Source organism: Plectropomus leopardus, chromosome 3 (assembly GCF_008729295.1).
Source record: "Plectropomus leopardus isolate mb chromosome 3, YSFRI_Pleo_2.0, whole genome shotgun sequence".
Lineage (NCBI taxonomy): Eukaryota > Metazoa > Chordata > Actinopteri > Perciformes > Serranidae > Plectropomus > Plectropomus leopardus.
In genome coordinates, this window is record NC_056465.1 from 17,928,409 (window position 1) to 18,072,587 (window position 144,179).

General features: G+C 38.5%; 6 protein-coding genes and 3 non-coding genes across 12 annotated transcripts; 7 read left to right on the plus strand and 2 right to left on the minus strand.

The window, feature by feature from the left end:
* The first annotated feature begins 32,865 nt into the window (after positions 1 to 32,865).
* Positions 32,866 to 36,483, plus strand: nppc (natriuretic peptide C). The gene is made up of 3 exons (XM_042483954.1): positions 32,866 to 33,075; positions 34,202 to 34,499; positions 35,965 to 36,483. Exons 1-2 carry the CDS (start codon positions 32,983 to 32,985, stop codon positions 34,472 to 34,474), a joined length of 366 nt encoding a protein of 121 aa, XP_042339888.1. The 5' UTR covers positions 32,866 to 32,982; the 3' UTR covers positions 34,475 to 34,499; positions 35,965 to 36,483.
* Positions 36,484 to 42,695: 6,212 nt separating this feature from the next.
* Positions 42,696 to 50,833, plus strand: ncl (nucleolin). Of its 2 annotated transcripts, none has more exons than XM_042483667.1 (16): positions 42,696 to 42,843; positions 43,887 to 43,988; positions 44,122 to 44,236; positions 44,852 to 44,983; positions 45,415 to 45,660; positions 45,914 to 46,054; positions 46,291 to 46,374; positions 46,555 to 46,678; positions 46,932 to 47,068; positions 47,452 to 47,578; positions 47,930 to 48,066; positions 48,202 to 48,325; positions 48,736 to 48,875; positions 49,154 to 49,280; positions 49,637 to 49,929; positions 50,067 to 50,833. In XM_042483667.1, the coding sequence occupies exons 1-16, from the start codon at positions 42,826 to 42,828 to the stop codon at positions 50,129 to 50,131; spliced, it is 2,112 nt and encodes a 703-aa protein (XP_042339601.1). In that variant the 5' UTR covers positions 42,696 to 42,825; the 3' UTR covers positions 50,132 to 50,833. The 2 variants fall into 2 exon arrangements, with proteins under 2 accessions (XP_042339601.1, XP_042339602.1); XM_042483668.1 differs by having other exon boundaries at positions 44,852 to 44,977.
* Positions 45,151 to 45,290, plus strand: LOC121941433. Its single transcript, XR_006105744.1, has one exon. It is a non-coding gene; the product is annotated as a small nucleolar RNA SNORA57 (small nucleolar RNA).
* LOC121941447 lies at positions 47,163 to 47,300 on the plus strand. The gene has a single exon (XR_006105757.1). It is a non-coding gene; the product is annotated as a small nucleolar RNA SNORA57 (small nucleolar RNA).
* Positions 48,426 to 48,559, plus strand: LOC121941444. Its single transcript, XR_006105755.1, has one exon. It is a non-coding gene; the product is annotated as a small nucleolar RNA SNORA75 (small nucleolar RNA).
* Positions 50,834 to 56,616: 5,783 nt separating the features above from the next.
* On the minus strand, positions 56,617 to 61,088 carry b3gnt7 (UDP-GlcNAc:betaGal beta-1,3-N-acetylglucosaminyltransferase 7). Its single transcript, XM_042482010.1, has 2 exons — positions 60,856 to 61,088; positions 56,617 to 59,458 (listed from the first exon to the last, which is right to left on the minus strand). Coding segments are annotated over exons 1-2 (1,251 nt in total). The 5' UTR covers positions 60,858 to 61,088; the 3' UTR covers positions 56,617 to 58,209.
* Positions 61,089 to 74,129: 13,041 nt separating this feature from the next.
* On the minus strand, positions 74,130 to 102,713 carry LOC121941233 (lisH domain-containing protein ARMC9). 2 transcript variants are annotated; one of them, XM_042483984.1, is made up of 26 exons: positions 102,580 to 102,713; positions 102,097 to 102,265; positions 101,722 to 101,847; positions 101,271 to 101,441; positions 100,701 to 100,856; positions 100,068 to 100,160; positions 98,720 to 98,744; positions 97,840 to 97,997; positions 97,296 to 97,394; positions 96,471 to 96,506; positions 93,101 to 93,135; positions 92,902 to 93,013; positions 92,401 to 92,493; positions 91,220 to 91,310; positions 90,434 to 90,557; positions 90,055 to 90,194; positions 88,796 to 88,872; positions 87,830 to 87,904; positions 87,274 to 87,364; positions 86,785 to 86,837; positions 85,252 to 85,350; positions 84,211 to 84,326; positions 83,175 to 83,344; positions 82,521 to 82,626; positions 77,687 to 77,880; positions 74,130 to 75,301 (listed from the first exon to the last, which is right to left on the minus strand). In XM_042483984.1, the coding sequence occupies exons 2-26, from the start codon at positions 102,169 to 102,171 to the stop codon at positions 75,279 to 75,281; spliced, it is 2,538 nt and encodes an 845-aa protein (XP_042339918.1). In that variant the 5' UTR covers positions 102,172 to 102,265; positions 102,580 to 102,713; the 3' UTR covers positions 74,130 to 75,278. The 2 variants fall into 2 exon arrangements, with proteins under 2 accessions (XP_042339918.1, XP_042339919.1); XM_042483985.1 differs by lacking the exon at positions 96,471 to 96,506.
* A 963-nt stretch (positions 102,714 to 103,676) lies between these two features.
* Positions 103,677 to 107,011, plus strand: polr2h (RNA polymerase II, I and III subunit H). Its single transcript, XM_042483753.1, has 6 exons — positions 103,677 to 103,873; positions 105,060 to 105,151; positions 105,306 to 105,389; positions 105,710 to 105,803; positions 105,983 to 106,066; positions 106,578 to 107,011. The coding sequence occupies exons 2-6, from the start codon at positions 105,079 to 105,081 to the stop codon at positions 106,693 to 106,695; spliced, it is 453 nt and encodes a 150-aa protein (XP_042339687.1). The 5' UTR covers positions 103,677 to 103,873; positions 105,060 to 105,078; the 3' UTR covers positions 106,696 to 107,011.
* A 2,480-nt stretch (positions 107,012 to 109,491) lies between these two features.
* Positions 109,492 to 121,703, plus strand: mfsd8l1 (major facilitator superfamily domain containing 8-like 1). 2 transcript variants are annotated; one of them, XM_042512378.1, is made up of 12 exons: positions 109,493 to 109,786; positions 111,850 to 112,035; positions 112,188 to 112,250; positions 113,455 to 113,574; positions 113,850 to 113,929; positions 114,016 to 114,364; positions 114,468 to 114,541; positions 115,259 to 115,472; positions 116,367 to 116,489; positions 116,957 to 117,087; positions 119,214 to 119,327; positions 119,624 to 121,703. In XM_042512378.1, exons 1-11 carry the CDS (start codon positions 109,711 to 109,713, stop codon positions 119,286 to 119,288), a joined length of 1,491 nt encoding a protein of 496 aa, XP_042368312.1. In that variant the 5' UTR covers positions 109,493 to 109,710; the 3' UTR covers positions 119,289 to 119,327; positions 119,624 to 121,703. The 2 variants fall into 2 exon arrangements, with proteins under 2 accessions (XP_042368320.1, XP_042368312.1); XM_042512386.1 differs by lacking the exons at positions 116,957 to 117,087; positions 119,624 to 121,703 and having other exon boundaries at positions 109,492 to 109,786; positions 119,214 to 119,321.
* The last annotated feature ends 22,476 nt before the right edge of the window (positions 121,704 to 144,179 follow it).

The following is a 144,179-nucleotide window of genomic DNA, read 5'->3' on the forward strand; positions in this document are numbered from 1 at the left end:
GATGCCTAAACAAGACTAGTTTGGCCATATTAATATAGCAGGTTTAGTTATGTCACCAAACACATACACATATCAAGGCATGTTGTGTTTCAATTGCTTTAGAAAGTGTGACCCCGAGATATTTGTTTGTTGTTTAAAACACATTTGTTGCAATTTACATTTTTGTTTTCTAATCCAGCATGCACTTCCTTTTTCTTATGTTTATTGATCCGCTCTACTTGTCATAATTTGTCAAAAAGGCAACTACTTTTTTCTTCATAACAAACTATTAAATTATCGAGGACAGGGAAGTGTGTCTCATTGACGAGAGGCTTGTGCTCATAACAGCGCAAGATGTAAATATTAATGGCATCCTCCTTGGTTAAGCAGTATTTGCTAGGTGCTAGGTGCTAGCAGTTGATGCATGCTTCCTCTTGCATGGTTATATGGTTGGTGGGTGTAGTTCTGTAAAAAAAATAGTTCCTAGAACAAACTACACACTAAGGATTATCTTGAGTAACTAAGTCATGATTTCTGGAAAGAGACATTGCTGTTAAGTATTTAAATGTATTCATACTTATTTAATATATTTCTATTTATTTGCCTATTCAATTTTTAAATTTATATTTTGCGCTTTGAGCAGCACAAGCTCATTGCCATCTAGTTCCATTATAATTAAAGGAAGGCAGACATCTCTACAGCCAATATCTACAACACTCGGCAACTAACACCAAAGTAATCTAGACTGATAAACAGCTCTACAGGTAAATGGCAAAATATGCATTTTTGTTTTTAGGCTGAACTGCCACTTTAAGCAACTGAATTCATTGAATAGGTTGGATAATATGTTACACTCACAGTATGAGATTACAATTGTGTAATCTAATGTTAAAAGGCAAAAAACTATGCAGCATCTGCAAGTTAGATCAAATAATGGCCATTATGATGTGATTTGCAAACCCTCCATTTCATTGCTTTTCCAATATTCAGTGTCAAGCCGCAGAGGTAGAATGGCCTCCAAGTGAATATTGGCTATTATGCTGCATTCATCGGGAGGGGAGGAAAAACATTATGTCTCCTTGGCTTATCGCATGGAGTCAAAAATCACCACAGGCAGGTTAGTTAGAGCTGCACCCCTCCCTCTTATTCCATTAAAATATCTCATCTCTTCGACAGATTCTATCTTGAATAGTCCTGGTCGTTATTCCGATGCCTGAATCCATTTCCACATGAAGCAACTGGATGAGTAATAGCATTCATATATTACGACACAAACCCACAGGTTGAATTCCGACTGAGTGTCCAATAAAATTACTATTCAGATTTTTATAGACTATATCTGTGCAGGCCATTTGTTTTAATGACAAGTGCTTTGTTTTTATGGTTTGGTGGCATTTTGAGGAACTTTTGTTATGCCCTGTCACACTGCTTCATGCTGTGGATGTGTACTTTTTTCCCCCCAGGGTTTAGCCAATTTCACAGAGTTGAGCCTCATTTCTCCGTACAAAATTCTGTAATGGAGAAAGTGTTGATATGAATTTTATTTCTTCTTAAATGTGGTTTGTGTACATGTCAATTTGTATAACTTTTTCAGTGGTTCGACATGTAAACATACGGACTGGCCCAAAAATGAAACAATGTGTACACTGCACATGGGTGGTGGTTGGTTTGAGACAATTAAACCCTCATTTGGATGGCTGGAGCAGTCATACCTACAGTGCTGCAGGTGGTGTAGAAGTCAGAGCACTCTCAAAAGTTTATTTAGATAGGATTAAATTGACTCTGAATGCAGACCCCAATCTGACAAGGCCACCAGGGAAAATGTGAAGCAGAGGTTGTCACTGTTACAAATTCTCCTGGTTCCTGTTTCTAATTGCAAGCTGACCTTAGGAGTTTAGTTTCTGGTGTAGTCTTATATGTTTCCAATTTTTTGCTTGCACAAAAAGATAGATGTAAAATTGGGGAATTAGCCTAGCTCTTGTTTGGAGACATTTGCAGTAATAATTGCTATTTTAATTAAAGCCTTTATATGACAGATCTGAAAATAATGCATTTTTGTTGTACCAGTGAGTCAAGGAAATGTTTTTGTTTTTGTCATGTATAAAATGAAGTTCAGCACTATGTCAATAGTTAACAATTAATAGGTTAAGCATTGAGGAGATTTTTGAACAGTTACACATGTTGGTCTATAAGATAATTTCGCTAGTCTTCAGTTTACTGCACTGCGAACCACTCAGGTCTGGTGGGTGCTAGCTAGCAGTGCCACTCATTCATGCTGTCCTTAACCCAACAGTGTCTTTTTTTTCTTAAAAATTAAATGGTTAGTCACCATTTAATGCATTTTGGCTTGTTGGAAGCAAAATTAAACAAAACTGACATCCCTAGTCACCACACAATCTGACAGACATCAACACTGATAGCTAAGAGAAGAGTATCTAAAGAGGCAAAAATTAAGTACAACAAGGTGGTGCAGGAAGAGGAAAAGGACTTCTCTTTTGGGTGGGAGTTATCAGGGAGTCCAGTGGTTTTCCTCCTCCTAGACATTGTTGTGGTGCCTCGTGTATGAAGATTTGGTGGAGTTTTTCCTGTCCTTTATCTTGCAAAGGAGGGAAATCCAAATGATTTGCTGTCACTCAGGACCTATGCCCAGAAGCACCCTTAATGGCCCAAAATATCAGAAGGCCTTGGTATCTTGGCAAGTTGAATTCTAAGTTAGGGCAGAAACCGACATCAACATTGATTTCCGTTTCCAAGAAAATTAACAGGACGGATACTCATAAAGTATGAAGCTAAGCAGAAATCCCATTTTACTTAAAATAGTTCTATATGACCTTCAGAGATAAGGTCAAACACAGCTGTTTCCTCTGAAACAAAACAATGAAACCCTTGAACATAATTGGTATGATACAATATTTAGCAATATGTTTTACTGTACAGGAAACTGCTCATGTTGAAATTTCCCTCAAATCATACTTCATCACACATACAAATCTAATGGGTAAAGCACTCGTGTCCTTTGTTTCATGGAATCAAATCCTTCCCGATCCCAGTGACAAAGCACCCATTTATCTTTGAGTCATATGTTAACCTTGTCACTTTCCTGATGACTATAAAATTTCCCAGGACTTATTAAGATGGTTCAAAGCAACCATGGTCATCATCATTTTTCGCTTTCGTTTTATCAGTTATTATTTCCTAAAACTTTTCGGTACAGCAAATGTGAATTAAAGGTGGGTTATTTTTTGCAGATTTCAGAATTTAGGACTCCAGAGTGACTTGCTGCAAGCATCACAGCTTGGCCAGAGGTCACAGTGCCCCTTCCCTTCAAAGAGCAATCATTTTCCATCCCTCTTTTATGTTGGCTGATTACATCCTCTGCTTTGAGGGTAAGGTGCTCCCAAATCTCATTGTTTTCCCAATTTGCTGACATTTTAGGTTGCTGATCTTTTGTGTGTTAGCCACTGACTGCTTCTAGCTGCTTTTTAATTTATCCGTGGTGGATCACTCTCATAACATGCCATCGAAACGTCACACCCCTCCTGCCAAGGGTCCTGTTGTTATGGCTGTCTCTTTCATACAGACCTTGACTAAGTGATGTTACGGCCTCCATTTCCGACTTAAAGGAGAAACAACTCTGACCCCCATTCCACAATATTCCCGCCTTGAACAGGCTGTGTAAAAGTGACAAAAGACAGCCTTTTTTTTTCTTTCATAGAATTTGATTTGACTGTACTCTTAAATTGTTAAAGCCTGTTTTTTTTTTTGTTTTTTATTAATCTCACACTGTTCTTTTTACTGACACACAATGCTGCTAATCTCACATATACATGAATGATTCATATAAATGAGGAAAAAGTGGCATTAAATTTGCAGTTCTTATTAAACGCATGAGCGATCAACGTCTACTGGTTACCAACCAGTAAAAAAACCCAGTAAATTCCCTAAAGACGTTTTGTCCAGGCGCACTCTTTCACAACACACTCACACACATACACCCTCCATCACGCCCACCATCGCTACTACCACTGTATGTGTGTGTGTGTGTCTCTGTGTGTTTGTGCTAACATAATTGGAGCTGAGCACAGTTCTCTGAAGCACATTAGCACAGAGCTCACAGTGTACCAGGTTCGACAGAGGGCAACACAGCTGCGCAAAAACAGGTATATGGAAAACCAAACTGATACAAAACAGAAACGTCTCAACTGAACAACAAGGAGGGGCGATGGGTGGGAGGGGGGACTCCAACCACGATTGGGGACCACCTCGAAATGGACTCAAAGAATCCAGTGGGAGGAAAAGTTGATCTTCAGCCAGTGTGCTACGGGATTTCTGTGTTGCCCTACACTGAGGGACTGTTGCGGCATGCTAGCAGAAAAACAAAAGATCCTTCTTGACTCAGCGGTTTTAATGAGACATGAGAAATGGTGACAGACTGATCTCTTAGTTTTCTTTGCCTGTAGGGTGTGCAGATTGTCGCCATGTAAATCGGAAGCTCGGTTTGACTTCAGTGTTAGCTGTTAAAAGGAAGATGGATGTGATTTGATAATGATAATAGTTTCCTAAAAGCAAACAGTATGCACATTCATCATTTAGGCTTCATCTTTCAGACATGTGGTATTTATATGTAATTAGGGCTACAAGGTTACAGATCAGTTTCAATGATCCATCAAAGAAGTTTTGAGTAATGCTTTGTCATTTTTGAGTCAGCTTTCAGTCTAGCCTGGTTCCGATCATCTGAATTTATACTTCCATCTTTATATTTCTATTTTATACGGTGCATCTACAGTATGTGGCTGCATGACATTAATTTTGTTACTGACCATGTTTGTGAGGAACCGTAAGACCACCACAATCTCGTTGTTAAACAGGTAATGGCTAACAGGAACATAATGTCAGGCAGAATAATGAAAAGAAATTATTGGACTACCCTCAATCAGTCTTTGCGGCATTATGTTCTGAACAATGAATATCTTTGGAATAGTATATAACCTTTGCCTAAGCTGCCAAACTTTCGTCTAAAAGAAAAAAGAATCCATTTGGATATTCTCTGTTGCCAGCTGATATGGTAATAAAGTGATTCAGCTGGGGTCATTAAAGCTTTTTTGATTTTCTGTCTGGTAGATCTTAATTGGGAAAAAAAATGTTGCATCCAGGAAGTGATGCTGTCTGGGTCTTTAGAAAAAGTATGTTTTCATTAGAATAAACATAATGCATTGCATAAAAGACCTCCAGTCCACAGACCTATAGCCATCTACAGCAGATACATTGCCATCAACGGAAAAATCTAAGGAAAAGACATCATAGTAGAAGCCGCACTGATTGACAGGTGAACTCTGGGGAGTACAGTGCAGGAACACCACAGCAATGAGCGCTTCACACCAAAGATGCTGCCAGAATGACAAAATAAGGATCTTGTGGATTACCACTTGAACTTTTAGCCAGATGAGCACAAATAGACACTTAAACCAAATGAAGTGCATTTCTTTCAGCATGTTATATCATCATCGCTGCCATAACCATACACTCATGAAACCAGAGTGCAGCTACACGTTTTGTGATTACACACATATGGTAGCGATTAAGCTCATGCCAGGCAGGCTAGCCTCTTGTGGTTAGACCTTGTGGTAGTCACACCAGATTCACTGAAGTCATAGTGCCAAGTATGGTTAGTGTCACAGCAGATGATTTGAACCTGACGCAGCCATGTCTTCACAGAGTGAGCGCTGAAGCTGTCTGGTAAGCTGTATGGTTATGTGCCGGATGACAGTGAAGTCAGATTAGTCTAATATCATTGTCTGAGTAACAGTTTCCAAAGATGTTAAGAGCAGTTTGATGAGCTTTTTCCTGCTGTCCCTTTTCCTGCCTAAAGGTTGTGGTTCACCGAGGAGGGCGGGACCAGAGAGTTCGATTTCTTTGCGACAGGCACTGAGTCAACTGAAGTGATGCAGGCTGGCATATTCATCCAAGAGTGCGGTGACTGAATACGTGCTGATTTGCAGAGGCGCACTAACATTTCCTCTCCTAAAATAGCCTCTCTCTTGGATAAGAAATTTATAGGCTTTCTTTCCCGATCAGTGTAAGTATGGGCTAGCAAAGCGATGAACAGCAACAACTTCACCAGTGTAGAAAATCCATGTTAACGCAAAATCAAAAGATAAGTGCATCTGAGTTTGGGAAACACCTGTAGTTGACAAAAGGAATAGTTCCACCAAAGTTGAAACTCCTAATTTATTTGGTCACATTAATGTCATTCAAAACTCACCAGAACTCTGTAAAACCCCAATGTACACAAAGCAAGTTAACCCCAACAGATTTATCCCCAAAACAATTTGATTTAATTGGATATATTCATAAGTCAATGGCTCAAATGAGATTGAGATGCTGAAAACATCTCAAGGCTTGCAATGATAAATTAAACTGCAATTTGATACCCACATTGGTCTCACCATTTCAGACATATTTAACTTTGGCTTTCATTAACTCCACCCTACCAAAAGTCAACCATTTTGAAATTAGTGTGTTTTTCATGTATTTTATGCACACGTTTCCAAATTCCTCCTACAGGGTTTATTGGATTACCCTCCACCTAATGTGACGTTAACTTGTGAAGGAATGCTTTAGCTGTTTTTACTGTGTTAACTTCATATACAGATATAGTTTTACTTATTTTACTGTAAATTTTGCATCTTTTTGGTTAACGGTGAACACAAATGTAAATAAACTCAAACTCAACTCATTTGAAAACATGCCACTTTAGGCACTTAACAGGTATGACAGTTTTAAACACCTACTAGAGGATTAAACAGATCCATAATAAATTCAGTCACCAGAATCTCAATAGACTTACCATGCCATATTGTGAAGCTTTTGTCTTTTTTGTGGAACAGTGTGCTTTGGCAAGGCAGTAAATTTGCTAGTTTCACCATTTTACCATCCATCCATCCATCCATCCTCACAAGATACAGTAGGAAATGAGGGGAAATACACATTTCTGCTAAAGAAGTACTTTTTTTGATCTCTCTTTAATATATAATATTATTTACAACCTGCAATATACAACCTGTGACAAGGTTTTATATTGCTTTGCTTTTGTGGGTAAAAGGCATGAAATGTTGGCAACCAATGCCATAAACTGCAGTAAAAAGGGCGAAAAAATCATATATACAACATCAACCATAGGTAAGGGATTTTTGGATGACTGGAGTTGGGCACCATTATGGTCACTTTGTTAGAGCCAGAAAATCCAGTATTGTGCAGTAAGTATTGAGCCTGGATGAGTGCAGCAGAACTTGTTTGAAGTAGCAACATTTATTAACAGACTGATTACTTCTTATAACTGTGATTACCATCTCTCCAATGTAAGGCATTTGATAATAGGCCCTGTTAAACCAGTGACAGTTTAGAGATGTTTTTGCCTCCTTGCCTAAAAGTGTTGCCATTTCTCTTCACTCACACAAGTGTGGAAAATTACCAAAATCTGGAGACAGAAGAGTGTATCCCACAAACAGGAAAAGGTGTCACCCTCATTAAAGACAACCACATTTTCAGTGACTCATTCAAAACAACAGGAGCTGAGTGCCAAAGTGCTTAACTAAAGGTCACATCAACATCTCAGGTAGACTAAATGACCTGACTTCTGGCAATTTTCATCAAAAAGCACCTCACACATTCACCCTCAAAAGTAAAAAAAAAAGTAATGCAAAGGGCAAGGATTATCAATAGTAGTAAAATCTAGAAAGTGACTACAAACAAACCACTTAGAGGGAAGTTGCCTGGTTTGAACTTGGAGAGGTGGCATGTTTCCTTTATCCAAACCTATCTTTGCCACAAACGTCCAAACAGTGTCATCTGGTTTGTTTTGATGCTCTGTAGTCTTAATTGATCGTGCTGACTCATGCTCCAACTCCTCAGCTGCAAAAAATGCCACCATGTCCTCAGACTCCCTCTCCATAACTTGTTTGTTTAATTTTGTTTTTGTGGAAAGGGACAGTGTTTGAATTTCCACTTTCGCATTCAAAGAACAAATGAGAAAAATTGTTCCAAAATTAGGTAAACACCATCTGAACTCTTTTATTGACTTCTCGTTTTCTTTTTCAATTATTTTCAACTGAAAATTAAAGTCACAGGATATGCTTTACAGGATAGTTGTTTACATTCTTGGTTGACAATGTCATAATATATGGATTGACAGTACTGATGAACTTTTATAACTTTTCCCTTCAGAGACCTTTAGATATCTTCCATTCATCCATTTGTGACATTTTATACTTTGTTCTTTCAGTTATTTTGGGGTGGCATGGCCTTTTAGATTTATTTGTTTGATTTCTAGGCCTATTTCAATTTGCATTAGTGTTTATAAATAGTCTAATCGTGCATTAGCTCATTCTTTCAGCTCCTGATAAATGGCCAGGAATGATGGTTGCTGATCTGTATGTCGTTCAACAGTGTAAAAAGTGAAGCTTTTTTGGCATGTCGATGCATCATACAATGTATCCATTCATCTGTCAGAAGACGCCATAACAGAGACTGACTGTGCAGCAAACCTCTTCACCCACTATGTACTGATATCAATCCAAACTCTGGCACTGATAATTTCCTCCTTAACAATGCGCTTCAGATTGATGTTTGTGCAGAGCAGTCCAGAAATGCATGATTTAAACTAATAGTCTTGCTTTTTAATGACACCAAGCCTTTTATTCAGTGCCAAATTGCACTAGTCAGACGCCTTTGGGGTGTTTCTTCCGACTCGAGGCACTACTACTTGGGTTTCCAGCCCTTAATTTAGTTCAAATCAACATCCCCACCCAGAACAAATGGTCTACCTCAGATGACTCTCAAAACAGATCACACAGGATGAGCCCAGGTCTCCAACCGTGCTTCCTATAACCTTTGAAAGCCCTCCGAGGAGCCTCTCCTCGTCAAGTGTTTCAGCGGATCAAAGGCGGATCAAAAGTTTGGATGTTTATTTTTTCTGTGTGTTTCCTGTTCAGTCAGTTGACCAACTGACTTTAACCCAAAAGGAGTGAAAATGATGAATGAAAGACAGAACAATAGAATTACAATAGTGGCAGTTGATAAATACATTGCTCGTTACCCCTAAATTATTATTAATTATTAATATTGGTAATAGTTGTATTAGTAGATGTAGTAATGATTCTTTTCTGTAAATTAGATCTCAATATTATTTAAACAGAGACTGAGGCTGAGTTTGAGACTCAGACTGAGAAAATCATAAAAGGGAACAAGAAGGATGGATTTTAATGACACACAATGATTCTGAGATAATCTCACTTCTTGAGTTAAACCTCAAAACCATAGCAGGCAGAGACAAAGAAACACAGTCCGTTAGTGAATGAAATATGTAAATGACAGTGACTTATTTTACAACTCATTTGTGATCTTGAAAGCAGTAATTATAGGCCAGCTAGCGAATCTAGTAAAGATTGTATTTCTTCATGGTAGCCTAAGGCTTCAAGTTTGCAACCTCTCCTCCTGTATGCATTATACCCTGGACACCAATCTGACATTACTCAACCAGAAAATTTGAGGTTCTTTGGATCACCGACTGAGCTTTAACTCCGCCAATGTGATCATATAAAAATGTGTGTATTGTATAACTCCAACTTGCATCTGAACAATGGTGATTGTGCATAAATGTGCAGCCCTGCGGGTCTGTCAGTCAGAGGCAGAGATACAGAAGAGGAGAACTGAGGAGGAGGAGGATCTCCCTCAGGGAGGATACAGCAGGGCAGGAGACAACATGGCAAAGGCAGCGGGAACACTCGAAGAACATGGCCGACTGCCAAGAGTAGTTTGGCGGACCTCGGCTGACACAGCACTTCACTGCAGCAGCCTCACAAGCTCTGGTCGGTTAAGGATTACAGGGCTTTGCGCTGAAACAAGCTCCCTCTGCCTCATGCATGTAAACAGTGTGCACACATCAAGATGCAGTCAGACATGACAATGCTCTTACAAAACCAATATGTGCACAGTTGAGTGGTCTATATTAAGCTTGTAAAGCACCATGCAAATCCCAGGCATGGTGCCATATAAACAAAATCTATGCCAAAACAGACAGTATTAGACAGACCACACAAAAACACACAGTGCACACCCAAACTTGTGATCATGTCAAGACTTTCATGTACTGCATTCATTCCCCAAACCCTCTCTCTAATATGCCGAACCATAATCCAAACCTTAACCATAATACTAAAATAGTAGAGAGGAAAATCGCAGTTTCACACGTATTACTGAAACCGTGCATAAACCATGAACACTCATAAACAAACGTGTCCCCAGGTGCTGTAAAATGGCGCAATACATTATCCTTCTCCAGCATGTCCTGTGTCTAGTAAGGATTCTAGTTGAAATTGAAGTGCAGCAGTTTTACAGAGACCCCACAGCAGATTGTGCTGAGAGTCAGTTTTGAGTTTTCCTGGTCCTAATGGCTGAATTTTAGTTGAAGAATGCATTTTTGGGACACACATCTAAATAACTAATGATTTTCATTAATTGGGATTGGCAGCGGCTTTCAAACTGCCAATGGACCACTCTGACCCCTGAGCCACAGCCGCCACTATAATGTGACAAATGTGTTGAGAGAGATGTGATCTGTGAGACTGGACTTGGAGCTGCTGATGAGTTTGGATGCAGTGTGTTTTATAAAGGTTTATGGGGCTGTAAGTATTTTTCTATTTTTATGTCTTTTTGTGTATTTCATCACAAGCCAAGTTTGCAAATTTGTCCAAGACACCTTTTCATAAAGACTCACATAAAGTATGTACACACACATATACACACACTAGGCTAAGTGCATGTAGTCAACGCAGCAGCTATATTGCTTCAGTGAACATGACAAGACAAGATTAACAGATTGATTACATAAGTGGTGTATAAAAAACAATATTTGACACCAGACAATTTTATGCTTAATGCGGTTATCATGTATCTGTACTATGTGTTGAAACTACACAGACGGCGGTCTGTCAATGAGGAATATTTATGATGACAGTAATATTTCTTCTCCTGCATGTGGTTATAAGCAGGTATATTTACAAAGACTCTAGGGGCTAATTGCTGTGTTACTTCTGATGACTTCCTTAAAATGAATTTCATGCTGTGCTGACAGGAGCTTTGACAATATTAAATGCCACATTTTCTGTGGCTCATATTTTTGTGTGTGTGTGTGTGTGTGTGTGTGTGAGAGTGTGTGTTATGATATTTATGATATACATACACATTTAGCTATCCCTTTGAGCAGGCAATGGGAAAAACTTTCAGTTGAGTGACTCAATAACTGCAAATACATCGTCTTCTATTTAAAAGATCCAAAACAAATCACTCGCTGTGTTAAGCATGACCTGGGCTCACCTTAGCTGTGCACATCTTGTGATGAACACAGCAAGGATCTCAAATTATCCAAATATTTACTTTAAAATCATTAAAACACACTTGTCTGAAGTATAAGGGAACTACTATTAACAAGAGGTTAACATCATTCATCACTGAGGTGACAAAGCTGACATGAGTTTTAAATGAGCTGTAAAAAAACACATCCGATGTCTCTGAATGAGTTTCCCTTGGTTCCTAGGAGATAATATTTTCATTGCCTGTTTTTTCTCCTTATAATTGCAACATTTATAGCTCCAGGACAGAAGCTTATCAGCAGAGTTTTTGGAGGTTGGGTTACTGTTTGATGGCCAAGCTGTCTGATCACTGCTAAGATGTTACCAGATTTTTAACAGGGACTGCGAGGCCTTGAAAAAATTATGATTTTACAAAGATGCAACAAAAGAGGACAGATACATTTTAGTCCACAGTAGTAAGCAAGCAGGTGGGAGTTCAGTCTCCTACTAATAGGATAACTTTACAGGACACACAGTCGCTGGTGGTCACAGGCTAGCTTTATGCTAATACGAACTCAGTAAAAGGTGACATGGCTGCTTTGACAGTGAGGTAAAGTAAGCTAATATTAGCTCAGAGTGACAAAGGAGCAATGCTGTCACCAAACTGCTTCATGGGTAATTACATGCCAAAGGAACGAAAACGCTCTGGTGCTTGACACCACCATCCGGTGCTGCACTGTTTTAGGAAACAAATGTCTACTTCCAACACCAGCTGCTGGTGCAGCGACAAATTATGGCAATAATTTAGGAAAAAGCTCCTCCCAGATGTGAGGGCAACTTCAGGTCTTATTAAGTGAAGAAGTCTTGCTTTTACAACCACCCACTCATGGTCCACCGAAAGGTTTCCCTTCCGTTCCACAAGTATATTAGTTATTTGGAGAACCTAATAACGATTATTCAGGGTGGTAGGGTGGCCTGGTGGTTACAGTGACCATCCCATCATGTAGAGGACAAGGGTTCAATTGCAGAAACAGCCGTATGTTCTGGACAAAAGCCCTTCAGCGAGATGCTGAAACCACTCAGTCACTAAAAGTCACCCTGGATATGACTGCTTGCCACATGTTAACATGCTCTGAATTAAGTGGAGTGTTTTTTCAATTCTCATATTAAATCTAGAGCGTCAGGCCCTAAAAAAGCATTGTGACTCATTGAGCAGATAAACATGCAAAAAGAATTTATCACAACGCGTGCGGTCACTGAGCATTAATACCACATCTCGTTGATGAGAAAGACACACTTGGTGGAATTAAAGTTCAGCTGTGAACTAGGTGAAGGATTAAGAAAAACAATGTAGGCCTGAGTTTTTGGATGGAGACGATAATGTCTTTATAATATGTCACATAGCTCAATGTCACACTGGAACAAAAATAATGAAAGCAGACGTGACCTTACCTCACACTTTATGTAAATGGCTATGTGGGAGAATGAAACTTTCCTCAGACAGCAGCAAGTATAAGACCATTTTAAACCACATTTACATCGCTTTTGTTATTAACAGATGTTCACCCTAAATGTAATCAGTTATGGTCAACACATGTGGACAGATTACAATATTCAGTCCTGAGCCCATTTGGCAGAAGAAAATGTTGCCATTGTAAGTTTCGTTGTTTGAAAGTTTCATACATATCATGTCGCCATTTCTAACATGACTTAGTTCTGACTGACTTTATCATCAGGAGGCGGAGGGGATGAGGTATTCCATGAGACCAGATGGCTGCCAAGCTGCAGACTCCTGTTCAAGACCAACTATTAACAAAACTAAGAGTTTTAACGAGACACATCAGCAGCATTTCCAGCCATAATTCTGGTACTAATACCAGGTATTTTAAGCCAAAGCATGATCAGTTCTGACCATAACCAAATAGATCCTGTGCGTAAAAACATAACCACATATAACTACAATGTTGCTGAAATGTAAAGAAATTTAAAAATTCAACATATCCGCTACTCAACAACATACAAAAGTTACATATCCCTGGTTTGTAGAAATGAACAATGTCAACATTTGTTTTGTCGATTAGGTTGCACACCTACATGCCATATTGATCCTCCAATCAACCCTTATCTGAATATTTTTAGACTGTGGGAAGAACCCAAAGTGCAAGGAGGAAACAAGCACATACCTGCAAAGAAACTTCACATCAAAAGAAGGAACTGGATCAGTTGTCAATTTACGGCCTTCTTGCTACATGACAAAAATCCTAACCACTAAGCCACAGTTTGACCGTACTTTCAAAATAAATTACAGTAATGATAAGTAAAAATATATAGGTGTCTTCATGGTAATATTTTGTTTACAAGCTACCAGCCCTATGAGACATGCTTTGCTCATCCTTTATTTTTGTGGAATGTACCTCTCAAGGAAAGTAATTAAAATAACTGTAATAAAATAATGGAAATATTGAAATGATTTAAAGAATGACACTACAGGGAATAATCTGCCTTGTGTTTAAATATCTTATTGAGACACAAGTCTTTAGTCCTGGAAGGATTTGGAAGAATTAATGTTTGATTACAGCATAAGTGCTGGCACACTGCTGCTGCTGTAATGCATTTTGGAAGGCGTGTAAACTGGGCAATCAGAGCATAGATACTGACTCAGCTATAGCAAAATAAACAGAGATGATATCTGCTTGTATTCCCAAGAAAATTCTGCAAGTCAGAATATGTGAGGACCTAAAGTAGATTGACAGGGATTGAGCAACAAAGTAATCATTAAGGTGCTGATCTTACACATCAAACACCAAGCAAAGGAGTGTGGAATACACTTTTGGAAACGCAAGATTGATATCTATGAGTTATCACTGCGCCAGCAAAATGCCACAAAATAATTTCAAAGCCTAAGGGTCCTGAAGAGAAGGAAAAAAATTAAATAAAAAGTAATGATAACAAGAGTGCTTCCAATATTTCATAAGTAGGAGTCTGGAAACATTTCCAAATTGGTTGCCGGCTTTTTTTAATAATTCATATTTAGAGTGAACAATAATTCAGTGTTCAGATGCCCACAAGAGAGGGTAAATGAGGATAAAATTAACCAAACAATAGCCACAGTCTACACTCAGTAATTAGTTATTATGTGGTGGCTACTGTTTACATATTTAAGTAGTTTAAAATGATCTCATGTTGTGATAAATATCATGTGTAAAGCGCCCAGAGTTTTTATAGACTTTTGGTATTTTAGTTATTCATGCTTTAAAAAGGGGTAACACTATGGGATTCCCATATCTTCAAGGAAAAAAAACAGCAGGACATGCACCTTGAATCACTGTTTAGGACATTATTGGATTTTATAAACAACTGCAAAGCATGGGGCCCACTCATGGAAGAACAAGCATGATGTATGAGTTGGCCAATTATGAACATACAGTTGATTTGTGGAACATCACTCTCTCCCATTGATTTGCGCTTTTTTATCTGTTTGTTGTTTTAGTTACAAATCCTCCAGATTAGCTGGTAATGAAAAAAAGCTGACAATCCCGCTCAGAGACGGGGACGAACGGAAATGCGGATGGGAAATGTGAAGTGGGCCCACGCCCCTGCGTATAATGCCTCAGACATGGACTTTATGGCCATTACCAGTCCTTAATTTGATTCCGCCGTACGATCCGGAACAATCAGGACCAGGCTTGTCTTTAAGGATGACTGGTAAAACCCAGCCAACGGAAAAGTCAGTCTGCATAGCAACACGGAGACGATGCAAAAACAAGCTCACTCAGACCCCTCATAGGTCAGCTAAAACGTCAGGAGGAAACAGACCTGACAATGCACACACCTGTGTGAACGGAAAAAGGCAGCAAGAAAATGCAAACAAAACCTCTAAATGCCCACTAAAACCCACTACATCACAATTAAAAGAACTATCCTACAGTCGAGAAGTCTATATGTGCAATATGTGAATCTCTTTGTAGCTAGTTAGAATATGATGGAAACTTGTTCCTCATCCTCACTACCGTGGCCAGTTTAACAGCTTTTCCATGGGAACGCTCCCCAGTATACCCCAGCAGCCGGAAGGGAGCCAAGAGATGCAGGGTTGAATGTGGGCTAGGGCGAGCCTCCATTAAACTGGTGATCCCAGCATGGCGGTAAACCTCGGTGTGCTTCACTCCTTCCTACTGTAAAATCCTGGTTAAGGCGTCAGGCCTGGCTAGGCAGAGACGGCACTCTGCCCCTCCCTGGCCAAATATTGTACCTCCAACCTGATGCTAAACCTGGAGCAAATGCTTTCCATCCAACGCTAATGCTAGACCCTAATGGATCTCCGAGCGATGCTCATGTTTCAACAGTGCTTCATGCTGTTTGTACAACTTTCTGAATAAGAATGAAAATGAATAAACTTGCAGCAACAGACCTCCTGTTCTAACAGCAAAGTAAGAAATGGGTTTATTATTCTTACCTTTCACTTGTTGCCATTAGCTTCTCCACCGTGTTGCTGGTTCATCTGATTAACTCTGTGCCCCATCTGTGATTTCAGCAGTTCCAATGTCAATCTGGATTTCAGTCATACAGTGTTGTCAGTGCCAACCTTAGAGAGGATAATACAAGGACATTTTTACTATAAAGATTTGAAGAAAAAAAAGTTGCAGAAAAATTAATTTCAAATAAGAAAAAAAGAGAAAAGGTATTTTAAAAAATGAATTTATTTTATATATTTTGTTACACTTTTTCCTACAACATAATTATATATATATATATGTTATTATTATTATAAATATAGTTTTCAGACATTTTCCCTGTTTTTTGGGCTAATAGTCCTCCCCTCTTTTTTAAAACTAATATTTAGGTAACTGTCTTGTCACCTTTTACCAATTTCTAACAATTTGTAGGACATATTTCACCAAGTTGGTCATTGAATCTTCTCCATGTTTTAAGAAAGAAATCAAAACAATTTTCTCAGGTTCGAGACGTTAAATAACTTGTGACAGACATCTGAACGCAGGACAAGAAAACTGATGTCACTCCATGTTTAAAGGGGTTAAATAAAGAGTGTGAGGTATATAACATGAGTCTGTTTGCTATCTTACAGAGTTTGGTCTCTGTGCAGTCAGACACTTAATATCTGGAATGTTAGCTTCATGATTTTACTCTCAACCTCATGCTAAAGCTGGAGCAAATGCTTTTCACCCAACGCTAATGCTGGAACCCTAATGATTGTCCAAGCAAAGCTGATATCTCAACAGCACTTCCTTCTGTTTGTTCAACTTTCTAAATCTTTTTTTTTTTAAAAAAAGGATAACAACTTATTCTGATGGCACAGTAGGTAAGTGGTTTATCTTTCTTACCTTTCACTTGCTGCCATTAGCTTCTCCACTGTGCTGCCACTTTATCTGGTAATGTTTGCTGCTAGCCACATCTGTAATTTAGCAGTTCCTATATCAATCTGTGTTTCACATTCAGTGTTGTCAATGCCAACCCTAGAGAAAGTATTACAAGGACATTTTTAATGAAACAATTTGGTATTTAAATAAAGGGGGTAACAATTTTTGAGGTAAATAACATTAACTTGTTTGCTATTTTACCAAGTTTGGTCTAGATGCAGTCAGAGGCCTATTGTCCAGGACGTTAGCTTTATGCTAACGTCTCAACAGTACTTCCTACTGTTTGTTCAGCTTTCTGAAAAAGAATACAAATGAATAAACTTGCAGCCAACTTTTAACTACAGCAAAGTAAGAATGCTTATCATTCTTACCTTTCGCTTCCTGCCATTGGCTGTTTACAGTGCTGCCGGTTCATCTGGGTATCTGCAAGCCCCATGTGATTTCAGCAGTTTCAATTCAATCTGTGTGTCAGTCACATAGTGTTGTCAATGCCAACCTTAGAAAAAATATTACAAGGACATTAATGACAAACTGGGATTCAAGTAAAAGCCATCACAATTTGTGATGTATGTGCAGTAGCTTGTTTACTGTCTTACCAAGAGTTTGTTCTTTGTGCAGGCACTTATCTAGGTGTGTTAGCTCCATGTCCTGTGCCCTCATACAGGAGGAATGGTGAGGGAAGAGGGACAAATAAACAAAATTACACAAACAAAAACAAAAAAAGGCACTTTCATGGTTTGACAGAATGACGTAGCAGCATGGATGTATTATGAGGAGTCACTGGGAGCAAAGAGAGGTACCTATGTACCCAAAAATGAAAGAAGGGGTCACACAAAGACACACACTACCAAATAAACTATACATAAAACATATCAGGACAAATAATCTATCTGTGTTAATACTTGTATAATTAACCAAAACGAAACCATTACTAAACTGATACAGCGAGAAAAAAATAACTAAATCTCGTAACTAGTGATCACAATCCCCCCATCATGTGTGCATTTGGTACATTCCAATCAGCCACTTCCTGCATAAAAGCTATGCTTGAAGGGGTGGATACATTTATTGTGAGCGCCAAAACCCCCGCGAAGCATCTTCTATCCCTGTCTGCATGTAAACAATCCGGTTCGATATCGTTTGGAAAGTCTAAAAGAGCCGCAAGATTAATGTTTTACACCGCCATTCAAGCTAGCCAGGCGCTAATCAGGAAGTCGGTTGCTCCGCCGGCGGAGGTTACCCGCTCGGGCACATTCGGCCGCGCTCGGCCGCGTTCGGCTGCCGTTAATCTCTACTACGCGCGCTCTATGGGCCATTAGATCCGGGTATTGTACACGTTTCTAAACCCGGAAAAAGAGCTTTTTCAGCGCCTGACAAGATTTCCCCTCCTGCAGGAGCATCAACCAGCAGTGGCACACTCAGCAATGGTAATTTGAGGAATAAGACATTTTAATGCTTTAATGAAAACTTTTGTAAAGACAAACTTAATTGTCACTACAGAAGTTAACAAAATATGTGTGCTACTAGCCAGTAGAACCTAATGTACTGCCAACAATATGAAACTATCAGAATGGTGTATGACACAACAGCTTGTCCATCTGTTTGCTGACATATGATGAATTTGCATAAGGGCAGAAGTTTAAACTAAATGAGAGGAAAATTAATTTAACAATAGAAAACTAAGGTGTGCGTGGGAGGCTCAGATATCTCACATAAGAACTTTTTAACTAACTTTTTTTGGTTGACGCATGAATTGACAAGCACATGATCAGTTCACAAGAAACATTTAGGCCTAGTGCTGGCTTCACAGCTTAAACTGTGTGTGGACAGTGGCAGCAAAATGCATACACACTTTCCGTCAGATTTATAAAGCTGTGCATGCCTGGCTCTGTTTTGGTGCTGGGTCAATGGGTACGAGTCTCACTTCCACACCCACACTTAACCACAAATGGACATACAAATTCCCTTTAATGTGCATTTGCATGTTGACACATGTGGCCCTTCACCATTCTTTACACCCATCGGTAAAAAATATTGTAAAAAAAAAAAGTGCAGTTTCACTGACTGTTGCATCAGCAAGGTTCTCAAATGGTGCCAGAGCAGCCGCCATTATGCATGACAAAAAAAATCACATTTCTGCAAATCATTGGCACAGTGACAGTTCGATTATCATTATTATTAAATGTCAGACAGACAATCAATGATTCATTCATAGCACTCGTGGAAATTATCTTTACAAAATGCTCCATGTGATAAAATTAAGTGATTACAAAAAGGAAGATGAATGTAAATAAAAACAAGCCAAATAATTTAACATTAACTTTAGAAATGTGCCTTTGATTGAAATTTTACATAGAGCAATGTAAGCTGCAATGATAACAATATAATAATAATATAATAATAGTTATAATATAACAATTAATGAAGTTGACGAACTCACACTCAATCTCCTTACCATATATCCCACAGCATCCCAGCTTAAACTGTGTGCCTGCTCTGAAGAATGCGAGAGGTGCACACATTTTCACCGCACATTCCTCCATTATAAATACCTGTTTATTTCTGGGAAAAGACGTATGCATGGTTTTTGTATGTACACATTGTTAATGCATCTGGCCCCAGGTCTGTACTGGTAGGTACTGCCTCCAGGAAATAGCCCATTAATTGCACTTGAAAGTCCAACACTGACGAAACTTCTTGGGTTTTTCCAATCGTGCTGCTTTTGTGTTACAAAACTAACTGCAAGCCATATAAATGTAAGCATATACAACCCTAAATAGTGTTTCAACCTTACTTTTTCTACATGGCAAAGTTCAGCTTGCTTTAAGCGGTGTGGGTAACAATGTTTTGTTGTTGTTGTTTTGTTGTTGAGGTTTTTTTTTCCCCTCTGGGCTACCTGCTGGCCCGAAGGCTTCCTGTATGGGCGACTGCAACCTATATGCTTTACTTGTGTGGTCTCCAGGTCATATTCTGTTTCTGCTACCATCTTGATATAATATAGCCTATACAAGATGGGAGATGTTTGTTTATACTTGCACCTTTCCATCTCGCTCTCTCTCTCAAACTTGGACTGAACTTCGATCAAACTGTAAAACTAGGCAGCGCTGATCAAATATAAACCAAGAATCTGTTACTGTATTGCCTATTCCTCACCTAAAATGCTTTAGAAACATATTCTAATGTACTGTTTGGCTTTAATATGAGAGTTTGTAAACAGGTAGTGGATGCCATACTGTTTCCTGTAAGACTGAAAAAAAACTTCTGTTAGTGGGTTGCCACTACCACCTTAAATGTTTTCAGAAACATAATTCACTATTATTTGTTATCAGCCGGCTGCCATTCTGTTTCCTTTGGAATAACGATCAGGCTTGCATTATGTCGCCCCACAGCAGGAGCATTTGCGGTGTGACGCAGTGCATTGTGGTTATTGTAGGTTTGCTATCTTTTGAGTAAGGGTGGAAATCACAGCCCTTTTCGTTTGTTTTCTCTGGAGATATAGCACCAATTTATAAAAGTATTTGCATCTTTCCGCTGCACAGACAGCCCAGCTTTATGAAAAGAAAATATTTCCAACAGTGAACTACTTCTTTTTATTATATTATATTATATCTAACCCTTCGACTGTTCCACAGATGTGAGTATGGCCTTATGTTGTTCACTGACCCACTCATAGTCACAGTTCCACCCCAGTTTGCCACACAGGCCATGATCTTTAACTGTAATTCTAGATGACCTCACTTGGTCGTCGATGGCACGTATGTGGTTATTAGTATGTAGATTGGTAACAATTAATTTGGGTGGGGAAAATGTGTGATTCAGTATGTGCCAGTCAGATAAAATAACATAGTGTCTATGAAACAACACTGACCACTCTGTCTGGAACTGTGTTTGACCCCTGAATTATAAAACAGAGGGAGAGGTCACCTAGAGGTTATAACGCAGTTCATTCACAGCCAGTCTGTAGTATGTGACAGGAGTTTATAAGAGCGGTGCTTAACGTTGCTTGACGGCGGCCTGAGTTCCTTTAATGTGGCGAGTCAGACGCCCTTCCATAGTACTTGGGTTACTGTCTTCTATCCTCTCTCATTTTAGGCTCAGCTGTAGAGGCATACTGGGTGAAAAAAGATCTTTATTGAATTAGCTCCTGACTGTAAAGTTAACTGCCATCAAGCTCAGGAGTTTTTCTCAGGTCTGAGGCCAACAGGTTTCTCTTGATGCGAAAGAATCCCAGACCTCTGCCTTGTCAATGTGCAGTGCCTTTGTGTGAAGTCTTAAAAATATAAATGAGGCATTCATTCTGGTAAATTATACAATTCAACAAAATTAAACAATATTACATCTGCAAGGCCATACAAAATTAAATCTGTGCATATTAAATGAAACCTGAGGCAAAATAAGTTTATGAGCCAAATCTAGACTTCAAAACACTTTGAATGTGTTGTATTCACCAACACAAACACTCTCTCCACCAAAGAACATAGAGATTACAGAATATGCAAATCACACATATACTGTAAATATAAAGAGTCTGTATTTTGCCTTTGCTAACTTTCTCATTATAGACCTGTGTGGCCTTTGCGCAGGTCTATCTAACTTGACGTCAGAAATCACCCACTAAATAGGAGGCACATGGGAGTTAGGAGTGAAGGTTATTTTGAAAACCCCATCGCCAGACTGGCTTGGTTTGTCTGATTTGGGTTGGACCTCACATGGTCACCATGCCACTTGTCAAATGCTTCATCTGGTTTGAAATTGCTCTGGTGTGCAAGTGGCTATCACAGCTCCAAGTAGCAGCTAGACTCCTAAATGCAGGTTTCAGGGAAAAGCAAAGCCATAATGGCACCTTATTTCCAGTCAGCCAGAAAATTCTCGTAACTTTCCAATAGAGGGAATCTGACATGTGGCAATGTAGGTTATGGTGACATGCAGAAAAATCTTTAAATGGTATTATCAAAAAAACAACTATTTTTATTTGGTGTCTTTTAACATGACTGTACAGTGAACTTATTCTGAGAAATAGAGGATGCAAGGGGAACATTTTCTGCACAGCAATTTTGCCCTGTTATGCTGCAGTTAACAAGAAGCGTTCGGTCGTTCTCTTCTTTAGCAGAAGCATATTGTTTCCTCAGGCAGCTCAGGAACTACAGCTGCTTTGGGTGGTAAAACTAAGAATATTTGCTTATGAATACCTTGTGGAAAGATAGTGTTTTTCAATCAATTTCTACTCACTCATTTATTTCTGTCTCTCCAGGGTAAATTAGCCCACGTGCAGGTACAAAGGGGTTACACAGGGATGGTGGCTTATTTCAACAAAGTGATGGGTGGACCAATTCTTTTCACAGCATCAGTTCTTTTGAGTTGATACATGTAAATGTATTGAACCTTTCAAGTTTTGATATTTTTTGCAAAAGATGGTGTCAGTTTCTCTGTGACACTCCTTTATAGTACGCTGCCCACCCCACAAAACTCTTCAATGCACCATATATCTTTTTACATAATAAAATTAAAATATTAATTTAATTGATTGATTCAGCATCCCAATTGTATGTGGGTAGGATATGTAAGCTCAATACAGTGTCACATAAATGTCACTGACACACCATCTGTCACCATCTCACCATCTGCATTCATGTGGTATCCGAATAATTTGAAAGATGAGTTTCTGTTCATATTGCAGGGCTCATTTGATCCATTTCCTTTGCTCTTCATTATCAGCGTGTTGTTTAAATGCTTTTAGCAGTCAAACACAATACGTCTTTGCAGCGTCTATGTTGTTTCTGCATCATAATTTAAAACTCATGAACACACCAAAGTCAGACGAGTGACCATCTGAGGACTATCTAAATGCACCATTAGTCTTGGCTGGTGGAGATCTCAATTCAAGTCTGATTTAATTGGTCCTCACTTGTTTTTTAGTGTCACTGCTGTGCTACATTACAGCACATTAGAAATTAATTTGCACTCAGACGTTTGACCAGCTGACCAGGTACATATCAGACACTTAAAAGAGTTTTCCAAACAGATAATATAATAATAACTTTATTAATAACAAGTTACAAAGTGCTGTAAAATTAAAACAATAAAAATAAAAATGACAACTAGTACAATCGACTGAATAAAATAAATAAATGAAAGCAATCCCCATACATCAATAAAAGAATAAAACCATTAAAAGCCCACAGTTACGTAAAAGCGAATCACCCGTTCATTTTCGCCCATCACTAATTAAACATGCAGCTTTCTTTGTAATACTTTAAACAATAAAATTAGATCCAAAAGCTGTCTCATTTAAGGGTTTGCAGTAAAATCGTGTTAAATGCCAAATATGCTTTTATGCCTAGTTAATGTTTCTCTTGCGACTTGCTCTGAAATAATAAGTCTGTTTATGTCATTGATCACCTGAAAATAAAAGATTGTCTTGTTTCAGATTCTCAGGTGTGAGGATATCCAGCTCTTTTTGTCAAGACAGAAAACTGGAAGTTTCGAGGTTCGGGACTGACTGAAGAAATTTGAAGACACCACAGGGGTCAGTATGTTTGCTACTCCTTCTGACATGTGTTGTATGTGTGATTTGTAGTATATGGGATAAAACATGAAGAACTGGTAGTTTTTCAAGTGGATAAAATACCGGTTTTAGGCTGCGTTTTGAAAGACAACACTGCAAAGAATGTATGCCACCTCATTCATTTTCATCAAACCTGGCTGGCACAATAATCAAATACATGCAAGCTCACACCCTATAACTTTACTTGTAAATTGTCCTGTCTGATAGTCTGTGCTTGTTGACTCATTTAAGCCACTCCTAGGTAGAATTACCAGCTAGATGCCCTAAAACCATTCACCATGCCTTTGAATTTCCTTTGTGGTCATCCTGACACACATTCCATGTTGTTTTTCAAGTGGAGTAAAGTAGTGACCCCACGTGAAGCGTCTGCAGCTCTGGATTTGTTGTTCAGCTGATGTTGGGTTACATCACAGCCCGAAAGCAGTTTGCCTTTAGACATTACGACAAGAGCAAATTTAAATGTGTTTCGTCTCACAGAGGAAGAAGTTGTTTTGACCTAGTTGTAGGTTGAGTAATTGTATCCGAGTTCTGTGTCTTGGCTGTTTCTATTTTTCAGTCATTTAATGACTTTGTGTTGCGTGGAGATATGTATCAATGGATGCTTAAGGAGTGAGTGCTGTGTACCACAGAATTTTGGGAGTGGCCTTCCTGAAACTAGTGTCTGAATTTCTCTCTCAGTACTCAACAGTGGTTGAAATTAACACCCATTAAATGATGCAGTCCACAAACTGTTTAATAGAGTAGTGTAGCCTATACTACATATTAGTCTATGAGTGTGTACACCACTGATTATAGGTTTGTTTTTCAGTGGAGTGGAGTGTGATTGTGTACAGCAGCACATCATTCTGTCGAGTGCAGATAATATAGCTGTTAATACTTTCAAAACCATGAATAACATTTAACATCCTTGTGACTCACTCTGAGTTTGCAATTACCCATAAATTAGATATTAGGGAAATACTGCTCTCAAATAAAAAAAAAAAAAGTAATAAGGGAAACAGTGCGTTGCAGTGGCATTTGTCTAGCAAAAGGATTCATTCACAGTCAAGAAAATTATTTGGAGCCCTGATCCAAGACTATATATCTGTGATTAAATGCCCTGTTTCCATGTGGTTTTGTCACAGCTTGTGCCACCCAAACCCCAAACATGCGTTTTTCCACATGGTTTGAAAAACACAAGTGACACACCAGTTAGCCACCAGTTAGAGTGGCTTTGAAAAAAACATTTCTGCCACTAAATATGTGTGGCAGCGCTGTGAACACTGGAATAAATGCTGTTAAAGCTGGCTGCATATCATTCACTTTTAAAGTTTTAATAGTGATGGTAACATTAGCAGTGACATCAAGAAAAATGGGAATGATTTAAAGTTAGTTGTACATAATGAATAATTATTATGATTTTTAAATGATAATATGTATTCTCATGAGGAGAAACATGCCGTCACACTGATATCACTGGTCAAGTGTTTGCCGATGTTAGCAATTTGTGCATGTTATAAAGTCATTTCAACTGCTTAACACAAACACAGTAAAATAAAAGCCAGACAGCATCTCTTGTGGTCCACAAAACAAAATATCTGTGTGCAAGAATAGCTTTTGACCTAAGAGCGTCTTTCATATGTTCTTTCCTCGTGCCTCCAGATTGGAATGTTTTTCCGACCGAGGCAGTATGCCATGAGAGCAAAAATTACACGAAACAATCTGTGGAGTATTTATGGCTCAGGAGTTAAATACATGAACAGTAGGCTAAACAGTCAGCAATGTCGTGCCATTGAAAGTAGTGTAGCAGTTTGGGAACTGGCATTACTGTTCACTTAACCTTGTTAGACATCTCAAAATTTGGTATGTTTGGAATTCCAGTTTTAAAGTGCAGTGCCACGGCTGTTTGATGATACCATGAGATGTAAAATCTTACAGACAAGTTGAGTTGTTTGTAGATGATGATTTTTTTCCGAGTTTCAGTCATCTCAGTGTCTGCTCAAAAATCATGAGTATATTTTGGTTATGGAATTACAATAAAGTAAAAAAGAATTACAATAAAGTAAAAAACATGTTTCGGAATGAGCAATAAAACTCTATTGTTCATATGACTATATTCCACTTGTGGCTTCTCTGTCCTTTGTAATTGGCTTCATGCATGACCAATGCTTAACAATAGTTTGGAGGGATTTTGCCTGCCTGAGGAAAATCTCCAGGCATCCTTGTTTGCTAGTTGGGGGTCCGTGGCAATCACTTTTGCGCTGTAAAAGTGACTTCAGAACATCTTCCAGAAGAACTTCAGTGATTTATGATCAAATAACAAGTAAATTAGCATGCTCTAGCAACAAAAAATACCGCCAACTGTTAAAGGTTTACCTAGCACAAACTGCTGGCTTAGCAAAGATTGCTTTCCACCAGCTGGAAAGAAGGGTGGGTTGGGATGTGTCATATATCATAAGTTAAAATAAAATGACATGGGGATATGGCAATAAGGGTAAATGATCCAAAATTTCAAAAACAAAGAAAATTACCTGGAAAAAAAATAAAGAAAAACGCTTTTTAAAAAAAGCAATGACAAAACAATACCTTAAAAAAAACATAGAATTATAATTTATATATTATAATAATAATTCTGTAAAATTATTGTAAATATAGATTTTGAACGTTATTCCCTAACTCCCTAATACTTTTCCAAATATACTAATTTCTTGCAAACTGGGAGGCATATTTTGCTAAGTTGCTTCTTTCCCATGTTTTCATAAGAAATCAAACCTGGCTCCAGAAGCTAGTCAGTCCCCATGTCTACAGCCTGGTGAAAAAAAATAGTTTTGGTTTCTATAGCTTATTTCCCCCATGATGACTGTATGCGGGGGGATTTTTATGGGACTCACCCATTTCTATTTTACTAATGACTGAGGTTATGCATAATTAATGGTGGGGTTACTTTGAGTGACCGGCTGTCTCCCGAAAGTGTCCTCAGTTTCTCGCTCAGATCTCTCCCTCAATCCTCCACAGCTCCAGCCTCTCACCCAAATATGGTCACTTCTGGCTCCAAAAAACAAGATGACGATGGCCCTAGCGCGGAAATTTAGGCTTCAGTATAGGAGTTCACAAACTAGTGGGTGACATCACAGTAGCCAGGTCCATTATTTTTACAGTCTATGATTGAAACAGGTGTGGATATTTTTCTGCCCCTCCCCAGAGAATATACGCCAAAATAATGTGTCTGTCTGTGAATTTGAATCTACCGAACAATTATGATAAATGCACAAGCAAATTGCACTAGAGAGATCCAGTCCTTTTTTCCCACTTCACCAAACCACATTTACAAATCTTAAAACATGTCTAAATGAAAAATGCAATTGTTTTGCTCCATAGTTTAAAAAAAAAAAAAAAAAAAAGTTAATTCTTAATGCTGGTATGTGTGTTTACATGAGTCTCATCCATCCCTTGCCATTGAAGGCAAGCCTATTTTTGGCACATGTGAAAGTCTTCAGAGCACTTGTGTAAAAAGCATTAAAATTCCCCATGCAATAAAACCGTTATTTATAGGACCGTAACAGCCTTGTAGTTTGTCTTACACAAACCCCAGAGGAGGAACCAAGACACTCAATCCTCCCATAGACACTCACTGCTAAGGCTACTGCAACACATGGCCCCTTCGCTGGTTTGTATAGCTTCCTGATGCAAACCAGTCAAATTGCTTCATTTTTTTTCAGCCACATCAAAGCTACGAGATTTACTGAAAATTAAGCGGATAAGAATTTACTGCAAAGGCAGAGCGAGAAAAGGGGGAACAGAAGGACAGAGTGAAGTAGGTGCTCTCACTAACCCATGTGATGTCATATGGAAAAGTGTGTAACATTGTTAAACCATACAAAAAAAGACAAACTTGTGACACAACACTTGCGGCATTAAGGAAGAATGTGTCACTCACTTGTTAAAATTCAAAATAAAGGAATTAGCAATGAGAGAAAAATGTTCTGTAAAAACCGGAGAAGTCGTCATGGACAAAAGGTCAGCAGAGTTCAATGGCTCTGCAGTGTTGTTGTTGTGAAAATGAAGCTCAGTGCAGATGATTTCAGGTTTAAAGTGGCTCCTCCATAAGACCTTACATCCTCTACTCCCTCTCACTGCAGGTAACTCGGAGTGTGAGTGGGATTTTCCAGCTGCCGTTGCTAAAAGGGGCAAACCCTCAATTAGTTCATAGAAAGAACTCAATGAGACTTCCTTTAGTCTTAAGTATGGGAAACAAAAGCATCTCTCCTGATGATGGCTGGCATTGCGGCACCACACTGCCACAAAAAGCTGCAAAAGAGTACAGAGACTGTCATTTTTGGACAAAATCTTGATGACAGGGCAAGCCCAGGTCTGGAAACTTGCACTTGAACATATCAGAATTTTTCATCGGCCTTTGCATCCAACTTTCCCAGCTCGCCACAAACATACAGCATCACTAAGTACAATAAATGTACAGGGATATAATGTGGTGACTGACAAATGGTTCATTTCACTGCATATTCTTGCACGAAATAGCAACAGGTTTCCATATGCAGGCTTTGTGGATTCCAAGAGTGTTAGCAGCAAAAAGTTCACAAGTTCAATTCCAGCAACAGCTGTGTAATTGAAAAAGATAATAAACTTTCATCCACATATCCTTTTGAATTAAAACTAAAGAAGAACACCAGATAAATTATGCGCCAAAATGTTTCACGCAATTTACAGTAATGAAGTGTCTGTGACAACAAACGTGTGAGTCAGTGAAAGTAGTGCCATTGCGGTGTTGCACCAAAGTTTGTCACGGACATATGACTCATGTCAGAGCGCTACATGTTGTTGGTGACTGAGGAAACAGTTGTCTTTTAATAACTTTTTACATGTTTTTTTTTTTATTTTCATGAAATCAAGTGGATAGCATATGTTAGTTGATTTGGTTATTCATTAAGAAGTGAAGATCATTCCTATGTTCATACAACATCTGCCCACTGCTACTTACTGTCCTCCAACAGCTTTCATTTGATTGCAGTAGCTTTTGGCAGAAAATAATAACTATCAAATCCTTTATGGCATCTGAATCAAATTAGGATGACCTTGATCAATAAGTACAATAGGCAGTAGTTAAAGGTCCAGCGTGGATACATATTGGCAGAAACTGAATATAATATAAGTATGTTTTCGAGTGGTTGTGTTTTTGTTTCTGCTCTTTTTAACATAGCAGGATTTAGGGTCAACTTTAATTTAATTTCTTCTTCAACCACATTTAAGAAAAATGACAAATAAATCTATATATATATAGATTTATTTGTCATTTTTCTGAAATGAGGTATGAGGTCAATGCTAAAGTAAGAAATGACTTTCTCTGTTGCAGCTGCACATATAAATAAACCAACATGGTAAAAATGCAATGAAAAGTTTTCTAAATATCTGATTGATGAGCTGTTTAAATCTACATACGGTGCAGGTGTTCGTCCACAGAGTCCACCATGTTGCACTGCCGTGTTTCTACAGTAGCTCTGAATGAACAAACCAAACACTTGCTCTAAATAGGGCAATTTGCGTTTCAGCCACCGTAGTTAGCAGCCCCTCAGCGATGAGCTGATCATCATCAGAAAAACACAGATTTCTGGAGAGGAGACATCCTTGTAGAAACCTCCTAAAGGCCTGGATATTAAGTTAGAGAGAGAGAGAGGAGCACACATTTGCAGGTGTTGGGCTAGTGGCCTGTCTATGACGAGCTTAACTGTGTCAGAGAAACACTGATTTGTCAAACTGCTGTATTTAGTGTTTTAATCACCTGATCCATTTGTTGTGGAAAGGAAGCGAGCTGTCTGGATAATTCGGCTCCTGGTAAAAACCTCCTGAATAAAGAACACTGAAGGAATCCAAACATGGAGTTAAAGCTTGGCAAGTTTCAGCTGGTTGCAATCTGCGGTCCTCTCCAGTAGATGCCACTAAATCCTTCTTACTGCTTCATTAAAATCTCAGATCACAAATGAAAATGTCAGAAAGTGCCCTAAAAGTTCCCCGGTAAAGCTTTTTAAAGGTAGAGGACTGAGGTAGAGCAAAGCACGTGTAAAATTGTGCCTCTGTGCTGTTAAAGAGGGCAAAGCATAGGGGAAAAAAGGGTATGCATGTTCAGTAAATATTCTCTGAATTAATAAATGCACATCTAATCTGCTGTTTGACATGAACCCTTTTGTGCTTACCGACCCAGTTAGAGCAGTTTGGGGAGTTTTTCTTACACAATCATTTATAGTAACACGCAATATTTTCATATCAGTAAATGTCTGGTTTGCTACACACTGTGGCTGATTGATATAACACAATAATGTTTCCCAGTTCACAAGAGGTTTTGAGGCTGTTGTTGTAGTGTCTGGTTGCTTTTTCCTGAGCAATTCTTCTACTTATTCCTGGGCATACAGGGATGAATAGAAAAAGAACTGGTTTAGCTGGTGTGAGTGATGATAATCACCATGGCTGAGCAGAGGCCGAAGAGAAGAGTGCCAGGAACTAAAAGTCAGACTTGAATTACTAGAAAAATGCCACACTGTTTTATTCATAAATGATCTCTTAAGTTCAGTGCAGAAACAGCAGCTGTTAAAACCAGTGATGCCGTGAGACTAAAAGAGGAAAACATTATGAGTGTGAGACTATTAGTAGGGGCTAAAGGATGGGATGCATTCTTTGTTTTGAGTGTATGTTTTTGTGTCAGAATAAGAGCAATCCACTTGCCAGGTCAGTAATGTTTGCCTATTTGCAAATTGTACTGCACACTTTTTCTAATTCAGAAACTAAGTTTGGGTTTGAAGACTGAGCGCGGTTTCAGACACTTTCACACAGTCACCAGAGTATGGCTGTGGGATGATACACTGACCATTTGAGATTTTGCTCCAAAAAAAAAAACAAGCTCATAGCCAATTATGATTTACTTTAACACATACACATGGATGGATTATGAGACAATGGGCCCTGGGTCACAGATATGCAAAGGTGCTGATTTGTAGTAATATTGTGTCTTTTTGGGTCATTTTATGTCTTTGTGTGGGTTTCTTGCCCCTTTTTGTAATAATTTTGTGTCTCTTTGCAGTTCCTCTGCATCTGTTTGTGTTTTTGGTATGTGATGGTCAGGGGGGCCCGACACTTTGGGCCTCTGGGCCTGTGCTTAGTAGGCCTGGTCAGAGATCGATCCATGCAAATACAAAAAATAATAATTATCCATATCAGAGAAGCCTTTGTGTACACCCAGAGAGCGAGCAGTGAGGGAGCACTTTATGATGGGAAGGCTAACATTAACAGAATTGCAGGTAATTGTCAGTTGTGACGTCGCTCATCCACACATCACCTGACAGCTGGACATCTCAATGCAAATCCAGCACATGTTCTAGATGCAAGTTTTAAGGCTGCTAGAACTCTGATAGTAAGATATATATGATTCGTAACACATAAAATCAGGGATTTACTGATAATCTTAAATCACACTGAATTTGCCAAATTTGCTACACACGGTCTAATTGGGAATTCCATATATGCATCATGATTTGCAGTAAATAATGAGTTATCTTTGCGGGATGGTATTGATCCAGTAAACATGTCGCCAAGGGGTATTAACTTTTCGGCACAGCAAATACTGCCACTCTGTGTTCCAAAACAGACGGTGCTGCCTGAGATTGCAGCTCCACTCTGCACAGCTCAGACTGCACCAGAATCATTCCACACTGCAAAAAGTATCACTTTTTACTGAGTTTTTATTTCACCTTAAATGTATGCTTGTCTTAAACTGTGTAAAACCCCCCATCAGTAGGCTAAATGAGTTCAGTTCACCTGATTTTAATGTTGTCCTCTTGATGTCAATCAAATAATGTTCCTTTTTAACATGTGGCTACAACTACAACATTCCTGTATTTAAGCCAAATAAGTGGAATTATCACCTCCCATCTCAAATTAACAGATATACCGATATACACTACATATAGTGAGATTACAAATCACTATAACAATAAATGCTATCCAATGTTATCATGTTCAACACTCGATTAGAAGATGGTTCTACAAAGTCCTGTGCTCTTGGTTCTATTGTTGTAAAACCATCTACACTCCAAGATGAGCTGTTTCTTTACTATTCCTATTTAGTTTAAATAAAAACTAATTCTATTAAATAGTGCTAGAAATATTTTTCTCTAACATGGTTTCTTATAGTAATAAAAATAAGGTGCTAGTGCCAAGAACCATTTCTGATTTGATTAAAAAAAAAAAAAAGAAAGAAAAAAGTTCTGTAAAGCACTTTGGGGCTCTTATGCCTGTTTCAATAGCATAATCTTTTTCAGAGAGATCATTTGGCACTAGAATTATTCAAGAAAGACTAAACTAAAGTCTTTTATCCCATCAGGTGTTAACTTATTGCATTTTATTGTGCAGTAGGACGACTGGAAACAGCAAAATGGCAACTAATGTTCTTGATTACATAAATTATTATGAATATAGAATTTAAGATTATGTTTTAAAGCTCTAATACCTTAACTAATAGCCGATTGGTTAACTTAATATCGTTAACCAAATGGGCCTTAATAATCCTCTTTTTTGGATGTCTGCAGGTGGCTGTCTGGACAGAGGTATTCTCCCACATGCGCAGTCTTAACACTCATTATGGTGAGCAGAGCAGCATATGTCTGTCTTGTTCTATGGTCCCACTGGGATTACCTGATGCGATCTGAATGAAACCCACACTATAACACATCTTCAGGATCCACAAAACAAATCCACAAATCACATTAGAGCTAATTATGGCTTCTGGGATTTTGCGCGCAATCATTCATTAGTCCTTTATAAAGAGTCCCCCAGCTTAATGTGAAAAATGTTTGTCGCATGAGCCATCAGATCTGTTTACCTTTGAATGGTGGCAGAAATCCTCGCTGTGCGTAAAGTCTTATTCGCGCACAGAATGTTAAATCTGATACGCGATCTGTTTCTTTGTATCACGCCGCAAAATAAATAATTTTTTTAAAAAAGCAAAATGTAACTTTTAATTATGATAAACGAATGGTGGGTCTCCCGTGAGTTAAAGATATATCCTCTTATTTTGAGTACAATGCCACTTGTTTAAGACGTGTTTGTTTAGAAAATGACACTTAATGATAGAGACTCGCCAGGAAACCTCTCTCTAAATAAACTGGTTTAATTCCAGTGGCAGGATTTGAATTTTCACTTCGTCTGTATAGAAAATATGTCTTTCACGCTCACAGAAGAATTGTGTGACTGAGCGGCTGGCATCTTAGAAGTCCTTTCTCTGCCAAAGTCGCTCTTCAGTTCTTGATGCGCAGCCTTTGAAACCACCTTCGATTTCAGCCGCTGCATCCAGCCAGAGGTCTGAAAGTAAAAGTAAAAAAAAAAAAAAATAGGCATTTTGATTGCTCATAGCCTATCTCATTTCCTCCATAGCACCGATGACCGAAGCTTTTATCGTTTAATTGATCCCTGGCATGACGTGCTCAGAGGCAGGTAGAGAAAACAGGGAGTTGGCGGGGAAGGAGGACCATTACGCAGGTTAGCATGACATCACCACGGGCTGGCTATAAAGCGGTGAGGACTAATACACAGAGTTAGAGGAGCACTTGAGGAGCTTTGGAGTAAAGGACGGACTGAAGCCTCTTATGTTTAACAGCTGATTGGCTACTGCTACCGTCCCTCTTTCTGAACTTCAGCGCTGAGGAATCCCTTAAAGAGTACAAGACTTGTCAAAATGAACTTGTCGTACTTGGTAGCGTGTGGACTTTTGGTCACCCTGCTTTCAGTAAGGATGAGCGCAAAACCTTTATCTCAGGCGCAGCAGAAGGTAAGAAAAAGTCCCTTATATTCTTATTACTGAGAACTAAAACAGTTTATTTGCTCCGCACTATTAATCGCTGGGAGCTTAGGGCTGCTTCAGGAGTGAACAGCTGTTCTGTGCAGGCGCTCAGGACTGTTGTTTTACGCATCATATTTCATAATTTCAGGCATGCTTTGCAATTCAGCAGGGCATTTTCCCCCACACCCTGAATCTAGAACATCCCAGTAAATGTGATTTCTGTGACTTCATTTTATAAAAAGGCAGCACGTTTTATATTCAACTATGTCTAACCCTTACAGACATCATTACTGCTGTATTTTGCTCCTCAGCATTTGTCAGTTTTATCATTTAAGCGCCCAGAGAAGTCTTTGACAAGCGCTTCGTAGAGGAAAGAAACCCAGACCTTTAAGCGGAAAGTATAATGACTTTTAAACATTATAAGAACCTATTGTACATGATTATTCCAGCTTCAGTTTGGAATGAATTTTTTCTAACTGTTTGTCAAAATTGAACTATAAATACGAAACGTTTTGTGCGTAAAATCCCCATTACGCATAGAAATCGGCGAGACTTCAGATATGATTATTTAAAATAAAAGTTGTAGTTATTAGCTTGGATGGTCAGAATTTACGATGGCTTCAAGTTAATGCCACAGCCAGCGTCCAGACAAGAGGAGAGGGCTACAGGCACCTGACTCTTTGGCAGGCAATGAAGTGTAGGAGCTGAACGGTCACATAGTAAAAATGAAAGTCCAGAACCCCCACGGGATATTAACTACATTAAGAATGTCCTCTGAGGTTTGAATTGAATAACTGAAGCATCTTGTAGATAGATTCGTATGACGGTTTTAGGCTAGGCAGGACCACTATCTATCTCAGTTTATCCTATAGCGCCGTGCGTAAAAACTGGCAAAAATCATAAATTTTTTCCCTCGTGGTCCATGCACATGGTGTTTTAAAGTGCCTCACATACGCACCAATTTGAAGTTTCCCCTCATTTTAAATCAAATGTCATATAGACAGCTGCTCTGCGCAATGAAGCACCAAGCATGTATTTTCAAAGTATATCTCTTCGCACAACCTATTTGCCTAAGGCAGAAATCGTTCATTTATTTTGTCAATCTGTATTCCAGTCTCTTAGGAGTTTGCTGGGCGAGGAGCTGGCGGAGTTTCTGGAGTCGGAGGAGAGGGAGAGACGGCTAGACGCTGTGCGCTCTCGGATACGGTTACTGCGAGATATACGCGTAGACACCCGCGCCAGAGGGATGTGGGCTCGTCTCCTTAACGACCAACCCGCGCCCAGGAGACACAAATCGGGAAACAAGAAAGGAGGGTCCACGTCGCGGAGTGGCTGCTTCGGACACAAGATGGACAGGATAGGAACCATCAGCGGCATGGGTTGCTAGGGATGGAGCACGCAGCGCTGTGATGGTGAGTTTTCTTCCACGTCAAGGTCCTACACTTAGTTTCACTGTAAGCTCACGTGCTGACATACAAACGGAACAAGGAGGACTAAAAGGAAGAAAGAGGGTGTAAAAAAGGAAGGATGCATGCATGGTGGGAAGGAGAGAGAGACAGGAAAGTAATAAATAGGTGTTTATTGGTGGCATTGGGAGAAGGAGTGGATAAGACAGAAAGAAGGAAAGGGTGATGAGGAAAAAGAGGGCATTACTTTTTACATTTTCTTTTTTATCAGTTACCAGCTAAGGACTCCAGGTGACAGGAGGAAGGTTTGAATTTCGTCAAAGGTCCCCCAAAGGGAAGGAGGAAAGGAAGGAAAGATGGGTGGAAGGAAGACAGAGGAAGCAAGCAAGACAGACAAAATAAACAAGAAAAATATCTTCAAGTCATATTTTTATTTTTTCTTGTTGTTTGTAAGCTATGCGTCCACAGTTAGGTTCACTTTAGAATAAAGTCTGAGCAGCAGCAACATTCAGTGTAGCTGAGGAGTGATGACCATGCATGGTTGTATTTCTTTGGGTAATGAATACTCAGTCTGGGTCATAGGTCAACTTGATTTTGAAAAATCACATTAAGCACTTCTCACTCTGTCACTGTATGTCATTAACCTCAGCTGCCTGCCCGACTTTTCACTGTAAGAAAAGTTGACACTTGTGCTATCATCAAACGCCAGCCTATAACCCGGCAGCATTCCCTCCTCAGACAGGAACCTCCTTATGACAGCAGGAAAGCTCACTTAAACTGATGTAAACTAATGTATGGGAAACAATCCAGTTGATATTTAGATTCATGCGCATCACTGGGAATGATCCCATCTGCTACATGTAGAAAACAGGCAGCATATATCAAGTTTAAGAAAGAAGCGAGAGAAGAGGGAGAGATGGAAGAGGGGAGAGGGGATGCAGACACACACACATTATAAACACACGGCACCCTGCAGTGGCCAGGATCTTTCTGGGAAACCCGTTCTCTTTGCCCAAGTGATTTTAACAAAAACAACAAAGAAGCTGCGGCGGTGAATGAAGTAATGAGGAAGCTAGGTGACGCACAATTAGTCCTGAGGCTTGAGGCCTCTTTTTGTGGTTGTGGCAAACTGTGAAATCCTGATGGGGGAGTGTGACTTTGTGACTAACTTGAGTTAGTATGTGTGTGCGTGGGGGGTGTTTTTGATCAGCTGACACTCGTCTTTCCTCCCATGGGCTACAGAGCTTTCTTTGAGGTGAACCAGTTAAGTGAAGAGTCAGGGGAACACTTAATGTAAGCATAGAACCCAAAAGTAAATGTGGAGATTCACAGAATAATGAGAGGCTAGAGGGCTACACTGATGAATACATGATCCATACAAACTGCTAAATGAGTGAATAAATTAAATTGTGTGAATTGTTTATGAATGCTCAGTCTAACCTCACTTCTCCTGTTTCCTATCTTTCTCTAGATCTCTGGACGATGGGTTGGATAACAAAGATTCAGTTTGTTCTCACCTGAGGGAGGAAAAAAAAGAAAAACTCACCAAGTGACAGATTTTCGGTACGAAAGTCAACACGACCAGCATAAACAAAGACTGAGACGACAATGCTACAAAACCCTCTTATGAATATATACATAATAAATATGCAGGTATATATACATATATACATATGTGTATACCATACAAATGGTCGACAGATGCATACTACAGGATGGCGGACAATGGTGTAAAAACTACAAACCGCAAAGCTGTATATTGTTGCTGCTGCTGCTGCTGTACATTCATGTACTTCATCTTCCCCCCTGCATAAATGTATTTATGTTTAAAAAAACTATTTATATGTTTATAAAAAGAGATATTTATAAATATGAGTTTTATTTATGTAACATTTTGAAAATGGATGCAAACTGCAGGTCAATTCTGTTTGTAACTTTTTTCTTTTGTCTCAAATAGTTGTAAATGTTTTCAAAAATGATAAAAAGAACATTCCATGTGCACTTACATGAATTTTCTCGGGGTTTTATGTTTCAACAGTGTCTGTAAATTCTAATTACTAGGCATTTTCTGCAGTGGGATCTTGGGTATGTTAGTTTGTTAGAAGCTAAGAAAATAGTTGCTGCCCTTTTCAACAACCATTAATTTCTGTGCAGATTTTGAAAAAGCTGTACTAAGCAGCAAGTGTAACAAAAGTTTCCACACAAATAAACCTGCACCACAGAGTTGGAGATGTAATAATAGTATCATAACCTCATTAGGTGCCAATTTGGGGCCTATTGATGCAGAGCAACTGTCTAAGCTTAACATAAGGTACCATACAGTTAAAGTTTTAAGCCAAGTTGCAAATGAATTTCTTGCACTGTTAAATGCGGATAAACATACAAACAAAAATTTAAATGTGATGTTATACTGCTACATTTTACATTCACACTGATATCTATAGTGATTTAGAGTGAGAGCAATGGTTTAGATCCCAAATCATCAACCATGTTGATCACTAATTTTAGGGAACTCCGTGGACCAAAGCTCTGTGTACATGGTGTCTCTGTAATCCAGAGTTTTGGGTGGATTTAGGGTTAGAGATTAAGAGATTCTTACAGGGTTTTTTTTTTTTTTTTTTTTTTTTGCAGTAACTCTTAGAACCTGGGAGAAAATCAAGCCTTTACTTCCACAGCTTAAACTTTTATTATGGTACCAATAATACCTCTCTTTATTTATATGGCACACATAAAAGCAGGTTTTCCAGAGTGAAAGGCATAAAAAGAAAACAGTTAAAATATACAAAACAAAAGACATAAATATTTGAAATATTCAAAGAAATAAACAGGCAGCCCAGAACATAAAATGGAAAAATATAAAGGCAAGTCCATAAAAGTGTGTTTATGAGGAGAACATGATAATGATTAGCTTGCTGAAGTTTCAGAGAGAGGTTTTTACACCGTTTCGTGGTAAAATCACCTAGAAGGGAATAGAGAGCCAGAGAGGCCACAGTGAAACTGTAGCCAAACCTTGGTGTTGACGGTGTTTTACAGAGTTGTTGTATATCGCTCTTCATGACAAGTGTAAGTTACAGCAGTCATCTGTAGTCAGGGTTACAAGGTCCACACACTACAGTTAACATGCCTATGGTAAATTCACATGCCCCAGTGGTTTAGAGAAACAGTTACAAAGAAACGAACTTAAACATATTTGCAGGATGCAAAAAGTGTTAAACCATGTAGTTTAACATTGATCACTAATATACTCCAACACTAGAGGGCAGCATAGAGGTAAGGGAAACGAAGAAGTGGAAAGCACCTGTTGCACACACACACACACACACACACACACACACGATAGACCCTAATCATTACTAATACATGAACAATATTACATTAGTAATGACTGAGAATCTTAATTGATGATTTTTTTCAAGATCTACTGGAAGTTACCCCTCCTCCAAATGGTGAATGGTACTGAGATTTTATACATGAAAATGTTATTTATTATGCATTAAATATCTCTTTCTTGGGTGGCATGCTGGTACAGTGGTGAGACGGGGTTTTATGTTTGAACCCACCACCCAGCCTGGACCCATTTTTGTGTAGTTTGTATGTTCACCCCACGTTGCCTGGGTTTTCTCTGGGTTCTCCAGCTTCCTCCCACAGTCCAAACACTTGCAGGTTAGGTTAACTGTTGACTCTGAATTGGCTGTAGGTGTGAATGTGAGCATGTACGACTGTCTGCCTCAATGTGTTGACCTTATGATAGTGTAGCGACCTGTCCAGGGTGTACTCTGCTCCTTGCCCAGTATCAGCTGGGATAGGCTCCAGCTCCCTGTGACCCTGAATAGGATGAGTGTTTACAGAAAATGGATGTATGGATGGATATTTCTTCCTTGTCAGGGAGTCACAAACTAGTAGCAAACCATTTTTACTGAAGGTCAGAGGCTCAAATAACCACAAACATGAGCACACATACAAACACGTAATGAGGTAGCCTATTAGTTGAAAAGAACAAAAAATAATACTGTACTTGTTCTGTACAAACCAGTCACAAATGCGACACTTGAGGGTGGCCTAAGTGGTACATTTACACTGAAAAAACACAACACAACACAACACACACACATTCACACCTCATGTACTTTCGTTGGTTTCCAAATTGCTGGAACAGTGGTCACAAAAACCTGAGAAAGGAAGCAGTGTGGAAAACATGATAACACCTGTCAAATTCAGATAAAAGGCTACAATAAACAGAATAGCTTCCCCGTATAAAATAAACACCACTGTGCCAAGCTCAGTGCTCCATGTTGTGAACTTTGTGAAACTGATGTTTGTGGCTGAACCTCTATTCATTAAAGCTGCATCTAAGAAAAGTGTAAATAACCTTTGTGCTAGAGCACAAATCCCTGGGCCTGTTAAATAATCTATGAAGTCTAACAATAATTTAAGGTTGTATAACAGTCAGAATATTAGTATTAGTAGAATATTTCATAGGATTAATTTTCTCCCTATGGCTCAAACACATCCCTCATAATATTCCCATATTGTAAGATGACAGTTCAAATAACAAACACTAGGATGAAACTGAATGTCTCAGCCACTGAAATCGTGATGGGACTACTAAGCAGAGGTTGTTGTTTTTTGACAAAACATAAACCCTTTCTTGCAAATTTTGAGCATTTTTAGCTACATTTATAATTTCATCATCACAAATTGCATTTTAAACAAACTTTAAGTCTGATTATATTTATGCTACTGCCTTAAACCAACACTGCAGATTACTCTGAACCATGTTTTACATAAACATTTGATGTTGTGATTTTTGCTGTCTGAACTAGTAGAGTTTATGAAGATATCCATTTTCTTCATAACTCAAAGAACTACATATATCTCTCCTTGAAAAGAAGACAAAGGAAGGAAAGACAATAAAAGTGCTCTAAAGAAAATGGGTATCCTCATTGCTGACTTTGGGATGTTGGCGTATTACACATTTGCACTGTCAATAATTCAAAGAGCTACTGCAGCCAATAACTCATAACAGCAGACCAGAGTTTTTAGTATTTAATTCCATTAGCAATGATGCAAACACTGACAAAAGTATTGACATTTTGAGAAACATTACCAAAGATTTACCACTGTGTGCTTTTACCAACAATTTACAGTCAAACTTAAATCTTACTCTGGCTCCGTTTTGGCTGCTTGCCCAAAAATAAATGTGCATTTCCCCATGATAAAGGAAATCCCCTTTAACCTAAAATGCCACAATGCATCTGTTTCCCTCTGTGCACTATTTCCCCTCTGTCTGTTCAATTCACCCAATTTAATCCATCCCTGAAAATCAGCAACAAGTAACAAGTGCAGGATAGCTTTGTTCATTCTGTAAATACAGCATAGTTCATTGAAAAGACAGCGAGAGGAGGGTACTTCAAAGCATGAAGGTGACAGAGTCTGATACCACATGCATGTGTTGAACAGCCAGGTGGAATAGCTGTTTTACTTTGAAAAAAATGTGACATAATGTTCTAAAAATAACTGTTGGCAGCATCAATTAAAGACCAAACCCAAAAATGTTTGAAAATTTAGTGTCACATTATGAACAAGACTGTAAAATAAGCCAACTATATAGCTGTGGGGATACTGTCACTGTAGAGTTAGTGTTACAGAGATGGCAGATATTAAATGGGAGACTGATATGATAGTGATGGTGCAACAAAGCTCCCCAGCTGAACACAAACCAGAGGATGTTGCAGTTCATGGTTGTAACTTAATCCAAGGCCCCCGGGGAGCCTGTATTTTATTATTTATACACAGAGATACACAGATAAAAAGGCCGAAAAGGACAGAGAGCTACAAGGTATACTGGCACTGTCAGTACTTTAAGGTTTTAGACATAGAAGCTTGTGATGGTATTCACCACAGTCAGGATCAGTGATCTTTGATTTTCTGTAGACAGTCCACCAAACATGCAATCTACTTTGAAAAGGCAATGGTCCAGGCGATTCGTCCTCCCAAAAAAAATATATGTAAAAAGTAAATAATTCAAATGTTTTTTCAGTAAAAATAAAGAGAGTTAATGACTGAAGTTAATAAAACAAAGAAGTTAAATTACTAAGCACTAATAAAATGATGCGTGTACTGTTATTTCTCAGTGGCACTCCAGTACTAAAAGAGACATTAAGCTGGTTGGGATGGAAAGGTTTACTCTCCCGACTGCTCAATGAAATAAGTGAGGAATAGAAAATGCAATGCTGCCTCTGTGTGGTGTTGTGGGTTAATTACTCAAATGTGCTGTTGGTGTCCCCTGGGAAACTTGGATGAAATGCTGTACACCTCGTATACACATACCTACAAGCACTGTTTGAAAGGGAGAATAAGATCAAGAGTGTAAGTGTTATTAGTGTAATAAGATCAAGAGCTCTTGAACAGCTACTATATGAATCATTCTGAGAGATGTTTTGTCATTTGCTGTTTTCACAGTGAACATTCAATCTCAACATTTAAGCCAACGTGCTCCAGACGAGGAGTCCTTAAAGGTCCAGAGTATAGGATTTAAGGGGATATGTTTACAAAAAAAAAGAATATAATATAATAACAATGTATTCTTTACTGTATGATCACCTGAAAATAAGAATTGTTGTGTTTTTGTTACCTCACAATGAGCTGCTTATATCAATATTATAAGCTTATAAGGGAGCAGGTCCTCGTTTATGGAGATCAACATGTTTATTGCCATGCTTCTACAGTAGCACTGAACAGACAAATCCTAACACTTGCATTTCGCATTGGCCAACATGCAAAATAATCATTTGCAATTAACAGGAAAACACTGATTTGTAATTTGAAACTGCTTTATTCAATGTTTCTACCAGTTTTTATCACCTGGTCCGTTTCTTGTGGAGAGAAGGAGACATCTGCAGATAATTTCGGCTCACAGTAAAAACCTCCTGAGCAATGAACCCTGAGGGAATTCTAACCAGGAGAAGTTTTGGCTGGTTGCAATCAGAAATCCACCAGATCCCCTTCTTACACACTCACAAACAATGCATCATATTTTCAATAGTGAAAGAAGTATTCAGATCCTTTACTGAAGTAAAAATATTAATACCACCCTGTAAAAATACTGTGTTGCAAGAGAAAGCCCAACAGTGAAAATGTTACTTAGGTAAAAGTAAGTATAATCAGGAAAATGTACTTAAAGTATCAAAAGTAAAGTTATGCAATTCAGACAAATAAAAAAACACCCCCAAACCTCAAAATTATAATAAATATAAAAACAAAAAATATAAGGAACACCCCACAACTCAAATCATTAAAAAAAGAAAAATCATCCATACACTCAATATAGATATAGATATATATTTTTTAAGAGAATAACTTAATGCTTATAATTGGCAATTCATTTTCCATGAATCAACTGATTGATCAAACAGCCAATCATTTCAGCTGTACTTGTCTAAACTCTTTAATGATATAATGAATAACGAAACATCAAATTGTATGAGCTCCTTTTATGTTTCTTAATACAAAAAATCTTAAATTGTGAAGTAACTAAAGCTTTCAGATAATGTAGTTTAATAAAAGTGACATGAAAAGAAAATACTCAAGAGTACAAGCACTTTAAATTACTACTAAGTGCAGTACTTGACATTACAGTTACTACAGTTAAATTCCGCCACAACATATTTTATGATACGTTAAATCGTGATCCGCAAATCAACTGATATGGAAAAAAATGTAGTACAATAAAGAGTTAATTACCTACTTGAGTACATTAACTTGTTTTATTGATCCGTACCATACCATACAGTTGGTAGCGCATGGTAAGAGGACCACATGTGGTTCATCGGTGATGGCAACTGGCAAAGCACGTGGGTCACATAAACAGCTGCATGGGACATAATTGTGCTTAGTGGCCATATGGCAAATCCATGCGTAGCATTTCTAAAACTGTCTAAGATTTATAGATTATATATTATTCCACAGAATCTCGACAGTACAAACTTAAACTGTGATTATTTGTCTATATCATGTGTAAATTTTAGGTACTAAAAATATATCATTCTCTGTGGGGTTCATACAGTCTATAGTGTAGTTTCACATCATTTGTCCATGTAAGCGATGCGCGGGCACGAGGCATATGTTCCAACTTGTGATTGGTGGAAACAGTGAAGTGGGCGGGTTGGCGTGAGCGCGCAGAGCAGGAGAGTAACGAGCGCGGCTTCGACTTATCTGTCTTTTCTGTCCAATGTCCCATCGAGTAGGCAGAGGCACGTGTATGTGATAGCTATTTCGTTACTTGTTTCAAACGTCCAGTTCCTCGTGTTTCTTTGAAACACACGACAGCACCATGGTGAAATTAGCAAAGGTAAGACCAAACGGCGTCCATTTTAGTGCTAAAAGTGTGTGCGTTTGTGATAGAAAGCTGTGTTTACGCATGAGGCCTTTACGAAGAAGTTGCTGCATTTGTGTAAAAAACGGAACTGACACCGGGAGGAAAACGTCTGCTCATTTCTCGCTGCTAATGCTTTCTGTTTATTCATTACACTATTGCAATAGCAGTCTATGTGGTCGAAAAAGCATGGTGAAAACGAAAACGTAATGTTTCTTCTTGTCGGCCATGTTTGTGCCTTGCTGGTGGTTTTTTGGCCTGCTAACGCTTACCGACTGCTCAAGATGGCATTCATGCGCGTTCTCGATTTTAAGCATGGAGTGTATAGAAAACGGATTAAATGGCAGGTTACACACGTTTAGCCAGCATTACATACGCTGTTGTTCTAATACTAATTACGCAAATTATTGTAAGACGTGAAATTTACGTAGGCTACCACGCTAGATAACGTGTGACGTTAGTTAATTGTTAGCATTAGCACGGCTGAATGCAGAGCCGGATATTATTTATTTCGAGTTGATTGCATAACAATTGTGGTACTCAATATTAAACTTAATGTTCAAACTAGCATTATCGGGTTTTCATCAAATTTGTTTCCGGTAATCTTGCAACCGTTTGCTTAGCATGCGTTTATAAGAAAAGCCTGTCTGTAGACGGCAAAGTTAGCTAACATGCTAACAGCCCGACCTCCTGAGCTCCACGTGGGTTGTGCGCCAGCTCTGATTGACGCACGAGGTGAAAACGCACAATTGAAGAACTAGATAACCGCCCGGAGTGACGGTTTTTATTTAACGTGGCTCACGTCTAATCCATGCAAATAACTGTTACAATGATTAAATCATCGATTTTTGAGGTGATAAGTGATTTTAATGTAAACTTCTAAATACCTCATGTTGTAAACCCCAACGTTAGCAAGCATGCCCGGAATATTTTAACCCTGGGGTTTATTCAGTAGCTTAAACGTTTGCTGTGACTAGAGTTAAGTTATGTTGACTTGAATTTTATCCTATATTTTACAGGCAGCAAACAAACAAGCAACTCAGAAGAAGAAAGCCCCTCCACCCCCAAAAGAAGTGGAGGAGGAATCTAGCGAAGAGGACAGCAGTGATGAGGAGGAAGAGGTACAGTCTGTCTGTTTTTTTTACATTTTACTGTATATTTCTGACATTTAATAAAAAAAGTTATTCATAAAGGAATAGTGTTGGCCTGTTGATTTCAAGTTTTTTTTTTTTTGTTTTTTTGTTTTTTAATCAGACTCCTCCACCCAAAGTGGTAAAGAAAGCTACACCAGCAAAAGCCACCCCAGTTGTCAAAAATGGAGCTGCTGCCAAAAAAGCAGACAGTGAGGATGAAGATGACGACGATTCTGGTAAGCAGTTAAATTCGACTCACCTAAATTAAATGAATGTAAGGGGTAATCTACAAATTGAATTAGAGCACTTTTATTGCACAGTTTTCTTTTGAAGCTGTCACCTGAATCACCTGAAATGGCATTGCATTAATGAATGGACTTGTGCTTATGATTGTTGTTTCAGTTTGTAGACACTAAGATAAAACTTGCACCCGTTCGGATGAGCCATCTAAATGTGTGAAAATAGAGATGCGCTGATCCCGACTTGACAGGGATTAGACATTGGTCAGGCATTATGGATGCACAGGGAGTGAAATTCCTTTGATGTATTATTTTTTTAACATTGTAATACAATCACAAATTCTTAACTTGTATGAAAAATTTTGTTGCATGAATGTCTCAACTTATAATTTAGAATGGTGTGTAGCTGCAACCTCATTTAACAGTCAGTTAACATTAAGAAAATCTTAATTTTACAGATATTTTAACTTGAAAAGGAGAAGAGTAATGGTATTGTGTCAGTACACAGTATTGGTCAGCACCCCGAGTTTCATAAATTCCAGTGAGTGAGGGTTTTTAAGGCATGTTGACACATTCACACTCACTACATGTGGAAATTTAATCTACCTACAGAGGAAGAGTCTGAAGAGGAGGCCCCCCCACCAAAAAATACCGCTGCAAAGGCTAAACCCACACCAGCCAAGGCAGCTCCTGCAAAGGCAGAGGAGTCAGATGATGATGACGATGATGATGATGATGATGATGGTATGACCAACAGCTGATATTTTTTTGTGTGAAAATTTCTATTTCATTTATTTTTTTTGTAATGGCTTGAAAGAAAGCATTTGTGCCTTATCAGAGCAGCAGTTGGTTAAAGAATTACATTTCCAGATTACATTCTACCTTTACGTTTTAAGAAAATGACCATACACCCTCCATTTCTTGGCATGCATGTGGTTGTTCAGTACTCATGTGTGTAATGTACGGAGGGAAAGTGAATGCAGTGCTATGTCTTCGGTACCGGTGTGTATTTTATCGTCTGCCGGTTCTATCCTCAATCGCTGTTACATTCATGCTTTTCATGGCTTTTCAGTCAATCTAAAGATGGTTTCCCTCTGCAGATTTTCTAATAGTGAACTATTGTTGATTTACCTGTTTTTGCTGAAATAATTCTCATTCTCATGCGTGTTGTCTAGATGAGTCAGAAGAAGAGGCCCCACCACCCAAGAAAGCAGCTAAGCCTGCTGCCAAGCCCCCAGTGAAGGCGAAACCTGCAAAGGAGTCTTCTGATGATGATGATGATGACGATGATGAATCAGAAGATGAGACTCCACCTCCCAAGAAGGCTACTCCAGCTAAACCAGCTGCTAAACCAGCCGCCAAAAAAGCCGCCAAAGAGGAGTCTGACGACGACGATGATGATGACGACGACGATGAAGATGGTGAGCAAACCTTTGATTACTGTTCTCATTTTCAGAATATCTTCTGTATTGGTGATACCAAGTCAGTGTGCAGTTGCTTTATGTGTGAGCCTCAAGAAAGAGTATATGATGATCAACAAGGGACTTAATACTGAGTTTGTATGATGTCACCTTTTTTATTGATCTGATGCAGGCTAATGGCAGATAGTCAGAGGTTTCACTTTGATCACAATGACTCTGATATAACTTGAAAATAATGATTGTGTCTCTCCAGACTCTGAGGAGGAGATGGACACCACTCCTGCCCCAGCAAAGGCTAAGAAAGCAGGCATGGTCAAGGCAAAGGAAGAGTCTGAGGAGGACGATGATGACGACGACGACGATGAGGATGATGACGACGATGAGGAGGAAGAGGGTGAGTTTTGGCAATGGGAAAAATCAACTGTGGTTCAGCTGCCAAAACTTGGCCTATCAACCTAATAGAAACATCACTCTTCACAGCATCTGTTTAATGTCACAAAAAGTTTTTATTGAAATTGTAAAGCCTTAAGTATAGTTACACACCATCTACCCATTCCAGATTTTCTTCCTCTGTTTTGGCCAAATCGATGTATGTGAATTAAAGATTTTGTAATGCTCCTGTCTCTATAGAAGCCCCAGTGACCCCTGCAAAGAGAAAAGCAGAGAGCAAGAAAGACACACCTCCTGCCAAGAAGGCAAAGTCAGAAGGCGAAGGTAGGAATACTACACTGACCCATCAATCAGATTTAAACATTTTATGATGATCAACAAGGGACTTAATACTGATGTGTGATGTCACCTATATTATTCTGAATCTGTCTGCCATAATTACTACATTTTTTTTAATGCACAAAAAAATGAAACTTAATGGAAATTTACTTTCTCTTTTACCAGGATTCTGTCTATTTGTGGGAAACTTGAACTCCAATAAAGACTTTGAAGAAATCAAAGAAGCTCTGAGGAAATTCTTCTCCAAGAACAGTCTTGAGGTCGCTGATGTCAGGTTGGGTGGATCAAAGTAAGTAAACAGTTAAAATAAATCTTAGCCTATGTATCATACTTAGTGGTGATTATAATTAAATGTAAATTGTGTCCTTTGACTTTTGTTAGACACAATGCAAAGTTACCATGAGTCCCCTCGAAACAGGGAAATTGTTCTGTATCTGCAACCTAAAACATTGTTTTTGAAACATGGCTGTAACAGTTCCTGAGACTATTTTTGTCCTGAAGCAGAAATGTCTTAACTGTTCTTGCATGACTTGCCCCAACAGGAAATTTGGTTATGTGGATTTTGCATCTGAGGAGGACATGCAGAAGGCACTGGAGCTCAATGGCAAGAAGGTCATGGGTCAGGAGTTGAAGTTGGACAAGGCCCGAAGCAAAGACAGCTCACAGGAGGGCAAGAAAGGTGAAAAAAACACTTATTAGGATGCCTGTATATGTCTGGAAATTTTTTAAAAAACAAATAATTCTACCAAATTCTTTTGAGAAAATTACCACACCCTCCATTTCTTGGCATGCATGTGGTTGTTCAGTACTCGTGTGTGTAATGTAAGGAGGAAAAGTGAATGCAGTGCTATGTCTTCGGTACCGGTGTGTTCTCCCGTCCGCCGGTTCTATCCTCAATCGCTGTCACATTCCAGCCTTCTGTGAATTTTCTCAAAATGAATCACAATGCTCCTACCTTTTTGCCAAGCTTAATTATTCTGATGTGTTTCTTTTGCCTTTTAAAATATTTTCAATACTGAAAGAAGTTAGTCCCAACATTGACATTTGACATTTGTCTCACAGAGAGAGATGCAAGGACACTGTTTGTAAAGAACCTCCCCTTCTCTGCGACTGCTGATGACTTGAAAGAAATCTTTGAAGATGCAGTTGACATAAGGTTACCTCCAGGCCAGAACGGTTCCAACAGAGGGTAAGAACAAGCCAGCATTTAATACAGAAGTTATTGTCAGCTTATTTTCTTAGTCCATTTAATGTCATTAGGGAGAATATAAAAGGAATACAAGAAAGCTCTGTGTGAGTCCTACAAGCTAACCTTGGATGAGATTCCCTATCGGTATAGAAAACTAACGTAGCTTTAGGATGTAGTTGAAGGAAAACTGTTTTCCATCAGTTATTGTCTCAGTTTTATAAGGTATCACCATTTTTTAGCATAAATGTTGCTGATACTCAAACCTGTCACTCGTATAAAGTTGACCAGCATTTTGGTTTGCAAAATACTAGTCTTCTTCGAGAAAAGTAATTCCTTTTTTTCCTTTGACAGCATTGCCTATATCGAGTTCAAATCTGAGGGGGAAGCAGAGAAGATGCTGGAGGAGGCGCAGGGAGCTGACGTACAGGGAAGGTCCATCATGGTTGACTATGTTGGTGATAAGAGCCACAAAGGGGCCATGTCAGCAGGTAAACTCCTTGGACATTTTTATAAAGCTGGGATTAATATTTGAATGGTGTGAGCTTTCAGTTAAGTTATTATGCAATAGTCTAGTCTGTTCATCTCACCGGTCTCCTTCCTTCCTGTTGTTTCTGTAACATCAGGAGCAGCCTGCAAAACACTGGTGGTGAATAATCTCGCCTTCAGTGCAACAGAGGATGCCCTACAATCCACGTTTGAGAAGGCAGTTTCCATTAGGATTCCACAGAGAGATGGCAGACCTAAAGGGTAAGTGTCTTCAACAATACTGTGTTGATGGGTACCAAAGAGGATTTTATGCCATCATTTTTCATCCTTAAAATTCCACAAATAAATACCAAATTACTCCACCTTCTCATGAGCTCCTCTTAATCTTATCTATGGTTATGCATGGATTCGCACGAGAAGCAGAGCCAACGTACAGTTAGAACAGGCTCACCCTACTCTCATATGGGTGTTGCCTATGTCTACTGTGCAACAAGTGGAAATGTCTAATTAAGCAATCATCTGACAAAATGGTCAGCAAGATTTGCACTGCCATGTTTTGAAGGGCAGAAAAAAACATTGTAACAAATGTTCTGATTGACAACAGTTGATGTTCTACTTACTGATCCATGGTCAGTGTTAACCTTTCCCTAATGCTATGCTCCTTTCCTTAGTTTTGCTTTTGTAGAGTTTGAGAGCACAGAGGATGCCAAGGAAGCTTTAGAAAACCTCAACAACACAGACATCGAAGGCCGGTCGATCAGACTTGAATACAGCCAAAATAGCGGCAGAGACGGGGGCAGGGGGAACTCTGGTAAGTCTAATAACTTGACCAAAGTGGAAAAAGTCTTTGGATCCTACACTGACTTAGAGATGCAGGGGCAGCTGGGAAACCCAGTATGTCATCATGGCTGGATGTGATGAAAACTTGACCGACTGAAACTCTGTGACGATATAAAAGATAGTCAAGTACTGATCTGGTCAGTGCAGAGCCTTTAGGTTGATGCACTATTTATTTGTCAGATGATGATGATGTGATATCATTTAAACGATCAATAAGAACAATTTTAGTGATGGTCTCTTTTCTGTCAGGCCCAACAAAAACCCTCTTCGTGAAGGGTCTCTCCGAGGAGACAACGGACCAGACATTAAAGGACGCATTTGAGGGAGCTGCAGCAGCAAGGATAGTGACGGACAGAGAAACGGGGTCATCAAAAGGGTAAGTTTTTATGGGGTTTAAATATTCCCTGTGGTTCTTAGCTCTTCTTGCGAAACTGCTCTGTCCAGAAGTGACGGTGTACAGATTTGCATGAGAAGTATAGTGAACTCATGTCTGATGTGAAACAATCAAAACAATAACATAGGTGATTAGAACTTCAAAGTACTGTGAAATGCACTCATAACACCGTAGGTTAAGTACAAAATGAGTTTCCAGTTTGTTCTGATTAAACAGTCACTGTGTAATGTTAAAATTTTAGCTATGTTGGTAGGAATTCCTATTTTGATAACTAAAATCAGTTATCTTGTTACCTTTTGTAAAATAACTTGGCCCTTTCCTGACACCCTCCTTCGCAGCTTTGGCTTTGTTGACTTCAACAACGAGGATGACTGCAAGGCAGCAAAGGAGGCCATGGAGGACGGCGAGATCGATGGCAGCAAGGTGACCCTGGACTACGCTAAGCCCAAGGGTGAAGGCGGCTTCCGCGGAGGTCGAGGCGGCGGAGGATTTGGCGGTGGTGGATTTGGCGGCCGAGGTGGCGGCAGAGGAGGTCGTGGTGGCTTCGGCGGCGGCTTCGGCGGTCGGGGTGGTGGCGGCAGAGGAAGGGGAGGCCAACGTGGAGGTGGTCGAGGACGTGGTGGCTTTGGAGGTAAAGAAAATCAAATTGCTGCTGATATTTAGTCGTTGAAATGTGGGGATCATAGCGTTAGATTTTCTTTTTGCTTAGATTGGATCACACTTGAAGGCGCTGGCCAGCACTCTAAGTTGCCTTTGTTCTCATTTCAGGTGGAAGAGGCGGCGGCGGTGGATTTGGCAAACCCCAGGGGAAGAAAATCAAGTTTGATGACTAAATCCTTTAGTCTATTTTACTCTTTGAATGGACTCTGGTTTCATCAGTTTTCAGAGCTTTTGGACATTCCAGAAAGCGTCATTGATATATATTTAACTGTTAATGGGCATTTTAGCCCTTTATTTAGACCCCTAAACCGTTCCCCACCCTAATGTGCCAGAATGGAACTTTTGACCTTCTCAGCTCAAGTGCTTTGTGTGAGTACTGAATGTCCCGAATGCAAACCTGCACCTCTCGCCCTCATTAGCTAACTTGCTTTTCCGAAGGAGTACAATGGAACGGGTCTGGCAAACAAGTTTGCTGTGAAAAAAAATGTTTGTCTTTGTCAGATACATTGTGTAAATTTAAACAGTTTGTATGATTTTCATTTTACCTTTTGTAAAAAAAAAAAAAAATACACCTGTTATCCATGTTTGTTTTTATTTTGTTCATTTAGTTTGCTTTAGGTGCCATGTTTTACTGTAATGTGCAAAGCATATTTTGATAGATTTGAGTCGGTGCTTGAGAGATGGCTGTTAAAAAAAGGTGAAGATGTTCTGTCTTGTTTGGTGGGGCACAGTCAGTGTCTGAGTCACAGAGGATGAAACGCCTCTTGTCTATGTAACATAAAATATTTGTAGTGCATTGACTAATTTTTTCCCCATCCGAGAATCTTAAGATTTTCATGTGATTAAATAAAACCTTGTAGGTGGTGATTTTTAAATGTTTGTTCTCCTTGCACTCATGTCAATCTAAAGCATTGAGTAAGTATTAGCATTGACTTCATAAATTAATTGTAAAAGGTGGATGCTACGCTACGCAAACAGTTCAGTAAGATGATAAAAAATATCTTTACACACCCACATATGTAAATCAGCCATATTATTTCACAACACTGTGTGGGTGATCAGAGCCTTTATACCTCTTTTCAGCTAGAAATCATTGGGTCTGCTAGAAACATGACAACTGAAACAGTCTTTAGCCTTTGTGATTCGTTAGATGCTGTATTACCACATTTACATGCACAAAGTCATTGGTTTTTGCCCTTATTTTAAAATGGAAAAATATGACCAACAAAAATGAATATTCCACTAATATTTCTGTTTACATGCAGCTCTGCATGATCAGAGTAGTGTGTTTTGATGTGTCATTGAGAGATGAAATGGCTGGAGCAGCTTGTCATTGTGCTTCTCTGCATCTAGATAGGATTTTTTTTAAACTGGGTGGCAGACTTGTTTGACAGTGCGAACACTCCTTCATTCCTTCAACCACCTTATTGAAAAGGTCAGCATCTTGATATGCATATTTAAAAGCCTTTTGATTCCAAAGTCTTTCGTAATGTTTGAAAGTAGGTGTGTTTTTTCTTCAGACCAGAATTGTTCTTTGCTTTTCTTTTGGGCATACATCTCTACATAAATTTGCAAAGATAAGGCTAGTTGGTTAGTGTACAAGGTCTCAATATATACATGCACAAATAATGCTATTAAAACCTGAATGACACTGGTATATCCCATGTCTTCATCGTAAAATACTACATTAATAATGTGGCCTAATTCTGATCATCTAAACACAATATGCTCTTTACAAGACCTGTATCAAATTCAGAATATTGTCATATTAACAATGTACCCAGTGTCATCTGGAAATAGCTGATGAATGACAAGCCTATTTTTCCCCACAAGGTGGCAGTGTCAGGTCAGCTTTTTAGTGGAGTGACTCCTCAGTCAATGGAGCTGTGCATGCTGAATGCGTGCTGAGTGATGCAACATTACATCGACTGACATTGATTATTGGAATTTTGCCTATTCAAATCCCACAGTTAGCAGCAAAACTTATTAAAGGCAGTTGTCTCTGTCTAAACCTAAAGTTGTGGCACTAAAATCATCAAGCATACAAGGGGCTCTCAATCTCTCTTAATCTTGTGTTATGTTTGAAAAACACCAGGTAAGTGGGGCAAGAAAAGAAATCCATGACAATATGTGGGAACCCTAAAGTTCAAAATCAGACTCAGGATCCACTTTATTGGTCAAGTAGGCATACAAAGAATTTAAATACGGTTTTCTTACACAGTGCCAAGATCAAACATAAAAGGAGATACACAAAGATTAAACAGGTAAAACAATATGCAATGTCCACATGTAGGTCAAAGTGTTACATATAAGAATATAAGTCTTAATATTTCTGATTTCTCACTGGAAATAGGACTTAGTGTGACTTTAACAGTGACCCTGAGCTGCTGGACAGGTCTCTCTTGTCAGTGACTCTGGCAGACGGGGGACAGCAGTATGCTGTCATCCCTTGGCCCTAGCTGCTGAACAGGGATCTTTGTTTGCGAAGGTGCCTGAGCGGGAGGCACTGATGATGGCACCACTGAATACCTCCATTTAGAGATTTGTTGCCCCCCGCCTCGAACAGTGACAGAGGTCATGCTGACTTTTTTCTGTGGCGTTATGTCAGCCGTCTAGAATGACCCGTGCTTTCTGAGGAGTTCACCTGTTTTTCAGCTCAGCTCCATTTCATATTGTTATGTCATTTCTCTCCTGCTTTACTGCTGTTTTCAAGTTTTCTTTGTGTTTTCCCTTATTTAGATTTACAATAGATTAAGCTTTCATATCCACAAACTATATCAAGTTGTTTTTGTAATTCAGAGAGAACATGTAAGGAAGATTTTAGATTTCTTATTAAGATTTTTTTCCCCCACAATTTAGAATACACAAAATGAGGACAAAAAAACGCAGTATACCGTGCAGGGGGAGGCAAAAAAATATTTGGCTTATTTGAAGCCTCCACCCTCAAAAAAAGGTTAAAATTTCAAAATGTTAGAAAAGACACAAATGTGAACACAGAAATTGAAATGACAACATTAAAATTATGGGAAACTAATAGCACAATATATACATATGACTGACAGCAATAACAACAATAATTAAAGTCATTAAAACAGGAGAACGTAAATGTGTAATCTGTAAAAAATATATATATATACATATATATATATATATATATATATATATATATAAGCATGTGTGTAAAAGAAGCTCTATATTTTATTGTTATGCTATGGGGGAGGAATTTAACTGGAAAGTGGTGCTGCAGTTGTACCCTCTGACTTGTAAATATCAAACCACAAACATAAAACATTTAATAGCTTTGACGCTGACTTAGTGGCGCATTGTGAGGAAGAGGGAGGATAGCGAGTGATTCTTTATCTCATTTGTTTCGTGGCTGATCTAAATAGGACCCTCTTTAAATGGAAGTACAGCTGAGAGTCCTCTTCACAATGGATCTTTGTCAATTACATGGTGTCCTATAGCATGGATGTACCAAGAAGTCGCATGGCCCTGGCCTCTTTTCCAGTGTGATGTGGGGAGTCAGAGACTCCACTGTCCTTATCTGCTGAGTGGGCATACAAATACCAATTTATCTTCTTGTATTATACAATAGAGAAGAACATACTGTGTGCCTCGTTTTATCAGTGCCACACAACAATGAATGTTTAAATCTTTATAGCTGAATACCAACAAGCTGATCATTTACGGCATCATAAAGCAGATGGGGAACAAAATGCTGATGTTTGAACAAAAAATATGCTATAAAAGAGATCTTTTATAGCATATTTTTCTGCCATTAGTTGAGTCTCAAGAGACATTACAAGTCTGGATTTTTTTGCAAAATAACACCAATAATATGGAGTCTGAAATTTACAGTGATGTTTGCATATAAGATATTCACATTTTTGCATAATATTTCCTCCACTAATAACATCTCAGTTATGATCGATGAGATACCAAGTTCTTTTCTTATCTGACTAAGGAGTTTTGGTCAAAATGTGTGGGTTGTTGAATAATATTGACTTTGAACTGCTGGGTTATATTTTTACTGTTTCTTACAGTAACACTGCTGTGGTTATTCTCAAATGGTCAGTTCAGACAACACATAACACAATATATTTCTACAACTTTAATTTCATTTTTTCTTAAACCAAGTTTAAGACAGACAAGCTCACCTTGCTCCACGCTTCAAGTCATCAGTTTGGCCTCCCTAGTCCTGGTCCCTGATCTCCTCCCAAGCCCACAGAGACTCTTCACCTGAACCTTTATCTGAACTGTGTTGCTCCTCACCTGTTTGACCTTTGACCTTTGGCAGGATCACAGGCAAAGTAAATTCATTACCAACTCCATCTGTGGTGTTTTGTGCTGCAACTGGGTTCCTACTGATACAGTTAACCTGTCGCCAGTCTCTGTTCTAAGGGACTGTTCATTATTTATGAGAAGGGAGGGGGTGGTGCAAAGTAGGAGAAGTGCTCTTTTTTTTAAGTGAGGTTTGAAACTTGAATATTCTCAAAACCCATCCACTAAACTGTACTATTTAATGTAAAATCACACATGGTGATCTGGAATACTATATTCTGATCAACAGTAATGTAATCTACAGTATGCACAATTTATTAGAGATATTTTGTGATGCCTGTGCTGATAGAGAAGCTATAGTCAGCAGCCCTGTATAAGTTAAGGAATGTTTTTTTTTAATTTTAGCCTAAGCAGCAGCACTCCCTTCTTCAGCCATGCCGACGATGGTGCAGCGGAGGCCTTTGAAGAAAATAAAGAGCTAGTGTGAAAGCCTACAGCCTCTTCCAGCCGACTCCATTGACCACGCTGACATCAAAAGCTTCCTCCAATTAGCGTTAACAAATATGCAGCTCCTGCTGCAGGCACATTGGAAAAGCTGGATGTGGGCTCGCTCACAGTCAAATATCCTCACTAGAGTGGGAAATTTACACTAGATGATGGTAAATTTTTGCCTGTTGTTGATAAGCCAGTTCTTTTATTCACTCACTTTGGTAGGAAAATTCAGCTATAACAATGGTTTCTTCTTTTGAGTAACTCTACCTGTGGTTTTCCGGTTCCTCGCTACTTGTTGGTTTGCGAGACAGAGGTTTGACAAAGTGGGTGAGACATGAATCATCGTCTTTTTTTTATCAGCTTTATTGTCTCCCACAAACATACAGCAAAACCTGACCATTCAAACCATTAAAAACAGATCCAAATGAACTTACTAAGGAACTGTGTAATTGTTAATTGATTCATGAGTAATAAAACAATTGGCTGTAAGTTTTACAGTATTAATCTCGGTTGGTTTTAGGTGCGGGAATTTAAGAATTTAACTGAAAATTTAAAATCAATCATTGTTTCCAGTAACTGCAACTTTCATTGTTAACTGACATTGATATTACACAATATCCAAAAAGGATGTCCTTTCTCAAAAAAACCCAAAAACCTCTAGCCACCACAAGGTGCAACCTAGTTTAATTTGAAAGTAGAATTTGGTTCCTTCCCACACAAGACTATACAGCTTGTGCTGCTTTGAAGCATTCACTTTCACTAATACGTTACTTGTCACCCCCTATTCACACCTCCATGTCACCAGTATGTGGACCCCAAACCCCTAAAGCCTCTGCACTGACCAGATCAGAAGAAATTTGAGCGACGGCTTTACAGCTGCTAATAAATATCTTGAAGTACTCAAGTGCTTGCTATTGCTGCTTTCCCTTGTTCTGTTTTGTTAAAAGTATTAGTCCTCAATAGAAATGTAATCCTCGACAGTAAATGATAGGTACACCATAGTCATGTAAACCATACTGCTGAACAGTAGTTGAGATAATTCAGCTCATTTTCTTGATAGGTTTGACTCCATATCACTCATACATTGTGTTTCACACAGAGGACATTTGAAAGAGATAAATCTTCTTGAGCTATGCTTATGTGTTGGCAAGTGCAAACCTCATGAAACACAATATATAGAGAAGATCCAGTTTCTGTGTGGCTTTCTTGTCCTTGTCCTGAAAGAGATTCTGGAGAACAACAGGAAAGCAGCTGTATTGTTCTGCAATGCAGAACTTTGTCTTTTTGGGCCAACTTAAAACCTCTAAACAATATCTTCACTGTTTACCAGTGGTATCGCTCACAGAAGCTTTGCTTTGTGAAAAGACACACAATATGTGACGCGGCCACTTAACATAAACAGTGTGAAATGTCACACTGAGTCGTAAGCATGTGCACTTGCTTTCTGAAAATATACTGTGGGTTGCAAATATAACATATGATTTTTGGAGAATATTGTGTCACATTTCTTTTTTTTTTCAATTTGTACCGAAGAGGATGTTCTGTAAATATTCGAATGCAGCAGTTTTTTCTTTTCAGTATATGAATTACCCAAGTGATAGCGTTAATATCTTATCACAGGCTGAGAGACAAGACAGAACATACTCATGGGTTTAGTTGCTGATAAAAAGAAGACTTTCTGTATTATATTTGAGTACTACACTATTACATTCATGGATGTTTGAGCATTTTTATCTTTACTGTTCAGTTGCGTAACTGATACCCACATGTCAACACTGGACTCTATTGTTTGCTGACCTGATGTGGATTTTCACAGAGATGTTCGATGCTGATAAGCCCAAACACAAAAGCACCCTATCTAGGACAGATTTTTAAAAGACAACTGTACTGTTAAGATGTTTATTTACAAAAGACATTGTATGTACACCTTAATTTTTACATGTATTTACATCACCACAAAATAATCATCACCCGCTACACCCAAAACGGCTTTATAATCATTAAACATCCCAATCATATGCTCATCTGACACTTTAAATTAAATACAAGAACCCCACATTTGCCCCTTTTTATCGGGGATTAAATTAACATGTCATTTACTCGTACCAGCAATAGTTTTAGTTCACAGTGTCATTGTAAACCCTCTACTGAATCCACGTCAAGTATATCAGCACATTCAAATCCACAAACATGTAACAAGTTTTTAAAAAATGTTTCCAGTAGTAAAGGAGTAGTATGTCCAAATCAAGTCAGCTACATTCCAAAAAAAATGAGTGCAAGGACCTTTGTGATACAAAAAGTGATTAAAATCTTACTTTAGGAACATGCACTGCACATGGAGATAATGGTATCATGGTTATACTTGGAGTAGAAAAGGTGACCAATAGTGAAACGGAGAGGATTTTTGACCAAATTACTGAGGTAGAGAGAGTTGTTTTGTTTTCTTACTTGATTTGAAGCCACTACAGCACACCATACTGGTCCAACTGAAGGTGATGTCTTACACTTCATAAAACCCAAAATGCCACTGTGTAAAAATAAACTATTTATTTTAAGTAAAAATGATTGTGTCCTGGCTGCCTTTAAAATTAAAGTTGAATGAAATTGAGAAGACAAGTTAAGGTCATTTTGAATGATTCAACCTGTCTTTTCAGATTCAGTCAACTTCAAAATTTAACGCAACTTACTTTTTAAGTTAAAACAAAAAGTTATTTTCACTGAGCATAACTACAGGCAGCATATGCAGAATGGCTTTCAAATCCAAGCCTCCAAGGGCACTATCTAATACTAACTGCTCTTTTGTTTTTTAAGATGTAAACCAAACATTTCCCTCAGACTTATCTGGCAATACAACACACCGCAACTACATGTTCATGGTTTTGTTTACCACTTGTCATCACAATAAATGTTACCTTACATTTTTGAAGGGTATTCACATTAATAGGTTTGCTATCATTGGTGATTTGGTGACAGCTCACGGCCACAAGGTTCCTGGGTTCCAAACCTCCACTGAGTCAATCCAGAACGAAGGAGAAAAATAGGTGTTGGCCACTGGGGAGGGGAAGAGAAAGGGGTGTGTGCATGGCTGTGACGAGGTGGACCTATCACAAATTTTGCACTAGGTCTAACAACAGAATAAAAAGCCTGTATATGCACCCATTGGTGCTGCAGCAGCTCAACTTTGGTTGTTGTCTCTAAATCTGCATGCTGACAGTGTGCGTCCTTCAAAATGCCAATATAAATACACAATTCTAGGTCAATTAAAAAAAAACAAACCTGTATAACTATATAATTTACTAGCCTTTGGAGGAAACTCCTCCAAAAATTGCACTACTGCACAGAAACAGCATATTCAAATATTGTCCATGGTCCTGTCCACATGAAGGAGAGTTTAATGGGACTCCCATGCATCATCTTAGTATCCACCGAGGTACAGCTCAGCTTTCTGGTGCTGTCCTTACCCGGTGTACTCATTAAGCTATAGGATCTCCACTTTCTGCGAGCACACCAGGTCACTATTGACCAGATTCCACATGTGCATGAGGTCCGGTGGGAGCAGCTTGTGCACCACAATCAAGCTCTTAAAGAAACAAGGTTCTTTGTTCAACTTACTGCTTTTATTTTTCACCAAGCCAAACGTCTTAAAGGCATTGTGTTTTATAGGAGTGACCTGAAGCACCTCCAAGCACATGCCTAAGAAGACGTCATCAATGGGGTAGAGCTCCAGTGTGTCTGCCGCCCAGTGAAGCCTCCTCGCCAGGCTCCCATCCATCAGAAAACCCCCTCCGCCTGCATACGGAGGGTAGTATGTCTTATTATATAGAACCTCTGGGATATAGTATTTGCTTACGTTTTTACGAATGGGCTTAGCCTTTAAAATCACATCCCCCACAAGCAGGTTCTTTGTATGGTTGCTGCTTTCTAGATACTCAATGATGTTCTCCACGTTGACAAAGACATCATCATCCCCCTTGAAGATGTAGCGTACTCTTGGGCAGTAAGTATGAAACCACTTGAGGAAGTGAGTCTCCTTAAGTGTGAGGTTGAAGAAGCTATCCAGGAAGTCCCACTGGAGGATATCCCCATAGATGTAGTCCTCGTACTCCACCAGTTTCTGGTGGTTCGCTCCCTCTTCCTCACTTGAGGATTTACCAAGAAGAAAGAGGGTCTTTATCCTCTTGCCGTCAACCACCCACTCTTTGCCCCAGGTTTTTCGGATTACCTCCCTGCGGTCATGCTGTGTGGCTATAGATTTTATTACCATGAGCAAATATATGTCCCCTGTGCACTTCTCTGGGTGGTTGAGGACCATAGGAAAGTAACGGCAGTGTTGATAAAGTGTAAACTGCTTGAAATTGTCCCCCAGGCTCTTGAACCAGTCCTGACTTGTGAGGTTGAGATTGGCGCTACAGTTGGAGCTGGTTACGTCCCAAGTTTTGGGGCTGCTGTCCTCAGTGATCCTGGGCTCCTGCGTGGTGGATTGAGCTTTAGGCACTAGCTGGCGTTTGCTAGCTTTCCAGAAGCCTTTTATCCCCAGGTACGAGGCAGTTTTGTCTTTCTGATCAGCTCCAGGGTACTCAGAGTTTTCCATGCCAGCCTGCCTCTCGAACTCAAAGGGAGCCCCCATATTGATGTTCCCTCTCTGGACGGCAGTCAGAGCCACCAAAGCCAGGAAAAACATGACACTCACCCTCTTGTACACCCTCCAACGGTCTCTGTTGTTCATCCTGAATGAAGACAAAGATCACAGATGCCAGTTAGGTTCACTGCAAAATTATCCAACACATTTAAGTTGTGATAGACAGAAAACTAAATATTTAGTTTTATTAATATTTTTTTTTCAAATTTTGATCACATTCATGCACATTAAGGTATATTAACCTTAACCTTAACCTTGTGCTGCATTTCGACGCCTTAAACCTCTGAAACCTTAGAAAACTGGTTTGATTTCTTTCAATAATACAGGACAAGGAAATGATCTGATTTTTTTTTTTGTGTGTGTGTGTTTTTAACCCCAAACAAATTAACACACAAAACAAGACTATTATTTCTATCAACCCTCCCATACGATTTAGACTAAAAGTTTAAATCAAATTCCATAAATGATAATTAAACATGTAAAAACTATACTTGTTGTTTTATGTGCAGCCAGAAGTAAAGTTTGTCGCCATAACAGGTTCCCACATTTTGATCTCCAGAGGTATATTGGCTGTTTAATGTATAACAAACAAACAAAAGAATAGCCCAGGGGTAGAATGACATCATACTGATTACTGTTCTCCCTGTAACTGTTTTTGCCATACAGACCATAAAATGTGTTCCATATAAAGACAATATAGTGCTAATTGTTTCCTCTCTACCTGTTATAATGGCTTTATCATTGTTTGCTTTAATACAAATGACACTCATGCAGCAGAAGTGTGCTATTTCCTTAGAATTCACCTTGAAGTAGCACTTGTCACTTTTTTTAAAGAAGCGTCACTGCTAAAGGAATATGTGGAATGCACTTTGGACATGAAGTAACCCCTGAAACAAATTTCTCACGTTTTCAACATGTCATGCCAGGGCTCGTTACAGTCAGGACCCCAGAGGCACTCCCATGGGGTGAATAACGACAAACAATCCTAGAATCCACATGCCTTCAAAAAGAATCTAATTTTAACGAAATTTAGAGAAAGTTCACTTGTGGGTTCTGGAGTCACACCTTAGACAGAGGCACATACATATCTAAATTAGGCCTACACTTTAATTCTCCTCAAGTTGATAATCTGAACCACATTTTTACCTCCTGAGATGAACATACTGGCATTAAAATACACAGTATCCCGTTGAAATTTGGTTGAAATCTCAATTTTCTTACATGCTTAAACGGATCATTATCCTAATCTTTACTCCTTCTGCTTCTTTTCCTATAAATAAGTTCTTAAAGATGTTGGGGTAAGATGTTGTTCACTTAATTAAAAAAACAAACATTTTCTTACGTTTAAATCTTAATGAGTGACTTGAAGAGTTGTTGCGTCTTAATGCAGAGACACAACCAAAAGATATTTTTTAAAAAAAGCCAGATTAACATGGTGTACATCTTGCCTACGATGATAAAATATTAGAAAAAAACGCCACTTACATTTTATCGTGCGCTTTCGACGACCTTGTGACGGTTGTTTGAGATGATAAACCAATAAAAAGCCGATTAGTTAGCCAAGGAATGTGGACTGGCTTAAGTTTAAGTCTCTTCAACTGGAGGACAAACTGATAAAATAATCCTTTCCATGCGAGCAGTGTGGTTTTAAATGTTGTCAGAAAGGAGCGATGAGTTTGGGGGCTTTGTCTGGTGGTGCAGATGTGCGCTCTGCGATGTGTGTGCTGCTGAGGACTGCCCTTCCTTACTGTGAGCCGCTTTTAAAGGCACGGCTGCCGCTACGTAGTACACACACACACACACACACACACACACACACACACACGCACACACACAGGATGCGGCTGATGAATGAAAAAGGAGGAAAGTGTGTCTGTCATGCACAGGACTTAGCGCGATGCTCCATCATAGTTTAACAATGACGCTCATGACAAAATCAACATCGGATTTCTTTTGTTACTTATATGAGTTGAAGACTGTGTTCGTTGTTCTGTAGGTTATTGTAGGGCTAACACACGTTTCAGTTATACACCATAAAATCTGACAAGTCGCTCTTACTTAAAATAATCTTGGAAACTGATTGCCTTGAAAAGGTAACGCAAATACAAACTAATCTTAATTTATGTTTACATATCAGATTGTTAGGTTTGCTCAAAATGAATCTGTATTTACTTAATTTTATGAAATTGTTGCAACTTAAAAATGACAAGTGGGATTACCTTGTTCTTTCTAAGTGTTAACAACTTCATTAAACCAAGTTAGTCTGACTTGACTTGATAATGACAGAGGATTTTCACAAAGTGCCAGAGGTAAAGCAAGAGCCAGAAAAAAACTTTAAAAAACTATTGTTTTATCAGCACTTATGTTACACAATTGAAAAAGATATCATCTATCTGTTTCCCAACACAAAGACAAGAATGCCCGCAGTATTTGTCCTACTGCTACTACCATCATTACCTTGTATAATAATGTCTGCTAACACTCAGCCACTTATACCACCAAACAGAGTGCCCCAGGGAAGACGTTTATCTGTTGGCCAGTGTGAAAGTTGGCTTTGCCCTGGTGCCCTCGTCAAAAACCCATGGGATTTTTCCATTGGATTTTGGATTACTGAAGAAAATAAGGTCTGTGGTAAACAAACATTTTTGATATTTACATGTTTTGTTCAGGAAGATAGTCTTTACAAATGAACACCACTTTTAGGATTTTTGAAGCCAGGATGCAATTGCCAGAAGTGAAATTTAGAGCTGTCAGATGACTAATTTATAAAATTCCAATAGTTAATCATGATTAATTGCATTTTTTAAATATAATACAGTAATCTGCAAATGTTTATACTTGATGAAACCATAAACTGATGGCACACAGTCATTGCAGATTAAGTAACATTTAGTTCAGACTAAGCAATCTAATTGGACAGGAGGCATTTTATGAGTGCTGAAAAAGAGTATAACAGCACTGGGACTTTTAACCATGCATGTATCACCTCACTTTACAGGTAACATTTGAATTAACAAGACAAAGGGAAGGGAATTACCCTGGATACTTCACTGCAAATCTCCAGGTATGCTCAGATAACATCAGGAGATGTTGCAACACCACATGTATGTGTCAGCAGACTCTTATTTCATTACATGCATAATAAATGGAAACATACAGATAAATGTACATGATACTAGGTAGCTGACCTGTGGTAACATGCAGACCTACACAAAGTAGCCAGCTAGTGTGAGGGAATATTTATTTGGTGATTGGCAATAGTCCAGTCCCAGTCCAGTTGCAGAACTATTTGTGTTGGTAGGGCCAAAGAAATAATTAATCAAACAAACAAACCATTATGTGCGATGCTTTTCTCTGTTAAATAATTATTAGTGCTTGTATAACTATGGTTTGAATACAGTATCACATGGGAGGTAGTGCTATTGTACTGAATATCAGCACGGCTATGATTATCTTCAGCATTCAGCCTCCAGTCTGATGCCTACAACCAAAGAACTACAGTTCTCCCTCTTGGGTGAAATTGCTTGATTTTTCCCCAACTGTTAATAAAGTGTGGTTGCTGTTGGAGATTTCTTCAGTTGCTTTCATTGAAAAATGGAAGCCATTGTATGTTAACGATAGGTGTTAACCTGTGGTGTAATGTCTATTAAGCTGTTAAATTAAAGGCTATTGTTAAGTAGAGACATGTTGTGTTTGCAGAGTTATTACATGGATTCAGGACACGTATTTGTACGTATTTGATGAAGAGGTGGGAAACTGGTTAAAACATATCCTCTTTGCATATTTTCCCCATGAACATTCAAGTTAGAAGTCATAATCTTGAGCAGTTATTGAAAACATGTCCAGAATATGTAGAAATTGATGCTCATGATTTTTGACATAACAAGACAACAGGGAAACTTGAGTTAATGCATGGACATCACACTGAAGTGTACGATACATGTTTAGCTGTAAAGCAAGTTCCTGGGGGAAAAAAAAATGTGTAATGTTGAATAAAAATGTGGATGTGATCGATGGACTCATTAACGGAGAATGTGGCACAGTGACATATATAGCTATTTCAGCTAGTTTAACTTTTCCTTAAACAATGCACGTTCAAGTTGATGATAATCAAGTTTGCACACAGAGAAGAACAAAAAAAGTCATTTAGTGACTTTCAGACCAACTGTCCCAAGAGAGAATAGAGTCATTAATACACTATTTATTAATTTAAACTGGCTTGAGTTTGAACAGTACATAAAGTACATGGAGAACAGGAAAGGATCACAAATTGCACACAAAGTTTGGCACGACATGTGACAGATTTGACCATATGAACACAGCCAACACGGCGTCTTTCTAACAACAGTCTTTAACTTGACAATTATATCTTCAAATTATATTACCAGATTGGGGAAAAAAATAAACACTTTGGTTGATCTGCCATAATGTAAAGTGAATGTGTGGCATTCGTTTGTGATTCACCACGGATATTTCGTTTAAAAAAATTGCATATTATTGTATTTAGCACACAAGCTATTGATCTTTTCTGCACCCAAAGGTGTGTGCTGTAATTTAATGTCTGTGGCATTGCTAAATGAATTGTAATTTGTTTGAGCATTTAAACTGTTTGCAGCAATGACAATTGGAGTAATTAACAATAAACACATGTCCTCAGGGTGATGACACAGTACCAACAGTAACCTTGGTGCTGCATATTGTATTGCAATGACTCTTTCCTGTCTGTCCCTGCATCTCTGTTATAAAAAAAACAGGTTCAATTTTTATCTAAGAACTTGTCTAAGCATTGTCATATGATTTATATTTATTGAGCTCTGGAAATCTTTGACTAGAGGTAGACTTTGTGGCCCTCTTGAATTCCTCTCACAGTCCTCAGAGGTAAGATCTGACTTCCCTGCACATCTAAAAAAAAAAACCAAAAAAACAAAAAAAACCCCAACATATAAAAACATTATGGCATGCAATAACTATGTTAACGAGACATTTCATGCTTCTCTTATAAAATGCACAATTGTCAAGTCAAGTCATATTTATTTAGAGAGCACATTTAACAGCAACAAGTGTCGACCAACATTCTTCACAAGGAGATAAAATAAAACTGAGGGAGGCAAGATCAAATAAAAACAAATAAAACACCAATACATTGGAGAAAGTAAGCAAAGTCAATAAGAGCATATATTATCGTGACAAAATCGTAACACAAAAAATAGCATTGCACAAACAACAAAATAAAAAACAGGTAGAGTCAGGCAGTATGGTCGGGCATGTCAACATAATGATGGCCTAAAGGAGGGCTACAGTTGTTGTGGTTATCCACTGCACTGTGTGTGTGTTTGTGTGCGTGTGTGTGTGTGTGTGTGTGTGTGTAAAAGTAAAGCCCTTTGTCTGTCTGTCTTTTTACTTGATGAGCTTATTATTAGGAGGATTGCATTTTCCTGGTCTTTGACTTTCAGTTTACTGTGTTTTTTTCCTCCCGTGTTCCTGTGCTGCCTCTCCCTCATTTACCCATCTACACACCTGCCCTGCATCAGCCTTGTTAGTCCTCCCTGCTCCTCACTTCCACACAGCCAATCAGCTTTCTGCTAGATCATCCACCTCATCACAATATTGCCCTCACTTGAACCTCTCAGCCTTCGTCTCCACCTGCATTTCATTTCCTCGTTAGTCTAGTTTGTATTTAAGCCCTGAGTTCCTGTTCAGTCTTTGTTGGATCTTTGATTTGTTTGTGTGATATTCGGTCACTGTTTCCTTGTAATAAAGAGTGCTCGTTTGAGTCATAGGTTTTATTGTACCTGAAACTGTGCTGAATACAAAAAAGTTTGTTCAAATTTTACAACATTAGAGAGTGCCAACATTTTTACAATACACCAAGACCCCCTCAGTCCCCAGGCTACTTTGTTAAACAACAACACTGTTGCTACTGTAACTTTAATAACAATGCTTTTGTTTTTTAATGAAAATGATGTACGTGTTTATTGCATGTAAAGCAGGGACATGGTCATTTGAGAATCATGTGGAGACACAATGCAGACTTAAGCTGACCATTTGTGATCGAATCAACAAAGATGCATGTTAAAACCAGGTATAAACAGGGCTTCCCTCTCTCTGATGTGTTTGAAGACAATTGTTAAAAAACCCAATAAAAATGATATAAGCAGGGATATGGATTTTTCAGCTCCCCTTTCTGCCCTTTTGACAAATACAGCTTTAAGTTAAGTAAATAAATGAAGGGACCAAAGTGTTCAAATGTAAAGGTCTGTCATTGAGTGAAATTGAAACAAAAGGAAAAGAGCACTAAAATTATTAAAGGAGGAATCATAAAAAGTAATCAGTGGTGTCAATGTTTAATTGTGTGTTCTTTCTTTGTATTTGCACAATGGAAACTTCAGGAAGTGAAATGATGACCTAGGTTTATATAAACCTTAGGCCTGGGGGGACAGCCTAAATAACTAACAGAGCCTAAATGATTTACTTAACTATCAGTAATATTATTCAGACCATATTGCGAACTTTCCGGTATGTTACTGACATCAGCAGGAGGCCCTGGTGTGAGGGAGCAAACTCCACAGGTTTTTATCAGCTCCCACACCTTTAGCAGCCATTGTGTAACTAAGGATTTCAAAGATCTGACAGCCTTTAATCATGACATGGCACTTGATATGTCATTTCAATGGCCTGTGTACTGCTGGAAACAGCGGTCAAGGACAGTTAGGCTTTTGATGAATGTATTCCTGCAACATGACTCACAAATCTTGCCTACATTTACTGGAAATCCAAGCCTAGAGTTTGATTTTCTCTTTAGTGATATTATCTGAGAAATCATACTGTATTACCAAAAGATATGGACATAAAACAGAAGATTTTTATTCTTTAGGTCTCTCAGAGATTAAACTTAAATGAGGACTGTTTTTTGGTGAAATGCACAGTTTAACTACCATAGCCACTTGATCGTTGCTGTAGCAAACTGCGTCTCTTCCGCCTCTTTATGGTCTGGGGAAAGAACAACAAAATGTCTCTCGGTGCTTCAAAACAGGAATTTTTCAATCCAAGCACACAGCTGTGATCCAAAATCTCTCCTTCCTCTCCTTCTCTCTCCATTTCCTGGATCCAGCCAGCCATCCTTCTCAGGGCCATGTGCATCCTGTTGCTTACTGGTGATGTTTTTTCCCCGTTTTTTCCCCCCTCCCCCCCTCTCTGTGGATTCAGGCTCCAGGAGTACTGTAGAAAAGTGAAGTAGTGATAGACACCACAGTCCCTCATCTTTCCCTTTGGCTAGAAAGGCAGCATTTGTCACTGATGTATAACAAAGACATTAATCAATCTGGAAAACTGGATATGACCTTGTAACAGCAATTTTGTTAATTTTCATGTTAAACCTAAAATGTTCTATAAGTTGAGCTTCTTGAAAAATAGCTTAATGACATTACAGAGTTTTCAACTGATGCAACATTAAAGCTGCATGTAGCAATTCTTCTATATTAACAAAGGATCTCATGTACTCATATGTGGAAAGGGTTGCAGTGATGCACCCAGAAAGCTCTTTGGAGTTTGTCAGGTCTTATTGTTTTGGTTTTACAGTCCACAGCTTTGCTGTTTTGGAGATGTTCTTGCAGATCTCCCTAACCTTGTTTCCAGCAGCAGGAGGCAGCTGTATTCAGCAAAAATGTAAAAGTAATAATTAATGCATTAAAAGTTAGGGTGTGTAATCTATGAGCTAAGATGATGTCTGCTGACCAGTAGGCATTGGTGTAATGTAACAAAGTGATAATAATTTCTTACAGTACATTTCCCAAATAAAATGTATACTTTTACTCATTTTCCATGTCTTCATTAACAGGGAGTCACATAATTACTATAAAGTTACTTTATTATTGCTAAATAAAATTAGAAGGTTTGGTGAATCACTGGTCCAAGCTTGAAAGATAGAGCAATGGTTAATCAATGAAGTTAATTAATGAAAGGGACACTGCAAACGAAGCTCTGCCACTGCCACTGAAGCCCAGGCTGCATATCAGATAAGCTGCTACACATTGCCCATAGTATAAAGGATGTTATTTTGTGATAGGAGACTGTGTGGTGACTGCTCTACTGCGGTGTGTCAGCCCCAGATTTCAAAGGTTTTCTTTAAATCTTTTAAGGTTGTCAAGAAGACTTTTTTTCTTTTTTTCCCCTCCAAATGTAATTTAAGCCCTGTTTTAAAGTCGGTGTACATGTTGAGAAGAAATAAATGTACTTGTCCTCAAAATTCTCTGGAATACTTTTTTTTTTTATAAACATTTGCTTTCTTACTTTAGTACATTTAATATGATAAAATTACTTTTGATACTTATGTACAGTAAATATCAGATAATTAAAGCCTTATATATGCCTTATATAATTATAGCCTAGATAGTATATTATTATATGCCTTTAACAACTCCTCACAAATTAAATCTCTGGTAAGATATCTGTACTTTAACTCAAGTGTGGCTTTCAGGTACTGTATCCACCACTGCCAGGAGGTATTTCAAAATAACTGAGTCCCCACACCCGTAAACACACATACTGCTGGCACTTCTAGCATCTTTTGTTAAAAGCATTGTCCCCATCATTAGAAAAGGGTATTGTTCAGAAACAGTTGAATGTAAAGAGTTAATGATTACAGAGTTTAACAGAATTGTTCCCTATCTGATGAACCCTTTCAGTCTCTACGATAAATGAGCACCTGTGTGCTGGGAAAGAAGCAGTTGTGAAATCTTGATCTTGAACAGGTGAAAGTGCATAATTTTACCCACCTTGTCCCTCCCTCCATCACTCCATCAATTTTCTAATCAGCTGTTCCCTTTTGCCTTTTGCCATGGTTTATGGGAGAATGAGGAATTCAAGGTGATTGGGGTGGGATGAAAAACAGACGGTTAATAAGAAATGGAAAACCTTGCCGCTACTTTTGGCTTGGAGGAAGTCTGCGCTAATCCTTTGTTTGGTTTAACACACCTGAGAAACTTGGGAGAGGCCTGTCCAACTATTGTCAAGTGTCCAACAGGGATGAACGAGCCTCAGAAAGTTCATGTGCCGCTCCTCCTTTGAATAAGTGAGGGGCCCTGTCTACTAACTCCTCAGTCACCATGAAAGAATTTACTACAGTGGAAGAAAACATGGCTGGAGGGGATCTTTTTCTTTCCCCTCTCTCTCTTCCACTCAGCCGTCAACTGAGGATGTTCCTCTCTGAAAAGGCTGACAGAACAAAGACGCTGTGATCAGGCTGTTATGAATGTCCCTGACAGCTGTGTCTATAGGTAAACACCTGCTCTCTCTCTAACCACCCAAAGGCCCCTGTGGCTTCAGTAAACACTCTAATAAGCAAAAAAAGGACAAATACTCCTTCTAACTCAAAAATCTAGTTTCTTCATGCCTTGATGATTTTGTCGGCTAATGTTCCTGGTAAAGCTTCAGTAGCTGACACCTCCCTTTTTGGTATCAAAAACATTAATGATTTAGTTTTCCACAAGCAAGGTCACAATAATAATATTAATGATTTACATTATGCTAATTTTGGAAAGTTGGTGTGTTCACTGATTAAGGTTAACTTTAAGGTCCATTTACTTGCTTTCTGGATCTTTTGATCATAAATGGTAATCCTCTTCAGTGAAGGTTGTTTGGTCAACAGCTGCTCAGCCTTACACCCAAGCGGCAGTCTCTGAAGCTAATGCTGGATGTGTGCAAAACTGCTGTTCCTTTAAAGACTACTTGAGGCTGGCTCCAAAAGCAATCAATCCACAGAGACACCCATAACACAATGCCCAACTTTACAGCAGAAATAAACATGTTTAGGGGTTTGGTCTCTGCAAACTAAATTCCCCATACACATAATTTAGGGTTGGGCTTCTTGAGTGCTGTGGTGTTTGCAGATAGTGTCCTCCACAGATAATCAACCTTCTTGGTTAGGAAAAGCCCAGAACTACAGGAGAGCATCTAGCCAGGTTTCTCATCAACCCTCTGAAACCTGAGCTAATTGGTTTCCTTAAAAAACATGGGAAAAGGCGACAAGCGAATTAAAAAGACGTGGCTCAAAAATAAGCAAGAACTCAGTGAAGAGAAACAAGAAAATTAGCTGAAAATAAGAATAAAAAAGTAAAAAACAAATACCCACAAGAAAATGACCCGGAAAAAAATGCAGAAAATTATATATATCTATATATATACATTTTTGTTTTATAACATAATTTCAAATTATATAATATTTACAAATTGACTTTTTATTTATTTGGATAGTTTTCTATTAATCTTCCCCCTTTGTAAAAAAACAATAAAAATCAGGTCATTTTCTTGTCACCTGTTACTTATTTCTTACAATTTGTCTTATTTCTCCATGTTTTATGAAGAAATCAAACCAATTCTTTCAGGTTTCAAAGGGTTAAACTAACATCTGCAGCAGGCATTTGTGGCAGTGATGAGTCTTTTATCTCCTTCCTGTTCAAGAATCAACAACCTTAGACGGCCATATACTTTGTCCCACACAACATGCTAACCTACAGTTTGGATTTGCTCAAGTGTACACACAGAGAAAGTGTAGGCGCATTCACGCTAAAGGTTAATGGATAGTTTGCGAGGACATTCCTGAGAAGGTCAAAAATGTAAAAGGTGGATTCCAAATAAGCCTCAGACTTTAGTCTGTTTGACAAACAGCCTCTTTAACCTTCAACAATAAATTTTTTTTGAAAAAATCCAAATGTCTGACAAGCATGCCTTCTGTCAATATGTAATGACAATATTTTAATGAGCCTGGGAGGAGAGAGACAGAGCTGCAAGTGTTTACGACAAAAGAGCAGCTGTGGAGGTCACTTCTATCTATCCATTTAAAAGGTCAAGTCAGGAGGAAACGGGAGGTCCAGGAGACAGACACACTGAAGCGCTGTCTCATCTTGGTTGGCGTCACCTTTTATCAGTTGAGCACATGGCTGTACTGATAAACACATCTGAAAGTGGTGCCAGATGACAGTTAGGGCTCTTCAGTAGAGGATGCTCACAAACCGTGTTTTACTTTTGTTGGTTTGGCCACCAGTCCCACGATCACATTTTGTCAACACATTGAATTGAATTTCCAGCACAGATATTTTATTTTGAAGTGCCATTTCTGTGTATTCTTGCAATCTGTTTTATTTCTTTTATTTCTCTAAGTCAACGGGTTGTTTATATTTTGTGAAGTGTAACTGAATATGTGGTAATTTAGCTAATGTGTGGGCCTTGAACTGATGATTAAGGAGAAATCTCCACCCTGTGACTGGACCAGTTGAGGGCCACTGTTCTAAGAAAATGCAGAGCAGGGTCATGAACAAGTCTCCAGGTTAACTATATTAACTAAACCACTTTTAACAAGTAAAGTCAAAGGTGAAGGTTGTTATTAATTATTAATAAGCGCTTTTCTGGTTCAACTTTCTTCCACTGTAGGCCTATTTGCCACAAACTCTGAGTAAAATCAACTTTTGTGTATACTTCCAAATGTGATATTTCTTTATGGCACACAATGCTCATTATAATGACCTCTGTTGTAAAGCTGTGTAGTGGACAGTTGCTTTCTTAGATCTCAAGTGAGTAAATTGTTGACCCAGGGGAAAGACAACCAAAACCAAAAAGACCCATGTTTTAAAAAAGTTAAATTATCTTTGAAGAATATAAAGTACATGAATCTTCATTGTGATCCTGGAAAATCATTGCAGGATTAACCTGCAAGAAGTATCCCCCCCCACTTTTTTTGCAATTTGTACAGTTCTTTTACGCTAGATGTGGTGTGTATTGAGTACAAAACCGAAATAATGAAGGTCTTAAAAACAGATTTTGACAGGAAACTTTTTAAGCATGGCCTCAGATTGAGGTAATAAATAAACTGGGAGCTTTGAGGGCTCTTGGAGTTCTGGGATCCTGGGACAGTTGCTCACTTTGCCTGGCTGATAATCCAGTCTTGAAGACAATACAATAACTTTATAACTTGTTTTGACACAACACAGATCAAATAGGTAAAATGTGTTTTCCTGCATTCGGTGCAGTCATGAAACAAATCACTCCTGTGTGATAAAAATCAATTTCTTTGATATTTTTTTTCCATGTCTGTGAGCACCATCCCCATTCTTTAGCAACCCTTTTGTTTTGATAGAAAGCAGCAGTTTCCTGTCTGTCACCGTTACAGCTGGACAGCACCAGCGAGGCTCGAGCTCAGGGTTACATGGCCACCTGGCCACAAGTGCGTCAGTCTGTCATGTGCGGCCTGTTTCCTTGCATTGTGCCTGTGCTCACTGGCAGCAATCACTGTATTAATCGCTGAATATGTCATATCTCAGGGGACCACATGTGCAAGTTAGCCACATTTGCCCTGCTAAAACTAGTGATATCATTTCTGCAGCCTTTATACAAATTTAAAACACGCCTAATGGAAACACGTCAGCTTCGAAAAAACTCCCATTTATTGCAAAATAGTTGTGATGCTTACATGAGGTGGTATTTCAGGCAATTTGAAAAAAGACGTATTTCACAAAACTGCAATGGAAACACTTTTTAAACCTTTATAAGTCACATGATGCTCGGGCTTTGTCGGTAGGAACTGGCTCCCTCGGACATAATGCAGCAGGCGCTACAAGAGGTGTTACTGCATCACATAACTCTTTAAAAGTTGAGTGGATCATCTGGAAGTTTGGAATCCACAATTCCTTTCTGAAATTTTGGACTATCACCTCCCAGAAATGCCTCATACGTGGCCGCTCCCAAGTATGAGGGGCTTGCCTTTCCATTATTGCTCGCATAACACGCCTAGGTCCCCTTCGATTGGAAACAATGACGGATAGTGTGGTGGCTACAATATAAATACATCTGCTAATGGTTTGAACATCCATCGCCATGCTTCTTGAAATGTTATCCAAAGAGGAGAAGTTGCATAACATTACTCAATAGAACTACAGTCATCCCGCAATTGTGTTTTATCAACATTTTGAAAATATCGCTTAATTTTTGCACAAAGCAGTAATGGAAACCCATCTAGTGAGGCACCAACTCACGGCAGTTTTTTGATAGTTTGTTTTGCTCTCTCTTCAGTGTTCCTTCAAATTTCAATTTTTCATTAGCCTACACACCTTTCTCATTCCTTCATTTCCATTTTTAGACTTTCATCACCTATTAGTACAATGTAGCCTGGAAGTAGAGAGGCAAAATTGCCTCCAGCAATGCTGTGTCAACTTAATATACTTAATTCTTCAAGTAAAAATCACATTATTCCACTCAGGTCTTAAACTACATCATATTTGCAACAGAGCTGAGGATAAACAGCAGTTTGACTTTACACTTTACACAAATCCCATACATAACAAGACCTTGAACAGTTCAAATTTATACAGTCTACCTCTGTGTCTCTGTTACAGCTTCGCAAAGTCATACTCTACCCTGTTGTACAGTGCGCCTGCTTCTTCACCAAGTAACACAGTGCTTGAGTAAACTGACTGTTCAGTATTGAGCAGTAGTGAGTGTCAACAGATCTTAAAGTGTTTCTCGCTTGCATATCCCCAGAATATTTGTTAGGGCGCAGCTGTCAGGTGAGTTGGCGAGTGTGACATAGCTTTCAGTTTACGACATGATACGAGAGCAGAAATCTTCCTGCTGTGTGACATCTTGATGAGCTGAGCACAAAGAATTTTTTCTTTGCAGAGTGTGTCACAAAGGCGAACATGCAACACTGTGTGGCCACAATATGCCAACTACTGACTGGCGGTAATTACAGTATGTCAGAGGAAGTGATTTGTGATTCAAGACCGAGCTGAGGATCTTAGCAGCAGCCAATTGGGTCGTAGCATGGAGCTAATAATCACACAGCTAGTGGTAGAGGAAGTATTCAGAGCCCTTGCTTTTGTAATACTGCACTATAGAAATATTCTGCTAGTCCTGCATGGAAAATATTACTTTAGGAAAAGTATATTAGTGTTATCAGAAAAATGTAATTAAATTATTAAAAGTATTTTTTTTAACTTTGTTATTATTATCTCATTATTATTAATATCTTTATGTCTTAATCTGCTGATCATTTTCTCCATAAAATCTATTGATTATAAAAATTCAGAAATAGTAAGTAATGCTGTCACTGTTACCAGACCTAAGAGTGACACCTTCACAAGGCTTTTTTTTAAATATTCAACCAATAGTAAAAACACCCAAACTATTAAAATGTATTAAAATTACAAAAAAAGAAAAATCAATCAATTGTCACATTTGTGAACCTCTTATCATAAAATGTTTTCACGTGAAAATGACCTGAATTGAATGAATTTCCTGTCAAGTGACTTGTCAATTAATCAACTTATTATTTCAACTGTACTTGTCCATGCTGTTGGGTAGTGCAATCTATAATAATACCAATTTTATAAGCTATTTGTATGTTTTGTTTCAAAAATCTGAATTTGCAAACTAAAACTATGAGATAAATGTAGTGTGATAAAAAAAGTACATTTCCCCATTATGTAGTTAGTGTAGAATTATGTGGCATGAGAGGAAAATACTCAAGTACAAGTACCTCAAATCTGTACTTTAAGTACAGCACTTGAGAAAAATGTACTTAGTTAAAACACAGCAATCAACAAGAGTCATCATATTGAGAAATCCAAATGCAATCCATGGCAGTAGCAGGTGAGGAACACAGATTTCAAGGACCAAAATTAAGGTGATATGTCACAAATTTATTTAAAATCACTTTAAAAATATCAGAATTAATTACTATCAAAATACATTGCAAAAAAACCCAAACATGGAGCAGTTAACATAAATAAACTATACATCACCACAGCTGGAAAATGGTGCAAATGCACAATGCAAGCAATGGTGGATTTAAGACGTTCACACAAATTCAAGTTTTTTTTGTCAGTTGATGGCAGTAAATGTTAACAGCAATGAGCAGTTATCAGTATTTCTTTAAAAGATGCACTATCCTGACAACTTATGTCAAGACGTGTTTTTCTAGAGCAAAACAGGAGCAGCGACTCTGATATGAGATAATGTTTTCTATTTGAAGTAATGCTGGTACAATTATTTATTCATACGGACGGACATTTTCCACCACAGTCAAAAATCAATATACAGTGAGACTCAGAAGATTATAGATTGGTAGGATTGAGATGAGAACTTCAAAAATGGGCCTTCACTCTTTTTTTTTTTTTATAAATATCTAAACAATCAATTCAAAGACAAAAAAGTACCTGCTTTTTCTCATATTAAAGTTCTCATATTAAAGTTTTGTAATAATCACAGAAACATAATCAAACATTTAACCTCTATGCCTGTTTATGACAGTTTTCCAAAACCATCAGTCCCCTGTTTACATGTAGTTAAAACCAAGCTGTGCTAAAGTCTTAGCACCTCTGCTCATATTCAGACTTATGCACAGCTATTGACAGTTTATCAGCAACAAGAGACATCTCATCCCTGCTGATGTGAAGAAATGTATTGTTCTTCTGCCAGAAAACCAGACAATATTGTCTTGTGAACTGGCATAACTCGTAACTATATTTCAGTGTAAGAATACCCACATCTTGTTACATAGGAATTTTGTCACGGCTGGAGGATGTTGCACATAGTCAGGTGTACAAACTATCACCTCGAAGAGAGAGTGAGGAAACTCAGGGCCAACTAAGGCTACAAAGTACACAGGATTCGGACGGCTTGGGGATGTGATTATTGTCCATATTATGTTACAGAAGAAGTCTGTGCTGAAGCAGAAGGGAAGGAAGCAAAAAATGTAGAGCCACAATCCTTCGCATTGTTCAAGCCCCTCCTCCTGCTGCCGCTGATCCTCGACCATCTCTGTTGGCCTGACCCTGATCACACTCTGGGGGGATGATGTTACAGGAAGCCCGATGCTCCCGGGGAGATAGCACTACTCCATGGTGACAGCTCCCTCTTCACCTCCGCTTTGACTGGCTGCCTGAAGGAGGAGAGAGAGGAGAGATGGATTTGAGAGAAAGAGAAGGTAGAGGACAGTCAGATTTGAACTTTTCAATAAAAAATAATTCAACTAAAAGCCTTGTCGTGTCCTAAGTTTAGCTGGGACATTTTGGTAATGTGTGCTTATTCAGCTTTATCCAAGACAACATAAAGGTTAAGATTTATTAACATCTTGATATAACTCATAATCCAAGTATCAACTTATGAAAAGGTTAAGATTTTGCTTCTGTTATTTTCTGTTCTACCTACTTATGAAACAAGAAAAAGGAATTTCACATTTCTTCATCACATTTGTCATTCAGGGCCAGAGTGACAGTCCAAAAAGATACAGCTGCACTTTCTTCAACAACTAGCTGCACAGCGACATAACGGGGATCTGTCATTCTTTGACGCCAGCCTTGTTGACATGACTTGGGATGGGATAATGCAGTGGCTCCCCTCCTTGTCTGTGCAGGCTGAGTGGGTGGTCAGCAACAAAATTCCTCCTCTATCTTTCCCTTAGCCAAAGGAGCGTCTCTGTCAGTCACAATGGACGTGTTTACCAAACGCGGGCCTAAAGGAGATCCTGTCTCAGCATGTGTCTCTGCAGCCAGACTCCACGGAGCAGCAAACATTAGGCAAAATAATGCCTGACAGTCAGCAGGAGCTGGATGCAAGTGAAAATAAATTGAAAAGATAGTGTCTCAGGGAAAAAAAATAGTAGGGAACACACCAAAAAAAAGCTTAAGATGCTCATAGTAAAAGTGTACTTATTTTGTTTGCCATGTGTGCCTGCTTATTGCGCTTTAAGCACAGCTATGATTAAGTGACTTTCTTGAGTCAATAGATGTCTGACACTTGCCAGACCTCAAAAAAACAACACACACACACAGGAGGATGTGGCGGCCCGGACGAACCATTAGGCCCTATTACAGGCTTTATGGTAAGGGCACCCGGCGTAAGAGCCGGAGGTACTCGCTCATCAAATGCAGTTAAGATGCATGAGAGCATGGGGAGATGTTATCACCCGACTAAGAGCACCAGAGCAGCTGATCAGGCCATCTTCCCTGCAGTGACTCAAGTTCTATGTTTAATCTGTGAAATTGACAGCAAATACATATGTGGCTATGGAAGGGATGGGCTGAAAAACTAATGTTCTACTTTTATTTGATCTAACAACCATTTGTGTACTTTTTTGGTTTGTTTAGATGAAACATTAATAGATGCCAGGCATAGTTCGGTAGCCTGGACACCTGCTTGCCCCACAAAAAAATTTCCACTCCTCCTGTGAGAGCTACAGTATGTCCCCAGTCCATCTTTGTGGCTCTGTTGCTGTTAGTGAAAAAAGAAAGACAGACAGGCAGAAAGAAAGAAAAGGCAGGACAATCCTACTCTCCTGACTCACAGTTCCCCAAAACAATAAGACAAAGAGGGACGAGGAAGTCCAGTGACCAAAATCTCAGCTTCAGTGGACTAAAAAACAAATAATAAAAAAAGGTAGTAGCTTGTTAAACATAGGGTCACTGTGGCTGAGACAAATATGATTGAATGAATTAGTGATATGAAGGAACATAAGTCCAAACTGTTTTTCTTTTAACTGATAACTGAGTTTTATTGCTGGTAAAACACCGGCAACTGCATAAATGCAGTTATGCAAGCTTTGAAACACAGTAAAGGCAGATTTTGTTACAGAATTCCAGGTGAAGCAACTGAAATCCTGATGTGTAAATCAAGACATCAGTCAAGGGGAAACTGGAGCATGATTTGTCATTTTACAGAAAATCCAAGTTTTGTCTTGTTATTGTAAGTCAGCTTTTCAGAACAACTCGGGGGAACAGTTCTGGTAAAACCTGTTTGTAAGGAGCAGGAAAATTACGATATTTGTTGGACATCAAACACGTAAGACAGACAGAGACAGAGCTTCAGGTGATGGCTGTGACTGGGTGATATGATGAACACATCTGTGCACTGGTAAAGATTTTACAGTATCATTTGTTCTGAGGTAGCTATATTTTCAGTACCTGTCTGTATTTGTTTTTTGCAGGCAATGCTAAAAATCACATATTAAATATCCAGGATTAGCCAAAATTAGCTAATTGTGGTTATTTTCAGTGGTTAGTTTGCCAATGATGTTTCCAGATTTATTTTTGTAGTATATTATATACAACTATATTATATTGTATGATATTATCACAATATTAGCACGTACATGTAAAAATTCAGAGTCTGTTGTGCAACATTTTATCACCCACCCCAATCGATGGTGGACAAATAAAAATGGGACTGCCATGCACAGTTACAGTACATATGTGGTTATCTTCCAAAATGGCTCGTAGTGTACCCAGAGCCAAAATTTGCCAACACTGGCTGCTGGAAATACACTTACTTCCACTTTGTGGCCCCCCTCCTCCCGTGGAGCTGGCAGAGCCTGGCCGGCTGCTCTGCTGGGGCTCTGACTGGGAAAACTGGGGTGCCAGAGCCGGGCCCCGAGCCCGCTGAGCGCTGGCGTTCTGGCTGGATGCTGTGTCAGGTGTACGGGGGATCTTGGGCAGGCTTGCAAATGCAGGGACATAATCACCACTGATGATAGGAAAAAGGAAGAGGAGGAGGAAAAAGAAATGAATTAGTTTTGCTTAATAGCAGTAATAAACTTTAACAAACAAAATCACTCCCACAGATTTCATAATTACAGTGGTGGACAAAGTGCGCAAATTCATAACTTGAGTCAAAGTATAGATATTCCTTGTCAAATATTACTCCAATACATATGAAATTTGCTAAGTCAAAGTACTACTTGTGTTAAAGTACTGGAGTGCTTGCTTTTAAAATACATAAGTATTCAAAGTACTCTTAAAAAAATATCTCAACGCATTGTCGTATATTGTCACAATATATTTACAGAATCTAATGGGGCTGTGTGGGGTTTGTGTGGGGTGAACACAGCAAACATTGAAAACAATATGAATCATTCATCAGCTCAGAGTTATTTCTCTCTCAACCTGGCTCTACTAATGAGCAGACAAATCTGTGTAGCACATATGCCAAAAATAACGGTACTCAAAGACCACTTGGACAAATAAACCATACACAGAGCTGCATGATCTCAGTTTACAGACTTAAGCATTTTAGAAAAGGGAAAAAAATCATCCCCTGTCTTTAAAGCAAATACAAAAAGGTGCTATGAACACCAGTGACAAATTATCAACATTGGTTAATGAAAATGCCAAATGAAACTTGTGAGACAAAATAAGACAAGTTAACAGTCACACTGGGTACAGAGCATCTACATAAATACTGTCAAAGCTACATCCAAGCTTGAGAGACACATCAAAAACTGTCCTTCCTTGATGATTTTTAGTAACTGTCTTTGCCATTTGTTTTCAATTATAAGGATCATTGAGAGAGCTCATCCTTTTGTCAGATGAGTTAGTCAGAGGCCGTGAGACACTACAGCCATGAACAGATCTCATTTCACAGAGGGTTTCATAGCACAGAAGTCCTGGCTTTCTCTGGTACAACATCAGCCTTACACAGCACTCCTGCCCTTGACATTTAATAGCATCCAATCCACTTATTTCAGTCGATAGCCTCCATATCTAATGATGGCATGCCAGACTATTTTATTAATACTTCCGAGATACCCAGTCATCCATACCTTACAACTTCATGCATATATGTATGTATTGCAACTCTATATTGTTGCATTGTTTATTTTTTGTGATTTCAATTTAATTTTTAACCTAAAAAGGTTTTTACTATAAAACACATTCAATATCATGAGAAAGGTGTTAAACGATCTAGCTTAATATTTCTGAATGTTAAAAACAGGCATGTTTCTGGGAGTCCAGTGAGTGTTCCTCACTTGACTTGTGTGCTTTGATGAAGAGCTTAGAACTTAGATTTCACCTGGCTGGGTGTTGCAGAAATCTCCATTATTGACATGCAAAACAAAACATGCATCCTGCCTGCGTATTGTTACTTTGTGTTTATCCCACACAAACTATTATCTAACACTAGAATGTATTTACACTTCATAGTTGCATCCTGTTATGCAAATTAAACAATATTTTGCAGCTACTTCACATCGACCTATTAAGTGGTAAACACTGGAAATGTTGTGTTACTGAAACCACAAAATGAATAAATGACTCTTCTACCTCAGTCACATAGTAAAGGCCAAAGACTCTGCTCATGTCCTTATCAGGCAGGAGCCAAATGACCTACATCCTGTGGAGCAATCCCATACCATAATAGATGGATGGATTTCACTCAGCTCATTCTTTTCTTCGGCTCAGAGTGGTCACTGTGACTCCAACATCCCTGATATCATCTGGAATAACTAAATGTATAAACAGTTATCAATGTGGCGGCGGTAAGGGGAGGCCTCTAACAGGTATTACAAAGCTGCACATTCAGCTCTGTGCAGCAGGGAACTGAAGTGTGCATACATGTTGTAAAAATAGCCACAATCAGATTCAGACAACTTTACTTATCCCAGAATGGCAAATGGTTTTACAATCTACCCAGACCATACACAAACTCACATACAGAAACAAGCAGCCATTGGCAGAAATACTATTTTCAGAGCGATCAATGCATGAACAAAAATGCACAATGGCACCTCATGTGGTCCTTTGTGTATTAATTCACACTAGGACCAGGCAAATTAATAGCAACAGAGTGTCATTATTTGATTTTGAAGTCTAAATGTAAAAAAACGGCTGGTCTCCAGGTGTTGTCTTGAATGAGTTTGAAACAGCTTTGCTAGAAAACAAGTAGGAAAAAATGGGGAATTCAAAAGAATACACATATATCTTCTTTTTTTGATATTTGCCAAATTGCTGTGTTGCTAAGATTCTATTCACCTAAATATCAATGCCTGTGTCCTGAAACCTCTCAGTATAAAAGTCTTGCCTACAAACTGGGGTGAAATGAGGCTACTAAAGTCTGTATTGTAGAGGTGTTTTACGTTTTTTGGTGGGATGGCAGGAGGGATAACTGAAGCGGTTTCCTGGGACTCATTACTGCTGGCGAGATTCAGGAGTCAAGTTGCTCTGAGATTTAAAGGAGAGGAGAAGCAGGGGAGCTTTGATTGAATGGGTCTCTTTGTGGGAACTGCTCGTTTAAACGCATGTCACAGTCTCACAGACCAGCTTGGCAGTGCTGAGTCACCGATCGGTGTGGTGCAACAATCTTGCCAACCCTCTCCACAGACACACAAATACACTGACACACATTGCAGGGTTTCACGGGCACCTCAGCTGACTTACACTGTTTATTCTTATTTGCATAATTCCTGAACAGTCTTACTCTGGCTTTATTTTATGGTAGCTGCTACCAAACACCGAACTAAATTAGGGAAGCACGATTATAGCGGCATGTCATCAGTATCTGCAGATACTGGCTTTAAAAACAAATATCCAAATCGGCCAACATGCTGATTTCTGCAGATATCACATATCTCAACCCTAAGTTAAAGTAATCGTCTCATTTTGTATAATGGATGAATATTACATGCACAGAAAGGCATTGTATTTCATGTCTCCATCTGCTGGTGGATTATTATGATATGATATGATATGATATGATATGATATGATATGATATGATATGATATGATATGATATGATATGATATGATATGATATGATGATATGATGTTAATTAAACTCAAGAAAAGACGTGATGATAACTAAAATTATGGTGGGGAAAAAGTGGATCTAATGATATCGGTTACTGAGTTGTTATATATAGGCATATCAGATATCCTCAAAAAATCCAATATTGTGCATTCCTAGACTAAATGCACCTACAATACCAGCCAAAACCACATCATAGAAATTGTAATTGAAGTCAGATATCCAAGTTTGTTATATATATATATATATATACCATCCATAGGCTCACACACTCGCTTCTGTGGAGCACTGAACTGAATATACATGTCTGATTTTCACTTGATAATACACTCATAATCCTCTTTTATGTGTCGCACTCTGTATTTATTTTTTAGCCATCTCTTCTGTTTCATAACTCACTGCTCACCCTGACTGAATTCAGTGGTTCTGACTGAGAGAATGACACTGTGTCTATAACCGAGAAGAAATATGGCGCTGGCTCAGATTGATTTCACACAGGCCTCACCCTCTAACCATCCATAGGCTCACACACTCGCTTCTGTGGAGCACTGAACTGAAAATGTGCAATTACAACGGGGCCCTTTCATGAGGAGGCTGTATACATGGCCACTGTACCATAACTTATCATCCACCTTCTTTCAGCCACTAAACCAGCCTGCGGTCAAGACAGAACTTTCCTTCTCAGAAGTGACGATGCCCGTCTTGCCACAGTATCCTCATTCCATTTGCAATGCCTGTTGAGGCATGCTGCGGCTGGAGCACTTTCATAAATGTATTTGATATATCATGTTATGTGTCATCAGCCACAGCACAAAGTTTTCATTGAACTGAAATGCATGACTTCTAATGCACAACAAACTTGAAACATGGACATCTTTTGATGTGTCAGCCATCAAAACGCAGCAACATACATGAAAACACACAGAGATGTTGCTATAGGGCCACTACCACGTCCTTCCTTTATATCCCCTTTGCATTTTTACACAGAACAAAACAACAGCAGCATCATTCCGCTCCAGTGTGTGATTATAGACTGAATGCTATAGACTTTTACTTCACACCGCCTCTAGTGTGACAAAACATACATGTCGGCAATGCTTTCTAAACCATAACCATGGCACAACAAGGCAATAATAGTAAGTGATGTTGAGTGATGGATAAAAGGCAAGACAACTCTGCCCCCCATTCTGCAATCATAGCTTAAATGCAGAACAGTGAAGTGGCATAACAACACAATATTCCCGCCTTGAGCAGGCGGTGTAAAAGGAGCTACAAAGTCTGCTTGTATGCCTCTATGTGTGTACTTGCACATGCTACATATTAAGGGACCAAAACCATTTTAGCAACTGAGTGAGGACATTTTGGTTGGTCCTCACTTTGCTTTGTTTGAGGGATTAAAGACTTTCTTTTAGGGTTAAGGTTGCAATTAAGTTTAGGTTAGTGTTAGGGTAAGGATTGGGGTTAGACATTTAGTTATGATGGTTATGGTCAACAGCCCAGGGAATGCATTATGTCAGTCAGGGTCCTCAAAACAATAGAAGAACAACAGTGTGTGTGCTGTTAACAACTGTGTGTCACTTTACCTGCCAGAGTGTCCATTGTGGTCCTCCTGGGGACGTCCTTTTCTGGCTCGCCCTTCATATGGCCCATCCAACTCTGACTCCTGGGACAACCGGCCACACTCTGAGTCTTAGTGTGTGTTTGTGTGTGTGACAGACAGGAGGGAGTTGTTAGAGCCTCATCACACTACCTTTGAAATTATACCAAACCATCTAGCTTTCAAATTTACACTTAAATAAAACAATATAGCAGTGCTGTTACACATCCATTGTCACTCTGGAACACATGAGCACAGCCTGATGCCACACTGACGTTTGTTCCATGGGAAGTCAAAATAGGTCATTAGCCATTTGGTGCCCATTTTGCTGAGTCTTTATCCCTTATGCTTTCTGAGGAAGTCGCAGGAGTTTCCTTGCCTAGTGGACACTGGGCATTGCATCAAATAAATCCACATAAATCACATAAAGAGCAGCAGGTGGAGGGGAAATTAAATTGTCCTGCAAAGTGCTTTTCAGTACGCAAAATTTATATTAAGTGAGAGTAACGTGTTTACAAACATCTGATAAACAGCCACAACATTTAGTTTGTCACTGTTTAGAAATTCTACTGCTATCAAATGGATGTTTGTATTTGTAAATGGCATGAAAAAAATGGCATAGTAAATGGCATCCACCCACCGATACTGTGACGTAGAGAGTCAGCAGTGCTGGGGCGACTGCCGGAGCGTGTAGGAGGTCTGGAGTTGTATCGGGAAGGAGGCAGGCTTCCTTCCTCGCTTTTCTGTCTGCTTAGAGGGTATTCCCCGTCCTTGCTACCCTCACCCCCCTGACTGCCAGATCGGTAATCCCTACACATGACACAAACAATTCTGCTCAGGTTTTGCATTGAATCAGGATGTTCATGTTGGTAGTTAACATAATTTCTTTTCTATCACATCTTAAAACCTTTAACCTAATGTTTTTACTTACCTATATCACTGCTACCTTTATAATGGTTGTATAACACTCAAAGTTGGTATTAACATGTGCTATGTTAAGATAAGCATTGGCATTGGTTTCTAGATAATACGTTATAAAACCAGTATATCAATTACTTGCTGTGAGTTGATGCTCCCTTATCTGTCAGGCCAGGTCATGTGAAGCATGCCGAACCCTCATAGCTGTCATATCCATTACTCTAAAACAACACTGCTGTCTGGTTTACAGTTTTTGCAGACAATGATCCGCCTTTCAATCTGAAACAGCTCCAGTTCCAATCTCCTCCTGCTGACTCATTCTTTTACAGTGCACGAACAATTCAGTCGGGATTTGCCATGATTAATGGCAAAATGTTTGGACCTATTCTTGTTTTGACCTAGTGCACTACTTTTAATAGATGCCAGAGCTTCATTATCCATGTGGTTGAACAAAGGGGATGGCATTGTCAAAATGACCTAAAGGTTGAACTGTGAGTTTTGTAAAATGATCCACTTTAAGAAAAAGGAGGTCAGATTTTATCACATTTATCTAAAGATAGTATTCTTTGTTATCTTACAAATCATTTGGAAACGACTGCCTACAATGTACAACTAGAATACCCTCGAGCAAGAAACTAAACCCCATCCTGCACACGTCCTGTCACTCTGAAATTCAAAGACACCGTGAATTAGCGTGTCAGCTTAAGAGTGAACTACAGTTTAGACTGTCTGATAGTGTCTGTGTGTATATAACTTACACTGAGTTGACATTACGGTGAGAACTTGGTGTGACTGGCCGCTGTAGAGGTTCATCAACATTTGGCTGCTGCAGAGGGGTTGACTTCCTCTTCACTTTTGCCATGTTGGTCATAATCTACGCAAACACACACACACACACACACACACACACACACACACACACACAACACATACACATACAATATAATATATATAAACTGGGAATTTACCATCTCTATACAGCAGAAACACAGACTGTAGTGATGATGTCATCTAGAAATGAAGCCAGCAAACACCTCTATCGAAAGTAAATAACAGAAAAACCTCTGGGGCAATAGAACCCATTTTCACTCTGGGCTCTCTACATGTGTCCAACACGTGCGGTTTGCCAGTGAACAGAGCTTGTTCTGTGTCCAGTGCCCCGCATACATGACCATTCTGGAGAACTTGTGAATAATGTGGCATGTGCTGACTGATTAAAGTGAGCAGCCAACACAAAGAAACTGGGATATTGAGAGCCATTTTGTGTTGGTGTACAAGCCCTGTTTACACCTTTTCTGATTCTTATCTAGAGGACTTCAATTCAAATCAAAGTCAAACTGAAGTTTTATGACTTTCATAGGAGTCAATGACCAATTCAGTATAAATGCAGCATGATGCTATCGATCTTAAAACTCTTTCAGATCAGAGGAATTGCCATTTGTGTTTGTAAAATCATTTAAGCAGCTTCCTTCAATGTGAGGAACTGTTTTTGCCCTTCTTTTAGACATCTAGCGTTTTGCAATTCATAAGGAGTGAGTGTGTAATGTATCTTTTGCGTGCACACACAGCAGTACAAATGCTATCAGTTCCCCTTATCGCAGGTATTCTTTTCTTTAGCTGGAACTTTGGAGCGCATACAAAACCGCACTTCAACATTTACTTATGTAGAGCTGGCTCTTCTGCAGGCTACCAGAACTTAATTAGAAATAAGCCGCTTTATTGGAAGCATTCTTTTACAACATGTTTATTCAACTTATGCATAGAAAGGGGTATAGTGAGTTTAAGTGTTTTCCTCTTACTCCCAGGTACTCCGTAGTGAGCAGACTCTCCCCAGATAGCTCCCTGGGCTGTGGTTGAAGAACTTCCTCTATATCAAGCTCTGTCTCCATTAAATCTTCCTGTAACAAGACAATGACCGTAAATCAGACAAAAATGAGGACATAGGAAGCGCTGCCCCTTGAAAGTTGGAGATTGAAATCATCAGTCAGAGACCTCTCAGTAAACTGAGACTGCTTCAAGTCAAGCACTTGATTTTTATTTGTTTGTTTTGTGCTAGTCAGTGTGCTGTGCAGTGCACATGTTGGGGGGTTTTGGTACCCAGATTTTGCTGTGGAGTGAGTGCTCTTGACTTTCAAGCTACCCTTTGGTCAGGGAGCTGCGGACACGATGCAGCAGCACAGAGGAAGAGATACTAAATTGTAAGGCTTTGAGATAGCATCATCTTCTCCGTTTGGCTTAAAAGTGGTGAATTAACAGCTCACAACAACTAAATACAATACAGTCTCTGGCTTTTGTTTGATATCTAGTGTCAGCAAAAAATGTTGCTGCACACTGCCGATAAGTCATTATCACTGTTAGTTTGTTTACTCAACATCCCACCGATATGAAAAAAAAACACCACCACCAAATACAAATTGTCAAATATTCATATTTAATTACCGAATCTGATTCTACACAAATCTGTGTGTACAGCCCTACACATAAAGTGTGTTTAAGAAGATTGTGAAACATAATGGCCACAAAAGCTTACCCAAGTATGCAATGTCAGTAATTCAGTATTTTTAAACAGTCAGTGTGAAATCACATAATGAAATCAACACAGCTGACATAGTGACCTCTGCCTTATTTCTGCAACCTTTATAAGAAGTCTCCCACTGTTAAAATAAAAACCCCTGAGTTGTGCTGATTGCTGTGACTGAGGTTAGTTTGGTGGTGCCTAATTTACATCATAAAATTAACTTTATAGCAATAACATTGATCTGAGCCTATAAACTGGGTTAAATACTAATACAATGCTTGGCACCAAGTCACACAGTGCCAACAAGAGACCAGTGTAGTCTGCACTTGTTGGACTCACTTACACAAGTGAGGAACATATATCAGTTCACCTGTTTAGCCAATGGGAATGGATAGCAGCTACAAAAACACAACATCTGAGATCAGAGCCAACAGAAAAAGAGCACTCGTACTCAAGGAATTCTTATGTGCTCACGAGGGAAATACGGGAGGTACGCATGCTGTAGCCTACACATCCGTTTACAAACTGCCACGCCTACTTTAACTTACTCTCACATACCTTATCTTGATAACCCACTTTCCCACAGAATCCAATCTGCCAACCCCACTCCTACTTCCTCCCACATTCACATATACAAATGAACAAGCATGCAGCAGGAAGACACCCAATATCTGTGTCAAGCTGAGATTGCTATCGTCAAATTTGGGATTGGTTTTTAAGTATGAGGTGTTTCTTTACCCTAATTTTTCATCTATTTATCATTTTTGTACTTTTGATGTTTTGTATTGTTTAATGGGCTTGGAGGAGGACTTACATCATTATCGTCCTCTTCTTCTTCATCATCTGACTCTGGGCCCTCTTCATCAGCTGGGTGAAACACAGCCAGAACATAAGGATTAAAAAAGTAATAGGCCAGTAATAGGCCGTAACTGACAGATGGATTTACAATGTCTTCAGTACCTACTGATCAAATGCACATATCTGTGGTGGTTAAATCATTCCTAATAAAATTATTTCCTTTTCAAATGTTTTTGCAATTGCTTCAATATAGGAAGACAAAATAATAGATATTCCAAGTACTGTAATGTATTTTTTCCTCCTCATGTTTTCTGAATCAATGCATATTCAGCGGGCGAGATGGAAAGCTTTGGCAGGCCACATATGGCATGTGGGCCACCAGCTGAATATCCCTGTCCTACACACTAGACCTTAACATGCACATATACAGTCAGAGCATACTGTATGCATACACATTCATAGAGAGGAATATATCCATTATAACAATAAATTTGACTTCACCAACCTGAGTTCAGTTGCTTAATGATGAACTCGATCTGTCTGTTGAGATCTGGGTTCTCCTCTTTGCTGTAGCAGCGGAGAATCTCCTCTACACTCTGCACACATGAGGGAAACACATCACACCAGTGTATGCACATAACTTAACAGCCAAAAGACAACACAAGGGCTAATTTTTTGTTAGCTTTAGAATAAAAATCAGCGATTGAATTCTCACAGTAAGAACAACCTGTATAATATTTGGCTGGGATCAAAACTGCTAATTTGTAGTTGATTAAAATGTATTGGTACTGTGCTGTTAATAATCATTGTTGTTCAAAGCATCTGCTTAAATATGATATTTGTTGGACAGGGTGGAGCCAGCCCCACCCAAACTGTTCTGCTTAAATACAACCCACCAGCTCACCACTATCTGCCTACAGTGACCGTGTCATACTACTGCGAACACCTGCTGTTTCCCTTCAGACACTAGCTGTGTGGTGATGTAAAGAGACAAATGCAGAGCAGAAACATAAACTGCGTCTGCTTCCTCCAAGCAGGTGAAGACATTTCTGTTATCTCACCATCTCTTTGGCTTCCTGTCTCACAGAGGGAATACACAGGATACTGTACAGGGCTCCATTCACATACGGTCGAATCTGAGAGAGCAAAGTGACACACACACGCACGCACGCACGCACGCACGCACGCACGCACGCACGCACGCACGCACACACACACACACACACACACACACACACACACACAGAGCCCCTATCTTTATGATCTCACGCCAAAATTGGTTACAGCTTGTATGAACATTCAGCAGTATGGAAACATGGATACAAAGACAAAAGAATGCTTATGCAGTGAATCCTATGCAAGAATATTTTATAGACATACAGCATGTCATAGAAGATAATAAGAAAATAAAATATAAATCCTAGCAGTATTACAACAGCTTCAGTTAATGACCCTTCAATGTTTCTGACAACCTTTGATTAGACCAAAAGACGCTAAAGGTATATATATTTAACGACTTACCAGGACTGCCAAACATTGTTGAAGGCATCATAACAGTAATTTAACGCCAAGCCTGGAGTTACTGCTTGGTTTATGGTGGTATTGTAATTTTTTCATTTTTGTATTTAATATTTAATATCATGTATTAAATTATTATTTTTTGGGCTTTTATTGCCTTTAATTGACAGGACAGTGTGAGTGTGAAAGGGGAGAGAGAGAGGGGGAGACATGCAGCAAAGGGCCGAGGCTGAATTTGAACCCACTGCTGCTGTGGCGAGAACACACCTTCTGTACATGGGGTGTTGCTCTATCCACTGAGCCACCAGGTGCCCCATCATTTGAACAGATCAACAAGTAGTAAAGCTGTTTCTTGTTGTTTTCTTAATGCGTGAGTATGTCCCTATACTGAATGCATGTGGGAATAATTATAATGCATCCTTGTTTTCAACCTCTGTGAATGTATTCTGTGTGCACGTAACATGTGCATGTAACATCTGTGTGCATGTTATGACGGATGTTTGCATCACCTCATGGTTCTCGTGTCCAAGAAGGTCAGTTAGAACCTTTAGCACATGCTTGGCGTTCTCTGCACACTTCCTTTTTCCTGTGCAAAGACACACACACATGCAAACATACAGGCCATACAGACAAGCATCAGTTTAAAAACCCCAAACTCTTTCTTCTATGACCTGACATTCTTGTTTGTTCTAAATTAGGATGACCTAATATTGTAATAATCTGATATTCCTTCCTGATAAAATCATGTATTTGGCTCAGCTTTTGAGCAGGCGGTGGAAGTGAAGAGGACGTTCTGCCACTATGTGATGGGGCTGTGTTATCTGTGGTGTTATTAGCAGTTCAAACAGTGTTAACAGCGCTGATCTCAGCCACAGTGCTGACAGAGCTATCAGTGTGCTCATATGGCAGCGATCATACCATCCTGTATGAGCACCACTCATGCACAGCCCGGGTAGTGTGCAGAGCTCAACACCAGCTAGCCAGGGGGCATGATTAAAAAATATCTGCTGCTATATGAATGTTCTTAATGATCAATATATTTCACCTTCAACATTGCGAGATAGAGCATTTGGCCTTGGTGGAGGTCTGCGCTCTCCAAGTGCCCTTCCAGTTGAAATTTGCTTTGTGTTTTTATCTTTCTGTGTGTGAGATGAAAGAAACACTAAAAAAACAAAAGCAGTGCAGTATTTTCCAATGGCATGCTATAAGAAGCAGCCCCTCTGGGCAACTGAGACAAAAATGCATGAAGTGGCGTGACATGAACAAAGATACACTCTAGATTTGATGTAAGAGGAAATAAGTAAAAAGGGTATTAAAAAAAAACAGTGTCCAGAAGGAGGGGACAAAGCAAAAATGTTTTTAACACAACCCCCCCCCCCGCTCATAATAAAATCATCTGACAGGAAACAAGTAAGACAGAGAGTTTATGTGGCTTTAAAGGAGATAAAATTGATTTACAATGACATCATGGATAACAGGATTACATTTTCATCCATTTGTTTCATCGTTGCACTTCAATAAAGTATCACAGAGTCAGTTGGATATACAGAGTTTAGTACTATATATATATATATAAAGAGAGAGAGAGAAAGAGGGAGGGGGATATTTAATTCACTATAATTTTTATTTTATATGATTTTGGACACGATCTGTTCAAATTTATTAACAAACTGTCTTCTGAGGTGAATATCAAGCTCAGTCTCAAAGGGGCTGGGGTCTTCTACTATTATTCAACTGTGTCTCTGTTGTGTATGTGCCCCGCCTTTACCTTTCGTTCGTAGACACAGGTTCATGAGCAGAGCTGCAGAGTACTCCAGGGTGTAGTCACTTAGGCAGTCTGATTCTTGCAGCTCATCCACCAGCCATCCAATCAGACCATCTGCTATCATGGCAGTCTGTTGGCTCCTCCTACCAAGACATGATGATAAATGATGGATTAGAAGCAATTTGAAGGCAAATATTTGTGTTCCTCAGTTGTAAAGGTGGATTAATTTTATCCCTATGGCTCAAACACATCTATACAAGAAAGAAAGAAAGAAATCCCCATCTTTAATAATAGGGTGATTACTGGTTGTTCACTGCACAAACTGGTATGTAATTTTGTTTAGAAGTGTCAATTCAGTTGTTATTGTTAAAGCAGACTTCACCTAAGGCTGAGTTTCTGTAAGGCCACAAGCACATTCTCTCTAGTCAGGGAGTCTTTGTCCTCTGTCCTGAGTGCTTCTGTCAGAAGTTTCAAAAGAACGGGGATATGGGAGAGGTAAACCCGACCTGTAAGCATGAACACAACATGAATTACGATCAAAGGGCAAGAAAAAGGCCTTACTGGCATTTTGAATCCTCACATGGTAACATCATTCTCTACATAATTGCACCCGTTTTTATCTAAGTTACAAGTAGTTTCATCAATAATGGAAAGAAATACATTTCACAATTAATATTTTGGTGCAACTGTGAACCCTGGTGAGGATAACAGTATTATCTCCTAAAAATATGTCTATCTCCACCCCTCTTTATTACTGAGCAAAAAATTAGTTCCAGGAAGTTCACAATTTACTGATATCACATTAGTCACACCCACAAAGTCATTCTGTAAATGCATTTCAATGAAACTTGAACTTTTTCATGTTCTTGAGACAAATTTTGACAAATTATTTTTAACAAATAAAACAAATTAAAATAATCTTACAGCAACTACTTTCTGCATCATAGAAATTCTCAGCACAAAATACACTTGTCTTTGCAACATTGTCTGTTTACAAAACATCCTTGAAAGTTGCTCGCATGTCGCTGCTCAGGTCATTAGCGTTTTTAAACCTGATTGTAAAGTTATGGTAAAAGCAATTGAGGTCATCCGTGAATCTATGTCTCCAAATGCATCCAGTCAGACAATGACTCATGCTACAAAGTAATAATGATGCCTGAGCACTTACCCTCTGCAAGGGAGGCAAATGCATTGATGAGACGAGCCATGTATTGGCGGACAATCTCATTCTTCGATCTCATTAAATGAAGCACCGTTATCTATGAAAACACAAAACATTGCAGATGCCTTTTATATAGCAGATATAGACAAAGTCTTTTCACTGCATTACAATGGGATTTTATGATCATCCAGCAGTACCTTCATTGTGCCTTACCAAGGAGTTGGTAACTTTATACAGGAATAAAAATACATAGAGGAAACTTTGAGTGAAGCAACTTTATGAAACTGGCTCAATCAAACCAGATGGGACATGCTGGAACTGCAGCTGGAGCACATGCTAATCACAGCACTTACTCCTGTTCCTTGTGGTAAGTTATGCTTTTAACTGCTGTCAAACACAAAAACTATACTTGTTATTTGATTAAAAGAGATTGACACCCTTCCTTCTATTATTGTGGCTCTTATAGTAAATGGCTCTAGTGTTATTTAGGGGTGGCTTGGAGCTTTGTGGTAAAGAACATACACAAAGAGCTCAGGTGTAAGGTGAGGATCATTTACCGTCCTGCACAGTGATTCTCTTTAACATGCAACCCTACCACTAAAGGCTAGGTGAAGGGAGTGAGAAAAGAAAAGAAAAACAAAACAAAACAAAAAAACAATAAAGCATGTAAAAAAGGCATGCGGCTTCTCAGCCCTTTCAAAGAGTGAAATTTGGAATATAATCTGAGTTTCCTGCTCTGACCTTTTGTTAACTAAAAAGGGTAAACTGATCAAGAGAATGCTACCTAATCTGAGGCTGGGAACATGGCATTAGACAACTCCAGTCAAATTAAAATAATTAAAATCACAGATATATGTAAATCAGTGGAAAGTGCTTGAAAAACAAATATCTCAGAGGCATATTGTTGACATCGCATATGCTACGTGCAGTTTGTCTACAGTTTATGTTCCTCATTCACTTTGCAGCATTAAGCCAACAGAAGGTGAGAAACAAACCTGTGTGCAAACAGCAAATGTGCTGTCTGCTTGAAATTAGAACTTGGGGATTAATTAGGCAGTGAGGCCAAGAAGTTATATTTACCTTTGGCTCTGATGGTGGCAAAAAATAAAGTTGGGGGGGGGAAATCACTCTCACCTTATAGTAATTACTTTACAGTGTTAAAACACACTGTAGTCTTATAGTCTTACCTGTTTCGTGCTGTAGCGCTCCAAAAGATCATTACTGATAAAGGCTTGAAGAACTGTGTCTCTTTGTTCTCCAGGGAGGGAGCGAGTCAGTCTCTAAAAAAAACCGTGAGAAACTAACGTGAGAAACTTTGCATGTCTACTCAAAGGAGTAGACATGCAAAGTGAAGAGGAATGGTGCTCAGAAACTGCTGCACTTATGAGCTGCTTCAAAGTTGTCTTTTTTTCTGTCTTCCCATCGATTCAGTGCAGCTGATCTGTATAATACTATGATGTATTGGGCTTCTATAGCTTTATGTGAACAGCATACTAGAACAAAAACAGCAAACTTTTGCAGGGTTAAAAAGGAATAAAAATGTAATAAAACATGGAATTGTTAACATCTAACTTGCAACGCTGTCTGTATAACATCAGAAAAACACTTACAACATATAATTTACATTAAATTACGCTAGCTTTGCTGTAAAATGCTAATGAAGTGTAAATAAGAACATAAACACTCACCCAGCGCAGTGCCTGAAGCAGTAGGGACCTGAGTCTGTCTGAGCCTTCAACCAGGTCTTTCTTCAGCTTCTCGTAGTCCAGTGAGGGCAGCATTGGCACCTCCTTGGATCTCCTAGGGATAAATATAAAAAGACATGTTTATCATGGCACTTATCTTACCGTACAGATTAGCAAAGAAACTCTCAAATGTAATACTTACTGTGGTGCAATGGATGCGCGCAGCATCGAGGAAGCCTATAAGACAGAGCAACATTGAATAAAGAAGGCAAAGAGGAGTAAGTAAATTTAAGAAGAATCAGACTATCTCAAACTACACTTATCACATTCTTACTTTAAAGTGTGGAAAGTGTAACCCATGCTACTGTTTATCTGTTTTACCATCTGTAGTATGTGGTCCCCCTACTTACCCAGTATTCTCCATCTAAACAAGTTAGATATGTTCTAAATAAGTCATTAGTGGGTTTTTAGACATGCATACATCATGCTTGTGGTACATGCTGAATCCCCGCACATACACATAGAGTACTGTTTGGTTATATCGCCCATGCAGTCAATGACAAATAGGCTAAGATAGTTCAGCAATTTAAAAGTACCAGGTTAGTATGAAACAGACACCCCTTCATTTGTTACATCTCTGTGTACCATGGGCCTGTGAATTATTGTTTCTGAGGAAAAAGAGTGGAGACTACTGAACAGGGTAATATATCATTGTGGTGGTAGTGTGGGTTTGTGGAGGAAGGGTGAGAGATCTAATTATTAGTGGGTTTTTTTTACTATTGAAAGGGGTTTTTGAGCCCTGAAATCCAATCTGAAGCCTGGGTGGTTAGCCCTATAGCGGGAGCAGTGTGAGGTCAGGGGAGCGATCCGTGGCGTCTGAGGTATCAGGTGGTCTGGCTACATTTTTGCTTTGGTGTGAGGCAGGTAATACGGAAGTAGAGGAGAACATCGATACCTGGATTCCTTCCCAAATTCCTCTCTCTCTAAACATTTCAGTTGCCAAGAATAATGCTGAAGGGCATGGGGGACATGTTTTTAGGAGACATTTGACACTGGGGTGTCTGGACCCTGGGGTGCCTGATTAAGACCTTGTCTACGTAGAAATTTTTGTAAATGGATATTTTCCTCTACGTTTTGGCCTCTTGTCCACATGCAAACAGAGTTTTAGGTCACTAAGGTAAAGATTTTTCAAAATTCTGGTTACTGTGCATCAATGCAGTCATGAAAAACAGAGCATTTGGAAAGCGATGGCATCATCTCCTCAATTTGTGCATGCCCTTTGTTTCTTTGTGTAATGAGCATGTGTCAGAAACAAAAACAACAATGATGGACTACGGGTTTATTTACGTTTTGGTAGCATGACTTGGTCTAAAAAATACTTCACACTTTAACTAAGTATTGCTGCCTCACTTTATGGATGAACAGAGCCATCTGCTGCGCCCATTGTTGTTTGGTCCACCTCAGTGTCTGCTATTTTAAATCCTTCAGAAACAACAGTCTGGATCAGGCCTGGTCCAACCAGCAGATGGTGGAACAATTTTGAGAGTGACATTGTTGTCGATGATGAGCGGAAGGAAAACTTTCACATGTTCAGGGCTTCTCTCGAATCTTTGAGGCTATTTTTCCACCAACATGGAACTAGTTCCATTCCAGTTCCCGCACCCAATTTTTAACCTTTCAGAGCATTTCGACCAAAAATAAATTAATTCAGTTCCCAGAAAGTTGGTTCCAAAGTCAAGTGACAAATTGTCAGACAAAGAAGAGCATGCAATGGTCTCTTTAATAGTTGGTTAAAACAAGTACCTGTAAAAGCAGAACAAAAGTTTGCAGGTAATCAATGTAATTTTGCTACTACTGTTTAATTCCATTGTGCACAGAGCAAAGCTCTCCAATGATGAAACAGCCTTGGTTATAAAGGTTCCACAAAAAACGGTGGAAACACTGGCTGATTTGCTTAATAGCACCAAGGTTCCCAGAATCCTGAAAAGGAACCGGTTCAAGAACCTGGGCTAATTTGGCAGAAATGGGGTGTGAGTGAGCTCCTTCGTCCTTATTCTAAAGACGAGGGGAGATTGCTATAGACAGTCAAAACCTGCAAGCGTTTTGAGTCGGTTTTGCATTCTAGTGTGAACAGAGATATTTTGTAAAACGAAGATATAATTGGACTTTTTTTTTTTTAAAGAGGGGGAAAATATCAGTTTAAAAAAAGTATAGACGGGGCCTGACAGATGTATAGAAATGTATAACAACTGTTCTATATTGCTGTCTAAACAAGATAGCCAATGTATGAATAGTGAAGTCAAACAAAATGCTTTAAGAAGCAAGGGGAAAAAACCATAAGTCATTTCAACATTTTTAATAAACCTTGGATTTAAAGGCCACATGTACTCTCAGATTTCAGCTAATTGACTACACAAAGCAAAAGCTTGACCCAAATTCTCTGACAATGCACAGTTTACATAAGAGGTGCCTTTATTCTCTTTGCCTTTTTAGAGCGTCTTCTCAACATTTACTCTTTCTATGACCGTGGGGACAGCTGAAGGCCATCTATTGATGATGCTATTGTCTAAATCGGCAGCTCTTTTCCCTGATCTAATCCAGGTTTTTTTTGCCTGCAGCTGGATACACCACAGAAGAGTTGCGAAGAAAAATCTGAGCGCGATCTCAATATTATTAAGGCTATTAAAATGTGATAATTCTGGTCTATTTTGGTCAGTCATGGTGATATGTTGCAATAAACAAAACAGTTTGCTTAATCGTGTGAGGGCAAATATGGTCTTTTTGCTCTCAGGACATTAACATTAAGCATCAATCAAATGCTGGTTGAGTTTTTTCATTACCAGCTTCTCGCACAACAGTCAAGGCTTGACCTCACCTTCCACGGACATAATCCAACATTGGTATTAATAATTAATGTTTTATCATGCATTTAACTTGAGTGCGTGTTACTGAGGGTGTTAACAGCTACTACAATTATCTAAAGCCTTGTGGTTGCCTTTTTACAAACAGCTGTAATTTAATCCCTGTTTGACAGCCTGAGCATGAGAGAAGTGCTTTTTACATCAAATGTCTTGTGCTGGCTATTCCTTTCCTGTCACTGTGTCTGTCAAAATTATTTCAAAACTGTACCGTTAAATAAATGGTACGGGGAGAAAACTGAAACCGACAGCATATACCTTTAAAAGAAGAAGACAGACAGCCAATAAGTAGAGCTAAGGGACGGAACAATGACTTCAGCCTTTGAGAACAAATAAATTTAATAAAGAGGTGCGCCCTGAGAAAGACGCTCGTGTTTGGCTTAACAAGCTGCCTGACAAAAGAGGTCATTCTTACAACAAACGAGGCCAAACATCCCTTTTAAGTAGGACAATCTGGTAGAAATCAAATGAAAATTGCAGGAATATAGACTGAGTACAAAGGCAGGCCAAAAATGTGTATCTGTAGTAAAGGAAGGGGAAGCAGATTTAAGGAGAAGGAGGGGAGAAAGAGGAGACACGGCGAGGCACAAGCAAGATGAAAAGCGGGGACGTGAGCAAAGACAGGAAGTAAAGATGAAAACAAATGAAACTTACATAGCCATCATCATAGGGACTCATAGAGTAATATCCCTTTGTGGATAAAAGCATCACACACGCAGAAACACAAACACACAAGAAGAAGTTGTTCAGTTCAAAACAGAAAGAAACAAGATTTCACAAGTTCAGCACTACAATGAGAGCCACTGACAATAAGCGTGATTGTCGAGGTTTTTAATGTGGACAGTTTTTGTTCTCTCTCTTTTTTTTTTACATAATCTGTGTCACAGAGTCACACTGTAACAGCTACCAGAATCATCTATTTGCTGTTTAATTTTAATATTTCTACTGTACCAGCTTCTTTGGCATGCAATATGGATCATTTTTATTCTAACCATTACAATCAATCTTGATCCTTGTGAGCCACTTTGACCGATGTTTGAAACTGTTCCTGCAGTCCTGAGTTGCATGTTTTACACATATTAATCTTTCAACAAGCCTCCCAAGTATGTGTGAGTAATAATGCAACACCAGGATCCAGTCGACCATTTCCAGGACACAAACTGGGCAGGATAACTAGATGGTTTAAAAACAGCTGCACAATGTACATGCTGCAGAGAATATGATGACACTTTAGGGCAAATAAACCCTCCCTTTAACAACAGCTTTTAAATGTCTCACACAATGTTAACTTCAGTACCTCTGATTATCACTAAGAGCACTCTCTTCTGCTAGTATGTTGGTGTAAGATTGTGCTCCTATAAGCAACATTTTCCATGTTGAGCTGAAATCATCTTGCCTTAAGGCCTTGTGTTTTATTATTCTACCAGTGAGGTGTGAAGGAGAAAGGATAAGTAGAAATGTGTGTGTGCTTTCACTCACAGTGCCAGGCCTGGTGAAGTCGGTGCTCTGCACCACGCTCTGCCTCATCTGGCTGCTGAACAGGCGAACACACACACTCTGTAGATACTCAGGGGAGATCTGCAAAAACACAGCAGGCCCCTTGAGCTTTAAGATACTACATGTGGGTAGAGGGTTGCCATTTTTATATCCCTGTTTACCAGCCTTTTCATCAAGTAGTTAAGTTCATGTGTGTGCATATGAGATACTTAGATCTGTTTTAAAATGTCGCAGTGTGTGTAAATGCCTTTTTCTTGTCATAAGTGTTTGCTTATATGACTGTAAGAAGGCCTAATTAAACCTTTTTGTGTGCCTGTGCAGTGTTTGTGTGTGCACCACTCATTAGCTCAATTTGTGTTGCTGTGTGTGTGTGTGTCTTGCATGTGCCCGTCCATGTATTTTCACTCATTAGCTCATTTTGTGTCCATGTGTGTGTGTGTGTGTGTTGCATGTGCCCGCCATTGTAGTTAGTGCCTGTAGTCCCTGTAATAGAATGTGTGTTTGCCCCACAGTCATGCTGATCTACCATTTTTCCGCTGACGGTGGCCTCCAGTGAGTCGACAAGCTCAGCAGTGATTCCAATCAGGTTATGGTAGTCTGCCTGCATCTTGTTGAACTTCCGTACGTAACTAGTGATGCGCCGGTCTGATTCTACCAGTTGGAGCTGTAACTGCTGCATAGCCTCTGTGCAGTCACACACACAGGCAAAGGGTGCAACAACATTAATATCATGAGTGACATTCTCTGTGTAGCTTCGGGATTAAAGTGCTTTTGAAAACATTACATTGGATGAATGTTTGTAGTCTCTTCTCATTAAGTCCGTAAGTCAATACTTCAGATGTAGATTGCATCTTTAGGGGTGTGTTGAGTAACTGTTAACCTCTATTTACAAGCAGTCAGAGCACTGTCAGAAATGATCGCACAAATCTTTATCAACATGTCCCATCATCACTTCTGTCCCTTTGAAAAGCTGATACAGGAAAGTGCCAGTTTTGCAACAAAGAAATTCGTTAACAAATAAGACATAAATAATACCGACTATATGGGACAGTGATACTCAATTTACAGCCATTTGGCCCACAGTAGGGTATCAGGTGCCCTAATCATTTTCTCATTCACAATGAAAATCCAAATTCTTACTTTGCCAATAGAAAGAGGGCTTTTTTCAGGCTTTATCTGTTACATTTCTCCACCACTGTAAAGCAATAAGTAGGTGTGGTCTTTCAGTGGGTGGGAAGCTTTTGCTCTTTTCCAAAGACTTAAAAAAAAGTGAAATGAAAGTCAAAAATTACAACATTTAATCATAAAATAACTAAATTAGAGGCACTAACAAGCACAAGCTATATGATAGGCAATCTGCAATTGATATCTGTATTATCATGTGATTATTTGAGAGGGATATTTACCTTTAGTACTCCTTCCTCCCTCCTTCTGGATCATGCCTGTTAAAGACTACACACTAGAATGTGAGCATAAGTCAAACATTTTTACTGTTTTTATTTATACTGTATATCCCATGGATACTGATGCAATAACAGAACATGTAAAGTGTAAATGCCTTGCTTGAGTTGTCAGGACATGAGATAAACACACAGTATTCTTCACATCCTGTTTGAACCTGGGACATTTGCTGTAAAATATATTTGTTTATGATTAAGATAATCCCTTTTGTTGTGTGAGTAAATAATAAGAGACAATACAGGATCAACACTAATTTGTTTTAAAGGGAGGGATAGATGTTTTTTCAAAGGGGCACAATGAACCAACACATTGTGTGGGCAAACACAGCTGATTTTCTGTTCATTTACATTCACACATGCATGTAAACGTATGTGGGCACCAGGCCAACAGTATGCTGTGTCAGCTGTGAACAGTGCAGCCTGTTGAAGTGTTTGCATACTGGAAGTTTATGCATGTTAGATAACCTCGCTCCTTTGTATTTTATATATGTCCAAACAAGACAGATTTTCTTTGGTTAACCCTTGACATGAAAGTTACTATGTTTATCTGTATGCTTTGATCGTCAGCCAGTAGGGATAGGGTTTAGTTTCATGGTTTAGTTTTTTATGTGGAAGTAGGAAAGTCGAACCAATGGGTTTCCAGTAAAAGCAACAATTCTTGTTATCCTTCAATTGCCTTTCCGCTCTAAGTGGTTGGGTGGAGTTAGCATCAGTCTGGGCTCCACCATTCTCAAACAGCCATCTATAAATGCAAATTAGACAGGATTTGTTTGCAGGATATGAAACAATGAAGTTTCAAGAAGGCTTTTTAGTTGTGATTTAAATTTGCAGCTCAGACATAAAAGAGAATGAAAACCAATCTTTAATTGGCCTGTGTTAAAACCTTAAGTTGTTCCTGTCTAGATTGTGTTGTGTTTTTTCTCACTGGCTGATTTATTGTTTAAAGCCTATTTCTAAAGTCTGATTTATTGTTTAAAGCCTATTTCTGGAGACATTTGTCTTCTTTGATGAGATGGTGGTTATCATGATCCTAGTTTGGAGAAGCGGGCAGCTACGGAAGCAAAGCAGTGTGCTGGTCAGGCGCAGCAGCTAAACATATTCTAGCCTAAATGGGGGCTGACGCAAACAACAGCTCCCATTTCCATAGAGGATGTAATCTCATTCTAAGGCAACAAATACACAACACAACATTGCAACACCACTAAGTACAGCAAAGACATTGAAATACGGGTAAAGATTCCCCCATCATGCTTTTCTGAGCAATGACATGTGAGTGAGCCATGATAAAGGATACATATAAATTCAGCAGCCTCGGCGTGTTGGACGGTTTCAGTGTCACTGACAGAAACTGCTCCAGTTTGTCCTTCAGCCGTGGTATCCAGGAATCCTAAATGCCCGAAGAAAATTAGGTTATGTTCGTTCTGAAGGTGGCAGAGGGTAATTATGTTGCATATGTAATAACTAGTTGGCAATACCCAAACAGGTAATGTGAAGACAAGAAAAGATAAAGCTTAATTTAGCACTGTAAACAATTGCTGTAAAAATACAGCAGCATTTTTACAGTAATGTACCATTTTTCCAAAATATAGTAAAACATTTGAAATCTTGATGGTTTTTTTTTTTAGCCAAAACATCAGTAGGTTGCTGTATAATTTTACAACATTTTATAGTATTTTTTTATTTTACCCTAAGTAGGCCTAACAGAAGACAAAATTACACTGTAAAGCTCAAATTCGACTGTAGAATACTGTTATTGTAAATTTGACGGTAACATACGGTTGAAGTAAATACAGCAGAAACACTGTTTAAAAAAAACAGTATTATGCTAGATACTGCAGCTGTCAGTTTACCATAATTTGAGGGGGGTTTTTTTTCACAGTGTCAGGGAAACTGCTGTGAATATGGTTGCTTATTATTGGCTGAGCACCTGGAAAAGATCTTTGAAGGAGGGATGGACAGTGGGGTTGGGGACGAATGGCAAGGCATAGTAAGGCAGAAACTCTGTGGTCTGACTCAGTGCTGCTCCTCGAGTCTCCAGGTATTGCTTGAAACGGGAAATCCTCTCCTCAAACTCAGCTTGGTCCTAGAGAAAGATATAGAGAAACAGGTTTTATTTCAAGACTATAACAGACTGTCAGTTAAGCACATTACACAGATAAAAACACTTCCTCTGTTGCATACACACATCCTCCTCAATTATATTGTGTGAAGTAGCTGCTGCTTTTATGAAATAACTTCACATCTGTATAAATGTATCAACTTAAGCTGCAAAGACCTACAGTGAAAGGCATATCATAGAGATTAGGAATAGTTGCATGTATAGTGCAACAACAAGCACATCGCTCACTGAGATTAAGACTGTAGCACAGCTTAGTGGACATTTTGATAAATAGCACATAATGACATTCAGCTGTAGGGAAGAGAAGAGTTGCAGGACATAGCTGGTTTATTTGAAAATAACCTAAAAAAAAACTGAAAACGTTCTGCATCTACATACATGTCTGCCAGGGTGCCTCCTCAGTGGGTAGATTGTGAAGTGGATGTGAAGGTAAAACTCCAGGCTCTGGGCCTCGGTGTCTGTGTTTTTTATCTCAGAGGGAATATTTTCTGTCCACAGTTCAAAGAACACTTTGTGGTCTCCGTCATCAAAAGAGCTGAGAAGGTCTTTCTAGAAAAGTTAAAGAAGAGTTGTTTTGATGTTTGGGGGGAAAACATCAGTAAGAACACTTTGCTACTTTTTAATGATCATTTTATTTACATATCACACAATGCTAATTGATACATGATAATAACATTTTAAAAGATTTGATATTATTAAGAGATAGGGCTAATGACAAATAATTCTACAAAAAAAGGTTTTAAAAAGTCAGCCTTGGACATCCTGCTTTATCCCTCTTAGCCACCTCCGCAAATAATCAGTCGCAGTTTTAAAGACTTTTATCGTTTACCTGAATGCCACGAGTCTTTGAGTCTCTGAGAGTGCTTCCTTGAGGCTTTGAGACGAGCTTGCCCTTATTTTTGCACTCCTTGTCAAAACTGTGTACAGTCTCTTGAAATTCCTCAAACTTAAGGTACTACAAATACAAACAAACAAACAAACACATTAAACAAGCACAAAAAGCATTACCTTTCACTTTAACTTTAACTGTGTTCTAAGCCTCCAAATTACAAAACTGAACAGCAGCTGTCTTGACAAAACTCTATGTATTATCATGCTATAACAAGCTGGAGGAAAGCTGTGCATTTTGTTTAAGTTGAATGGATTTGTACACATGCTCATCTTTATGAGTGCATTCTCTGTTGTTGTCATTTTCACTTGTTACCTCCTTGATCATCCCAAGAAGATCGGCTTCAGTTGCCAAGATGTCCCCCATCTTGGCTCCCTCCCTGGAACTCATGTGAGTGCCCAAAACCTTTAAAACACCTACTGACGGCAAATACTTCTGCTCTCACAAAATAACGTTTGCACTCTCAGCGAGAAGCCTGTGGAGCCTGCAAAGATAGGACAGAATACGGCACTATGAGAGTGTGTGTTTCAGAGTCAAAAATCCATGTAAATCTGTATTACAAAGGTTTTAATGCATTATTACTATTTTTGACCAAATAACACAGACATGTAATCGTTTACTGGCATTTTATTACTGTTAAACCACACAGTGAATACAGCAATCTGATTTCTCTGCTTTTCACATCATCCTCAATAGTCAACTACAGGGACAAATCGACGTTAGCGAGATGTAGTAAGCTAGTACTAGCTGACAAGCTAATCAGTTAACGTTATTTAAGGACATCGAGATCATTCTTACCTCATTCGCACATCATTTAAAGAGTAAATAAATTAGTATTCGCTTTCTGCGTATTCATCCGCAACTGAAACTTATGCAACCCATCTTCGATCATGCTTATTGGCTTCAGTTACTTTGATATTAGTCAGCTAACCATTAGCTAGCAACCGTACACAGAAGGGACGCTGAAACACCTAGCAACCAAACGGCTGGGACATGCAGGCTGGAAAGAAAAGGCAAGTGTCGTAAACAGTAGACTTTTTTTACGCTTCGAGAAGGCAGCCCGTTTGGTTTTACCTTTTTCTTTGAAAAAAAAAGAGATTATTGTAATATTACATATAAAAATGAGTTCCTGTTCTTTGAACATTGGTTCAACATTCTACCTGTGAAACAAATATTTGACAATGATGGACTTTTGTATTCTTATGATGACTTATAGAGAGGTAGGTTATAGTGTTTCTGTCTCCCAACATGAGCATAACACTGTAGTAAATGCACTGCCAACTGGCATCCCCAGCAACTATATGACTACTTCACTATAAACAGTTACAGCATTGCTGTGGACAGAATCTCCATTCATGACAAAATACATCTTACAAAACTGATTTAATAATAATAATAATAATCATAATATTAAGAATAATAATAGGGAGAAGAAGAAGAAGAGTACTTGAAATATAGCACCTGTCAGACATGAATGGACAGACCAGACCCTTGACGGTGAGACTTTAAATATTGCTTTATCTCTGGAGTGATTTTTAGTTGGATTTCCAAAGACATTTTGGCAAGAACATTTCATTCAAAGAACCTGATTTGTTAATAATATTCAAAAATCCAAATTTCTCCAAGAATGAACTGTATGTAACCACAGGTACCACAGATAAATTGAGTTTTCTGTCATAATTCATACGTTTATTTTGTTTGGCATAAACAATTACAATTGGCCCATCTATTTTTTTTATGTAAACGGTAAATTTGCATTTTCAAGACATGTTGTGTCCATGGATTATTATAATTTAATGAAGTGGTTGTGTGGAGGTCGCGTGTCCTCGTTGATGCGTGTTTCCCCCTGACCACCAGGGGTCGCTGCAAAGGAGCGGAACACATTTCGAGAAAACACCGGAAGCAGTTCCGATGTCAGAGGTTGAGCACATTGTTTCTCCGCGGTACAATTTGTTTCACTCAGTAATGAATGAAGCTTTACTAAAACAAGATATCTAGCGCGCACTTCAAACAACAGTTGCCACCGAAAGAAACGGAGTGACGTCGACGTAATTCTGCGCACAATACGATACAAAAACTGATCTTATTTGAGGTAAGCTTGTGAAAGTGTGTACAACATGCTAAAGCTAACAGCTAGCCTGAATATTGGAGGCTGTTGAAGTTGCAGTCAGCGTTATGACCCAACTGTGTCAGGCAGCATTTTATTCATTAAAGTCGAGTGAGATTGTTTTTGTGAGCCCCACTTTGTCAAACTGTATATGTTTTGCTACAGTTGATGTTCATGTTCCACATTGACTTAGCTGAATGGGACTCATCTTCGTGAGTGCGTGCCAAAGTTAGTTTCGTGGTAGTTTTATCTCATTTAATTAAACTACAATTTGAGCTGCACTACACATTATTTGGTGATATTTGATTAGATTAAGAGTAAAAGTCGTGAGAAATGTATGTGGTCTGGACATCTCTTTCTGTCTGCGCTGAGGAGTTTGTATACACCAGTGAGCCTCCTATTATCAATTCTTGCTATGTAACATAAGCCTTTAACCCTTTTTAAACTTGAGCACCTTGATTTACTTCTTTAGGAGTAATGGGAATTTTTCAATGAGCAACTTCACAAGAAATTACCTTAAAAAATAAATAATAAAACAAAGTAAAACAGGAATTGACCTGAAAAAAGTGCTGAAATAAAATAATAACATAATAATATGAAATAATAATGAAATGTCTTTTTTTAGATGTATAATTTAACAATGTTAAATATCGTTTTTCTTATATTTTGACTAGTTAAAAAAGTTCTTAGAATTCTCTCACTCTTAGCTAATTATGTGATCATTTTCTTGTCACTTTTATTCATTTCTAATAATTTGCAGGAGATTACATGCCAGGTTTCTAATTGCCTTATTTTTCAAGTTTTTGAAAGAAAACAAACCAACTTGCATAGGTTTTAAAGTTGTGAAATGTTTTTTAAAGGCATCTGAACACATTCCAAGAAAACTGAGGTTGACCCAGATTTCAAAGGTTTAAAGTATAGTATTAACTTTTATATTTTCATCATGATAGATATTTATATTGATGTGCATAAGACAATTGACACATCATTTTACCAGGCATCAAGGTGGCTTTAAAAAGTTTTGACTTTATTAATCATGCTGACCTGTTATTTGTAAAATCATACTTTTCCATTTCCAGATGAAAAACAGCATGCCTGTTGTTTTTTATTAAACCTTTTTTTCTTAACAAAAACTAGCTTAATGACATGTTTTGACTCTTTCCTTTTCAAGTTCATAGACCCAAACAGCGATGGCTGGAATTCTGTTTGAGGATATCTTTGATGTAAAGGACATTGATCCAGATGGCAAGAAATTTGACAGAGGTGAGTGAAATCTCTTTAAAACAAGGTTGAAGAAATTGGGAAGTTATAACTGCCACCTACAAACAAGTTGGTAGCTCTACTGTATGTGGTGTCCTTAAATTTGAAACTTCAAATGAACTAATCCAAACTTTTCTACTATTTTTTTTCTCTATAGTATCTCGTCTGCACTGTGAAAGTGAATCTTTTAAGATGGACCTAATCTTGGACGTGAACAGTCAGATCTATCCTGTCGATCTTGGTAAGGAGCAACTTCTTAAGATAAAGATGGAAGTCATTTGATGGTGTTTTTTGTCAAAAATGCATACAGCTGTGTTTTATATTCATTCATTATGCCTTTTAATAGCATTGCACCCTCACCGTTTGGCTTTTGCTTACAGAATTTACTATACATGTACAAGTGAGCAGTGTAAAGCTGTTTAATATTCCTCTATGTCCTCTATACGTGAGAGCACCTTTAGAGAACAGTTCAACGCACCATGCATCAAAAAGTCATCGCTAACCTATGGGGTGTAAGAGCACAATATAAACTCATTTTGTTCTTGTGTCCATTTCTCAAAGGCGACAAGTTCAGACTGGTTATTGCCAGCACGCTATATGAAGATGGAACACCAGATGATGGAGAATACAATCCTCAGGATGACCGACCATCCAGGTAAAACATTTGCCCTTCATTCACCGACACATTTAACATTACCAACAAAAGCTTCCTTTTGTTAAGGATCTGGCAACATTTGTGTTTTTACATTTTTGGTGTGACTGTCACCTGTGATATACAGTATTTTTTTTACTGGTTTTAATATGTTCACTCATTTACTTTGTTTACATTTCCAGAGCGGACCAGTTTGATTATGTGATGTATGGGAAGGTTTACAAGATCGAAGGTGATGAGACTTCAACAGAAGCAGCAACACGCCTGTGAGTGATATGACCTGCTTTAAATGAAGCTTTGAAGTTAAGCTTATATATGTTAATTCAATACTTGAATAAACCAGTAGTGTAATAACAAGTAAATAAGTAAAAAAACAAGAAAATTGCTCAAATAGAGGAAAGATTCTCCTTCCACCTCCTTTTTCCCAGTACCATATATGAGTAAATATACACAGTATGACATCTGTTGATTGTCATACCACAATATACCTTGACACTGGTATACTGCTGCAATCCTAGTACACACACACACACACACACACACACACACACACACACACACACATATCTAGTAACTCGTGTTACAAAAAGAAAACACTGTAGATGTGTTTTCAGAGGATTGGCATAAGTACACGTTTCTCTGGGAAAAAAAATATTGAAAGTTATTTACTACCCCAACAAAACTCTGTGTGAGTGAGATAATGCCAATGTTTTTATCATTAAAAAAGTTAATCCCTCAGTTTTTAATCTAGTTTTTTGGATGTGCTCCTCCTTTCAGCTCTGCCTATGTGTCTTACGGCGGCCTCCTCATGAGGCTGCAGGGAGACGCCAACAACCTCCACGGCTTTGAGGTGGACTCCAGGGTCTACCTCCTCATGAAGAAACTGGCCTTCTAAAACCCAACTCTGCGCACCCCCTCCCCCTGGTTCATCCCCTGCCAAAGTCAACTTTAAAATCAGAATGGACTGCTCGCTGAAAACATTCAAATTCCAGAGTTTGGAGCACAAGAGCAGCTCACAGACGGAGCACTTGCAGGCTGAAGAAAACATCGTTTTTTTTACTCTTGTAGTAACCAAATGTTTCCTCCAAGGAGATGGACTACATATTAAAGACTGTGACACTTAAAAACTGCTGCAACCTCCATCTGCTGGCAAACTGTAAATAAAGATTTCTTTTATACAAAATGATTCATAAACAGTCACCCTGCTTTTACCTTTTTGTCCTTACCTCAACATGTTAATTCTGTTCATTTTATTCCAACATGCCATACAAATTAAATAGCAACTGCTTAGCTGCTCTATCAAATATGTTGAATGAGGTTTATTTTGTACAACTGTTCAATATTTGGATGCAGGTAAACTGTGTACTGTAGTGAAGAAGGCATATTTAAAGAAACTGGTGCTAATTGAGCTGTAGCTCGCAGGCCAATTGTCTTAAAGGCTGCTTTGTCTTTGGAGGACATAACTGACATTATACATCATCAAACTGATATCAGTGCAGAGCATGAATTTGTACAATATTTAAACATTCATACAGCCAATGAATGAAGTACTAATGTGTCTGATAAATACATAATCCAGAAAGATTTAAATTAACTAAACACAGCTTTGAAAAGTTGTACTTAAATAACAACAGTCAGCAATGTCTCGTTCAAGAAACAAGGCCTCGGCTGTGGTTTTTCAGGTAGTATTTACAGTGCCAAAACTGTTATAACATATATAAACAGTGAAAACTGTTAGAGCTGGTACAGCTGGTAGAGATTAAATTGAATGTGATTACATTATAGCGACTATTAGTTGATTAGTGGGTTGACAGAAAATAATTGCTATCTATTTTGATAATGGATTAATCAAAGTATTTTCATGTACAAATACCAGGAAAGGAAACCCCCTCAAATATGTAGATTCCTGTCATTTCTCTGTTTTCTATCATATTAATCTGAATATCTTGGTTTGGTCTGACTTTTAAAGATTGTATCGACATTTTTACTTTTTTTTTTTGTACATATAGCATTTTCTGACATTTTATAGCTGTTTAACAATTAAATAGAAATATTCTGCAGGTAAATCCATAATGATAATAGCTGAAAATCAAAAGCCAGAACCAGATCCTCTAGCAAATATTTTAGGAAGTTTGAATATTTTTCTCCCAGCTCACAGATTGGATTTTATTACCCAGCATGTCATGGGCATTGCTTCTGTATTTGCTTAGACAGCAGGAAACTGAAATGTCTACACTGAGGCAACAGAAGATTGAATTAAGAGTGAAGAAGCAGCTTTTGTGTGCAGAACAGGCTTGACAGTGTCACTGGTAATGAATGTCACAGGACGGGGAGGAATACTTTCAATGATTCACGCACACTCCTAATTTCGATGTAGTGATGCTGTAAAAATGGCTTGACGCTTTAAGAAAAAACGAGCAGCAGTAATGCTGCATGATGGTTAAGAAAGAATATGTATGAGTATGACACAAAGTTATTATAGGAAAATACAGTACACTATGGGACATCCTTTTGAGTGTTGCATTTGAATGGCATACTATAGCCTATAGCAATACTTCTAAGTCAGTAGCAATGCTTAAGTACTGCAGCTGCTTCTATGTTTTGGATTATGTGCTGATGATCATTTACTTAAATTATAACACATTTCCTGGCTTAATGTACCAAAAAAATGTTTTGTATCAAAATACTGCCTCTGAAACAGCCTTTTCAGCATTGTGTGAGCCAGACTAATGACTGTTTGTGCCTCTGAAATGCCATAAACAGCAGGTTTTATAGGTTATTTTTTTTGTCAAATGACTATGATTTAACAACATGTTTTAAAGTTCAGGTTTTATGGGTTATTAGCTTACGTGCCATCCAGGTCAATGTTCGGGGGAAGTTATGTACTTGCATGCAAAATAGTTTTTCCTTTCTTGGTGGCAGCAGGTTTAATAACACCCTGAATGTAATTCAAGTTTGGATAGTGACAATGTTTAGTAGAGTCTACAGATGTGTGCAACTGTCACCTGCAATAAAAGTGAGGACAAAGATTAACAGGGTCTGCATATTAGTTGTGCCATACTGGAGCGCGCTTGGTCTGTTGTATAGGTCTACCATGCTACTGCAAGATTAGTTTTTCTGGAAATGTTTTGCTCTTCAGATAGCATTTTAAGGCTTTTCCACTGTAACATCTCATGCATTTTATTATAGGATAGATGTTGGTCTATTTATGATTTACGGATTATTATTTATTTTTCTTTTTGTCAAATGACTATGATTTAACAACACGTTTTAAAGTTCAGGCTATCACAGTTTTCTTTATATATTATATAAGTGTCTTGCATTTGATGATTTCCAATCATTTTAGTGTGAAAATCAAATTTAACTTGCTTAAAATGATTCATCACAGTGCCTTTTTGTCGGAATGATTTTTATCATTTAGTAGTCACGGAGGTGAGCGCACAAATGAATGTGACACTGGCGCATCACGTCTGTAGAGGGAGTGGCAGATTGAGGATTTAGGGTTTGAGAACTCCTCCAAGGTGTGTGTCAATCCGCCGGAAATGATGTAGGCTGGATTAGTCTGCGCAGGAGCATCCCGGGGACCTTTGCTTGTGCAATGTTTGCACGTCGGATCTTGTGCATCACGTTATACCTGCTCAAGGAGTTTACTGCGCTTCATGTAGCCGAACTGGTACCGTGCATTCTCACTGTAGACATATGCAGGACAGTACACAGTGCGTAGTCTATTACGCACTCCTATTTTAAGATTTTTTAAAAAACCGGCTGCAGAGAAGCTCAGCGATATGTCCCTGCATTTGGGACTAATTGGAAGCACTGCAGTCGGGATTATGGCAGTTGTCGTGTTCTGTCGAGAGACAAAATGAAAATATATTTTGGAGAATAAAGGAGATTATAGAAGCCAAACGTGATGGATACTCGACGGAAAAAGAAGCTGACATTCTTCACCATTGGGCTCATATTTCTCATGAGTGGTGTGGAATATGGTAAAAATCTGTTTTGTGTTATCTTTTATTTTTGTGTTGCAACTCGGACACACAGTCTGTTTTAGAACAGGACACACAAATCATCAGTAGCCTACAGGATAAATTCATGATTTACCCTAATAATTTAATTACTGAAATGTTTTCATGCCACATATAGTGATATTTAACATTCATTTTCACACCTATGGTTTTTGGTGGAATATACTGAACTGGAACTCGTTGGTTAGACAGCTGTTAAGTTTTTTAGTATTTGCATTTCTTTCTTTTGAGGGGAGGTTTTACATAAACAATCATATGAACCTATTAGTGAAAGAATACTTTGGTCAGGACTATAGCCAGGGTTAGTATTGTTAAGATAGGCCTATACAATGGACAGGAGTGAATTAGTTACTTCACTTAACTGTTCCACTGTTGTGTTAGTTCATTTTATTTGCCTACATCGCGATCTGATTCAAAGTTGTCTCAACACTGGCTGTGTTTTTTTTTTGTTTTTTTTTTAAGTTATTTATTGACTAACACGTTTAATAAATACCAGATTAATAAATACCAGACACCCTGGAGAATTTGTGCATAATTGTAGTGTAGAAAACCATTCTCCAGCTGTTGAAACTCCAAAATGACCCCAAACAATACCCAAAGATAGGATATGTTCTCACCTGAATTAAGCTGCATACCTGTCCATATGTAACTGAAGCCTGGATGGAGTTAGCATTTTGTTTTGGTCCTAATAGTTTAAGCCATAGACGCCCCTCTGAATAAGATCTAGAAGGGTATTCTTTATTACTTGACTGCTGTATAGATTACATTACACTGTATGTAGTTTAATTTCATGGTTGCTCACTTTACGTATATTATAAAAGCTACAACAAAGAAGCAAAATTTAATTATATAAAAATCATATCACCTCCATATACAGATGTCTTTCTCAGGGTGATGACCAGCCCACCCCCTTCAGATGTCATGAAAATTTGAGCACTCATTTACTCTCTGGAATTTCATGAGAGCACGCTTTATGGTGTGTCTTCTGACCCAAGAATTGAATTTGGATTATATTTGGTCAGCACTATCCTTTGTCTATAATGAAAATAAGGCTGGAGGCACTGGCAGAGAGAAAGAGGTGCCATTCATGCTCTCTTGGCATTGCCAGCACTGTCATGGAAAAGATTTAAAGGTCCAGTATGTAGAATTTAGGGGCATCTTTTGGCATAAATGGCATATAACATTCCTAGTTATGTTTCTATCAGTGTATAATTAACAGAATCAGAAAGTCATGTTTTATTGCCTTAGAATGAGCTGTTTACATATAAATATGAGGCAGGCCCTCTTCCACAGAGTCCACTGTTTACAATAGCCCAGAACGGACAAATCAAACGTTAACTCTAGATGGGGTGTTCGCATTTTCACATTTTTGTGTTGGCCCTGTAGTTCTACACACTTGGCACAGGGTAGAAGTTTGAGTTTTGCAACCTCACCGCTAGATGCCACTAAATCTGACAAACTGGACCTTTAAAATTTCACAAAAACTTAAAACAGAGACAGAGACATCCTCTAATCTCTTGCTTCGTCCTCACCTTACTCTCTTTTCCAATCTTTCTATCAGCATGCAACCCAAAGCTAATGCACTAACACCTGAACATATTTAAGACAGATTTGTAGTTGTTTTTAAACCCTGATGTTCAGCAACAAAAACTGATATAGTTAATTTTATCATAAACATATGGCAATGAAGGTAGAAATGTTGAAACAGTTTATTACTGATATTGCACCGCCTTAATGAAGCCTCTGATAAACATGACTTAAGTGCTTAGGTGCCGCACACAATTGGAATAAACATTAATGAGTTTCCGCTCGTGAATGCAGTCAGACAGAGCTGTAGCATGGTTGACTGGCTCTGTAAAGGGGTTGTGACACACCTGACTCAGCATCACTGATGTGGACAACTTCAGCAGATTTGGAAGACAATTTTCACTAATTCATATGTGTTATGCAAACATTTAGCTATTGTCAAATCAGACTCTGATGAAGGCAGAAAACACTCAATCCACTCCCTTTTGTCTCCCCAGCTGTAATTTTGCCCACAATATGGAGGTACTTGCAGAATTTGGATGCAGCTCCATACTTTCTGGGTTTGGCCCTGTCGGCTTTCAGCTTTAGTGGCCTCCTTTCAGGACCGCTGTTTGGCCACTGGTCCGACAAAACAAGGACCACAAAGAAGATCATCTTGTTTGCTAACTTGTTTGAGATAATTGGTAAGTCCACTCATATTTTGTATTTCTACCACTACTGCCTTGAAACGGCATTATCATATCTAAAAACACAAGCTACATTTTTTTTTTTTATTTGTGTTACTGATGCTCATGGCTCAATTTATTTTTCTAATCTGTTTTTTTTTGCTCTCCAGGTAATTTCATGTACTTTATGGGCTTCTCCAAGTGGCTGCTACTGTCAAGTAGATTGATAGCAGGTGAGAAAGTGACATTTTATCTATTTGGTAGGTTGCAATCAAGTAGAATACACCTGTCATAGCAGTAAAGTGTGGCAGGATTATCTAAAGGTGTAAACTGGAGCTTGAACATAGAATGTTTGAGATCCATTGCGGAGGATTTAAGGGGATGTATTGAAAGAACTGGCATATAATATAATACGTTGCATTACGTTAGCTACATAGGGAGCAGATCTTTTTCTACAGAGTCCGGTAGCCCAGAATGGACAAACTGGTTCTAAATAGAGCCAGCCACGTTTTTGTGCTGGCCACTGTAGTTAGCAAGCCCTCTGTGATGTGTCAAACAGCATCAGAGTAACAGATTTTTGATGTGAAACTACTTTATTCAGGGTTTTTGCAGTTTAAATAACTCAGTGTGTTTGTTTTGGAGCAGAAGAGACCGTTGCGGGTAATTCGGCCTTCTGTAAAAACCTGAACATTTAACACTGAAGGAATCCAAACCCAGAGTTAACACTTGGTACGTGGGAGAAGTTTCAGCTGGTTGCAATCTGCAGTCCTCACGACTAGATAGCACTAAATCCTACACACTGCTTCTTTATCTACAAATGGTTTTTGCTGCAGTTCAGTGTATTTTAAATATGATGCATATTTAACTCAAAAATAAACAATTGTAATAAAATATGCAGTTGACCAGCAAAATTATGTGTGTAAATTTGTGTATGTCATCGTCTATATGCCAGCATTTTTATGGTTAACTTATAGCATGTATTAACATACTCTCTAGTCCTTACTTGTAGTAACTTCATTTTGTTTTCTTTTTTGTTTGTTTTATATTGCTTGTGTTGAAGTTTCACGTTTTGATTTTATATTTTTTGTACTGCGTTATGTGTAAGTTACGTTGCAACCTGTCTTTTCAAGGACACTATTAAAAAAGAGATTTTTAATCTAAGTAGTTTTTTCTTGTTAAATAACATCTGAATAAAAAAAATCATTAGCTGGGATGCACTGGGATACAGATTTCTATTTGAATTTGTAAGAGCACTCAATAGCTGCCACAAGTCCTGTTTTGAAGCTTTTACCTGTAGCGATAAATTGTATCACTGAACTGTGGTCTTGGGTATTTTAAGAATATAACACTAAATTTTTTGACATAATCCAACAATGATGCATGTCGTCTCCAGTTTTTAACCTCAATAATATATCATGAAATATGTATTTTCCTCAGGCATTGGCACAGGTGCTGGATCATGTATCTTTGGCTTCCTGACCAGAGTAACTTCCACGGAGGACCGCGCCACAGCCTTTGCTGCTGTCATGGCATGTCGACAAGCTGGCCTTCTGATTGGTCAGTGCTCTGCTGCTCTCTGGTGGCAAATTTTAAAGGCTACCTGTTAATCTTTTGTATTCTTTACACAGAAAACAATAAAATTCTAGTAGGTTCAGATGACTTGCCATATAGTTTCCTGATACATTTGAATGCTTAGAGCTCACATATAAATGTTAAATATGTGTGTGTATGGGCAGTTATACACAATTAAATGAGCATATAGCCTGTATTTGCTTTTGAGGTTTGGAGGTGACACGTGATTAAAACACATTTACACTTTTTGTTTGACACAGGTCCAGCATTTAACATCTTCCTGAGGCTATGTGATTTCAACCTGGGTCCATTTGTGGTCAATAAGTACACTGCGCCAGGAGTAAGGGTCCAAAATAAGTGTGTCAACTTTGCAACATTTTTGCCACTCAATGAAAAGTTGTGACATTCCTCTTCCACCTCCTGCAGTTGTTCATGTGCCTGCTGTGGGCGCTCCTTCAACTGGCGGTGATCTTCATGTACTGGGATCTACCGCCTCTAGAGAAGGAGAGGGCCAATGAGAGTTTGAGAAGCCCCAGTAGTGAGGAGGACAAGGAGCTAGGTGCTGATGAAGAGAACAATGACGAAGAAAAGCCGCTAATGGGGTCACAGGAGCTGGGGGGGTCCTACGGCTCCATGGTAACATCCAACCCACCCAGATTCGACGCTGCTACCACCTCGAATGCAACCCTGAATGACATCTCTCCGCCTCCCTCTCCTGTGTTACCAGAGCCTATTGAGTCTTCCAGTCCCTTTAAGAATTTCAGCATATCCCGAGGTGGGTGGTTGACATTGCAGGTGTATATATAATACTGGGCTCCATAAAAAGTCTAAATTTAAGGTCTTAAAAATAATGTATCTGGCTGTCTTTGCCTCTGTAGAGTTCCTGAGGGAAGAGGTGGTCGTCCTGCTGGCTGCTCAGTTTATCACCCTCTTCAATCAGACAGCGTTGGAGGTGCAGTAAAGACACACTGACAGACATATGCATATACACACAGATTTTTTTTTATATACAACCAAAGACATCTTGACTCAGAAGTCACTCTGTATTCTGTATTGTGCTCTCATATTTCCATACATAATTTACTGTGAAAGGTTGGAGGAAACGTACAAAACCAACACATATCTAGTTCATATCCTACAGAAAAGATCTATTAAAATTGTTATTTAATAAAATTATTTTGAACCAACTAGTGCTCTATTTATCAACTTATATGCTTCAACATTTTGTGATATAGTTGATTTCAAATCTGTATAAACAATGTACAAAGTAAAAAAAAAAAAAGCTTCATATCTGTATGTAAAGGCTGTTTGAATTCAAAGAGGAAGTATAAATTTAGGGGAAAAGGTGTATTTACAAAAAAAGCAGGGTAGGACAGTTGTATATCTATAATAATAATAATAATAATAATAATCATCATAATCATAATAATAATCCGTTTGACTTATTGGTGCTTCTCTGGATACACAAAGAAGCTTTACAAAGAAAACAACAACAAAACCAATAAAACAATACAAAGATGAAATAATCCATAAGAAGGGGAACAATGCAGAGAGGGAGAAGAGCACAGTTTGTTCATGGTTGTAGGCAGTTTTTGAAGAGGTGTGTTTTAAGGGATTATTTTAAGGGATTTATGCACTGTGCTAATGTCTCCACACATTGCCTCCACAGACCATGGTGACCCCGATGACCCAGAAGTACTTTGGCTACGGGGAGCTAGAGAACAGCGTGATGTACTGTCTCTGCGGTGTGGAGGTGATCGCTGGCTTTCTCTTTGTACGCTGGCTGAGCCTGCACGTTGTGGAGCGGGTTGTCCTGGCCATCGGTCTGGCCATCTGCAACATCTCTGGTATCTGGTGCCTCATCTTTCTGGCACGCCCACTAGGTGAGACTGCACTGAAGAAACTTCTCACTTTTGTTATCTTTGTCAACAGTCACTGATGTGGCCACAAAAAGCCTTATCTCCCACTAAGTGTCAGTTTAATGGTTTATTATTTTCTGATGAGGCCTGTTTAATTAAGAAGCTTTACGTATTTATATGAATAACTTTGATTCTTGTTGAACATTGTCAGGTTTAAATCAATGACAGTCATCCTCATGATCAACCATTTTAACCCATTCAGATCCCCCATCCATTCCAATGGACATAACTTTTTAAAAGGAAGTCTAGATCTAAGATTGTCATTTAATCTGAATGGATGGTGGATCTGAGCGTCACTGGAAAATGAACAGGGAAAATACTTTCCAAACAGGGAAATACTGTTCTCATTTGATGTTCTAATGATACGATCAGCTTTTAATGTATCTTATTGATAACACAGAATATTGATCTCTAGGGGTTTTCAACATCCGATTTTCTGCAGGTATTTCAGTAACTGAGAATTTTTACCATTTACCTAGATGACAAATATAATACAAAGTATATATGGAATCTGTTTTAAAGTATCACTTTATTCATTGACATGGGTTAACTATTGAGGAACAAGAAATTTCACTTTTTTGTGAAGACCATTTATCATCATTTTAACTGTTAGGTGATTTCTGTGAAAAGATTCTTTGTTCTTTGGAATGGAACCAAAAAACACACGATAAAGTATCTAAATCCACTTTTTTTCAAATTAATTATGTGTGCATTTAGAGTAGAAATCCACCATTACAATATGTTTTTGTGTGTTTGGAGCATAATTGGGTTCTGAATTGGTTAAATGTCTCATTAGAACTTGACTGTATCATTCCTACTCACTCTGTATTTTCTGTTGCACTTTGTGTTTTTCTGTAGGTGCTTTCCCCTGGCTGCTGATTGAGTTCATCATTGGGGTGTTTCTGCAGGTTCTGGGTTTGCCATTTGTAGCTGTGGCTCAGGTTTCCCTCTTTTCCAAAGTGACTTCTGAGAAAACACAAGGTGAGAAACAGCACCATCTAGTAGAGAAAGGTATAAAATTGTATGTTTGAAGTTCTTTGATTTTGTTGCTTTTCCCCCATAACCCATTCAGGCTGCTGTATAAACCAAAGGCAAGGCAAGGCAGCTTTATTTGTATAGCACATTTCATATAACAGGGCAAGTCAAAGTGCCTTACAGAGCAAAAAAAAAAAAATAAATAAAATAAAAAATAATTACAATAAAAGAGAAAAGAGATAAGATAAGATATAAAAGATAAAATCAATTACTAAATGATTAAAAAGAAGAAGAAAGAAGAAAAAAAAAACTTATAAATAACTAAAGAGGTGCAATGATAAAAAGATAATTTAAAATGATTTAAAATCAATTATAGGCAGTGGGTCCAGTGTCAATGACACTGACTTTTTGTAAGTCCTATAGTCTGTGGTGTCGGGTGTGTTTTATGTCTTTGTGTCTTGCTCGTATTGCAGGTTTCAGTCAGGGTGTGCGTCGCTCGGTGGGGGGTCTAGCCACCATCCTGGGTCCTCTGTGGGCTGGCGGCCTCACTGACAACTTGTACATTATGATGGGGGTGATGATGGCACTGCTGGCACTGCTCACGGTGTGTAAAAGGAAACAGAAAGACAGAGAATGTGTCAATGTCCAAGTCATCATGTCTGTGGTTAAGTAAAGGATATTGTGATGAAAATCTGATATGATGCCAATAGAGATGCTGACAAGTGAATTATAGATGATGATAAGTGTTTCAAGGAATTTTCACACGCAACCATGTGAGGGCTAAAACAGACATTTTCACCTAAAGGCTTGGCAGTTGTTGTGCTGTTGTTGTGAACGCATTAACCATCCAGATATATTTGAATAACCACTATAGTGCTGGGTATCTAATCTCAATGCTAATACTTTTACTAACTACATATGTCCATTTTAACAAGAATCAGGGTCAAGTATCAGGACTTGTCATCAAGTGCTTGGCCAATGGCTTTTCACTTATTCTCCAATAGAGATAACATATTCTCTAACTTTAGAGTGTAATTTATACAGGCAATGTTTTTTTAAATTTAACACTGATGCATCGAGACATTTATGGCATTTAAAAAAACAAACAAAAAACCCCATTCAAACATGTTTTTATTCCCCAAACTAAGATAAAAATATATATATATATTGTGTTGTCACAAATACAGTACAATTTTAAACATTCCCAAATACATACATTTTCAGAGCGCCCCAGGAATGAGTCCTAAAGTGAGCTAGCATCGCGGCACCCCCAGTTCCTACCCAAAATCCAATGGAAAAATCCCAAAGGCTATTTGACAAGGGAACCAGGGTGATGTTAACTTCTGTGTAGGCCTAAAAAATGTCATTCTTGCAGCACTATAGACCCTAGTTAAAATGCCTGACTTTACAGCGGAAATAAACATGTTAACAGCTTGGTATAAAACATGGGCCAACAAGGGCCAGATTTTTCTATAACTCACTTATTTACATATTACTAAGGCTTTAAGTTATACTTATTTAAGGATGAGGCTGCTTGAGTGACAGACTTTCTGCGAGATGCTGCCTGTGAATGCAGACCCACCCCTCGCTTCTCCACAAATCCACCCTCTCGTCCAAATATGGTCACCTCACTTCTCCAAAAACCAAGACAGCAAAATGTCTTGAACTTGAGGCTTCAAAACATGAGTCGAGGAGCCAATTGATGATGTCACATGGCTACATGAATTATTTTATACAGTCTATTGTTACTGGATCTTTGGTGATCTTTGGTCAGAATCTCCATTAAAGTAAATTTGGTGTAAAAAAGAACATTATTTCAATTTGGCTCTGTATATGTGCTTTGTATGTCGCCTTGTGTGTAACAGTGATATTCCTTTCCCTATTCTCTCTTTAATAGGCTAGAAGTTGGTTTATTAGGTATGAGATATGTGACTTCACCCAACCCAATGTGCCTTTATGTATAAATAGCAATTACTTTGATTAAACCCATGTTGTCCATGTGCACAAGAAACAACCCCTGCAATGGTTAAAACTAGGCTTCATAATCTGTGTAAATGTGGTTCTCGTTTCTGTTTCAAGCAAGATTATAATGACATTTTTTTCTTTTTTGGCAATAAGAATCTAATTAGAATAAATAAGAAACAAACAAACCACAGAAAAGGCTTTACAGTTAAGAACGGGAGATGCAAGCTGACATCTTATAGCCAGCAGCTCCTCTTACATTTGGGAACAAACAAGCATAACAAAATGCTTGTAATGCCTGTAATGAAGCGTGGGCAGAACCACAGCCCAGCAACCAAATGTTTCCACTATCATTAAGAAAGAGGAAAACAAAACCTGAGTGTGTGCCTGCGTGAGAAGGGCTCAGCATGTGCACTTCCAAACAGGTGGAAAGGAGTCCATCCTGCTCTTCTTTCTTTCAAATTAGGTCCACGAGGAAGCTCCCCTCACAGCCCTGTCTTTTTTGTCTTTCATTATTTTCATCGAAAGGACATGCTGTTACATGACTGACAGCTCTGAGGCTGGGTGTCAGGGTTCAGGGTTTCTCAAAATCTGTGTACAGGATTCACTTTGCCTCTGAGGGAGAGAAATCTCAGAAATTGAAAGAAATAGAAGAAAAATAGAAGAGAATTCAGTGTTTACTTCGCCTCTCGTAGCTTTCTTACTAAACTCCAGTTTCCTCTTTTTGTCTATCTTGTATTAAAACCAATCTAATCTTGTCTAACACAGATGATGCTGGGTTTCTCATATGACCGGCTTGTTGCACCTGCTACAGAGGAGCAAGTGGACGACTCGGACAGCTAATCCAGCGGATGGTGGATGCAATATAACTGGACATGAAAGGTAGCTTTTCGTAAATATAATACATTCATAAAAGTGAGATATTCAATTTCATTTATTTATCCAAAGTGGCTCACAGTAAGACCTGCATTTTATTTATTAAAAAACATTTTTGCTCTGTATGCATAAATAACATGAGCCACTGTCAATCAAAATTCAATCTTTCCTTTTGTTCGTAATGATAAATTCATATATTCTATGTTAATGGTTCACATGGTTAAAAGATCCATGAATAGCAGCCTTGTCTACCACCTTACTGCCTTTCATCCTGTATTTTTCTTCCTTCTGTCTGTGCACAGTGGGATATTTCCTGTCCTGCACCTTACACTCCACAGTTTCCTTTTCTGCACTGGGACCAGCACGCAGGGTGACAACACACACACCAACAGCACACACCTGTCCACCTCCTGAGGGTTTAACTAGAACTTGGACTTGCCAGCTTTGCCCTCCAAGGCTGATCAAAGTACTGATATTGTTTATATGTACATTTCCCATGGAAATATGGAATCCTGCTGACACTTCATGTGTAGGCTTTGGATGAAAATCGTTTCCGTCCTTTTGTGTTCTGCCCTGAGTACCAGCTACTCTTGGTGCATCGCACATTCTGCTGTTAATGAACATGCCAAATGTTTGTGGATTTAGCTGACCTACGTCCTTGAGCTGCAGGAGAACAAATTAGTGGTTCAGCCTTGATACTTGATACTCCAGGTAGAAAATGTGGCATTATTGTCTTCCAAAGTCAAATGCTCAGGGTTAAAAACTGAGATTTTATTTTGCTGATATGTCAAAAGGATTTTAACCTTGACAAAATATAATTTCAATCTGCTTCTTCACTCACGTCTGATATGAAGATTTCCTTGTGTATACAGCAAAATATTTGCAAAAGTGTATTTTTTATTTTCTTTGCAAGATGTGTTTATTAATTTAAATGTCCAATTATGTGCTTTGTAAATTAATCTTAGAAGCGACATGTGGACTCACTGTCTAGAACAAGGCCGTAGCCATGGTGAAGGAACCATACCAAAGTTTTGCATAACATTGCGAGAACATTACAATTCATAAAATGAACATTTTCATAACATTTACAAATCTATCACAACCAACAGTGATTTAGACTATGTTATACTGTCATTAAATTCTAAATTTCCTTTTTTTAAAATACATTTGAAAGTAATGAAATACAGACAGTACAGTGTTTGACACCAATTGTACCCACAGCAGTCAAGCAATGGCATCAGCTGGGGTATTATTTATGATTATAATTGATATTATAATATATATTATAATTTTTAAAAACTGCTAACGCTAAATAATTGAATTAATACAGTTTTTAACTGATTGTCATCTCGAGTGTTTGTCAAACAATGGTGATGAAAATGCAGTTTTAAAGGCATTCGAAACCTCATAGTCATAAAATTCTCAGGGAAATACTAAATACACTGAATATCTGTCAGAAAATGTAAAATTAAAGTTTCACACGTTCCTGACATAAAGGCTTATGAAGGATAAAACACGTTTCCTGCTTTGAAAGGACACTATTCTAGTTGTTTGATGCTGATGTAGTACATATTTTTAACACTAGTGGGCGCTCTTAGTCTGTCTATTGAATAATACTCCCATGGCTCTCCTGAACCTGACGTTTGTGATCTCGGTCAGTCAAGTATCATAAGGACACGAACACTCTAACAAATGCACATTTAGCGGGGAAAAACAGCTTTATTTGGGAACTTAATTGTACAAAATCACTCGTACAGAAAACACACAGCAAAGTCAAAGAACATTATCTTCCAAAGGCTTTACACTATGTTAAGTCCCTCTTGATCATTCCTTCAGATTGCAAAATTATAAACACTTTATGAACAATGAGACTATTTATTTAATATTTATTATGCATTTATTTGTTAGATAAGTTGTTGGCATCTAACATGTTCATTAACATTTTTTTGTAATTATTGTCTCTAAACTAAAAACAAAAACAAAAAAAGAAAAATCTTCCACTATACCTAATTGGCTTGTGTTTTGGAATTCTTTCGGAAAAGAAAAGAGTGTCTGTCCAGTGAAATGCATTTTAAAAATATTGTTATTACATAATTCACAAGAAAAATATGCAGGCAATATATTAGAAATTAATATGTTCATATATTTATGTTCAATGTATATTTTTTTACTTGCATGCTCTTTTAGTAGGTTGCATGGTGTAAGTTCAGAGGCCTACAAACTGAAACAAAGAGACATATTTCAAACATCACACATCAAATTTTACTTAACCCCTGTTGCCAGTGTAAACTTTAAGAAATGTAAAAAGAAAAATTCCCCCCTTTCCATGCATTAAAGAGTCCTAAAGAATAAATATGCTTTAATCATTTTATGAATATGAAATAATGATTTTTTCATTCTTTCTTTTTTTTAATGAAATACATATGAAATGTTATCTTGTAAAATTACTGCAATTTGAATAATTTCTGTAACTGTTATAGAGCAATATAAAAGCACAATTTTAGAAATAAATATAGGATGTAAACCATTTTAAAATTGTGGTTTCAAATATTTAAAAATAATACAGTGTAACAAAGTTGCCCTTTTCAGAGTAATTTTGAGGAGATATTTTATTTTGGTAGCAAAATTTACAGTATAATATTTTTGAAGTTCTTCTAATGTATGTTTGCTTTTTATTTTCATTTCATTATTAAATATGTTCAGTGTTTTATTTATTCCAATTGTATATTAAACAGGAATGTTAGTTATATGTAATGTTAAACAACACAAATTATCACGGTCCACACTTAAATTCATTTGCAGCCACAATATATCATCTTTTTTTGTTAAATTCTAATTATCCTTAATGTGGAAATTATTCACGATGATGGATGTTATATTAAAACATTACATTTTAAATTCAGTAAAACAGAAAAAAAATAGTTGGGGTGATTTGGTCATATCTTAAGAAGTAATTAAAGTTTGTTTCCTCAAACATGGCGTTGTATGTACCACAGCATTTAATTTAAAATAGAGCAGTATAATTTTATGAGTGTATATACATTTTTTAGTAATTTAAATATTATTAAATATATATTGTTTAAATGAAAATCTTTAAACATGTAATATTTAATGTAGCAAAATCAAAACATTCAAAATAGGTGAACATTTAATGGTCAATGCAGAAACTCAAATGGTCAATTTAGAAACTCAAAATTCCTACAGACATTTATTCTATTAAAAATTTCAAGAATAAATGAAAAACACGAACATTCAAGTGTGAAAAATACATATTGATGATATTTTCATTTTTTTACTTTTTTCCTCATCATGATACAGTTACACAGTCTAAAATAAATTACATGTTTGTCACATTCAGAATTATATATTTACAATGTATTTGCATTAATATTTCAAAACAGCATATAGCCTTACTTGTGAAAAATAAAAATGTATTTTATTAATTTCATTTAGAATTTGAATAATCACAAATTAACAGAATTGACAAGATTTATACATAGAAAAAAATTACTTACAAAAAATTGATTATATAAATAGACCAAAGGCCTTATTAGTTTTCAGATAATTTGTGAATACTTTTAATTTTTTTACAAAGGTAGTAAAAATAATAATAATAAATAAAAATAATAATAATTTCTTAACTTCATTTATATAGCACCTTTAAAAACAGTGTTTACAAAGTGCTTTGACAAACAAAGCAAAGCAGAAATGGGATACATGGACAGTAATACAACAACAGAAAGTCAAACAGTCTTATTTAACATCAGTGAGAAGAAACTAGGGTTAGGATAAAATTAAAACCAGTGGACAAATAAATCAAGATACAGAATGCATAATGTCAGTATAAAATAATACAAAGAAATACACCAAAAACAATACAAGCAGTCAAACCACAAATAAAATAAAATAAAATACATAAAACCTAAATTGAAAAGGTAAAAGAAATTAAAATAAATAAAAAGAGAGATAAAAAGACGTAAGGTGACATGAAAACCATTACATTTTATTAACTTTGTGTTTTTTACATGAAGTGTTAATGGTTAATGGGTAAGTGGACAAGGCCCCACAGGGGGACGCTGTGACCGCGCCGACAGAACCAGAAATTAGGACATACTTTGGGTCTTTTCAACCCATGACGACATGCCGTCTGCCTGCTGACGTAGTGGCGAGGGGGTGTGGCTTCAGACGTGAACTCTAGTTGAACCCATTTTCGTGTTGGGCGGGGCAGAGTCAGAAATGTTACGACACAGGGCCAGTAACAGGGATATTTTGGGGTTTTGCTTTTTTTCTTTTCCTAACTTAAACCCCCACCACCACCCATACACCACACAGACATACACACACACACAGCCTACAGCAACAGTCTGACCGAACAGCGACCCTGTGTATCAGGGTCAGAAGTGTAGAACACGTCGTGTGTCATATCAGCATTGGTTGTCGGGGGAAGTTTGGTAAGCTCGCTTGTCCTCCTTCCCCGCCAATCACAGGAATCTGTTATGAGGCATATACAGCCAAATTCAACGATGATAATGGACGTGAACTTTTGATGAACTGTGTTTTTCTTCGACTCGAGAGGGCAGCGAGGGCAGGTGGAGTTCAGCAGGACTTAAACGTTTTTTTTTTTTAATCTCATTTCCCAGGCTTGATCACTGATTGACCCTCACAAACTGGGTTGGGGTAGTGTAGAGATGAATTTGGATGCTGCACTGTGACAAACAGGGCTTGTGGGACATCGCAGCTCAGCCAAACATACATATTTTACTTGCGGAAGTGTGGACAACACCACACTGCAGCTTCGGCAACCACTTTTCCCCAACATAACTCCTTTTTCTTGCCCTTTCACATGCACTTTACAAGACCTTTTCCCTGTTGTTGGGACAACTTAGCAGTTCAAGAATAACACCTTCAACTTGGTCATTAAAAGACTTTCACAGCGTTAGTTGAGATGGGTAATAAATAGATACAAGTGCTCTCAAGCCTGGACTGTGAAGCTTTTCAAGCGTATGAAATATTTAGTGTGTGCACTAGTGTCACGTATTCTTAATGTTTTTGCAAAAAATGCTTGAGCCACCGTCAAATCAAAATGGTGGCACCGACGGAAACTTGTGAAAGTCTGTAAGTGTCCCTTTATGGGTAGCACTTGAATCTTGTGTTAATAATACATGTATCACTCCGAAGAGGTGCGACATCTGGAAAGCAAGGCGGTTATGGGGAAAAAGGGAGAAGCAGAGTGCTTGTGGATTAACGTGGAATAAGAGACGCGTTGCGACAGGAAGTCTGCTATAACAAAGGGTAAAGTACAGGATCTCATGTGCAAAGTTAGACTTTAACCCAGTTTCTTAAGTTTAAAAGGTCATATGGAGAGTCCTGGTTTGGTTGCTGCAAGAAATAGAAGTCCAACAGAAAACTGAGCTTCATTTCTGTCACCCAAGGCTGTGTGACAAGCAGAGAGGATTCTTTCTCCATCAGTCCGATGAGGAAAGCATGGTTGTGTAACGCTTCTTCTGTCTGAATGAATAATTAAGTCTGCGCAGCCTATAGCCGGGGCACCCTGGGCTGTGTTGTGCAAGCTGGCCAGCTGCTATTGCACTGAGAGTCCTGTTTAGCCAAATGGGTCACGCTCCAGTCATCTTCAGCGCTGGAAATGTTCTTCTAACAATGTTCTTCTCCCTCTCTTTGATCTGAAAACATCATAGACTAACTCTGGATTTGAAATTCTGATGGTCTTTTTGACCCTTGACATTGCACTAGTTGTGTTTCAAGTCTTGACCCGCGTGGTTGATGAGGGCAGAGTGGCACATGAGGGATTAAAGATACTTATGATACTTATGCCACATTTGACACCTTTTGAAACTCTTTATGTTGGCTGGTTTTCAAATGAAAAGAATACTAATTTGTGCTTGTCATTATAGCGATGTTTTCTTTTCTTTCATTTCTCAGATGCATCACAGTGAATCCTCAATGTGGAACATTAAAAATTTAGATATGTTTTGAAGATAGTTCTGCTTTGGATGCAGAAAAATAAACTTTTTTTGGTGAGGTAAACATTGGTGAATGGAGCGAAGAAGTTTCTCTGGCAAAGCACTGACCTAAAAGTGAGAGCATGAGATATATTATGTCTAGCGGTCTTATCATTCATGTTTAGAAAGCTAGTATGCAGTATTTCCTAAAATAAGAGGATTAGCCTCTTTTAAAGTTAAACTCCAGTACTGTAGTTCTGTAGCCTAGCTTTCAGTAAATATCAGTATATCTCCCACTTCCCTTTTTTATGACAAACTTTGTCCTTTGTTTTGTGTTCTGACCACCACCACCCAGCACCCGCCCGAGCAGCCGCGATGCACCTCCACCCTCACTCGTCCCCTCTGCTCCCTGAACAGAGATTACGAGCCCATCTGTATCACCAGAGCCAGGCCACGCTAAGCCGGTGGGAGCCCTGCTCAGCAAGGCACCGCCGCAATTGTTAACCCTGATTAACTTGATGTGGCGTTCAGTAGAGGGAACAGTGTGAAAATCAAGCCAGTGCCGTGACCCAGTGCCCTGCCGCTGAACCGAGGGGGAATCGGGCGAACTTGGGGAGGGCGGGTGAGAACAGGAGCCAGGGAGAGAGAAAAAAGAGAGAGGAGTAAAGAGAGACAGAGCGATGGCAGAGAGATTAAGACAGCTTGAAGCTTCTACCATAGATTGCACATTAGGAACGGATACATGCACATAAATATCTTTCTGTGTTTTAGTGCGGGAAAAACTGGGTGTCGGTTACGATATGGACTCTAGAGGTAAAACATAAATTGGTATGACTTTCAGTGCCCCTGCGGTGGGATTCTGTAGAGCTGCTGGATGCAACAGAGGACATCAAAGATTCAGTTATAACTACTATAGTGAGATTACCATTACACAGAGAAGAGAGTGTAGATGTGTGCTGCATAGCATGAACTGGAGCATAGTTTAAAGATGGGAACATATGGAAATGCGTACATGGTTCACTTTACTCCAATAAATTAATTCATTCATGTCCTGTCCCCAAGGCACAACATAACATAATATGTAATTCACATGCAGCCTTTTCTTTAAAAATAGTTTTACGGTCATACCTCAGTTATTCTGCAATATTTTTACATAAAGCGTTAAATAATTAAACACAATTGTCAGCTAACATTTGAACTTTTTATATGAGCATGGACTCAATTTAACACTTCTTATTAAATCATCGCTGTGCCATGGATAATGCTCTATTATATGCTTTTCAGTTGAATGACCTTTGTATGATTCCTCTCAAATGAGCTTGAAATTATTAATGTTCATGCATAAAGATACATTTGCAAAATCTTGTTTTGTCATCACCAATGGCTCATTTCGAAAGGTCAAGTTAGACCATATGTCTACTGTAATGCCAGCTTTGATATTTTGGTTGTGACATATTGCTGGACCAAGTTGGCAGGAAATCATCATGCATGTTGCCTGGCAGGGTTTCATCATGTGTGTTTGAATTCCAACTCAATATAAAAATACTGAAAATGAAATATTGGCCAATGTGTAATGGTGTTTAACCTACAAGCTCTGTTGCACTGAAATGAGGAGATGTTTCAGTGCAGATTTCGAGCACATATGGTTGAGAGGCAAAAAAAAAAGTTTTAATTCCTAAATCAAATATAGGTGTAGAGTAGACATTTATTTTCATTTAATGTTTGGCAGAGCAGTCAACTGTTTTTATTCAAATAAATGAATAATAAGTGAATGTTCAAAATGGGTACAAATGTGCCGAACACAGCTGTGCGGTTAAGTACGCCATGTCCAGAGCCATATGAGGTTAGACGACTGAATGACCTCATGACATTTTTCTCCCTGATTAACCCACAAGCTCCCCTGTGCAGCTGTGTTCGACAAAAGTGTGAACAAACGTGACATGTGAAAGAATGTGTCCTCAGACTGCAGCACATCTTTGTCCATCTGTATCTGTCACTATATTGTCTCTTTATTTTAACCATTCAAAGAAGGGTAAGATTGAAAAAGAAAAAGAAAATTTGAAAAGACCAATTTTTTGGGGGGGGATATATCTGCACTGCACTTATACATTTCAGCAATTCATATAATTTATCCATTCCTTTTCAGTTGTTTTTTTTTTCATTTAAAAATATAAGGCCCTAGAAATACAGTTTTTGTGTTAAACCCAAATAAGACTTTAATGTTAAATCATGTTGCATTTGCACTTCTAAAATAGACAAAACTGTGTAAAAATATTGTTCATTTGTGCCAGCGAGAGTATTTATATAAAATCTATAAATAATATTTGTGCCACAGGGGGGAAAGAGCTTTAAAATCAGCTTATTTACATATAGCTGTTTATGTGTTGGGGAGAGGATGTGTGTTAGGATGCTCTAAGAAAATAATACCTTAAGTGTATTTGCCATGACACCCCCAAACAAAAGCAGAGATAATAACATGTTGAACCCTGCAACACCCCCAACAGGCCCCTCCCTCTCTCCTGGCTATTTCTCCTTTGACCTAATAATTAAGCTGCTTTCGGCATTATAAGTTGAGAAGCAGCTTTACCAAACTGCAGTGACAAATCTCTCTCAACTGAACCACTGCTTTGCGGAGGCTGCCACTGTCTTACTTGCAATGCATGGATGCTTCCTCCTGCTCCCTTGTTAAACTCCACAAATCTTTTATCATCCAATTGAGAACGTAAGCCTATATCTGTGAGAGTGAGTGCAAAAAGATCATAAATACAAAGTGCAGAGCGTGTTTCATAAGGTGACACTTTCGATTTAGTTTCATTAATGTGAGAAATTTTAATTAGACAAATTTGCAGTTTTGACCACAAGTGTATGGATAATGGCTTTGCCGTATCAGGAGTCTGCATCTACTGAAAGGCATTATTATTAAAGTGAAACAGGTAGAAGGCCCAGTGTTTAGATGGCATGTACAATATCAAAATATTCACAAGTTTGAGCTTCACAACATTGTGTGATGAGCTATGAGCTTAAATACAATACAATAGGATTTAGTGATTTTGCATGTTTTGCAGATCAAATATCCCTTTTATTGCCATGGAACTCTTTTTTGCAAATTATGGTGCTGTGTTTCTGATTTTATGTTTTGCCTTCTAGGCAGCATTTGGTTTCCATTCACTTCCATATGACATAACAATCAGTTGCAGACTCTTCAATCTTAAGCTTTCAAGCTTAAGTCATATAATCTATCACAGTCACTGATTCCAAAAAAGTTCCTTTATTGTTCATTGTTTCTTTATTGAAACTCTGCAGCACAGTTTGCATTGTTTTTCTTGAATGCCTCCTTATAAAATGGCAAACATATTGATTTACTGATTGACTGGGGACCACGTTTAACAACAGCAACGACAGCTATATCCTCAATACTTCCCTCTCATGTGCATTTTTCCTAAAACTAAACAAAAAAACCCCTCAGTTTTCTGTCATGGCATGATAGAAAAAGTAAAGTTTTCTTCATGATTTCAAGGTAACACTGCACTGCTAACTGATTTAGGAAAGGTAATTTTGAGGATGAAGTATTCCTTCAAGAGGCTTAATCATGCAGAAATACTTCCTGTACTTTAAGCAAAAAGTTTAACTACAGTTATGATAAGTTAAATTATAGAATTGTTCAGAAAATGTTTTTTTTTGTGGCAACCTTATTTAGGTGAAGCATATCTATTGCATCAATTAGAACGATTTCTCTACATTTGGGGGTGTGGAAAATAAAAAATAAAAAAAGAGGCTTGGAGGTGCAAGTCTTAGTTCCCTTTAAAACTGAAGTGTTGTTCTTTGAATGTGACAAATTAACCTGAACTAACTATAAGAAACAACCGTAACCCATGTATATCAAGGCAGTAGCTGACATATTTTAGGCTTCAGTTGATCCCCCTTGGGTGGACAAGAATAGCACAGTTTATCCAACTCAGGGTTTTTTTTTTGTTTGCTCTGAACTCTTTTTAAGGAGCATCTCCAACTTGCTTAGCTTCAGTTGCAAGACCAGAGGTCAGATTCCTTTTGACCTATAGGTGTGATCTCACCCTGAGCTCTACAACAAATGGAGACCCTTCTCCAAATGCATCTAATCTTGTGAGAACTTTGTCAGTGCAGATTTTGTGTTTCTCAGCCTGTTCTGTGTTAGACAGGCCGGAAATTTAGAGCAACACATAGGAGGGTGAGAGAGAAGGAAGAGAATGAGTGAGCCAGTGAGGAGTCTGCAAGAATCTTGCAGAATAGGAGGGTCCTGGGACATGCTAGCATTACAAGGCAGTGACCCAGGATTAAGCGCGGTGGACAGTAGCAGTTTGATTTGATCGGGCGGAGCTGTGTTGTTAAATCGCTCATTAAATCCAATTAGTGGGAGGTAGAGAGAGACAGGATGGAGGGTGTATGGGAGGCAGTAGAGTTTTACTCTTGCTGCTCTCGAGGAAGATTGCGTGCCAAGCTGAGCAGGGACAAACTCAAATTCTGAACTCCTGACCTAGCCATGGGACTCCCCACTTCTTCACTGTTTTTCACTCCTCTCCTCCCCTTGTTCTTTCTCAGCTGCCCACTCACCACTCTCACCTGCGACCTCTCTTGCCTTTGAGCCGCTGTGAGGTGTGAGGGTGCTGGACATCCTGTGACAAAGCTGACACATCGAAGCGCAATCAGCCTGACCAGCCTTACATTCAGAATACACTGTCAGGCCAATTAATGTCTCATCAAATTAAAGAAAACTACAGTCTGAGTGTTGTGCTCATGCGGTGCTGGGACACTGCAGTCACACCAGAGCAGTGCCAAGACAAATACCACACAATTACACAGTGTAACACCACCCTGCTGTGGCCTCTCAATAACCTCGTTCCAAACTTTCACACATAAAGTTAACCATGGACAAATGCCCTAACCCCTCTGGATTCAATAATCCATTCACAATTTAGCCAATTCTCCTTTTTACTTTCTTCCCAACTTAATCTTTTTTCTACAGTTTTCATGGTTTATAATGTTTTTGTCTCCAAATTGGAGTGCCATGGTTTGAGGCACAAACAAACAAGGACGGATTACGAGAGACTTTGACAACTTAGTCATTCTTCTCATGAAGTCTCATTTGGTTCGGTGATCTGTGAGTTCAGTCTTGTTTACTTTCCAGACTGTCACAACACTGCTGCTCTAATGCACATTGTTTTTCCAACTCTTGTTCCATTGTTTGTCCCTTATCTGTGATTCATGCTGCACGTCTCTGTGTTGCCTGTCCTCTCTAATCCAAATCCTCTGCTCTTTTGTCAAAGGTAGTTTTTCCCTATCCTTGAGACCTGAGCTTGAAAATACTGTCAGAGTGGGCCTGCTTGTCTAACTGAATTAGCATTTTTTAAAACCCTTTATTATTATTATTATTATTATTATTATTATTATTATTATTATCATAAAAAAATAATGATTCTGTGAACTGATTTTTAGTATTTCATTATGATGATTGTAAGTAGAGTTTCTTTTGGTTGATATTTTTCCCTTACTTTTTAAAAAATAATTTTGCAAATCTACTAATTTCTTGGAGTTTGCAGAACAGTTCCTGCCAAGTTGCTCATTGCCTTTTCCTCCATATATGTTTTAAAGAAACCAAACCAATTTCTCAGATTTTGAATGATTAAATACTTGTGAAGGTATCTGATCACAGCACAAAAAAAGTGACGTTGATTCAGGTCTCAAAGAGTTAAGCTTGTAAAATATATAAATAGTCTTGGAAAAAAATACCAGCCTATGACAGCAGAAAAGTTTTTTCCAATGCAGTGGATGCAGAATACTCAGATATAGCTGGAACATCTGGCATTATTGGTAATAAACAATGCACAGCATTTCGTTCAAGCCTGTTTTACTTTAAGTTTACTTTATGTGGTTTGTTTGCAAAAAGTTGTTGGCCAAAGGGATTTTTAGGAAAACTGAGGCCATGTGAGTCCAGCAGATTTTTAGGCCTGAAGGTTAGTAGTAATCTATCTTTCTATCTATATTTTTTTCTTATCTAAATTTCTTCAGAAAATATTGATATCCAGTTTTTTAAAACCCAATTTATTCTATTAACTAATTTATTGTAAAATGTAACCTGCATTTTAGGTCCCCAACAGAAAGATTTAATGCTCAAGTACTGTGTTTCTAAAAACCCACAGCTATGTACAGTAGATACATAAATATGTGTGTATTTGTATTTGATTTAATTTGTATTCATTCAATATCCATGTATCCAAGAGAATAGGTTAGGACAGAAAGAGTTTGGAGGTTATCCAAATTTTTGAGCGTTGAAACTTTAATTTCATGCATTCTGGTGCATTTTTATGCACCAAGTCGAGCATTTTGTGCATCCATTTATGGTGTACATCTGTGGTTTTGTCTAAACAAAAGGTCTTTGCTACTTTTATGTTTCTGATTGGGAGAGGACATATGTACATGGACCAAAATTGACTCTTATGCTTGTAATTGTATCCCTAGGGGGTTTGAGAATTTTTCCAGCATGCATTATAGTTGGTTAACAAGGACAAATGATCTATGTGGAGACATTTCTCCCTTTCTCCCTATAAAATGTAACCTTTGCGGATATATTCCTTCAGCTATATTATTGCACATATATATAGGCTACTTAATTATGGCCTGTATATATAACGTGTTCATAAAAAAAAAAATCTGATCAATTCATTTTACAAAATACTTTTTCATAAGTGTAAAGGGCCAGGAGTGGAGCCTTGTGGAATACCTGTGACTCTACTGTGTTGTACTGTGTGGTAAGGTATTCTCAGGAGAGGACTGCACTTATAATATCCCAGAGAAAATCCATTTCTGTCCAAGACCATACACATGTAACACTTTCTCCTTGAGCACTTCTGTAAATATTTAATGGCAAATTTGTCTGATGTTTGTGTCAGCTAAATGGAGTGAAAACCAAGCTAAAGCACAAACTAAGGTGAGACGAGTTACAGTGAGGTGAGGCTTCACTGTCAAGAAGTTTCTGGATTCACAACTTCAGAATTGAAGTTATTTTTGTAAGAAAAGTAAGATCTTGCAATAAATCTCCACATCATTTTTCTGCAGCAAACATGCAGTTATTACAGCAAAATATTCCTCACAAAGCTTAACATTATGTTTTTTTTAAATTCTGTACAGGCTGTAGCTTGGTTAGTTAACATACAATAATATTCTCTTTTAGAACTGATGTCTATTTCCATATATCATGCAACCAGTATTTTAATGTATATATATATTTGCTTTAAACTTCATATTATATTTACTGTATTTATTAATATGACTTTTTTTTCAAATTGCAATACTCACATAATAAGTTTTAAATGTACATTCAGTATAAATTGAATTCTCCCTATGTTGACGCCATATGGTCTTCATTTAACAGATTTGCCTTTGCTGTTTAATTCAACACTATCTGCGTTCTGATCTTGGTGTTCCTTTCTTACTTTTTCTTGTGCATGTTTATCACAGATTGTAAAACATCCACTCCTGGATTTGCCTTGTACTCTCATGTATCTTTTTGACCTGTGTAGACATTTACTGGTTCCTTCTGGGTCTGTATGCAGATTATATTGGGCTTTTATAACTTTAAAATCATTGGTTTAAATTACTTTTTATGGCCTAAGGAGCAGCTTTGGTTATCTGTCCCTTTGGCCATGCAGGCTGAATTACTGCGGGCAGAAATGTTCTCTTTCCTTTTATAGGAGCTACAGAAAAATGATTTAAAACTCAAAGTTCTGGCTTCTCTTGGTAGATTTAAACTGTCGGTAAAAGATTTGATGGCAAACTTGATATTTTTAATGATTTTTTAAATCAAGGATTAACTACCTCTGACCTGTGAGCCTGCTGAGTTAAGAGGAATATTATTTCTGACCGAGGCATCTACAAGAGTTTAATTAGTTCTTTTGACCTTTTTATCTTCAAATGAATTTTTTATTTTAAGATATTTGTATTTCATGCCCTATGTTTGTCATATTGAATGATTTTATATTACACATTTTCTGGCAGTAAGTTTGAGTGTACATCAAAAAATAAAATAAAAAGGAACTGACATCCTCTCTCACATACTACTAAATAATACTGTATATCAAAAACACACAATTTATTACAATAAACTTCAAAATTATTTACACATTTCTATTTCATTCATGAGTACAGTTGACGTTTACTAAAGTCATGTATTGGACAAGGACAGAAAAAATGGAAAGCATTTCATATTCAGTGATACAAAATACTTTGCATATTTTAAAATGCAATTAATTAACTTTTCTAATAAATCTGGGAGAGAAATTTTAAGCTTAAATAAAAATTACATTATAAAATACTCATCCTCAAAAAACCCCAAAATAAAGCAAATAATTTGCAGTTGAATGCGATTTGTCAGTTTAAAATGTAATGAAACAATGTGACGAAATGCAGTCATTTCTTTAAATTCATCTAGTGAAAGTGTTCTGTACTGTATTACACTGTATTTTATTAAGTAGTCATATTGATTTATTTTGAGCTTTTCTACAGACAAATATTTAACATTTAATAATAAACAATGATTTGGAGTAAAAACTGAAATTAACAGTTTTTGGCTCAAAGTATTAGGTATTTTTATTGTTTTAATATTATTAAAATTACAATTACTATTTTTCAAATATTACTTTGATTGCTTAATATATTATTAGTTATTAGTATTGACTGAAAACGGAATAGTTTTCAAATTCTATCATTAAAATGTATTGACTAGAGGTGGAAAAATAGTTCAATATATCAATTTACATTGACAGTGATCGAATGTTACTAAGTACATTTATTCAGGGACATTTATGAATAGAATGACAGATTATTGAATTCGGACCTTTTTATTATTATAGGCCTGTTTTATTTTTTGAAACATCTAAATAGCTGATATATTTAGATCCAGGGCAATTCAGGGCTGAAGCCTTAGATGCCAAGGCCTAACAACACCACTGCATTTACTATCATTCGTCCAATATCATTAATGTAACAGCACTTTTCACTCAAATAGAATCTTAAACATTTTACAAAGAAACTCAGTGTCCTCAGAACAATTCAGACTGTAGTGCTGTGCTGTGCCTGAGAGATTAGCATCTGACCATTTAAACATGGAATTTTGAAAAGTTTCCCCACCCTTAGTCCAACAGCCCCGAACAGGACAGTCTGTCTCCACCATAATCTAACTGGGTGGCTGAGTAGTGTTTGAGAGGAAGATTTGTTACAGACAATGATACAATAAGAAAAGGTGTTCTTTAGGGTTGTGCCTCTTTTGCAACAATATGCCTTGCAGCTAACATTTCACTTCACGGCACCACTGCCGGCTGCCTTCACTAAGTGTTAACATAAAAGACAGGGAGCAAAGACCTCAAGTGCCACAATGAACTATTCAACCTGTGTTTTTGCAAACACGTTCACAGCGGTCAGGCCATCATCTGTAAATGGCCGCTAGCAGCTAGCAGTACAGAAACAAAGATGGTTTGCTGAGGTCTTGGATCTGTGGGCAGCAGGGTCAAGGTGAAAGTGGTGACTTGTGCTCAAGCAACAGAGACTGAGCTCACTGTGCCGTTAATGGATGACTTGCTGCCCTAGTTGCATTGGAATATGCATCTTTCTGCGGCCACTGAGGAAGTCCTCCAGGCCTTCAGAGTCACAATAAAAGTCAGCAGAGCTGCCATAACCTTTTCTTGACCTCTGCCATTTTGTGCTCTGTTCACTTGGCTTGTGATCCTCAGAAAAACAGACACACCACTTGACAAACTCCCCTTTATGTGTAACATCACAAACGACCCAGAGAGTTGGCTCGGTGGAAATTGTCAGCATATTCAGTGTACTATCTCGCCTTCTTTCCTGAATATGTATCAGGATGGCTGAGGGGGACAGTTATGCCAAAATGTCTTTGTCAGTCTTTCAGGAAAAGCATAGAGATCTTTCCTAACAGGCTCTTTGTCCCAGAATAGATGACAACTTTGACACTGATATATCATGTCTCAGTGGTTCAGACATGGGACGCGGCCTGGCTAGGCTTGATACAGCGCAGGCAGCGAGCCAACAGAGGTACCCGAGGAAAGCAGCGGGGGGAGACCTATTTAAAAACAATCCTATCTGTGGATCCACTGTGGGCTAAACAAAGGATTGGGCCTCATTAAGATAAGAGTGTCCACGAAAGCGGACCAGTTGTTATGAAAAAATGCTGTCAGGGAGGCCGCCGAGAGGCAATGGCCCATTTTCTTTGCTCTCTCTAAATAGCTGTGTGTCTTTCCAGTGCATCATACGTCTCTGCTAGTACTGAGCATGCTCATCAGCAAATCCCCTCCATTCCCCTTCATCACGTCCACATTGCTGCCGGTCATGTGTATATGTCAGGACAGGAGTGGGAAAACAATGATAAACACTGACAAATAGGCCCGGCTGTTTTCCTGATGTGCCACAGAGCAGAAGTAATAACAAGAAGCTGGGTTTAACAAACTACTCCAAAAAACACTTGTTCTTGCATATTTAAAAATAAAAGTATAATCTTTGTTTCCTGGGTCAGCGCACTCATAACAACAATATTAAACAAAATGATCCACATCATAAATTGGCTTATTCGGCTAAACATGCATGTTATTTTAATATTTTCAGTGTAATAATTTTCAGTAGTATATTTAAGTAAAAATTTCCTCCAGATATTTTTCCTGTTACAAATTAAAAGCATAAGCACTTTCATTTATAAACCTTATAAACCCTCCCACAACAACAAAATCGTTATCATCAGACACAAAAATAAAGACAGGTAATATTCTATAAATCAAGCTGGCACACTAATTTCCCCAATTATGAATTAACATCAAATACAAGTACAATTTTAACCCCATCATGCATGACAGAGTGCAAACATTTATATAACAGCATTTCAGCAGAAACATCCAATGTGCTTTACATTAAAGTGCATACACCAAAAAACATTATTAGAATTGAATAAAAAATAATTATAGAAACATTGACATCCACCAAATCTCTAAAAGACATTTACAAACCACCAAATAAAAAATTCAAATTAAATAAATTAAAGTGTTTTTTTCCCCTTTTACTTAATCCAGGATTTCAAATAATAATAAATATTCCTTACCACCTGCTCCTTCAAAATGCAGTTTAAATCTTATGGTTTAAAAGAGCACCAAGCTAACGGGCATTTCATTTATTTGTTTTTTAAAGAAAAAAAACTATACACATGAATTAAATTCCCCAACAGGCACATCTCCAAAACCAGGTGTTAGAAATTAGGCTGCTAAACATTTTACCATTGAACTCGATGAATTTTAAATGTTGTCGACTGAGGGCCATAGCACAAAATCAGATGTCCAAGCTTATTAAAACTAAATAAACCGGTTTAGAAGGATAATGCAGTCTGTGAGACATGATAAAAATAATGCATGACTATCAGTAGAAATGTGTGAAATTTATAATATATGTTTATAAGTACATTTCTTAAGAGTATATTCACTCCTCTTTTTGGTACGTTATGAAAGGTGACAGCTACACTTTGACACAATACGCATTTGAGGAGATTTAAAGAAGTGGTTACAAATTTGCGACAAAAATCTGTCTAAATAGAATTACTTTTAATTTTTGCTTTTCTACTGTAAAAGCCAGTTTGGATTAACTGGTGTGAATTGACTATATTCATTCTTTCTATATCTTTTCTCTTTTGTGTTTGCTTCTAATATCATTTCTAAAGCAACGTCATAACTCTGTGCACCTAAAATAATTAAAATAAACAATAACTTAAATACATTTTTAGAAGAAACGAACACATAGAGAGAATATTAATTTCAATATTGTGCCAAAAATCTTATTATTATTATTAAAATACTAATACTAATACTAATACTAATAAAAATAAATGTTTGCGTACATACATATATGTGTTAAAATTTAAAATTAAAACCATAGATGACTAGAAGTAAAACTAAATCAAAATGTAAAACTGTATAGGCATGTCTTCTTGAATATGTAACACTATAATTTCTTTAAAAAGAGAATTGAGCTCATTTTGTTTTAATTTTTCGTTAGTTTTTTTTTTTTTTAATTTTAATTTAACATAGGCATGCCATATTTTGACTCACAACAAAACTAATAATAATAATAACTCAGAAAATTCTGAAATAAATCAGAAAATTCAGATGTGCTGTTGATAAAATTATAAAAGTTATATAATAAATTCTCTGGAAATTATTCCTTTACAGATATTCAAAGTATTGCATATGTAATGGTCTCTTTTCTCTCTAAGCTCTGCATATACTTCATGCGTGGTCCAACCCTACGGCAGCTGAGCCTGGGAGCATGAGACACGGTCCACTGACATCATCACAAACAGATTGGATGCTTCAAACCAACAAACAAAAGCTCTCAACTCATACAGTGCACAGGCACGTGTCTCAGCTCTATTATTAGAGAACAAAAAGAAGCTTAACTGTAAACTCAGACACCGTGAACTCTGATTGACATGGGGTTCACGCAGAGGTTATTGGTTCAAATTAGCTGAAAGATCTGCAGGGCCGACTGGGGCTATTCGTTATGTTACAAAAATGCTCCACTAGGGGGCAGTATATTACCTTGTTTGGGGCCGTGCTGGAGAGTAATAAATGAATAGAGGAGGAGAGTAATAAATGAATAGAGGAAGAGAGTGAGCGAGATATGACCCTGTGATGAACTGCAAATCTGCTGGGAGCTCAGCAGGGCATTGCTGACTGGTTAAATGCCAACCCTCCACCTGCGAGAGGAGAACAGTGACAATGATGCATCTGTATGCGTGTGAGCGGCTGTGATTCTCTGTCCATGTGTTTGTATTTGCATTCTTCTGTAAGTGAGCATTTGGCGAGTTTTTAGGCGTGGTTAATCATACTAACATGTGGCCAGCAGTGCAGCAAATACAAGGTTTTGTGCATCCCTCATTTCAGCTTTGTCCAGTGTGTCATATCCCTACAGATGAAGCCCAGTGAACATTTTCCTCACAGATTAAATAGAGACTATTTAAGCCTTTTGCTGCCAGATCACTTCTCTAAACAATCCCTTGGCCCCACTTTTCTTGCTCCACTTTCTTGACTTTTTTTACCCCCTTTTTTGGCTCTCTCCCCTCTCTTTTCTCCATCTCTTTATTTCGTTTCCTAACAAAAGCCAGGACTGGGAGGCACATGATTAGGCTGCCACTAATTGGTATCAGATTCACAGGTTTGGATCGGCACGGTGCTGGATGGAGCCAAAGTATTGCTCACATCTGCATGGAGAGTGGGTCGCTGAGAACCCGAGTGTGTCGAGCCGTTTGGCCCACCATCAGTTTCTCCTCGCAGAGTCGTAGACCTGCCATCACGCACAGTGCTCCAGGGCCAGACGAGCTCTGAGCACACACATGTATGACAGCTTTCATGTGTGAGCCAAACTCTGATCAGAGGACCTCCATATTGACACCTTTCATGGTTTGTTAGCACCTTGACAGTGAAGGAGCAGGACAGCTGAGACGTCTGCAGTGTGACGGAAACAACCGACTGGCGTGGAGAGAAGGCTGAGGTTAAAAGAGGCAGGGCAGACATGGGGATTAGGGAATGGGGTCTGCCTGCCATATTTTCTGCCTTTGTGGCCCCCAGACGCAGAAACTCAAATGCACAGACTCACGCAAAAAATATAAACATATAATGCAGACACACACTTGCACATGTCACTGCTAATACACTCTGTCAGTGAGCAGTGTGTTTTCTGTGGGTTTTCGTTAAATGAAGGAGGAATTTTATGATTGGCTATGCCACTGAATTTGTTTTGGCAAGGCACCCCAGCTTGTTTCGACTTTATCGCAATGACATGAGTTGGCAGGCTGTGGGGGGGGTGCAGCGGGTAGAGGTTGGGTGGACTGCGATGCTGTACAGAGATGATGGTGGTAACGAGAGAAACAAAATGTAGAGAGAAAAAAAGAAAACAGAACAGAAAAAGTATGGGGACACCTGCATGCTCACATAGCATGTCCTCCTTCCCCAAGGGCCATCCCTGACCCAGAAAACAAGTACCTAGCAGGTTGTCAGTGGCTAAAGGATGGTTTGTGGCCATTAAACTAGTGGAGTGATAGCATGCCCACCACAGTACACAGACTTTGCAGGCAAAAAACACTTGGGATGCTGCCATTGGATTTGAGACAGACGCCACAAGGGGTTTCCTGCCAATAGTCCCACAGTTCTCATTCACGTCAAACACTTGGCAGCTTCAGCACCACCCCTCTTTGGTTAACCCCTTATTTAGCCTGACAAGTCCGGCAAGAACATGCTTGTTTAGCTTGGGCCTTCAGGGGGTGATTGCAGAGAGAGGGCAGGATACACAACAGCCCTGTCATACCTGTGAGACTGAAATCTTGTTACCAAGCAAGAGCCAGAGATGTAGCACTTTTGCTCAAGATTCTTCCATGACCATAATACGTTTGCTGTAAAGGATTTGGAGCTGAAAGCCCCTTTCACACATGTACTGCAAACCAGAAATTATCTAGACAATAACGGGAGGAGCTGTGTGTGAGAGCGCAATCCGAATCAGCTGGATAGGACAGTAAACAGACTCTACCCTGCCAGCTCCCTGGTACAAAGTCCGTGCCATGTCTGATTTAGCCCATGTGTGAATAGAGCAGGTAATTGTCCAGAGATTTCATCGCAAGTAAGTGGGCATGTAGACAATGTTTTTATCCTGCAGCCTGCTTAAAACAGGAAGAAAACAAACATTCACGGATGGAGAAGGGTCATTTGCACGAAGATGGCGATGTAAATGTCTAACTGAAGAGACAACAAGATTCAGGGAACTTCTGTCCGTACGGGCTGAAATGGTCAGATGAATTCAAAGAATGACAAGTGACTCTCAAATTACGAACCTGCTACATAATCGCAGTGCTATCCATGTCATGTCCTGCCTCCTGTCCGTGCCACCCCTAAAACCAAAAAACGTATTTCCAGTAGGTGAAAATGCTTCTGACAATTGTGGAGTGCTGCATGTGTGAAAGGGAAACTCTGGACAATGTATTGTCAAACATTTTTGTTCGGTATTGTTAAACTGTAAGTCTATTGTGTTGTTACCGTGAAGTTATACTATAAAACGATCATTTCAAGGGAGGTAAAGTTGTATCAGAGGTCATAAAAGGTGCAGCCACTTTTGTAGTACATACTGGTTGATAACAGCCATAAATAAAGTAATAGCCCTTCATCAGAGCCAGTTGCATTACTTCTACATTCTACATATCTTTTGAGTTTTTTTTGGATGAGTAAAACTGACAGATCTCCACTTACAAACCCTCTATCTCTAACTGATCTCAGATTACTCTCCTTACACCTCCTGCTGGTGCTCTCCTGGAGGCTTCCCACCATCTCAAGACCTCCTCACTGCTGTTTCCCACTGGTACTGTCAGTGTCACCCTCCCATTGCTTCTCTCCCAATCTTCTGACATGTTTTTCAGCCAGCTTACAGTTGTTCCTCCACTACTTACTTATCGTTCCTCAATCGCTGTCACACAGGCAACCATCTTGGGGATCAGAAGTTGGAGAATATGAAGTTCCATGTAGTGGGAGACTTGGAGGTGACTTTCAGGTGAGCCGGGGACATTGAGGGGCTGAGGTGGACTGATGTATGCTTAGGATGTCAAATCTAGTGAGTAGAAAACCTTCTGGACTACCAGAGTTGAAAGCCCACACATCCAAAAACTTTGGATCAAAGATTTAAATCTAAAGGCAAAGGTCACACTGTACTCAATATGTCTAGGTAAATCAAGTCAGAGGAGAGCCACACAACGATCTGTTTGCCCAAAATGTTTCTCTATTGATATATTGGGGGCCATCAATTCCATTTTGAAATCTTTTGTCTGACTTTTTTGTTCTGCCTCCAGAAATACTCTTTTGCCATGGCAGAAAAGAAAGAAACAAATATTAAATTGTTTGTTTACATGCTTAACTGGGCCTCTTGGTGATGCAATATTAAACTAATCAAGAGAGCAAATGTCTGTCTTGTATTCACACTACCTATAAGAGCTTGCAAAGAGGAACAGTCTAGCTGAAGAAATGCAACCTTATTTGTTTTCATTTTTCGTTTCCATTCTTACATTTGGCAAGCTAATGGCCTAAAATAGCACCAGCAAGAGCAGATATGAGGCATATGGTTACTTCCAACTGTGACTTGCCCCAGACCGGTATTGGCCGGCTATTTGCGGACAGCCTTTCATTCCGACCCTCCATCAGATAACGGAACAATGCAAATCAGGAACTTATATTGGAAGGGACAATTTCCCTGCTGCACTTTCGTGTGACATTACAAGGCAGGCGAGCAGGGGGAAAAAAAATGACTTTCAAAACGTATCGTTTCCATTTGTTTTGATTGACATTCATCTTGCTTGCTCTTTAATTAAACCATAGTGAGGTCAGGAAGATTGTTATGCCACTTTTTTAAAAAGCTTTTTGTGGAAATACAATCCTGTGACCATTTTACTAAGTTGGAGTCACCTTATCCTCACTCTGTGCCCCATGGCAGCCCTCACGCACTCTGAACCTCTTCCAAGCACAACAACCAGAGACTTTACACAGCATGAGAAAAAACTGATATATGTGATCTCCCTTTTTTTTCTTGTCACTCCTTCACTCTCATTGTAAGTCTCTCTCTCTCCCCTGCTGGCACATCCAATCAAATTAAAACTGTATGGAGAGGAAGGGAATTGCCATTATGGGGCCATGTGTCCCTAAGTTCATTGAAGATAGAGACCGGAGACGGGAGTTTATAGCTACTCCTTTACCCCCTTTACTTCTCGTAATCCTGGCTAGAAACCGAAGAGTGGAAGAAAGGGAAGCGTCTGTCACCCAAACACGTTACAATAACATAAAGAAAACCAACGGGCTTGACAGACCAAAACCCCTCCATAATCTCGACTATGGAGGGAGGCCTTTGAAACAAGTGACAAGACTGGTGTGTGTATGCATTTGTGTGCACAGACAGCCCACCAGTTCCACTCATGGGTAACAGATGGTGCCTTATCATTGGCCGGGATCGCCCGTGCAGCACACATTCCTAGACATGCCGGTAATGCCTTTTGTGATGTTCGGCTAATGCTAACTTCACATAGAATTACACACCAAATTACCGTTATAGCGTGCTCATTACTCTGCGCATTATCAGTGTTGAACTCAACAGACAGTGCACACTGGGGGGCATTTGTTGAGATAATTGTTGGCTAATGATTGAACAAGCTATTACACCTTCCTGTGTGTTTTCTTTTTAATTACACATCCATGCCAGCATACGTTACCAACGGCATTTGTGCCTGCGAACGAGTGCCCATTGTACAAACACGCTTTCTCACCTGGTTGCTCTAATAGCTGGCCTTTTAGTAGCCTCCCTGTCCCTCCCCGTCACCCATTTAATAATGCCCTTTTATTCTTGAACACATTATTAAACACTGTCACTCAGGCTAAATACCAGGAATAGTTGGATAAGAGCCTAAACAGGGATGGGGGGGTAGATGGTACATCGAGTACTCTGAGTGATGGATCTGTTTGAGTCCATAAATGCTGGTGTTGTGAATAGAGAGAGAAAGGTAAAAGCTGGAAGGCTGAAGGAAGGTTGGAGGGAGGCCAAGTGCATTATGGTTGGGGTGAGGAGTTCACGCAGGAGTGCAGGGGGGGGGGTGTTCACTCTGGCAGCACGGCGTGATGGCTAGTCAGTGAGGACGATGATTGACACTTGGTATAACTGACTGGATGATTGACAAATGCAGTGGGCATGTTAAAGTCTGTGTGGGTGAATTGATGGAGGTGGCAGTGGTGATGATGTCCTGCATGTTTTTTTGTGAGTGTAAGAGATGTCTATGTGGTCTTTCTGGGGTATGAACATATGTTTGAGTGCACATACTTGTCTGAGTGCATGCATGAATGTGTGCCTCCATGAGGTTCGGCATCTCTCATAAACATCTGGAATTATTTTAGCAAGAAATGACTTTCAGGTAATGTAACACATCCTCTTGCAGCCATACTGAAGTTCAGCTTGATGAAATGGTGATACTGAATGCTTGCTGTTCAGCTTAACAGAATGGTGCATGGTTTTCTGTGGTTTTATTAGAGAAATAGTGCAACATTTTAATACATTTGCTTTCTTGCTGGGAGCTAGATGAAAAGATCTTAAGCACTCTTTTGCCTGTATGCTAAAAATAAAGCAAGAGCCAGGAGATGCTTTGCTGCCTTAGCATAATGACTGAAGGCAGCACGAAATGGGCAGCAAGCATCTCTCCAAATGTTAAAAAATTCTGCCTGGCACCACCTTTTAAAGCTTGCTAATTAGCATGTTATATCTCATTTGTTTATTTCATCTGATCATTGTGTGCTCAGATGTTGGCAGCCTGGCCTGAGTAGCTAATTATTAGCCCGCTGCCTAAAAGAGCATTCAGAGCAAGAATAGCAATCACAAAAATCACAAGGGGCTTTGTCTGTGTGGGTGTGTTGCTATGAGGTAATCCGGAAAGTCCTGTTTGAGTCATTTATCCATGAGTCTGAACACTTATCAGAGGCCAAAATGCTGTTGTTGTTTGTTTGTTTGTTTTTTGCCAGATGCCTTCGACTCTATATATCAGTGATGTTTAAACCACTCAGTTGAGGTTTAATTCAACTTGAGCAAAGAGATTTTGCTGAAAGAAGTATTTCACTGCTGGAAAGATGGCCCTTTTTTTAAATAAATCTAGGCTGTATATGCAGCAGAAGGATGCAAATACTTTCATGACTAGAGAAAACAGGAAAAGTGCTGTGACATTTGCTTTTGCTCAAGAAGTAGAAAACCTAAAAACAGAATGCACTGCACCGCACCAGACCAATAAACGCTCCAGCTGGTGGGTGATGTC

Coding starts and splice junctions, on each gene's coding strand:
- nppc (XM_042483954.1), top strand. CDS start 32,983: ATGAACTTGTCGTACTTGGTAGCGTGTGGACTTTTGGTCACCCTGCTT. Junction 33,076..34,201: donor TATCTCAGGCGCAGCAGAAG/GTAAGAAAAAGT, acceptor TCTGTATTCCAG/TCTCTTAGGAGTTTGCTGGG.
- ncl (XM_042483667.1), top strand. Junction 47,579..47,929: donor CAGAACGGTTCCAACAGAGG/GTAAGAACAAGC, acceptor TTCCTTTGACAG/CATTGCCTATATCGAGTTCA. Junction 49,930..50,066: donor AGGACGTGGTGGCTTTGGAG/GTAAAGAAAATC, acceptor TTCTCATTTCAG/GTGGAAGAGGCGGCGGCGGT.
- LOC121941233 (XM_042483984.1), bottom strand. CDS start 102,171: ATGAGTTCCAGGGAGGGAGCCAAGATGGGGGACATCTTGGCAACTGAA. Junction 87,905..88,795: donor TTGGACACGAGAACCATGAG/GTGATGCAAACA, acceptor TTGCTCTCTCAG/ATTCGACCGTATGTGAATGG. Junction 75,302..77,686: donor AGGGGGGCCACAAAGTGGAA/GTAAGTGTATTT, acceptor CTCCTCCTTCAG/GCAGCCAGTCAAAGCGGAGG.
- polr2h (XM_042483753.1), top strand. CDS start 105,079: ATGGCTGGAATTCTGTTTGAGGATATCTTTGATGTAAAGGACATTGAT. Junction 105,804..105,982: donor CAGGATGACCGACCATCCAG/GTAAAACATTTG, acceptor TTACATTTCCAG/AGCGGACCAGTTTGATTATG. Junction 106,067..106,577: donor ACAGAAGCAGCAACACGCCT/GTGAGTGATATG, acceptor TCCTCCTTTCAG/CTCTGCCTATGTGTCTTACG.
- mfsd8l1 (XM_042512378.1), top strand. CDS start 109,711: ATGGATACTCGACGGAAAAAGAAGCTGACATTCTTCACCATTGGGCTC. Junction 114,365..114,467: donor GAATTTCAGCATATCCCGAG/GTGGGTGGTTGA, acceptor TTGCCTCTGTAG/AGTTCCTGAGGGAAGAGGTG. Junction 116,490..116,956: donor GACTTCTGAGAAAACACAAG/GTGAGAAACAGC, acceptor CTCGTATTGCAG/GTTTCAGTCAGGGTGTGCGT.